Source organism: Bufo gargarizans, unplaced genomic scaffold (assembly GCF_014858855.1).
Source record: "Bufo gargarizans isolate SCDJY-AF-19 unplaced genomic scaffold, ASM1485885v1 original_scaffold_1062_pilon, whole genome shotgun sequence".
Taxonomy (NCBI): domain Eukaryota; kingdom Metazoa; phylum Chordata; class Amphibia; order Anura; family Bufonidae; genus Bufo; species Bufo gargarizans.
In genome coordinates this window covers 1-144,179 of record NW_025334220.1, presented here as the reverse complement: position 1 = coordinate 144,179, position 144,179 = coordinate 1, and the positions used below count along the sequence as shown (strand labels likewise).

At 49.0% G+C, this 144,179-nt stretch overlaps 3 protein-coding genes across 3 annotated transcripts in view; all 3 read right to left on the bottom strand.

Moving 5' to 3' along the window:
• The window catches only part of LOC122922925 (serine/threonine-protein kinase SIK1-like), a 12,682-nt gene extending 10,573 nt beyond the window's left edge, over window positions 1-2,109 (bottom strand). The window contains exon 1 of the mRNA XM_044273694.1: window positions 2,012-2,109. The gene's annotated coding sequence lies outside the window, so the exon portion shown is untranslated. The remainder of the gene's footprint in view (window positions 1-2,011) is intronic.
• A 26,936-nt stretch (window positions 2,110-29,045) lies between these two features.
• Window positions 29,046-33,289, bottom strand: LOC122922924. Its single transcript, XM_044273693.1, has 2 exons — window positions 33,016-33,289; window positions 29,046-30,150 (listed from the first exon to the last, which is right to left on the bottom strand). Exons 1-2 carry the CDS (start codon window positions 33,159-33,161, stop codon window positions 29,187-29,189), a joined length of 1,110 nt encoding a protein of 369 aa, XP_044129628.1. The 5' UTR covers window positions 33,162-33,289; the 3' UTR covers window positions 29,046-29,186.
• Window positions 33,290-37,336: 4,047 nt separating this feature from the next.
• On the bottom strand, window positions 37,337-122,741 carry LOC122922923 (heat shock transcription factor 2 binding protein). Its single transcript, XM_044273692.1, has 7 exons — window positions 122,588-122,741; window positions 120,182-120,264; window positions 118,221-118,370; window positions 114,617-114,746; window positions 72,003-72,120; window positions 71,831-71,934; window positions 37,337-38,038 (listed from the first exon to the last, which is right to left on the bottom strand). Exons 1-7 carry the CDS (start codon window positions 122,739-122,741, stop codon window positions 37,836-37,838), a joined length of 942 nt encoding a protein of 313 aa, XP_044129627.1. The 3' UTR covers window positions 37,337-37,835.
• Between the last annotated feature and the right edge of the window lie 21,438 nt (window positions 122,742-144,179).

Below are 144,179 nucleotides of genomic sequence, written 5' to 3'. Positions count from 1 at the left end.
ATTCGGGTGTCCCCGGTCCGGGTGTCAGGGAGATTCGGTGTCCCCGGTCCGGGTGTCAGGGAGATTCGGGTGTCCCCGGTCCGGGTGTCAGGGAGATTCGGGTGTCCCCGGTCCGGGTGTCAGGGAGATTCGGGGTGTCCCCGGTCCGGGTGTCAGGGAGATTCGGGTGTCCCCGGTCAGAGTGTCAGGGAGATTCGGGTGTCCCCGGTCAGAGTGTCAGGAGATTCGGGTGTCCCGGTCAGAGTGTCAGGGAGATTAGGGTGTCCCCGGTCAGAGTGTCAGGGAGATTCGGGTGTCCCCGGTCAGAGTGTCAGGGAGATTCGGGTGTCCCCGGTCAGAGTGTCAGAGAGATTCGGGTTGTCCCCGGTCCGGGTGTCAGGGAGATTCGGGTGTCCCCGGTCCGGGTGTCAGGGAGATTCGGGTGTCCCCGGTCCGGGTGTCAGGGAGTTCGGGTGTCCCCGGTCCGGGTCAGGAGATTCGGTGTCCCCGTAGGGTGTCAGGGAGATTCGGGTGTCCCCGGTCCGGGTGTCAGGGAGATTCGGGTGTCTCCCGGTCCGGGTGTCAGGGAGATTCGGGTGTCCCGGTTCCGGGTCAGGGAGATTCGGGTGTCCCGGTCCGGGTGTCAGGGAGATTCGGGTGTCCCCGGTCCGGGTGTCAGGGAGATTCGGGGTGTCCCCGGTCCGGGTGTCAGGGAGATTCGGGTGTCTCCGGTCCGGGTGTCAGGGAGATTCGGGTGTCCCCGGTCCGGGTGTCAGGGAGATTCGGGTGTCCCCGGTCCGGGTGTCAGGGAGATTCGGGTGTCCCCGGTCCGGGTGTCAGGGAGATTCGGGTGTCCCCGGTCCGGGTGTCAGGGAGATTCGGGTGTCCCCGGTCAGAGTGTCAGGGAGATTCGGGTGTCCCCGGTCAGAGTGTCAGGGAGATTCGGGTGTCCCCGGTCAGAGTGTCAGGGAGATTCGGGTGTCCCCGGTCAGAGTGTCAGGGAGATTCGGGTGTCCCCGGTCAGAGTGTCAGGGAGATTCGGGTGTCCCCGGTCCGGGTGTCAGGGAGATTCGGGTGTCAGGAGATTCGGGTGTCCCCGGTCTGAGTGTCAGGGAGATTCGGGTGTCAGGGAGATTCGGGTGTCCCCGGTCCGGGTGTCAGGGAGATTCGGGTGTCCCAGGTCCGGGTGTCAGGGAGATTCGGGTGTCAGGAGATTCGGGTGTCCCCGGTCTGAGTGTCAGGGAGATTCGGGTGTCAGGGAGATTCGGGTGTCCCCGGTCCGGGTGTCAGGGAGATTCGGGTGTCCCAGGTCCGGGTGTCAGGGAGATTCGGGTGTCAGGAGATTCGGGTGTCCCCGGTCTGAGTGTCAGGGAGATTCGGGTGTCCCCGGTCAGAGTGTCAGGGAGATTCGGGTGTCCCAGGTCCGGGTGTCAGGGAGATTCGGGTGTCCCCGGTCTGAGTGTCAGGGAGATTCGGGTGTCCCCGGTCTGAGTGTCAGGGAGATTCGGGTGTCAGGGAGATTCGGGTGTCCCAGGTCCGGGTGTCAGGGAGATTCGGGTGTCCCAGGTCCGGGTGTCAGGGAGATTCGGGTGTCCCAGGTCCGGGTGTCAGGGAGATTCGGGTGTCCCCGGTCTGAGTGTCAGGGAGATTCGGGTGTCCCAGGTCCGGGTGTCAGGGAGATTCGGGTGTCCCAGGTCCGGGTGTCAGGGAGATTCGGGTGTCCCCGGTCTGAGTGTCAGGGAGATTCGGGTGTCCCAGGTCCGGGTGTCAGGGAGATTCGGGTGTCCCCGGTCTGAGTGTCAGGGAGATTCGGGTGTCCCAGGTCCGGGTGTCAGGGAGATTCGGGTGTCCCCGGTCTGAGTGTCAGGGAGATTAGGGTGTCCCCGGTCCGGGTGTCAGTGTCAGGGAGATTCGGGTGTCCCCGGTCCGGGTGTCAGTGAGATTCGGGTGTCCCCGGTCCGGGTGTCGGGTAGATTCGGGTGTCCCCGGTCCGGGTGTCAGTGAGATTCGGGTGTCGGGTTGTCAGTCTCACCTGCCGGCCTCAGCTCCCGGTCTCCGGGATTCTTCTCCCGGTTTCTTCACTTCTCTCTCCGTTCATCACGTGTTCCTGAGTCTCTGTTCCATAACTCCGCCTCATTGACGTCACACTTACGTCAAAACAAGTAGAAGTCCGCCCCGTTGCTTGGTGACCGGGAATTCTGACGCGCGCACTGATGTCTCCGTTACTATGGTTACCAAGAGATGACGTTAGAGAACAGCTGGTGCCATAATCGTCAGGTCTCAGTTTGCTCTGAATGCGTCTGCGCAGTAGGAGAGTGACGTCAACGGCGAGAGTCGGACACCTGGCGGCAAAAGACGGAACTGCAGGATGATGTAGACATGACGCTGGGAGGGGGAATATTCCATATATGTATAGGGGGGAGAGCGAGGGTATATATATATATATATATATATATATATATATACAGGGTCTATACATCCACATGGATGGTATATATATATACAGGGAGCCTCTATATACAGGATCTATACATCCACATGGAGGTTATATATATATATATACAGGGTCTATACATCCACATGGAGGTTATATATATATATATACAGGGTCTATACATCCACATGGATGGTATATATATATACAGGGAGCCTCTATATACAGGATCTATACATCCACATGGAGGTTATATATATATATATACAGGGTCTATACATCCACATGGAGGATATATATATACAGGGAGCCTCTATATACAGAGTCTATACATCCACATGGAGGATATATATATATACAGGGAGCCTCTATATACAGGGTCTATACAGCCACATGGAGGATATATATATATATATACAGGGTCTATACATCCACATGGAGGATATATATATACAGGGAGCCTCTATATACAGGATCTATACATCCACATGGAGGTTATATATATATATATACAGGGTCTATACATCCACATGGAGGATATATATATACAGGGAGCCTCTATATACAGAGTCTATACATCCACATGGAGGATATATATATATACAGGGAGCCTCTATATACAGGGTCTATACAGCCACATGGAGGATATATATATATACAGGGAGCCTCTATATACAGAGTCTATACATCCACATGGAGGATATATATATATACAGGGAGCCTCTATATACAGGGTCTATACATCCACATGGAGGATATATATATATACAGGGAGCCTCTATATACAGGGTCTATACAGCCACATGGAGGATATATATATATACAGGGAGCCTCTCAGGGGCGTAGCTAAAGGCTCATGGGCCCTGGTGCAAGAGTTAGGCTTGGGCCCCCTTCCCTCAGTGCTTTGTGTGTCTTCTTATGCAGCACAAGGGTCTTTGGGCCCCCTCAGGCTCCTGGGCCCGGTAGCGACTGCTACCTCTGCACCCCCTATAGCTATGCCCCTGGAGCCTCTATATACAGGGTCTATACATCCACATGGAGGTTATATATATATACAGGGAGCCTCTATATACAGGGTCTATACATCCACATGGAGGATATATATATATACAGGGAGCCTCTATATACAGGGTCTATACAGCCACATGAAGGGTATATATATATACAGGGAGCCTCTATATACAGGGTCTATACATCCACATGGAGGTTATATATATATACAGGGAGCCTCTATATACAGGGTCTATACAGCCACATGAAGGATATATATATACAGGGAGCCTCTATATACAGGGTCTATACATCCACATGGAGGTTATATATATATATATATACAGGGAGCCTCTGTATACAGGGTCTATACATCCACATGGAGGTTATATATATACAGGGAGCCTCTATATACAGGGTCTATACATCCACATGAAGGATATATATATATACATGGAGCCTCTATATACAGGGTCTATACATCCACATGGAGGTTATATATATACAGGGAGCCTCTATATACAGGGTCTATACATCCACATGAAGGATATATATATATACATGGAGCCTCTATATACAGGGTCTATACATCCACATGGAGGTTATATATATATATATATATATATATATACAGGGAGCCTCTATATACAGGGTCTATACATCCACATGGAGGATATATATATATATATATATATATATATACAGGGAGCCTCTATATACAGGGTCTATACATCCACATGAAGGATATATATATATATATATATACAGGGAGCCTCTATATACAGGGTCTATACATCCACATGAAGGATATATATACAGGGAGCCTATATACAGGGTCTATACATCCACATGAAGGATATATATATATATATATATACACAGGGAGCCTCTATATACAGGGTCTATACATCCACATGAAGGATATATATATATATATATATATACAGGGAGCCTCTATATACAGGATCTATACATCCACATGAAGGATATATATATATATATATATATATACAGGGAGCCTCTATATACAGGGTCTATACATCCACATGAAGGATATATATATATATATATATATATATACAGGGAGCCTCTATATACAGGGTCTATACATCCACATGAAGGATATATATATATATATATATATATATATATACAGGGAGCCTCTATATACAGGGTCTATACATCCACATGAAGGGTATATATATATACACAGGGAGCCTCTATATACAGGGTCTATACATCCACATGAAGGATATATATATATACATGGAGCCTCTATATACAGGGTCTATACATCCACATGAAGGATATATATATATACAGGGAGCCTCTATATACAGGGTCTATACATCCACATGGAGGTTATATATATATACAGGGAGCCTCTATATACAGGGTCTATACATCCACATGAAGGATATATATATATATATACAGGGAGCCTCTATATACAGGGTCTATACATCCACATGAAGGATATATATATATACAGGGAGCCTCTATATACAGGGTTTATACATCCACATGAAGGTTATATATACACACAGGGAGCCTCTATATATAGGGTCTGTACATCCACATGAAGGATATATACATTTCCTGGACGTCCTGCGGCAGCACACATACATACCGGTTTTATTCCCCTCGGTACAACCAGAAGAGACAGGTTAACAAGCTTAATTAAAACACTAAATTAATTAACCAATCACACGCAGCGTGAAGGCCCGGCATTGAAGCCCAGCGTGAAGACCCGGCATTGAAGCCCAGCATGAAGGCCCGGCATGGAAGCCCAGCGTGAAGGCCCGGCATTGAAGCCCAGCATGAAGGCCCGGCATGGAAGCCCAGCGTGAAGGCCCGGCATTGAAGCCCAGCATGAGGGCCCGGCATGGAAGCCCAGCGTGAAGGCCCGGCATGGGAGCCCAGCGTGAAGACCCGGCATTGAAGCCCAGCATGAAGGCCCGGCATGGAAGCCCAGCGTGAAGGCCCGGCATTGAAGCCCAGCATGAGGGCCCGGCATGGAAGCCCAGCGTGAAGGCCCGGCATGGGAGCCCAGCGTGAAGGCCCGGCATGGAAGCCCAGCGTGAAGGCCCGGCATGGGAGCCCAGCGTGAAGGCCCGGCATGGAAGCCCAGCGTGAAGGCCCGGCATGGAAGCCCAGCGTGAAGGCCCGGCATGGAAGCCCAGCGTGAAGGCCCGGTATGGAAGCCCAGCGTGAAGGCCCGGTATGGAAGCCCAGCGTGAAGGCCCATCATGGAAGCCCAGCGTGAAGGCCCAGCATGGAAGCCCAGCATGAAGGTCCGGCATGGAAGCCCAGCGTGAAAGCCCATCATGGAAGCCCAGCGTGAAGGCCCGGCATGGAAGCCCAGCGTGAAGGCCTGGCATGGAAGCCCAGCGTGAAGGCCCGGCATGGAAGCCCAGCGTGAAGGCCCGGCATGGAAGCCCAGCGTTAAGGCCCGGCATGGAAGCCCAGCATGAAGGCCCGGTATGGAAGCCCAGCGTGAAGGCCCGGCATGAAGGCCCGGCATGGAAGCCCAGCTTGAAGGCCGGGTGTTCTGCCAGATTCCTATACCTTGGCAGAACGCTATACCGGAAGTGATGCGGACGCACAGGAATCAGTTGGAGGAGGGTGTGTGCGGCGCTGCGCAAGCGCACATCCACTGGATTAGCAAAAAATCATTGCAGCGCCGCGGGAGAAGGACTTCATGCGCAAAACCATACACAGCGCGTGCGCACTTAGGAGTAGGTAGATTTTCCAGCGCAAAATGTTCCATAAGATCTCCCTAACCCTGAGTGCGCACGCGCGGACACATCATCCTTACCGCAGAGCTGAGTGCAGAATATGGAGGTCAACACATAGCAGAGCTGAGTGTGGGATATTAGGGGACACCGCTTATGTGGTGACCCCAATATCGCGCAGTCAGCACTGCTATGTGGTGACCCCAATATCGCGCAGTCAGCTCTGCTATGTGGTGACCCCAATATCGCGCAGTCAGCTCTGCTATGTGGTGACCTAAATATCCAGCACCCTTTGTTTCCTACGTTTTCTAGCTGCTAGAACACATACTGATGGTATTTTCTCTTTCCTCTCAGCAGGCCCAGATTATGTATCAGCCGTGGTCGGCCTTTACCTGAAGCCTCCTGACAAGGTCTCCTCTGTCTGTTCTGCTCCAGGTTTTATTGAGTTAAAAACAAACTAAACTCTGTGTTTGAGGAGATTCAACCTGCAGAGAAATATAAGAGACCGAGGAAAGAGTCACGTGATCCATCTCCGCAGCCGTTATCCTCTGAGGTCTCTCTGCATCTGAATCATCCGATGACTTAGACTCAGATGACCCAGAGGAGTTGTTTCTCCTTCAGAAGGACACATTACACGAACTTTATTAAGCTGTCAAAAAAAAATGTCCAAGAGCTATAGTATTCTATTTTCCTCCTACTCAAGGCAGCTCCAGAACTCCTCTGTGATGCCCCTTTTAGAACGTGAGAGGTTCTGCTCCGGGGCTGTGGCCCTGGCCAACTCTCAGATGTCCTTTATGGATCAAACAATGGCCTGGGGATATTTTAGAAAAATAAATCAATAAAATAATTTCTGTAACCTGCCCTTTCATCCAGGGCTCAGGTTCGGTCCACAGTTGGACTAGATATTGGAAGCCCTGAATGAGAGAAAAGGAGCTAAATTTCCAGATTTAAAAAGGTTTTTAGATTTTCCAACAAAGAAGATTTAGATACAAAAGAAAAGGCTAACCATTCAAGAGAAGGGGCAGCAATAAAAAATCTGCCGATCTATGACCCTGTAGGCCCGGTCTGCAAAAATCCTGGTTCCAGTGGGCAGACACTTCCTCAGACACCTGGGTGGTTTCCACACTACAAGAAAGCTACGCACTAGAGTTCATTTCCCCTCCTCAGGACAAGTTCACGATAATAAGGATTAAGTCGCCGGTGGTGCCCAGACTAATCTCACTATGCGTTCAAAAGTCAGCCTTAAAGAAAGTTTTGCCATCAGAAAGAGTAAAAGGAATAGACTCCGAGGTGTTCCTAGTGCCCAAGACAGTAAAACAAATGGAGGCTCATAATTGATCTTACCTACCTGAACAGATTTCTGGTCAGACAAAAGTTCAAGATGGAGACAATCATCTCAGGGATGCCTCTATTATACAATAGAGATTAACTTGTAACAATACACCTAATGGATGCGTATCTACTATACTTTCCCAGCATCTCACATCTCTTCAGATAGCTCTACACTCAAGAACAGGTCTGCAACATCTCCAATTCATATGTCTGCCTTTAGGAATTGTGGTAGCCCCAAGAGTGGTGACTCTATCAGCCGTCCTGAGATTGAGAGGACTTACTGTGGCTTCCTACCCAGATAATTGGTTACTGAGAGCATCTTCTGCAACTCTACTGTTGCAGGATCTGCACAGAACAATACAAGTTTTGCAAGAACACGGTTTTCTGATGCATAACTCTCACAATATGTCTGTGAAACTTTCAGTAGAAAGAAGATGGAAGATTGTACGAGAAATCACTAACCTCTCCACTTGCCACACGATCTCCATCAGAGAAGCAATGAGAGTGCTATGGCTCCTTATATCATCAATCGATGAAGTTCAATGGGCCAAGGATCACATGAGATAATCTCCAGAGCAACATCTTGGCATCATGGAATGGTTGTGCTCACAAAGACCTGGACAATATGGTGTCCATTCATTCCTCGACCGGTTAAAACCTTCATTGGTGGTTAATTCGGTCTCATCTCCAGAGATGTCATTATCTGTTTTCTCAGCCCTGGACTCTCCTCACCAAGGATACCTCATCATGGAGTCAGAATGCCCATGTTGGCAATCATTGGGTAAAGAGCATCGCAAACAAGCCCTTGTCCTTAAAGATGAAGTTAAGAGCAGTAACTTTAGCTGCAAAGCATTTTTAGCATTACTTGCGACTGTCTTCTATATAAATATACAGGGGGGTACTGGGAGTCCCCTACTGTCTTTGGAATACAAATCCCCTCCCCCCCTCCCCACCGGGGAATGTAGTCTGAACTCTGAAGTCTTCAATTAATCTGTCCAGGATATGGCAATGCCGGACTTGGATGCCGTGGCATCAATGGAGTATGCAAAGCTACAAGAGTTCTGCTCTCTCCATCGGGAGCAGCAAGCATTGGCTGCAGATGGTCTATCTATCTGCTGGATGGGAAAACGAATATGTTTCCCTCCTCTTCCTCTAATCCCCAAGGTCCTGAGGAAAATATTGGAAGAAAAGACAGAAGCAATAACAGTACTCCCATTCAGGCTGCGCAGAGCGTGGTTTTATCTGGCATTGATGATGTCGAGAGGGATCTTCTAGAAACTTCCACTGCGGTCCAATCTTCTATCCCAGAGAGGAATCCTTCATCCCAATCTGAAGATGCTCCATCTAACGGCCTGGAGGCTAAGCGGCAAACCTTATTAGTTAGGCCTCTCCTCTGAGGTTGTCAGCACAATTCTAGCCTCCAGAAGACCTACAGCCATTAAAACCTATAATAGAGTCTGGAAGATCTTCAAGGTGTACCGGGCAATCTTGGGATCCTAAAGCTATAACCGCCATTCTTCAGTTCTTGCAAGATGGTTTCAGTAAAGGCCTCAAGTTCAAGAATCTGAAGTTACAGTTTACAGCCATAGACACTCAGCTTCAGGGATTATTCGCCAATATCTGCCTGGTAAAGTCGTTTTTCAGAGCCCTAAAGATCGCTAATCCAGCGGTTCATTCTCTGCTTCCTTCCTTGGACCTTTCTCTTGTTTTGTTGGTGTTCTCCAACTCGCCTTTTGAGCCTTTACAGCAAGCATCTCTGCACTTGATGACCTTAAAGACATTCTTTCTTTCTTGTGTCTGTAAGAAGAATAAGTAAGCTCCAAGCTCTGTCTATCTGGGATCCATATCTCAGAGACCTGGGTCACTGTCTGGTTCTTCAAACAATGCCTGGATCCCTTCCAAAGGTGGCCTCCAGTTATAATATTATAAACAAGACATCACCTTACCTGTGCTATGTCCAGATCCTGTTGGAGAAGAACAGGCATCACTGTATCTGTTAGATGTAAGAAGAGCTATCTCGTGTTATCTAGAGAAGACAGAACAGTTTAGATCAGCGGAGAATCTGTTCATTCAGCATCATGGTCCGAATAAGAGTAACAGAGCGAGCAAGATGGATACACAGTACAGTAGAAAGATGGAAGGAAGTTCAGTGTCGCCTTAACGTCAAGGTCACTCAACCAGATCAACGGCATCTTCATGGGCAGATCTAGCGCAGGTGTCCCTTCACCACATCTGCTCGGCGGCAACCTGGTCCTCGAATTCCGCCTTCATCATTAAATATAATCAGCTGGAGCTGATGCAGGCAGAGGGCTCTACTTTTGAGAAAAGAGTGTTGGAGTTAGCATCTTCTATACCCCCCCCCCATTAATTTTTGATTTTCAAATTCCATATGTATTATGTGCTGCCGTAGGACGTCCAGGAAAAGTGAAAATTTACCCACCTGAAATTTCTGTTTCCTGTAGTCCTTAGGCAGCACAACTTTCCCTCCCTTAATAATGTAATTTTTTTTTGCTTTATTATAATACAAGGAGGCTTCTCTGGTGTCAGGGTCTTAGGGGTGGACCTGGCGTGTGATTGGTTGATTTAGTTTTTTTTATTAAGTTTGGTAACCTGTCTCTTCGGGTTGTACTGAGGGGAATAAAACCCCTATGTATTTGTGCTGCCGTAGGACTACAGGAAAGGAAAATTTCAGGTGGGTAAATTTTCACTTATATAAAGGGAGCCTCTATATACAGGGTCTATACATCCACATATAAGTTTTATATATATATATATATACAGGGAGCCTCTATATACAGGGTCTATACATCCACATGAAGGTTATATATATACATTGAGCCTCTATATACAGGGTCTATACATCCACATGAAGGTTATATATATACAGGGAGCCTCTATATATAGGGTCTATACATCCACATGAAGGTTATATATATACATGGAGCCTCTATATACAGGGTCTATACATCCACATGAAGGTTATATATATCCATTGAGCCTCTATATACAGGGTCTATACATATACATGAAGGTTATATATATACATTGAGCCTCTATATACAGGGTCTATACATCCACATGAAGTTTATATATATACAGGGAGCCTCTATATACAGGGTCTATACATCCACATGGAGGATATATATATATATATACAGGGAGCCTCTATATACAGGGTCTGTACATCCACATGAAGGATATATATATATATACATTGAGCCTCTATATACAGGGTCTGTACATCCACATGAAGGATATATATATATATATATACATTGAGCCTCTATATACAGGGTCTATACATACACATGAAGGTTATATATATACATGGAGCCTCTATATACAGGGTCTATACATATACATAAAGGTTATATATATACATTGAGCCTCTATATACAGGGTCTATACATACACATGAAGGTTATATATATACATTGAGCCTCTATATACAGGGTCTATACATATACATGAAGGTTATATATATACATGGAGCCTCTATATACAGGGTCTATACATCCACATGGAGGATATATATATACAGGGAGCCTCTATATACAGGGTCTATACATCCACATAAAGGTTATATATATACAGGGAGCCTCTATATACAGGGTCTATACATATACATGAAGGTTATATATATACATTGAGCCTCTATATACAGGGTCTATACATCCACATGGAGGATATATATATATATACAGGGAGCCTCTATATACAGGGTCTATACATCCACATAAAGGTTATATATATACATTAAGCCTCTATATACAGGGTCTATACATCCACATGGAGGATATATATATATATACAGGGAGCCTCTATATACAGGGTCTATACATCCACATGGAGGATATATATATATACAGGGAGCCTCTATATACAGGGTCTATACATCCACATGAAGGTTATATGCGTTAATTTCTTAACGATAATTTGTTTTCCCTTAGTCCTCACAGCAGCACATGTGGGGTTTATCCGCCCCAGTGAAACTGGTAGGACAGACGGAATATTTAATGAAGTAAAGTAATCAAATAAATCCACGCCCCCATTACCTCACTATAAGAGGCCAAACCCCCCATACACATAAGGGAGGGATATTTGTGTGCTGCTGTTAGGACTAAGGGAAAGCAAATTATCGTTAAGAAATTAACGCTTCCCTTACGTCCTAACCAGCAGCACATGTGGGGACTTAGCAAGAAGTTAGCCTAAAGGGTAGGGACTTCAATGCTGAATGGAATTCAAAACAGACCGCCCAAAGGCAGTGTCTTCTGATCCCCTGAGGTTGAGTCTATAATGCTTTACAAAGGTAGAATGTGAGCTCCAGGAGGCCGCGGAACAGATCTGTTCCAGAGGAATAAGAGACCTTTCGGCCCAACTAGTAGAGACTGCTCGGGTGGAGTGAGCAGTGACAAAGGCAGGAGGCCTATCTTGGGAAGCAAAAGATTCTCTGATGGCCTCTCTGATCCATCTACTTAGAGTAGGCTTAGAGGCCTTCGTCCCTTTATTCCTGCCAAAGAACAGGATAAGAAGATTTTCTGACCTTCTGAACTCCCGGTATCTCTCAATGTAGACTCTCAAACATCTGGCCACATCCAGAGTATGGAGGGAAGTTTCTTCTGCAGAGGAAGAAGAGGAACATAACACAGGAAAAGACACAACTTGATTAATGTTGGGCACAGTGGGCGCCTTAGGCAAAAAGGTGGGTAAGAAACATAAAAGGACTCTGTCCAGTAAAAATAAAGTGTATGGCTCATATGCCGAAAAAGCCTGAAGCTCTGAAATGCGTTTGGCCGAAGTTACGGCCCAAAAAAAGGTTACCTTCATGGATAAAAACTTAAAGTCCACCTCTTCCAGGGGTTCAAAGGGAGGACCACTCAATCCTTTAAAGAGGACCTTTCACTTGTATAAACTATGTGAACGGAGTATGCTGCCATATAGAGCGGCGCCCGGGGATCTCCCTGCACTTACTATTATCCCCGGGCGCCGCTCCGTTCTCCCGTTATAGGCTCCGGTACCTTTGCTCCTTAAGTTATAGTAGGCGGGTTTTCCCTTGTCCTGTGGGCGTCTCCTTCTCCTAGGCTGCAGCGCTGGCCAATCGCAGCGCACAGCTCACAGCCTGGGAGGTTTTTTTCTCCCAGGCTGTGAGCTGTGCGCTGCAATTGGCCAGCGCTGCAGCCTAGGAGAAGGAGACGCCCACAGGACAAGGGAAAACCCGCCTACTATAACTTAAGGAGCAAAGGTACCGGAGCCTATAACGGGAGAACGGAGCGGCGCCCGGGGATAATAGTAAGTGCAGGGAGATCCCCGGGCGCCGCTCTATATGGCAGCATACTCCGTTCACATAGTTTATACAAGTGAAAGGTCCTCTTTAAGCACCACTGAGAGATCCCACTGCAGTATAGGTCTAAAAGTGCTATGCTTAAGACGTAGGGCTCCTTTAAGGAACCTCTTAATCAGAGGGTCTTGATGTAAAGATCTGCCAAAGGCAGCAGACAGGGCTGAGATCTGTACCTTGAGTGTAGAAGGGCTGAGGCCCTTATCTAGTCCATCCTGCATGAACTGGAGAATAGCAGATACTGGAGGACCTTGAGATGGTATTTGATGAGATGCACACCATAGAGGAAAAATACGCTTTACCCTGGCGTAGGCCTTAACTGTTGCAGGAGCTCTGGAATGAGACATCGTTATTAAGACCGCTCCTGATAGCCCTTCAGGCTCTAGAAGGGTAATTGCCCCGGGACACCAGGTTCTGCATTGGGGGAAGCTTCCATTATTGCCCTCGGCTCATCTGCATGAGCAGGGTAAACCAAGACCTCCTGGGCCAGAATGGAATCACGGCTATTACAGAGGCTTGGTCCTGCCGAATCTTCATCAATACCCTGGGTATCATGGCGATGGGAGGAAAGATGTAGGCCAGCCTGAACTTCCATGGAATTGACAGAGCGTATAAGGCCAAGGGGTTGTCCTCCCGATACAGGGAACAGAACGTTTCCACTTTGGTATTGAGTCTTGTCGCCATGAGATCTATGTCTGGGTGACCCCACCAGAGAGTGATCTGATGAAAGATCTCCCGATTCAGAGACATTTCTCCTAGAGCTGGGACTCCTCTGCTGAGCTGGTCTGCAACCACATTCAGGGACCCCCGAATGTGGACTGTTGAGAGGTGGGAAAGATTCTGCTCTGCTCAAGACAGAATTAGACCTACTTCTGAGAGTAGACACTGAGACCTTGTTCCTCCCTGTCTGTTGATGTAGGATACTGCAGTAAAATTGTCCGAGCGAACCCTTACAGCCTTGTTTCTGATAAGGGGAAAAAAAATAAAAGAGAGCCATCCGGATTGCTCTGAGTTCTCTTAGATTGGATGACATCAAACACTCTTGAGGGCTCCAGGATCCTTGAACTTGAAGTTCCTCTAGATGTGCACCCCAGCCTAGAAGGGATGCATCTGTCATCAACAGGATCCAACCTTGTTGGATCAATGACCTCCCATCTTTGACCTGTTTCCACCACTTCAGCGAGCGGTGGGCTAGAGATGACAGGGAGCACTTTGTCTCTAGCCCTCTGGGAGATCGATCCCATAGACTCAAAACTTCCGGTTGAAGAGGGCGAATATGCCACAAGGCCCAAGGAACCGCATTCACGGCTGCTGACATTAGGCCTAACATCCTCATCAGTACTCTGATAGTTACCCGGCGAGGAACCATAAGTTGATCTGCAGTCTTGGAAATGCGTAACTTCCTTTCCAGAGAAAGGTAGAGCGTCATGTTGGCAGAATCTATTATGAACCCCAGAAACCTCCTGGTAGTGGAGGGAGAAATCTCTGACTTCTGCCAATTGATAATCCAGCCCAAGCGCTGGAGGAAGGACTGAGCCTGCAGAAGATGAAGAGTCTCTACCGAGTGGGTTTTGAGGAGCCAATCGTCCAGATATGGAATGATCTCCAGGCCTCTCAATCTGAGGGGAGCTACTACAGCTATTACCACTTTGGTGAAGATGTAAGGCGCGGTTGTGATGCCAAAGGGAAGAGTGGCAAACTGAAAATGCTTCACCGTCCCCCTGAGACTCACTGCCACTCATAGATACTTCCTGTGGGCCTGGCTCACAGGGGGTGAAGATAGGCATCCTTTAGATCCAGTGTAACCATCAGGTCCCCAGGGCTTAGGATGCTGATTACCGATTTTATGGACTCCATCCATAAGCGCCTATTTTTTATGAATCGGTTGAGGTAGTGGAGATCTATGATTATGCGCCAACCTCCTGTGGCCTTGGGAACCAGAAAAACTGGCGAATAAATGCCAGACCCAATGTCTTCTGGAGGAACCTCCTCCAAGGCCCCTTTCTGCCTGTATTCCAGTATAGACTCCACTTGCTTCTCGCGGGGAAGTAGTTTTGTCAAAACACATTTTTCTGGGGGAACAGAAAGAAATTCTATCCTGTACCCTGTCCTTATTATATTCAGGACCCAGGGATCTGGAACAAACTCTGTCCAGGTATTTAGAAAAAAAAGTTAAACGGCCTCTGACTGGGAGGTCTGAAAGAATAGGAGTCAAATTTATGACTGGATCTGGTGGAAGGGGAGGGCCGTCACTGGTCAGCCTTATTGTCCTATATGATTCTCTCTTCCTGGACCCACGGCATCGCTGAGGCCTGGATTGGCCCTGAAAGGATCTGGACCCTCTACCCTGCCTACCCCTAGCCCTAGGGGTTTGAGGGAGGCATTTACCTTTTTTATCGGCAAGACCTTCCATAATGTGGTCCAGTTCGGCCCCAAAAAGCCTTCCTGGCTCGTAAGAGAGGCTGCATAAATTATACTTGGAGGCATTATCTCCCATCCAAGGCTTTAGCCATAGTAGCCTCCTACCCACTGAAGAGAGGGCTATAGCCTTAGAGGCTAACGTTAACTGCTGTGGGCAGGAGTCACACAAAAAATCCACGGCAAGTAGAATGGACTTAAACTGCGCCAGGATGTAACATAGTAACATAGTACATAAGGCCAAAAAAGACATTTGTCCATCCAGTTCGGCCTGTCATCCTGCAAGTTGATCCAAAGGAAGGAAAAAAAAAACCTGTGAGGTAGAAGCCAATTTTCCCCACTTTAGGGGAATAAAAAAATTCCTTCCCGACTCCAATCAGAAATCAGAATAACTCCCTGGATCAATGACCCCTCTCTAGTAGCTATAGCCTGTAATATTATTACACTCCAGAAATGCATCCAGGCCCCTCTTAAATTCCTTTACTGTACTTACCATCACCACCTCCTCAGGCAGAGAGCTCCATAGTCTCACTGCTCTTACCGTAAAGAGTCCATAGTCTCACTGCTCTTACAGTATAGAGTCCATAGTCTCACTGCTCTTACAGTATAGAGTCCATAGTCTCACTGCTCTTACAGTAAAGAGTCCATAGTCTCACTGCTCTTACAGTAAAGAGTCCATAGTCTCACTGCTCTTACAGTATAGAGTCCATAGTCTCACTGCTCTTACAGTATAGAGTCCATAGTCTCACTGCTCTTACAGTAAAGAGTCCATAGTCTCACTGCTCTTACAGTATAGAGTCCATAGTCTCACTGCTCTTACAGTATAGAGTCCATAGTCTCACCGCTCTTACAGTATAGAGCCCATAGTCTCACTGCTCTTACAGTATAGAGTCCATAGTCTCACTGCTCTTACCGTAAAGAGTTCCATAGTCTCACTGCTTTTACAGTAGAGAGTCCATAGTCTCACTGCTCTTACAGTAAAGAGTCCATAGTCTCACTGCTCTTACAGTAAAGAGTCCATAGTCTCACTGCTCTTACAGTAAAGAGTCCATAGTCTCACTGCTTTAACCATAAGGAGTCCATAGTCTCACTGCTCTTATAGTAAAGAGTCCATAGTCTCACTGCTCTTACAGTAAAGAGTCCATAGTCTCACTGCTCTTACAGTAAAGAGTCCACAGTCTCACTGCTCTTACAGTACAGAGTCCATAGTCTCACTGCTCTTACAGTAAAGAGCCCATAGTCTCACTGCTCTTACAGTATAGAGTCCATAGTCTCACTGCTCTTACCGTAAAGAGTCCATAGTCTCACTGCTCTTACAGTATAGAGTCCATAGTCTCACTGCTCTTACCGTAAAGAGTTCCATAGTCTCACTGCTTTTACAGTAGAGAGTCCATAGTCTCACTGCTCTTACAGTATAGAGTCCATAGTCTCACTGCTCTTACAGTAAAGAGTCCATAGTCTCACTGCTCTTACAGTAAAGAGTCCATAGTCTCACTGCTCTTACAGTAAAGAGTCCATAGTCTCACTGCTCTTACAGTAAAGAGTCCATAGTCTCGCTGCTTTTACAGTAAAGAGTCCATGGTCTCACTGCTTTTACCATAAGGAGTCCATAGTCTCACTGCTCTTATAGTAAAGAGTCCATAGTCTCACTGCTTTTACAGTAAAGAGTCCATGGTCTCACTGCTTTTACAGTAAAGAGTCCATGGTCTCACTGCTCTTACAGTAAATAGTCCATAGTCTCACTGCTCTTACAGTAAAGAGTCCATAGTCTTACTGCTCTTACAGTAAAGAGTCCATAGTCTCACTGCTCTTACAGTAAAGAGTCCATGGTCTCACTGCTCTTACAGTAAAGAGTCCATAGTCTCACTGCTCTTACAGTAAAGAGTCCATAGTCTCACTGCTCTTACAGTACAGAGTCCATAGTCTCACCGCTCTTACAGTACAGAGTCCATAGTCTCACTGCTCTTACAGTATAGAGTCCATAGTCTCACCGCTCTTACAGTAAAGAGTCCATAGTCTCACCGCTCTTACAGTATACAGTCCATAGTCTCACTGCTCTTACAGTATAGAGTCCATAGTCTCACTGCTCTTACAGTATAGAGTCCATAGTCTCACTGCTCTTACAGTATAGAGTCCATGGTCTCACTGCTCTTACAGTATAGTGTCCATAGTCTCACTGCTCTTACAGTAAAGAGTCCATAGTCTCACTGCTCTTACAGTAAAGAGTCCATAGTCTCACCGCTCTTACAGTAAAGAGTCCATAGTCTCACTGCTCTTACAGTAAAGAGTCCATAGTCTCACTGCTCTTACAGTAAAGAGTCCATAGTCTCACTGCTCTTACAGTAAAGAGTCCATAGTCTCGCCGCTCTTACAGTATAGAGTCCATAGTCTCACTGCTCTTACAGTATAGAGTCCATAGTCTCACTGCTCTTACAGTATAGAGTCCATAGTCTCACTGCTCTTACAGTAAAGAGTCCATAGTCTCACTGCTCTTACAGTAAAGAGCCCATAGTCTCACTGCTCTTACAGTATAGAGTCCATAGTCTCACTGCTCTTACAGTACAGAGTCCATAGTCTCACTGCTCTTACCGTAAAGAGTCCATAGTCTCACTGCTCTTACCGTAAAGAATCCTCTTCTATGTTTGTGTACAAACCTTCTTTCCTCCAGACGCAGAGGATGTCCCCTCGTCACAGTCCTGGGGATAAATAGATGATGGGAGTGATCTCTGTACTGACCCCTGATATATTTATACATAGTTATTAGATCTCCCCTCAGTCATCTTTTTCCTAAAGTGAATAACCCTAATGTTGATAATCTTTCAGGGTACTGTAGTTGCCCCATTCCAGTTATTACTTTAGTTGCCCTCCTCTGGACCCTCTCCAGCTCTGCTATGTCTGCCTTGGTTACAGGAGCCCAGAACTGTACACAGTCCTCCATGTGTGGTCTGACCAGTTATGTGTAAAGTGGCAGGACTATGTTCTTATCACCGCCATCTATGCCCCTTTTGATGCCCCTATTATCTTTTTGGCCTTGGCAGCAGCTGCCTGACACTGGTTTCTACAGCTTAGTTTGCTGTTCACTAAAATTCCTAGGTCCTTTTCCATGTCAGTTTTACCCAGTGTTTTACCATTTAGTATGTACGGGTGACTTGCATTATTCCTTCCTATGTGCAGAACCTTACATTTGTCAGTGTTAAACCTGATCTGCCACTTATCTGCCCAATCTATCCAGATCCATCTGTAGCAGTATACTGTCCTCTGTAGTATATATACAGTGTACTGTCTTCTGTAGTATATAATCAGTATACTGTCCTCTGTAGTATATACTGTCCTCTGTAGTGTATATATATATATATAGTATACTGTCCTCTGTAGTATATATAGTATACTGTCCTCTGTAGTATATATACAGTATACTCTCCTTTGTAGTATGTATATATACAGTATACTGTCCTCTGTAGTATAAATATATATATATATATATATAGTATGCTGTCCTCTGTAGTGTATATATACAGTATACTGTCCTCTGTAGTATATATACAGTATACTGCCCTCTGTAGTGTATATACAGTATACTGTCCTCTGTAGTATATATACAGTACACTGTCCTCTGTAGTATATATACAGTATACTGTCCTCTGTAGTATATATACAGTATACTGTGCTCTGTAGTATATATACAGTATACTGTCCTCTGTAGTATATATATACAGTATACTGTCCTCTGTAGTATATATACAGTACACTGTCCTCTGTAGTATATATACAGTATACTGTCCTCTGTAGTGTATATACAGTATACTGTCCTCTGTAGTGTATATACAGTATACTGTCCTCTGTAGTATATATATACAGTATACTGTCCTCTGTAGTATATATATATACAGTATACTGTCCTCTGTAGTATATATACAGTATACTGTGCTCTGTAGTATATATACAGTACACTGTCCTCTGTAGTATATATACAGTATACTGTCCTCTTCCATGTCTATTGCTTTACAGAGTTTAATGTCATCTGCAAAAATTGATACTTTACTATGCAAGCCTTCTACAAGATCATTAATAAATATATTGAAGAGGATAGGGCCCAATACTGACCCCTGTGGTACCCCACTAGTGACAGTGACCCCTCCAGTACTGACCCCTGAGGTACCCCACTAGTGACAGTGACCCCTCCAGTACTGACCCCTGAGGTACCCCACTAGTGACAGTGACCCCTCCAGTACTGACCCCTGAGGTACCCCACTAGTGACAGTGACCCCTCCAGTACTGACCCCTGTGGTACCCCACTAGTGACAGTGACCCCTCCAGTACTGACCCCTGAGGTACCCCACTAGTGACAGTGACCCCTCCAGTACTGACCCCCCGAGGTACCCCACTAGTGACAGTGACCACACCAGTACTGACCCCTGATGTACCCCACTAGTGACTGTTACCCACATACAGACGTTTTCTCCCAGTCCGAGCATTCTCATTTTATATACTAACCTTTTATGTGGTACAGTGTCAGATGCTTTGGAGAAGTCCAGATACACGACATCCATTGATTCGCCGCTGTCAAGTCTAGAACTTACCTCCTCATATCACTGATTAAATTAGTCTGACATGACCGATCCCTCATGAAGCCATGCTGATATGGCGTTATTTGCTTATTTTCGTTGAGGTGCTCCAAGATAGCATCTCTCAGAAAACCTTACCGGTCTATAGTTTCCGGGCTCTGTTTTTGGACCCTTTTTGAATATTGGCACCACATTTGCCATGCCAATCCTGTGGGACATTCCCTGTCAATATAGAGTCTGCAAATATCAGAAATAAGGGTCTGGCTATGAGATTACTTAATTCCCTTAGGATATGGGGGTGTATGCCATCTGGCCCTGGCGATTTGTCTATTTTAATCTTTTTAAGTCGCTGTATATTTTGTTAAACTGTTGGACATTATCTGTGACTTGGTCTCGACTGTTATTTAAATTACTCATTTCTGTCCACTGTTCCTGGAATGCTCATGGCCTAAACTCTCCGACAAAGAGGTCCAGGATCCTTCAGCAGCCGAGGTCCCTATGTGCAGACGTTGCGATCCTTCAGGAAACGCAAGCCGCACCGCAAGCGGACGCCAGCACACCACTCCTCACAGAGCGCATGCGCCAACAGCCCACGCACTCAGCAATGCCGCACGCCATCTTGTCTAAGGGCAATAAATCAAAGTTAAATAAAAATATTACCAATAATTCACTTTTTACAATGACGTGAATGAAGAAATGACAAGGGTCTATATCGAGGGTACCTCAATTTATTATACCCGCTGTAACTCTGAAGTCTACACTGAGACCTTTTGGTTTTAATGTATTTAGACGGAAAATCCATCTTAACTCATCTTTCTTCAAAATAGATGATCTATCAGCCCCTCTTTTGGGCATCAACACCTGATCCAATATCATAAATCTCCATTCATGCTCTTTATGTTCCTTATCTACAAAATGTTTGGCTACTGGTAGATCCTTTCTCTTGTTTCTAATGGTTTATCACAGGTAGTTTCTCCCACATACAGTAATTTGGAGGAAGGAATCACATGTAAGATAATGCTTAATCTCAAACCTTTCTTCTGTCTCAGGATGTATGGAAGCCGAGCCTTTATGCATCACATCCTAGACAAGGAAAACACCCGGTACTTTTGGGCTTGAGATAAACCCCTAGGTCCGGGTACTTCTGCTTTAACAATCCTATCCTCAATACTCCTGGATCTTTTATATGACATCATTGGTGGATCCCTGAAGCCAGCTATTTGAGGATAGCTGTTCTTCAGTACACCCCAATATCTTCTCCCAATCTGTTCAATAGAAGGACTCAATTCATTAGATGTTGTCACAAACATTATTCTATCACATTTTGGTCTAACTCCTGGTGTCATTAAATCATCTCTGGACCTTTGTTTAGCTCGACTGTTTTTGTACAAGATTCTTAGGGAATCCTCTTTCTAAGAAGAAACTCTCCATCCCTGTTAACGCTTGATCAGCATGTTCTTCCACATCCACAATCCTCCTCACTCTCAACATCTGACTATACAGCAACGAGTTAACCATCCTTCTTGGGTGGCAACTCGAAAAATGTAGCAATGTATTCTTATCTGTTTGTTTAATGTTCAAATCAGTATGTACCATCCCCTCCTTAATATATACCTGTGTATCTAAAAACGGTGCCCTTTCTGTAGACGCTGCCAAAGTAAACCTAATGTGTTCATCAATTGAATTTAGAAAGCAATGAAACTCCACTAGTGCCTCCATTGTTCCAGTCTATATTAGGAAAATGTCATCTATGTATCTCCACCACGACAGAACAAACCTGAAGTGGGGAGATACATAGATCCAGTGTTCCTCTAGAGATCGTACATAAACATTTGCATAAGTTGGCGCGTCGCGGCCTGCATCTTCTGGCCGGCGGCAGTCTCCATCTGTTCGGCGTAGGAATACAATACCGGCGGTATTGCAGGCCAAGGATCTTAGGTTCATGCGCTGGCTGTGGATGCAGGCTTTGCTCTGCCCACAGTGCAGCAGGGGGGGGGAGATGGCAGTGGCAGAGATCGATGTGGCTATCGGCTTTCAGGCCGAGGAGCCGGTGTTTCCACGAAGTTTGAAAGACGGCGGGTATGCGCAATGTTAGCGGCCAGCTGGAGGTGGGCCCAGATTCCCTGACACGTCTGATTTGCAACCAGGCCAGGATGACATTGGCCGGGGTTCCCTATACTACCAGGCCTTGGAAGAAGGCGAAGTTAGTCAAGATGAAGGGGAGGCGGACGGCGGCCTTGAGGACGCGGCGGGAGCCGTTCCTTCCACATCATCGGCACAGAGCGGATCGTTGACAGGAGGATCTATGGGGCGTTCGGTGGCTGCTGGGAGGACAACCCAGGGACAGCCAGGTGAGCGATATTTGTGTCAGATATGTGTTAGGTCGGGGTTGGGGGGGGTCTGGGTCTGAAGGGTTAGCGCGGTAGTTTTTGTCAGGTATGCTATCACTGTTGGCGCGCTTGGGTTCTGGTACTGGGGTGTCCCCGGCGGAGGTGTGGGCGCCTGCGCCAGTGGTGGGCACAGGAGTATGTGCTAGTATGGATAACGTTGAGGGCACGCCGGCTGTCACGGCGGGTGCTTTGGCGGGTGAAGCGGCGGCGTGTGGGGGTACCAGAGTCAGGACGGGGGAAGACGTCAGGCTGGCGGACTCTGCGAAAGGGGAGGTTTATGTCTGTTTTGAAGAGAACTTTGGGGGCGCATTTGAAGGCTGAGGTTAGGGAAAAAATTTGGAAGGACGAGTATGTTGAGATATTCTCGTTGCTTCTGCTTGAAAAGTTTAATTTGGATAGGGGGAAGCCGGATGAAAGTAAAAAGGAGGAGGAGGAAGAGAAGCGGCGGTATAGGTTGATTCCACTGACATTTTTGAACTGGCTTCAGGCTTTCGCGATTTTTGCGAGTGTGGTGGGTGAGAAGGCGCCGGAGAATTGTTCTGCCTTATTTTGTTTTATGGATGCGATTGGGGAGGCATATAGGACATATGGTGGGGTGGCATGGCTCCGGTACGACGAACAGTTTAGACAGAGAAAAGCGGTGCGGTTGAGTATCAGGTGGGACCACAAGGACATCGGTCTATGGATGCGGCTGATGTCGGCTCCAAAGGGTGTTAACCAGCCCTTTCGGTCTGGGGCCGGGGGTTCCTCGGCGTCAGAGTTCAATACCGGGAATAGAAAGTGGTGCTGTTGGCAGTATAACGAGGGTTACTGTAAATACCTTGCCGATTGCCGGTTCAAGCACGAATGTTTAGGTTGCGGGGGGTCCCACAGCTTGTCGCAGTGTTTTAAGCGGGGAAAAGGTAGAGGATTTGAGGCTGTGCACAAAGGGGGCGACTCCCGTATCGTTGGAAGAGATGGTACCGTGGCTAAAGACATACCCAAATAAGGAGGCTGCGGAGTTGTTGTTGAGGGGTTTTAGGGACGGTTTTGTGTTCCCGTGTGTGTCAGTTCAGGTGGAGGTCGCTGCTCGCAATCTGGCTTCCGCATTGCGACGGCCGGAGGTAGTTGCGGAGAAGATTGGGAAAGAGGTTGCTGTGGGGAGGATAGTGGGCCCGTTTGTTGAAGATTTGTGGGTTTCCCCGCTGGGGTTGGTTCCTAAGAAGAAGTCAGGCAAGTTTAGGCTTATTCATCACCTGTCTTTTCCCGCGGGGATGATGGTATCAGCGATGAGTTATGTTTAGTGTCGTACACATCTTTTGATAAGGCGGTTTGTTGGGTGCGTCGTTTTGGACAGGCGGCCTTGTTGGCAAAAACGGATATTGAGGCAGCGTTCCGTTTACTGCCCATTCACCTGGATAGTTTTCATTTACTTGGTTTTAAGTGGGAGGGGCAGTATTATGTTGATTGTTGCTTACCGATGGGATGCGCTATTTCGTGTTCATTGAAACATGTAGTTCTTTTTTGGAGTGGGTGGTGAAGCAGGAAGCGGGCTGGAATTCAGTGTTGCATTATCTCGATGATTTTTTGTTTTTGGGACCGGCTGGATCATAGGTTTGCTCGGTTTTGTTGCGAACGATGGAAAGGGTGGCCACCAGGTTCGGGGTGTCGTTGGCGCCCGAGAAAACCGAAGGGCCTGCTACGACTGTCAAGTTTTTAGGTATTGTAATTGATAGTGTGGCAATGGAATGTCGATTACCGGACAAAAAAGTAGGGGATTTGTTGAGTGAGGAGGTTTTCCTGCGTAAGGCTAGAAAAGTGCAGCTTCGGCGGGTACAGTCCGTCTTAGGAAAATTACATTTCGCTTGTAGGATCTTGCCGATGGGTCAGGTTTTTTGTAGACGCTTGGCCATGGCTACTGCTGGGGTCACGGTACCTTTACATTTTTTGCGGTTGTCAGCTGAAGTGAGGGCAGACTTAGAGGTTTGGGAGCGTTTTTTTCTGTTGCGATAATTTGGGGGTGGTGCAAGCAGTTAATAGTCAGTCTGCAATTCCCCTCCAGTGTTGCGCCTGCTGCGCCACTTATTTCTTAGGGGTTTGAGGTTGAATGCTTGTTTTGTGGCTGTGCATGTTCCTGGTGTTGACAATTCTATTGCTGACTCACTTTCTTGTTCTCAGTGGGATCGTTTTCGCAGGCTGGTGCCAGACGCGAAGGGTCTGCCTTGTCCTCAGTGGCTGTGGAGCGTGGCCTTGGGGTCTCCTCAGATCTGATCGGGAGGTCGGTGAGTAGGGGTACGTGGTCGGCTTATGCATCTGTGTGGACTCAGTGGGAGCGGTTAATTGATCAGGTGGTGGGCTGCATGGTGGGGGAGGATTTTCATTCGTTGTTGTATTATGTGGGGTTGTCTTTCAGTTCGGGTGTGTCTTTTTCTGTAGCCTCCAAAAGGGTAGCAGCTGTAGCTTTTTGGTTGCGGTTGCGGGGTTGGCCTGATGTGTCTAAGAGTTTTTTGGTGCGCCAGGCCTTAAAAGGCTATCATCGTATTGTTGTAAGACAGGACTCTCGCCGGCCGGTCCCGTTTGCTGTGTTGCAGAAGTTGTGGGAGCAAGCTAGTGTGGTGTGTTCGCCGGCGTTTGAGGTAAGTCTGTTTAGAGCCCCTTTTTCTTTGGCCTTTTTCGGTGCCGTTTCGGGTCTCGGAGTTGGTGGCTAGTAGTCGGTTTGGTGGGGGCAGCTTGTTGCGTGAGGACATTTCCTTTGTTGAAGTGGGGTTGCGGTGTGTGTTGCGCAGGTCTAAGACTGACCAGGAGGGCAAGGTGGTGAGTATTGTGTTGCGAGCTTTGAGTGGGTCGGTCTTGTGTCTGATTAGGAATTTTTGAGGGTTAGGCCTGATGTTCCAGGTTCGTTATTGATGCATCGGGATGGATCGGCTTTGTCCCGTTTTCAATTTGTGGCAGTATTTAGAAAATGGGTGCGCTCACCAAAGTCCCAAGGTTGGTTCCCCTCTACTTTAATTTATGTGTGTTTTTCATGCCGGTTGTGACTTCTTATATGCCGGATGCACGTTGCACTTTACTAAGTCCGCTGTTGTGGATCATTTATCCACACACTGCATCCATTCATACTTACGATGCGGCTGGCATGTTAACAATTGTATCATTACTTAAAGCTCACGTTTCCATCTGGCCTGTGTATGAGATAATCGATCTCGCTGCAGCCATTAGGCTTGCCCAGACTAGCAGGTGACGTGCGCTTAGGGGATGTTTCCACTTTGTGTAACCTAGGTGGGGCGCTGATCCGCAGTGCTGCCACATTACTGCTATTACTCAGCATATTTATTATTGTCTATGGTTTTGTCCTTTATGTGACTAATTAATAAAATACTTTGTGATTTACGTATATGTGTGTTGTTGTTTATCGGATGTTCTGAGTTGGTGCTCACATATGTTTTTCTCATTGTTATTGAGAAGTATTTTGGTGATACTAGGTATTTAGAAAATGCCTGTCTGCCGCCGGATACCCGGCACAGGAGTTTGTGTCTCATTCTTTCAGGATTGGTGCTGCGACTGAGGCGGCTAGATGGGGTTTGGGCGAGGAAGCTATCAAGCGGATAGGGCGTTGGGAATCGGTGTGTTATCATTCGTATATTCGCCCTCACATGCTGTTTTCTGTGTTGTGATCGGTATTGCGTTGTTCCAGTTGTTGGTGATATTCAGTTGTTTAGTCTAATTGTTTTGTTGTAGGTTCATCACCGTGCTTGGCGTAGATTCTTGGACATTCTTACGTTCATTGGGGAGTGTTGCGTGCGGACGTACGGAGGAACGGAAGGCAATTGGGTTTCCGACCAGATGAATTGCAAGTGCGATGGATTGGTTTGCGGGGGCTCTTATGGGGACGGGTGCTTCAGGAATTTTATGCTTCGGTTTCATTTGACAGAGCACTGGATATTTTGGTGTTGCATGTGGGCGGTAACGATTTAGGGGTTCGTAGTTCTAGAGAGGTGATTCGGGATATTAAACTGGACTTGTTGCGGTTATGCTGTGATTTTCCTGGGTTGTTGGTGATGTGGTCGGAGGTGTTGCTTGGAGAGCTTGGTGTTTCGCGTGGTCGGTGGGCCGGATTTATAGGGCAAGGGCAAAGCTAAATAAGGAAGTGGGGCACTTTGTGCGGCGTCATAGTGGAATAGTGGTGCGCCAAAAAAGGAATCGGAGGCTGCCTTGCCTCAGTTCCTGAGGGATGACAGGGTTCATCTCAACGATGTGGGTACTGACATGTGGGCTTTGGGGCTTCAGTAGGGCTTGGAGACAGCCCTGAGGGTGTGGCAGGACGCCCATAGGTGAGGTGTCGCCTTTGGTCGTTTGTGGCATGTTAATGGAGGGTCCTGGAAGGCAATGCAAGGCTTAATAGGCATGACAAGTTGGAGCGTGCATTGGTAAGCTGGTGGATGGGGCCCCTGTTTGGGCAAAATGGGCCCACTGGGGTAGATGGATCGATAATTTGGAGGATGTGGTGCCCTTGGGTCGGTGACCGCGGCCAAGGGTAAGGTGGTATGACAAGTGGAGGGGAAGAGTGAAGAGAATGGCTTGCCTCGTTGCCTTCTAGGATCCTATTATTCTATTACTAGGTTCGGAATGTTGTTACATTTTGATATGTTTTCTGTGTTCATTATTATTATTGGAAAAGTTGGTGAATATGTACTGTTTAATAAATTGGGCCGTGAAGGCCTCTTTCTCCAAGAATGTATCCTTGTGTCTTAATTTTGGGTAGAAGGGAGGGGTAAGTAGGAAGGTATTGAGGATGACTGAAGGGATCTTCCATCCTAGTAAGTCATGTCTACCAGAGCTGTTGTCCGTGCAATGAATGTTCATTTCTCTACCATAAGCCGTCTCCAAAGGAGTTTCAGAGAATTTGACAGTACATCCAACCGGCCTCACAACCGCAGACCACGTGTAACCACCCCAGCCCAGGACCTCCACATCCAGCATGTTCACCTCCATCATCGTCTGAGACCAGCCACCCGGACAGCGGCAGCAACAATCGGTTTGCATAACCAAAGAATTTCTGCACAAACTGTCAGAAACCTCATCTGCATGCTCGTCGTCCTCATCGGGGTCTGTACCTGACTGCAGTTCTTCGTCATAACCGACTTGAGTGGGCAAATGCTCACATTCTATGGCGCCTGGCACGTTGGAGAGGCGTTCTGTTCACGGATGAGTCACGGTTTTCACTGTTCAGGGCAGATGGCAGACGGCGTGTGTGGCGTTGTGTGGATAGAGTGGCCCATGGTGGCGGTGGGGTTATGGTATGGGCAGGTGTATGTTATGGACAACGAACACAGGTGCATTTTATTGATGGCATTTTGAATGCATAGAGATACCGTGAGGAGATCCTGGGGCCCATTGTTGTGCCGTTCATCCATGACCATCACCTCATGGTGCAGCAGGATAATGCACGGCCCCATATTGCGAGGATCTGTACACAATTCCTGGAAGCTGAAAACATCCCAGTTCTTGCATGGCCAGCATACTCACCGGACATGTCACCCATTGAGCATGCTTGGGATGCTCTGGATCGGCGTAACTTCGCACAGAAGAGGAGTGGACCAACATTCCACAGGCCACAATCAACAACCTGATCAACTCTATGCGACGGAGATGTGTTGCACTGCGTGAGGCAAATGGTGGCCACACCAGATACTGACTGGTTTTCTGACCCTTCCCCCCGTAAGGCAAAACTGTGCACATTTCAGAGTGGCCTTTTATTGTGGGCAGTCTAAGGCACACTGTGCAATATTCGTGCTGTCTAATCAGCACCTGTGAGGTGGGATGGATTATCTCGGCAAAGGAGAAGCGCTCACTGACACAGATCTAGACAGATTGTGGACAATATCTGACAGTAATGGGTCTTTTGTGAATGTAGAAAATGTCTCAGATCTTTGAGTTCAGTTCATGCAAAATGGGAGCAAAACCGGAAGTGTTACATTTATATTTTTGCTCAGTGTATATACAGGGAGCCTCTATTCACAGGGTCTATAGATACACATATATATACATGGAGCCTCTATATACAGGGTCTATACATCCACATGAAGGTTATATATATATACAGGGAGCCTCTATATACAGGATCTATACATCCACATGAAGGATATATATATATACAGGGAGCCTCTATATACAGGGTCTATACATCCACATGGAGGATATATATATATATATATATATATATATATACAGGGAGCCTCTATATACAGGGTCTATACATCCACATGGAGGATATATATATATATATATATATATATATATACAGGGAGCCTCTATATACAGGGTCTATAGATACACATGAAGGATATATATATATATACATGGAGCCTCTATATACAGGGTCTATAGATACACATGAAGGATATATATATACAGGGAGCCTCTATATACAGGGTCTATACATCCACATGGAGGATATATATATACAGGGAGCCTCTATATACAGGGTCTATACATCCACATGGAGGATATATATATATACACAGGGAGCCTCTATATACAGGGTCTATACATCCACATGAAGGTTATATATATATATATATATACATGGAGCCTCTATATACAGGGTCTATAGATACACATGAAGGATATATATATATACAGGGAGCCTCTATATACAGGGTCTATACATCCACATGGAGGATATGCGTTAATTTCTTAACGTTAATTTGTTTTCCCTTAGTCCTAACAGCAGCACATGTGGGGTTTATCCGCCCCAGTGAAACTGGTAGGACAGACGGAATGTTTAATGAAGTAAAGTAATCAAATAAATCCACGCCCCCATTACCTCACTATAAGAGGCCAAACCCCCCATACATCAGTGTGTCATAACAAGAAACTCTCAAAAAACAAAGGGAGGGATATTTGTGTGCTGCTGTTAGGACTAAGGGAAAACAAATTAACGTTAAGAAATTAACGCTTCCCTTACGTCCTAACCAGCAGCACATGTGGGGACTTAGCAAGAAGTTAGCCTAAAGGGTAGGGACTTCAATGCTGAATGGAATTCAAAACAGACCGCCCAAAGGCAGTGTCTTCTGATCCCCTGAGGTTGAGTCTATAATGGCTCACAAAGGTAGAATGTGAGCTCCAGGAGGCCGCGGAACAGATCTGTTCCAGAGGAATAAGAGACCTTTCGGCCCAACTAGTAGAGACTGCTCGGGTGGAGTGAGCAGTGACAAAGGCAGGAGGAGGTCTATTCTGGGAAGCGAAAGATTCTCTGATGGCCTCTCTGATCCATCTACTTAGAGTAGGCTTAGAGGCCTTCTTCCCTTTATTCCTGCCAAAGAACAGGATAAGAAGATTCTCTGACCTTCTGAACTCCCGGGATCTCTCAATGTAGATTCTCAAACATCTGGCCACATCCAGAGTATGGAGGGAAGTTTCTTCTGCAGAGGAAGAAGAGGAACATAACACAGGCAAAGACACAACTTGATTAATGTTGTGCACAGAGGGCACCTTAGGCAAAAAGGTGGGTAAAAAACGTAAAAGGACTCTGTCCGGTAAAAATAAAGTGTATGGCTCATATGCCGAAAAAGCCTGAAGCTCTGAAATGCGTTTGGCCGAAGTTACGGCCAACAAAAAGGTTACCTTCCAGGATAAAAACTTAAAGTCCACTTCTTCCAAGGGTTCAAAGGGAGGACCACTCAACCCTTTAAGCACCACTGAGAGATCCCACTGCGGTATAGGTCTTGAAATGCTAGGCTTAAGACGTACGGCTCCTTTAAGGAACCTCTTAATCAGAGGGTCTTGATGTAAAGATCTGCCAAAGGCGGCTGACAGAGCAGAGATCTGTACCTTGAGTGTAGAAGGGCTGAGGCCCTTATCTAGTCCATCCTGCATGAACTGAAGAATAGCTGATACTGGAGGATCCTGAGATGGTACTTGATGAGATGCACACCATAGAAGAAAAATGCGCTTTACCCTGGCGTAGGCCTTGACAGTCGCAGGAGCTCTGGAATGAGACATCGTTCTTAAGACCGCTGCTGATAGCCCTTCCGGCTCTAGAAGGGACTCATCAATCTCCAGGCTGTCAGATTGAGTCTGGATGGATCCAGGCAGAGCTGAGTGCCCCGGGACACCAGGTTCTGCATTGGGGGAAGCTTCCAATATTGCCCTCGGCTCATCTGCATGAGCAGGGTAAACCAAGACCTCCTGGGCCAGAATGGAATCACGGCTATTACTGAGGCTTGGTCCTGCCGAATCTTCATCAATACCCTGGGTATCATGGCGATGGGAGGAAAGATGTAGGCCAGCCTGAACTCCCATGGAATTGACAGAGCATCTACTGCCAAGGGATTGTCCTCCCGATACAGGGAACAGAACGTTTCCACTTTGGCATTGAATCTTGTCGCCATGAGATCTATGTCCGGGCGACCCCACCGGAGAGTGATCTGATGAAAGATCTCCTGATTCAGAGACATTTCTCCCAGAGCTGGGACTCCTCTGCTGAGCTGGTCTGCAACCACATTCAGGGACCCCCGAATGTGGACTGCTGAAAGGTGGGAAAGATTCTGCTCTGCCCAAGACAGAATTAGACCTACTTCTGAGAGTAGACTCTGAGACCTGGTGCCTCCCTGTTTGTTGATGTAAGATACCGCAGTAGAATTGTCTGAGCGAACCCTTACAGCCTTGTTTCTGATAAGGGGGAAAAAATGAAAGAGAGCCATCCGGATTGCTCTGAGTTCTCTCAGATTGGATGACATCAAACGCTCTTGAGGGCTCCAGGATCCTTGAACTTGAAGTTCCTCTAGATGGGCACCCCAGCCTAGAAGGGATGCATCTGTCGTCAACAGGATCCAACAAGGTTGGATCAAGGACCTCCCATCTTTGACCTGTTTCCACCACTTCAGTGAGCGGCGAGCTTGAGATGACAGGGAGCACTTTGTCTCTAGCCCTCTGGGAGTTCGATCCCATAGACTCAGAACTTCCGCTTGAAGAGGGCGAATATGCCACAAGGCCCAAGGAACCGCATCCACGGCTGCTGACATTAGGCCTAACATCCTCATCAATACTCTGATAGTTACCCGGCGGGGAACCATGAGTTGATCTGCAGTCTTGGAAATGCGTAACTTCCTTTCCGGAGAAAGGTAGAGCGTCATGTTGGCAGAATCTATTATGAACCCCAGAAACCTCCTGGTAGTGGAGGGAGAAATCTCTGACTTCTGCCAATTGATAATCCAGCCCAAGCGCTGGAGGAAGGACTGAGCCTGCAGAAGATGAAGATGAAGCGTCTCTACCGAGTGGGCTTTTAGAAGCCAATCGTCCAGATATGGAATGATCTCCAGGCCTCTCAATCTGAGGGGAGCTACTACAGCTATCACCACTTTGGTGAAGATGTAGGGCGCGGTTGTGATGCCGAAGGGAAGTGCGGCAAACTGAAAATGTTTCACCGTCCCTCTGAGACTTACTGCCACTCGTAGATACTTCCTGTGGGCCTGGCACACAGGGATGTGGAGATAGGCATCCCTTAGATCCAGTGTGACCATCAGGTCCCCTGGGCTCAGGATGCTGATTACCGATTTGATGGTTTCCATCCGGAACCGCCTTTTCTTTATGAATCGGTTGAGGTAGCGGAGATCTATGATCATGCGCCAACCTCCTGTGGCTTTGGGAACAAGGAAAACTGGCGAATAGACGCCGGATCCAATCTCTTCTGGAGGAACCTCCTCCAAGGCCCCTTTCCGCCTGTATTCCAGTATAGACTCCTCCAACACCGTTTGCTTCGCGCGTGGAAGTAATCTTGTCAAAACAAATTTTTCTGGGGGAACAGATAAAAATTCTATCCTGTACCCTGTCCTTATTATATTCAGGACCCAGGGATCTGGAACAAACTCTGTCCAGGTATTTAGAAAAAAAGTTAAACGGCCTCCGACTGGGAGGTCTGAAAGAATAGGAGTCAAATTTATGACTGGATCTGACGGAAGGGGAGGGCCGTCACTGGTCGGCTTTATTGTTTTTGTTCCCACCGGAACGATATGATCCTCCCCTCCTGGACCCACGGCCTCGCTGAGGCCTGGATTGGCCCTGAAAGGATCTGGACCCTCTACCCTGCCTACCCCTACCCTTAGGGGTTTGAGGAAGGCATTTGCCCTTTTTATCGGCAAGACCCTCCATAATGCGGTCCAGTTCAGTCCCAAAAAGCCTTCCTGGCTCGTAAGGGAGGCTGCATAAATTATACTTGGAGGCATTATCTGCCACCCAAGGTTTTAGCCATAGTGGCCTCCTACCCGCTGCAGAGAGGGCCATAGCTTTAGAGGCTAATTTTAACTGTTGTGGGCCAGAGTCACACAGAAATTCCACGGCACGTAGAATGGACTTAAACTGCGCCAGGATGTCATCACGGGATATGCCAGAGTCGATATCCGACTGCACCTGTCGGAGGCGTCTTTGGAGGAAGACGGCTACCTCCGTAGAGGATATGGCCACAGATGCAGCAGCAGCAGCAGTGGAGTAAGACCTTCTCAAGGTGCATTCTACCCGCCTGTCCATCGGGTCCTGTAAGTTGGAGCCGTCATCAGCCGGGACAAGAGTCCTCTTAGACAATTTTGCAATTGCCAAATCAACTTTGGGCACAGTGCCCCACTGGTCAAATTAGGAAGTCACAATCGGGAACATGGACTTGAAGCGCTTTGAGATGACCGGTGCCTTCTCAGGATGTTTCCATTCTAGCTTCATTAATCGAGACAGAGTCTCGTCCACTTTGAAGGCCCTTGGCCCCCTAGAGGTGGACTCTGAAGCTTCCCCGGGATCAACATCCTGGTCCCCCGACCGGATGGATCTAAGTAACCTCTGGGTCTTCTCTACAGGAAAGGCGTACCTTCCAGCCTCTTCTTCCTCCCCGCTAGACTCAGAGGAATGGACTTCGTCCACGGTATGGTAGACTTCCTCCTGCATAGGAGTGGGTCTCAGAGGAGATCGGACACTGGGTCTTCTGGATGACACGGAATCCCTTAGGGTGTTCATTGAGGACTCCACAAAGTCCTTTACCCAGACTACTACGTCCCGTATGGTAGGCTCCGTATCAGGAGGCAGAGGAGGAGGAGGACGGCAAGAGGGACACCTATTAAATTCATAGGAGTCCGCTAGAGGGGTGTCACAACCATCACCGGCAGAGGACATTATCTGCAGAGAAAGAGTTAAAAATGAATGAACAATGTCTATTCATTAGCTAACCAAGGAAGCAGCAAACCTACCAGACACAGGAAAGCTGGTGACTAAAGTAGTCTGCCTCAGTAACCAACCCAAGGCTGCAACAGCACAGCCTGGAAGGACTGGAGGCTTTATATATTCAAATTTGGCGCCCAAACTGACGTCAGACGCCAGGTTTGAACAAACTTTAATCATTGTTGTTCAGCAACAAACCACCAGAGGGCGCTGGAACACAATGTGTGTAAGCCAAACAGGAAGCTGAATGCAGGAGCTCCGAGCCTCCAAACAGCCGGCAGCACCAGCTTCCATCAGATAAGCTGCAACCCTGAAAGAGAAACACAAGGTTAGCATGAAATCTAAGAGCATGGCAGCCAAATGGCTGCCCCGTCTGTCCTGCAGTCCCAAGGACAGAAAAAAACACACTGATGTATGGGGGGTGTGGCCTCTTATAGTGAGGTAATGGGGGCGCGGATTCATCTGATTTACTTTACTTCATTAAACATTCCGTCTGTCCTACCAGTTTCACTGGGGCGGATAAACCCCACATGTGCTGCTGGTTAGGACGTAAGGGAAATATATATACAGGGAGCCTCTATATACAGGGTCTATACATCCACATGGAGGATATATATATATACAGGGAGCCTCTATATACAGGGTCTATACATCCACATGAAGGTTATATATATATACAGGGAGCCTCTATATACAGGGTCTGTAAATCCACATGAAGGATATATATATACAGGGAGCCTCTATATACAGGGTCTATACATCCACATGGAGGATATATATATATATATATATATATATACAGGGAGCCTCTATATACAGGGTCTATACATCCACATGGAGGATATATATATACAGGGAGCCTCTATATACAGGGTCTATACATCCACATGAAGGTTATATATATATACAGGGAGCCTCTATATACAGGGTCTGTAAATCCACATGAAGGATATATATATACAAGGAGCCTCTATATACAGGGTCTATACATCCACATGGAGGATATATATATATATACAGGGAGCCTCTATATACAGGGTCTATACATCCACATGGAGGATATATATATATATACAGGGAGCCTCTATATACAGGGTCTATACATCCACATGGAGGATATATATATATATACAGGGAGCCTCTATATACAGGGTCTATACATCCACATGGAGGATATATATATATATTGGAAGTAATGGTACGATCCATAGTTTGGGAGGAATGGTAAGATCTGTCGTTTTAGATTTATGATACCATCGGTAATTTGGGAGTCATGGCATGATTCTTACTTTGGGAATCATAGTACGAGGCATAGTTTGAGGGGTATGATATGATCCGTAGTTTAGGAGTCATGTTTTGATCTGTAGTTTTGGAGTTATGGTACAATCTGTAGTTTTGAACACATGGTACGATCCGTAGTTTGGGAGTCATGGTACGATCCCTAGTTTGGGAGTCATGGTACGACCCAAATTTTAAGAATCGTGGTGCGACCTGTAGTTTTGGACATATGGTACGATCCCTAGTTTGGGAGTCATGGTACGATCTGTGTAGTTTAGGACATATGGTACGAGCCGTAGTTTGGGAGGCACGGTGTGATCTGTAGTTTGGGAGGCACGGTGTGATCCGTAGTTTGGGAGGCACGGTGTGAGCCATAGTTTGGGAGGCACGGTGTGAGCCATAGTTTGGGAGGCACGGTGTGAGCCATAGTTTGGGAGGCACGGTGTGAGCCATAGTTTGGGAGGCATGAGACGGTCTGTAGTTTGGGAGGCACGGTGTGATCCGTAGTTTGGGAGGCACGGTGTGAGCCATAGTTTGGGAGGCACGGTGTGAGCCATAGTTTGGGAGGCACGGTGTGAGCCATAGTTTGGGAGGCACGGTGTGAGCCATAGTTTGGGAGGCATGAGACGGTCTGTAGTTTGGGAGGCATGAGACGGTCTGTAGTTTGGGAGGCATGAGACGGCCTGTAGTTTGGGAGGCATAAGACGGTCTGTAGTTTGGGAGGCATGAGACGGTCTGTAGTTTGGGAGGCACGAGACGGTCTGTAGTTTGGGAGGCATGAGACGGTCTGTAGTTTGGGAGGCATGAGACGGTCTGTAGTTTGGGAGGCATAAGACGGTCTGTAGTTTGGAAGGCATGAGACGGTCTGTAGTTTGGGAGGCATGAGACGGTCTGTAGTTTGGGAGGCACGAGACGGTCTGTAGTTTGGGAGGCACGAGACGGTCTGTAGTTTGGGAGGCATGAGACGGTCTGTAGTTTGGGAGGCATGAGACGGTCTGTAGTTTGGGAGGCATGAGACGGTCTGTAGTTTGGGAGGCATGAGACGGTCTGTAGTTTGGGAGGCATGAGACGGTCTGTAGTTTGGGAGGCATGAGACGGTCTGTAGTTTGGGAGGCATGAGACGGCCTGTAGTTTGGGAGGCATGAGACGGTCTGTAGTTTGGGAGGCATGAGACGGTCTGTAGTTTGGGAGGCATGAGACGGCCTGTAGTTTGGGAGGCATGAGACGGCCTGTAGTTTGGGAGGCATGAGACGGCCTGTAGTTTGGGAGGCATGAGACGGTCTGTAGTTTGGGAGGCATGAGACGGTCTGTAGTTTGGGAGGCATGAGACGGTCTGTAGTTTGGGAGGCATGAGACGGTCTGTAGTTTGGGAGGCACGAGACGGTCTGTAGTTTGGGAGGCACGAGACGGTCTGTAGTTTGGGAGGCACGAGACGGTCTGTAGTTTGGGAGGCACGAGACGGTCTGTAGTTTGGGAGGCACGAGACGGTCTGTAGTTTAAGAGGCACGAGACGGTCTGTAGTTTGGGAGGCACGAGACGGTCTGTAGTTTGGGAGGCACGAGACGGTCTGTAGTTTGGGAGGCACGAGACGGTCTGTAGTTTGGGAGGCACGAGGCGGTCTGTAGTTTGGGAGGCATGAGACGGTCTGTAGTTTGGGAGGCATGAGACGGTCTGTAGTTTGGGAGGCACGGTGTGATCCGTAGTTTGGGAGGCACGGTGTGAGCCATAGTTTGGGAGGCACGGTGTGAGCCATAGTTTGGGAGGCATGAGACGGCCTGTAGTTTGGGAGGCATGAGACGGTCTGTAGTTTGGGAGGCATGAGACGGTCTGTAGTTTGGGAGGCATGAGACGGTCTGTAGTTTGGGAGGCATGAGACGGTCTGTAGTTTGGGAGGCATGAGACGGTCTGTAGTTTGGGAGGCATGAGACGGTCTGTAGTTTGGGAGGCATGAGACGGTCTGTAGTTTGGGAGGCATGAGACGGCCTGTAGTTTGGGAGGCATGAGACGGTCTGTAGTTTGGGAGGCATGAGACGGTCTGTAGTTTGGGAGGCATGAGACGGTCTGTAGTTTGGGAGGCATGAGACGGTCTGTAGTTTGGGAGGCACGAGACGGTCTGTAGTTTGGGAGGCACGAGACGGTCTGTAGTTTGGGAGGCATGAGGTGGTCTGTAGTTTGGGAGGCATGAGACGGTCTGTAGTTTGGGAGGCATGAGACGGCCTGTAGTTTGGGAGGCATGAGACGGTCTGTAGTTTGGGAGGCATGAGACGGTCTGTAGTTTGGGAGGCATGAGACGGTCTGTAGTTTGGGAGGCATGAGACGGTCTGTAGTTTGGGAGGCACGAGACGGTCTGTAGTTTGGGAGGCACGAGACGGTCTGTAGTTTGGGAGGCATGAGGTGGTCTGTAGTTTGGGAGGCATGAGACGGTCTGTAGTTTGGGAGGCATGAGGTGGTCTGTAGTTTGGGAGGCATGAGGCGGTCTGTAGTTTGGGAGGCATGAGGCGGTCTGTAGTTTGGGAGGTACAGCAGAGTCTATCCTATTAATGTGTTCTTGGTTGTGCTGCAAAAATTCCCCGTCCTCCTCAAATGTAAGAAACACAACAGAATGAAAGTAATAATTTAATATTCAAAAGTAAAACAGCAATAAAGAAAAGAGATGTCACATAGAGAAAACAGGAACGTCTCTCTGAGGAACCTGCAACGTGCACTTGTGACATCATAACTGTGGAATCTGACATCATAACTGTGGAACAAGACAACATCTGGTAGTGACATCAGAACCAAGGAACATGGCGTCATCATCATCCCAGCGGAGAAATGTGACCTCCTTAGGTGGTGGCATCACAGTCAATAAATGGTATATCATGTAAACTAAAGAACATGGAAACATCTGCAACATAAAATCAGACAGTGACATCACCGCCTAGGAATGTGCCATCACAGTGCAGGAATGTGACAATATCTGGTAATGACATCACAGGTACAGAATGTTACATAAAGTGACATCATATCCAAGGAACATTACAGCATCTGGTAGTGAAATCCCAGCAGAGAAATCTGATATCATCGACTAGTGACATCACAGCATGTTGTACGACATAACAGCTAAAAAGATATTCCATGCCATGTTTATCACAACCTTACAATGATATCGTTTGTTTGTGACATGAGGAGTGAGAAGAGGACATCACAGGCAGATTAACCCTCCACCATTGGGCCCTTCAGCTCCTCCAGTAACTCTGACGCCATCTTCCGCAGTTCTGAGTTGGCTGTATGGGACAGCTCCGTGACGCGGGGCAGGCATTGCTGGACTTCTTCCCATAACATGTGCAGAACATCCGGCTCAAGAACCAAGGACTGGATGAGACGCAGGGTGTGGAGACAGACTTCATTGTCAGGATCTAGGAGGAAGAGACAGGTCATTCCCAACCGAACACGTCAGACCTACTCTGTCTATAATGTAAGGAGCACAGAAGTAACGGATCTGGGAAGACAGGCATCCCATGGAGCAGAAGACACTCCACAGGGGTTCACTAACTCAATAAGAAAGAGTCGGCCCCTCTAATTGCAGTTCTTTCTGCATATTGTATTCCATGTCAGATATACAGTAAGATGCCTGTGACGCAGCACTTGTAACTAGTAGGGAGGAAGCCCTTCTTCAGGCTCAAAGGCAAAAAAAAGTCAAAGCACCTCGTAGAACGGGGATGTTATGTGCGACATGGAATATGCAAAAAAGATATCCCAGATATTGGATTTATGGGGTTTGATGAGCAATGGTGGTGGTCATCCTTTGGGAGGAATCGGGTCTGGAAGGGGATAGTGGGTTGGGAAGATACCCTCCTGTTTATGTTCAATGGAATCATGAGCACTATAGTCTCAGAAGGAGGCTTGTTATGTGCAGGGTTATCCTGGTACCCTGTGATGACATCAGGATATACAGAGGTGCATGGACCTTGTGTCATGGAGAAGTTAGACTTATCGTTAGTTGGCACTAGAACCTCTGTTGAGCATACTTGAATAAAGCACTTGAGATGAGATATAGCACTATTAGCTGTAATAATGTCTCCCCATACACTACATATGGAGATAGGAGATCCTGCTCCCTAACTCTCAAATAGAAGCACCATATTGGACATTCTAGAGAGGTACTGTGCAGTATAGATGTGAATAAAGCACTTGAGATAACATATAGCACTATTAGCTGTAATAACATATCCCCATTGACTACATATGGAGAGAGTATATTCTGCTCCCTATTTCTCACTCAGAAGCTCTATATGGGACATAATACAGAGGTACTGTGCAGTATAGATGTGAATAAAGCACTTGAGATAACATATAGCACTATTAGCTGTAATAACATATCCCCATTGACTACATATGGAGAGAGTATATTCTGCTCCCTATTTCTCACTCAGAAGCTCTATATGGGACATAATACAGAGGTACTGGGCAGTATAGATGTGAATAAAGCACTTGGGGTGAGATATAGCACTTACAATTAGCTGCAATAATGTCTCCCTATAAGCTACAGAGAGAAAGTAGATTCTGCTTCCTCTGTACAGGACATTATAGGGAGGTAAATGGAGGGGTGGCCGTGCTTGTGCCCTGTGGAAATAGCCTAGTGCACTCACTCTGCTTTTTTTGGAAGTCCCATATAAAGAAATGGAGAGCACACTGCACATGTGCAGTCTGCTCTCCTTCATTTTGTGGGCCCTGTTCTAGAGATAGGTGCAGGTCTCACCTCTGGGACCTGCACCTATCAGACATTGGTGGCTTATCCTAGTGATATGCCACCAAAGTGCAAGATGGGCCAAGACCTGTAAGGATATGTTATTGTTAGAGGTTCTTGATTTGGGTCTCCTTGTAGTAAAGTTTTAGCAATAATCGAAGTATCTATGACTCCTGTAGGGGTGCCCACATCACGGCCACTCACTGACTACTCTTCCATGCTCTGTGAGGCTGAAGGGACATGTGTAGAACGTTTCACTTTACAGGGAATATGCTCTCTTTCTGCTACAAGTCATAGATGTCAGACTTGTGCGGCCGACTGCGCAGTGGGAATCTGCTGACGTCTCTGTCTAATGTTTTATTTTGTGGCGGTCTCTCTAAATCCCACTCTGGGAGGTTTGTGGTGGGATGAATCCTGAAGACTGTGGGGGAAGGAGAATCAGCTGCAGCCTACAAGAAAACTGCCTGAGGGGAGAAGATTTATACAAGTGCAAGAGAACACCCTGAAACATAAAAGGAAGCTACAGAGGACTCCCCAAGACGACCTGCCAGCAGAATGCTCCTCTCCTGTTATTCCACACAGAGGAGGATAGAATTCTAAGCAGCTCAGTGGTTAACACTGTAGGGGAGACCGGTGGCTCAGTGATCAGCACCGGTGGGCAGTGTGGAGACATGAGCGTCAGTGGTTAGCACTGGTGGACAGCATAGTGACTCACTGGCTAGCACTGGCACCTTGCAGCACTGGGATCCTGTGTTCCAATCTGATCAAGGATAACAAATTCACTGAGTTTCTATGTTCTCCCTCTGTTTGCGTGTGGGTTCCTCCCACAAACTGAGCTCCACTGGGGAAAGCGAGTGATGATGTCTGTAAAGCGCTGTGTAATATGTCAGTTATATACAGTACGGTATGTGATGAGAATATCTGTAAGTGATGAGAATGTCTGTACATTACTGCAGAATATGTCAGTGATATATAAGTGATGAGAATGTCTGTACAGCATTGTGGAATATGCCAGCGATATATGTAGTGAGAATGTCTGTACAGCGCTGTGGAATATGTCAGTGATATATATGTGATGAGAATGTCTGTACAGCGCTGTGTACTATGTAAGTGATATACAGTACGGTATGTGATGAGAATATCTGTAAGTGATGAGAATGTCTGTACAGCGCTGTGGAATATGTCAGTGATATATAGTGATGAGAATGTCTGTACAGCGCTGTGGAATATGTCAGTGATATATAAGGGATGAGAATGTCTATACAGCGCTGTAGAATATGTCAGTGATATATATGTGATGAGAATGTCTGTACAGCGCTGTGTACTATGTAAGTGATATACAGTACGGTATGTGATGAGAATATCTGTAAGTGATGAGAATGTCTGTACAGCGCTGTGGAATATGTCAGTGATATATAAGTGATGAGAATGTCTGTACAGAGCTGTGGAATATGTCAGTGATATATAAGGGATGAGAATGTCTGTACAGCGCTGTGGAATATGTCAGTGATATATAGTGATGGGAAAGTCTGTACAGCGCTGTGGAATATGTCAGTGATATATCAGTGATGAGAATGTCTGTACAGCTCTGTGGAATATGTCAGTGATATATAAGGGATGAGAATGTCTGTACAGTGCTGTGGAATATGTCAGTGATATATGTAGTGAGAATGTCTGTACAGCGCTGTGGAATATGTCAGTGATATATAAGGGATGAGAATGTCTGTACAGTGCTGTGGAATATGTCAGTGATATATAAGTGATGAGAATGTCTGTACTGCAGAATATTCCAAAGAAAGAAGATGGAGGCAGCATGACCGGTAAAACATCCCTTTATTAGGGGAACCGCCAAGTGAACAGCGTGCAGGGGTTGTGACGTTTCGGCTGCTTCACAGCCTTTATCAAACACAAAATGCCATTAACAAGTGCCTGTTTAAATATCTTAAAACACACCCACTCATAAGAGAGTGGCCAATGATAGTGTGACTAAGGTGCTGAGGTCATCACAGATGCGTCCTCAGGTGCTCCTACTACATGTGTCAAACAATCATACATATTAGATCCTTATCGCCCACATACCTGACAGGCACACATGTGCCTCGGCGTTCACAAGCGCCAGGCGCGCATGACAGGAAAGAGAGGGTCACGTCACTGCCTGTTTCCTTAGGATCAGCTGCTCGCAGTGCGGCTCCGCCCACCCGATCTCACGTCATCCTATCTCCCCCGTCGTGCGCGCCGTTGTCAGGGACGCCTCCGGGCTGGTCCGCCCCTACCCCACAAGACGGGTGCGATAACTCCACCCCACCGCATCCGCAGTATTCACGATCCAAACCTAGATCGGATTAGGCTGCAATGCTGTTCTGCATTCCCTTCACAGCTTAAGGCAACGATGGGGGACGTCCACAAAGGAGGCGGTGTCATCACGTCATCAGCCGAAACCCGGCCCTGATGACATCACAGTCCCGCCTCTCCAGTGTCCGATCCACCCCGCATTGCCGAAGCTGCAACCTCGGTCTAGCCCCATCCTTTGCTGCGGTGCGTGAAGGGAGAAATCCACACTCATCTAGGGGTCACGGATTGGACCCAAGCCTTAGTTCTATGGCATGCCGTACTCCATGTGGGCTAGGAAAAAGTGAGAAACGTGCCTTAATAAAAAACAAACTACAGTTAAAAACATTACACAGAGAACCAGTTCAAAGGTCACTCAGGCTCATTACACATTCGTTATCGGAAAATCTATGTTCATCCCATAAGGTTGGAGGGCTCTCATTTCAAAAATCCACCTAAGTTCTTTCTTCTGTAGAATCCGATCCTTGTCCCCCCCACGTCTCAGAGGGCCAACCGAATCAATGATTCTGAATCGGAGTTGGTTGACCGAGTGCCCACGCTCCAGGAAATGTTTTGCCACCGGCTTGTCAATCTGGGCCCTACGGATGTTACTCTTGTGGGAATTGATGCGTTCCCTGGCTTCCATAGTGGTCTCCCCAATGTAGATGAGGCCACATGGGCACGTGATCATGTATATCACGTCCCGTGACCTGCATGTGAAAAAGTTTTTGATCTTATAAGGCTTGCCGCTATAGGGATGGGCAAAGGTATCACCCTTCAGCATATTGCCACAGTTACAACACCCAAGGCAGGGAAAACATCCCAACTTCCTTGGTGCCAGATACCTTTGCCCATCCCCATGCGGCTCCCCAACCTCGGTCTTCACCAATCTGTCACGCAGGTTGGTCCCTCTCTTGTATGCCATCATGGGGAAACCCACAAATTCCTCTACCATGGGCAAACCTTTTTGTAAAATGTGCCATTCTTTGCGTATAATACGCGCTATATCACCACTTTTGGATCCATATGTCGAGACAAACGGAATCCGTTTAGAATCCCTCTCCTTCTTCTTTCCCTGGAACGTGGACTCCCGGTCAACCTCCCCCACTTTTTGTGAGATCTTCTCTACCAACCGTCGTGGGTACCCCCTCTCAAGGAATTTCTTCCCCATCTCCTCCACCCTTATCCCAAATTGCTCTTCCCCCGTTGGGATGTTTTCCCTGCCTTGGGTGTTGTAACTGTGGCAATATGCTGAAGGGTGATACCTTTGCCCATCCCTATAGCGGCAAGCCTTATAAGATCAAAAACTTTTTCACATGCAGGTCACGGGACGTGATATACATGATCACGTGCCCATGTGGCCTCATCTACATTGGGGAGACCACTATGGAAGCCAGGGAACGCATCAATTCCCACAAGAGTAACATCCGTAGGGCCCAGATTGACAAGCCGGTGGCAAAACATTTCCTGGAGCGTGGGCACTCGGTCAACCAACTCCGATTCAGAATCATTGATTCGGTTGGCCCTCTGAGACGTGGGGGGGACAAGGATCGGATTCTACAGAAGAAAGAACTTAGGTGGATTTTTGAAATGAGAGCCCTCCAACCTTATGGGATGAACATAGATTTTCCGATAACGAATGTGTAATGAGCCTGAGTGACCTTTGAACTGGTTCTCTGTGTAATGTTTTTAACTGTAGTTTGTTTTTTATTAAGGCACGTTTCTCACTTTTTCCTAGCCCACATGGAGTACGGCATGCCATAGAACTAAGGCTTGGGTCCAATCCGTGACCCCTAGATGAGTGTGGATTTCTCCCTTCACGCACCGCAGCAAAGGATGGGGCTAGACCGAGGTTGCAGCTTCGGCAATGCGGGGTGGATCGGACACTGGAGAGGCGGGACTGTGATGTCATCAGGGCCGGGTTTCGGCTGATGACGTGATGACACCGCCTCCTTTGTGGACGTCCCCCATCGTTGCCTTAAGCTGTGAAGGGAATGCAGAACAGCATTGCAGCCTAATCCGATCTAGGTTTGGATCGTGAATACTGCGGATGCGGTGGGGTGGAGTTATCGCACCCGTCTTGTGGGGTAGGGGCGGACCAGCCCGGAGGCGTCCCTGACAACGGCGCGCACGACGGGGGAGATAGGATGACGTGAGATCGGGTGGGCGGAGCCGCACTGCGAGCAGCTGATCCTAAGGAAACAGGCAGTGACGTGACCCTCTCTTTCCTGTCATGCGCGCCTGGCGCTTGTGAACGCCGAGGCACATGTGTGCCTGTCAGGTATGTGGGCGATAAGGATCTAATATGTATGATTGTTTGACACATGTAGTAGGAGCACCTGAGGACGCATCTGTGATGACCTCAGCACCTTAGTCACACTATCATTGGCCACTCTCTTATGAGTGGGTGTGTTTTAAGATATTTAAACAGGCACTTGTTAATGGCATTTTGTGTTTGATAAAGGCTGTGAAGCAGCCGAAACATCACAACCCCTGCACGCTGTTCACTTGGCGGTTCCCCTAATAAAGGGATGTTTTACCGGTCATGCTGCCTCCATCTTCTTTCTTTGGACTGTTCATGAAGGAGCCCTGATGAATCTTGGACTCCAGGTAGGCTGCTGCATACCGGATGACCTCAAGCTCTGGTGAGTGCGATTCCAATACTAATTTTTCTGTTACTGTACTGCAGAATATGTCAGTGATATATAAGAGATGAGAATGTCTGTACAGCGCTGTGGAATATGTCAGTGATATAAGTGATGAGAATGTCTGTACAGGGCTGTGGAATATGTCAGCATGGGGGTAGGAAGTGAGGGGGACGGATCCCCCCCAGGAAATAATGCGGGGGAAACAGGTTTGGTCAAATCCCCCCCAGCGGCAGTGTGTGCGGTGGCGGGGCAGGCACTGAGATGAGCGCGACCATTGTGGAAGCGAAGCGCTCATCTCCATAGTGATCTGACTGTTTGTATCGCCGTCCTCAGGACAGCAATACAAACAGAAGGCTGCGAAGGAGCAGGGCAGGGAGGTGTGTCCCATTCCTGATCCTCTGATAGGCTGCCGGCACTACTAGGCCGGCAGCCTATAAGAGGGCGGCGTAGGCGGCGTACAGCGCTGGAGTCGGGACACAGGCCGGAAGAGGCCTGCCACGCATCGCTCCAAAGAGGTAAGTATAACTGTTATTATTTTTTTTTTACTATATACAATACTTCGTTTTTTTTTAATGGCACATAATGGGGGGGCCCTATTACTGGCACATGATTGGGGGGCTGTTATTACTGGCACATAATGGGGGGGCCAGGTTATTACTGGCACATAATGGGGGGGGGGGCGGTTATTACTGGCACATAATAAGGGGGGCCCGGTTATTACTGGCACATAATAAGGGGGGCCCGGTTATTACTGGCACATGATTGGGGGGGGGGGGCTTGGTTATTACTGGCACATAATGGGGGGGGGCCCTGTTATTACTGGCACATAATGGGGGGCCCTGTTATTACTGGCACATAATGGGGGGGGGCCTGGTTATCACCCGTCTGCTCATTACCTGTCATCACCCGTCTGCTCCATTACCTGTAATCCCCCGTCTGCTCCATTACCTGTAATCCCCCGTCTGCTCCATTACCTGTAATCCCCCGTCTGCTCCATTACCTGTCATCACCCGTCTGCTCATTACCTGTCATCACCCGTCTGCTCCATTACCTGTCATCGCCCGTCTGCTCCATTACCTGTCATCCCCCGTCTGCTCCATTACCTGTAATCCCCCGTCTGCTCCATTACCTGTCATCACCCGTCTGCTCCATTACCTGTAATCCCCCGTCTGCTCCATTACCTGTCATCCCCCGTCTGCTCCATTACCTGTCATCCCCCATCTGCTCCATTACCTATCATCCCCCGTCTGCTCCATTACCTGTCATCACCCGTCTGCTCCATTACCTGTCATCACCCGTCTGCTCCATTACCTGTCATCACCCGTCTGCTCCATTACCTGTCATCACCCGCCTGCTCCATTACCTGTCATCCCCCGTCTGCTCCATTACCTGTCATCACCCGTCTGCTCCATTACCTGTCATCACCCGTCTGCTCCATTACCTGTCATCACCCGTCTGCTCCATTACCTGTCATCACCCGTCTGCTCCATTACCTGTCATCACCCGCCTGCTCCATTACCTGTCATCCCCCGTCTGCTCCATTACCTGTCATCACCCGTCTGCTCCATTACCTGTCATCACCCGTCTGCTCCATTACCTGTCATCACCCGTCTGCTCCATTACCTGTCATCCCCCGCCTGCTCCATTACCTGTCATCCCCCGTCTGCTCCATTACCTGTCATCCCCCGTCTGCTCCATTACCTGTCATCACCCGTCTGCTCCATTACCTGTCATCACCCGTCTGCTCCATTACCTGTCATCACCCGTCTGCTCATTACCTGTCATCGCCCGTCTGCTCTATTACCTGTCATCACCCGTCTGCTCCATTACCTATCATCACCCGTCTGCTCATTACCTATCATCACCCGTCTGCTCCATTACCTGTCATCACCCGTCTGCTCCATTATCTATCATCCCCATGTCTGCTCCATTACCTGTCATCCCCCGTCTGCTCCATTACCTGTCATCCCCCGTCTGCTCCATTACCTGTCATCACCCGTCTGCTCATTACCTGTCATCACCCGTCTGCTCATTACCTGTCATCACCCGTCTGCTCCATTACCTGTCATCCCCCATCTGCTCCATTACCTATCATCCCCCGTCTGCTCTATTACCTGTCATCACCCGTCTGCTCCATTACCTATCATCCCCCGTCTGCTCCATTACCTGTCATCCCCCGTCTGCTCCATTACCTGTCATCACCCGTCTGCTCCATTACCTGTCATCACCCGTCTGCTCCATTACCTGTCATCACCCGCCTGCTCCATTACCTGTAATCCCGTCTGCCCATTACCTGTCATCACCCGTCTGCTCCATTACCTGTCATCACCCGTCTGCTCCATTACCTGTCATCACCCGTCTGCTCCATTACCTGTCATCACCCGTCTGCTCCATTACCTGTAATCCCCCGTCTGCTCCATTACCTGTCATCACCCGTCTGCTCCATTACCTGTCATCACCCGTCTGCTCCATTACCTGTAATCCCCCGTCTGCTCCATTACCTGTAATCCCCCGTCTGCTCCATTACCTGTCATCACCCGCCTGCTCCATTACCTGTCATCACCCGTCTGCTCCATTACCTGTCATCACCCGTCTGCTCCATTACCTGTAATCCCCCGTCTGCTCCATTACCTATCATCACCCGTCTGCTCCATTACCTGTCATCACCCGTCTGCTCCATTACCTGTAATCCCCCGTCTGCTCCATTACCTGTAATCCCCGTCTGCTCCATTACCTGTCATCACCCGCCTGCTCCATTACCTGTCATCACCCGTCTGCTCCATTACCTGTCATCACCCGTCTGCTCCATTACCTGTAATCCCCCGTCTGCTCCATTACCTGTCATCACCCGTCTGCTCCATTACCTATCATCCCCCGTCTGCTCCATTACCTGTCATCACCCGTCTGCTCCATTACCTGTCATCACCCGCCTGCTCCATTACCTGTCATCACCCGTCTGCTCCATTACCTGTAATCCCCCGTCTGCTCCATTACCTGTCATCACCCGTCTGCTCCATTACCTGTAATCCCCCGTCTGCTCCATTACCTGTCATCACCCGTCTGCTCCATTACCTATCATCCCTGTCTGCTCATTACCTATCATCACCCGTCTGCTCCATTACCTGTCATCACCCGTCTGCTCCATTACCTGTCATCACCCGTCTGCTCCATTACCTGTAATCCCCCGTCTGCTCCATTACCTGTCATCCCCCGTCTGCTCCATTACCTGTCATCACCCGCCTGCTCCATTACCTGTAATCCCCCGTCTGCTCCATTACCTGTCATCACCCGTCTGCTCCATTACCTGTAATCCCCCGTCTGCTCCATTACCTGTAATCCCCCGTCTGCTCCATTACCTGTCATCACCCGTCTGCTCCATTACCTGTCATCACCCGTCTGCTCCATTACCTGTCATCACCCGTCTGCTCCATTACCTATCATCCCCCGTCTGCTCCATTACCTGTAATCCCCCGTCTGCTCCATTACCTGTCATCACCCGTCTGCTCCATTACCTGTCATCCCCCGTCTGCTCCATTACCTGTCATCCCCCGTCTGCTCCATTACCTGTCATCACCCGCCTGCTCCATTACCTGTAATCCCCCGTCTGCTCATTACCTGTCATCACCCGTCTGCTCATTACCTGTATCCCCCGTCTGCTCCATTACCTGTCATCACCCGTCTGCTCCATTACCTATCATCCCCCGTCTGCTCCATTACCTGTCATCCCCCGTCTGCTCCATTACCTATCATCACCCGTCTGCTCCATTACCTATCATCCCCCGTCTGCTCCATTACCTGTAATCCCCCGTCTGCTCCATTACCTGTCATCACCCGTCTGCTCCATTACCTGTCATCACCCGTCTGCTCCATTACCTGTCATCACCCGTCTGCTCCATTACCTATCATCCCCCGCTGCTCCATTACCTGTAATCCCCCGTCTGCTCCATTACCTGTCATCACCCGTCAGCTCCATTACCTGTCATCACCCGTCTGCTCCATTACCTGTAATCCCCCGTCTGCTCCATTACCTGTCATCACCCGTCTGCTCATTACCTGTAATCCCCCGTCTGCTCATTACCTGTAATCCCCCGTCTGCTCCATTACCTGTCATCCCCCGTCTGCTCCATTACCTGTAATCCCCCGTCTGCTCCATTACCTGTAATCCCCCGTCTGCTCATTACCTGTAATCCCCCGTCTGCTCATTACCTGTCATCACCCGTCTGCTCCATTACCTGTCATCACCCGTCTGCTCCATTACCTGTAATCCCCCGTCTGCTCCATTACCTATCATCACCCGTCTGCTCCATTACCTATCATCCCCCGTCTGCTCCATTACCTGTAATCCCCCGTCTGCTCCATTACCTGTCATCCCCCGTCTGCTCCATTACCTGTCATCACCCGTCTGCTCCATTACCTGTCATCACCCGTCTGCTCCATTACCTATCATCCCCCGTCTGCTCCATTACCTGTAATCCCCCGTCTGCTCCATTACCTGTCATCACCCGTCTGCTCCATTACCTGTCATCACCCGTCTGCTCCATTACCTGTAATCCCCCGTCTGCTCCATTACCTGTCATCACCCGTCTGCTCATTACCTGTAATCCCCCGTCTGCTCATTACCTGTAATCCCCCGTCTGCTCCATTACCTGTCATCCCCCGTCTGCTCCATTACCTGTAATCCCCCGTCTGCTCCATTACCTGTAATCCCCCGTCTGCTCATTACCTGTAATCCCCCGTCTGCTCATTACCTGTCATCACCCGTCTGCTCCATTACCTGTCATCACCCGTCTGCTCCATTACCTGTAATCCCCCGTCTGCTCATTACCTGTCATCACCCGTCTGCTCATTACCTGTAATCCCCCGTCTGCTCCATTACCTGTCATCACCCGTCTGCTCCATTACCTATCATCCCCCGTCTGCTCCATTACCTGTCATCCCCCGTCTGCTCCATTACCTATCATCACCCGTCTGCTCCATTACCTATCATCCCCCGTCTGCTCCATTACCTGTAATCCCCCGTCTGCTCCATTACCTGTCATCACCCGTCTGCTCCATTACCTGTCATCACCCGTCTGCTCCATTACCTGTCATCACCCGTCTGCTCCATTACCTATCATCCCCCGTCTGCTCCATTACCTGTAATCCCCCGTCTGCTCCATTACCTGTCATCACCCGTCTGCTCCATTACCTGTCATCACCCGTCTGCTCCATTACCTGTAATCCCCCGTCTGCTCCATTACCTGTCATCACCCGTCTGCTCATTACCTGTAATCCCCCGTCTGCTCATTACCTGTAATCCCCCGTCTGCTCCATTACCTGTCATCCCCCGTCGGCTCCATTACCTGTAATCCCCCGTCTGCTCCATTACCTGTAATCCCCGTCTGCTCATTACCTGTAATCCCCCGTCTGCTCATTACCTGTCATCACCCGTCTGCTCCATTACCTGTCATCACCCGTCTGCTCCATTACCTGTAATCCCCCGTCTGCTCCATTACCTGTCATCAACCCGTCTGCTCATTACCTGTAATCCCCCGTCTGCTCATTACCTGTCATCACCCGTCTGCTCCATTACCTGTAATCCCCCCGTCTGCTCATTACCTGTCATCACCTGTCTGCTCCATTACCTGTAATCCCCCGTCTGCTCCATTACCTGTCATCACCCGTCTGCTCCATTACCTGTAATCCCCCGTCTGCTCATTACCTGTCATCACCTGTCTGCTCCATTACCTGTCATCCCCCGTCTGCTCCATTACCTGTCATCACCCGTCTACTCCATTACCTGTCATCACCCGTCTGCTCCATTACCTATCATCCCTGTCTGCTCATTACCTGTCATCACCCGTCTGCTCCATTACCTGTAATCCCCCGTCTGCTCATTACCTGTCATCACCCGTCTGCTCCATTACCTGTCATCCCCCGTCTGCTCCATTACCTGTCATCACCCGTCTGCTCCATTACCTGTCATCACCCGCCTGCTCCATTACCTGTAATCCCCCGTCTGCTCCATTACCTGTCATCACCCGTCTGCTCCATTACCTGTAATCCCCCGTCTGCTCCATTACCTGTCATCACCCGTCTGCTCCATTACCTATCATCCCTGTCTGCTCATTACCTGTAATCCCCCGTCTGCTCATTACCTGTAATCCCCCGTCTGCTCCATTACCTGTCATCCCCCGTCTGCTCCATTACCTGTCATCACCCGTCTGCTCCATTACCTATCATCCCTGTCTGCTCATTACCTGTCATCACCCGTCTGCTCCATTACCTGTCATCACCCGTCTGCTCCATTACCTATCATCCCTGTCTGCTCATTACCTGTCATCACCCGTCTGCTCCATTACCTGTCATCACCCGTCTGCTCCATTACCTGTAATCCCCCGTCTGCTATCTATTAGTGATATCCTCATTCCGCGCGTTCTTGTCACCTGCTTGTGATACGTGCGTCATACTGTCCATTTTATCCGTACTGTCAGTGCCGTTATCTGACACTGGCAGCGGCTGTCCTCCAGTTCAGAGCTCCTGTACATACTGGCAGCTGTTTGGCCCGTGACCTCATTCACTTCTGAGACATTTCCCAGAATCCTCCAGTGAGAATGTCCCCGATACCAGAGGTAAAACCATCGCCACAGATGGAATGATGTAGAGGAGCCGGAGAAGCAACCTTGCTACAACGGCCCAGCCGGAGCCCGGCGCCAGTGTCCTGTGCTGTCTGCAGTGGGTGCTGCGGGGCCAATGAGGGAAGGCTCCCTCTTTAAGAGCACCGGCGCCCTGCACTACCATTGTGGGGTGCTGACCAGTTTCAATGGGGGGCCTAATAGAGGTCTCCAGGTCGGCCATCTTTGTACTGTTATTAGGCCCTGCAGTACAGTAAACGGAGCTGTCACTTCTAATAGGAGCGACACTGCAGTACAGGGAGCAAAGCAGTCACCTACTGAGAGCGCTGCAGTACAGTGGATGGAGCTGTCACCTACTGAGAGCGCTGCAGTACAGGGAGCAAAGCAGTCACCTACTGAGAGCGCTGCAGTACAGTGGATGGAGCTGTCACCTACTGAGAGCGCTGCAGTACAGGGAGCAAAGCAGTCACCTACTGAGAGCGCTGCAGTACAGTGGATGGAGCTGTCACCTACTGAGAGCGCTGCAGTACAGGGAACAAAGCAGTCACCTACTGATAGCGCTGCAGTACAGGGAGCAAAGCAGTCACCTACTGAGAGCGCTGCAGTACAGTGGATGGAGCTGTCACCTACTGAGATCGCTGCAGTACAGGGAGCAAAGCAGTCACCTACTGAGAGCGCTGCAGTACAGGGAGCAAAGCAGTCACCTACTGAGAGCGCTGCAGTACAGTGGATAGAGCTGTCACCTACTGAGAGCGCTGCAGTACAGAGAGCAAAGCAGTCACCTACTGAGAGCGCTGCAGTACAGTGGATGGAGCTGTCACCTACTGAGAGCGCTGCAGTACAGTGGATGGAGCTGTCACCTACTGAGAGCGCTGCAGTACAGTAGATGGAGCTGTCACCTACTGAGAGCGCTGCAGTACAGTGGATGGAGCTGTCACCTACTGAGAGCGCTGCAATACAGTGAATGGAGCTGTCACCTACTGAGAGCGCTGCAGCACAGTGGACGGAGCTGTCACCTACTGAGAGCGCTGCAGTACAGAGAGCAAAGCAGTCACCTACTGAGAGCGCTGCAATACAGTGGACGGAGCTGTCACCTACTGAGAGCGCTGCAGTACAGAGAGCAAAGCAGTCACCTACTGAGAGCGCTGCAGTACAGTGGATGGAGCTGTCACCTACTGAGAGCGCTGCAGTACAGTGGATGGAGCTGTCACCTACTGAGAGCGCTGCAATACAGTGAATGGAGCTGTCACCTACTGAGAGCGCTGCAGTACAGGGAGCAAAGCAGTCACCTACTGAGAGCGCTGCAGTACAGGGAGCAAAGCAGTCACCTACTGAGAGCGCTGCAGTACAGTGGACGGAGCTGTCACCTACTGAGAGCGCTGCAGTACAGTGGATGGAGCTGTCACCTACTGAGAGCGCTGCAGTACAGTGGATGGAGCTGTCACCTACTGAGAGCGCTGCAGTACAATGGATGGAGCTGTCACGTACTGAGAGCGCTGCAGTACAGTGGATGGAGCTGTCACCTACTGAGAGCGCTGCAGTACAGTGGATGGAGCTGTCACCTACTGAGAGCGCTGCAGTACAGGGTACGGAGCTGTCACCTACTGAGAGCGCTGCAGTACAGTGGATGGAGCTGTCACCTACTGAGAGCGCTGCAGTACAGTGGATGGAGCTGTCACCTACTGAGAGCGCTGCAGTACAGTGGATGGAGCTGTCACCTACTGAGAGCGCTGCAGCACAGTGGATGGAGCTGTCACCTACTGAGAGCGCTGCAGTACAGGGAGCAAAGCAGTCACCTACTGAGAGCGCTGCAGTACAGTGGATGGAGCAGTCACCTACTGAGAGCGCTGCAGTACAGTGGATGGAGCTGTCACCTACTGAGAGCGCTGCAGTACAGTGGATGGAGCTGTCACCTACTGAGAGCGCTGCAGTACAGTGGATGGAGCTGTCACCTACTGAGAGCGCTGCAGTACAGTGGATGGAGCTGTCACCTACTGAGAGCGCTGCTGTACAGTGGATGGAGCTGTCACCTACTGAGAGCGCTGCAGTACAGTGGATGGAGCTGTCACCCACTGAGAGCGCTGCAGTACAGTGAATGGAGCTGTCACCTACTGAGAGCGCTGCAGTACAGTGGATAGAGCTGTCACCTACTGAGAGCGCTGCAGTACAGTGGATAGAGCTGTCACCTACTGAGAGCGCTGCAGTACAGTGGATGGAGCAGTCGCCTACTGAGAGCGCTGCAGTACAGTGGATGGAGCTGTCACCTACAGAGAGCGCTGAAGTACAGTGGATGGAGCTGTCACCTACTGAGAGCGCTGCAGTACAGTGGATGGAGCAGTCGCCTACTGAGAGCGCTGCAGTACAGTGGATGGAACTGTCACCTACTGAGAACGCTGCAGTACAGTGGATGGAGCAGTCGCCTACTGAGAGCGCTGCAGTACAGTGGATGGAGCTGTCACCTACTGAGAGCGCTGCAGTACAGTGGATGGAGCTGTCACCTACTGAGAGCGCTGCAGTACAGTGGATGGAGCTGTCACCTACTGAGAGCGCTGCAGTACAGTGAATGGAGCTGTCACCTACTGAGAGCACTGCAGTACAGTGGATAGAGCTGTCACCTACTGAGAGCGCTGCAGTACAGTGGATGGAGCTGTCACCTACTGAGAGCGCTGCAGTACAGTGGATGGAGCAGTCGCCTACTGAGAGCGCTGCAGTACAGTGGATGGAGCTGTCACCTACTGAGAGCGCTGAAGTACAGTGGATGGAGCTGTCACCTACTGAGAGCGCTGCAGTACAGTGGATGGAGCAGTCGCCTACTGAGAGCGCTGCAGTACAGTGGATGGAGCTGTCACCTACTGAGAGCTCTGCAGTACAGTGGATGGAGCTGTCACCTACTGAGAGCGCTGCAGTACAGTGGATGGAGCAGTCGCCTACTGAGAGCGCTGCAGTACAGTGGATGGAGCTGTCACCTACTGAGAGCGCTGCAGTACAGTGGATGGAGCTGTCACCTACTGAGAGCGCTGCAGTACAGTGGATGGAGCTGTCACCTACTGAGAGCGCTGCAGTACAGTGGATGAAGGTGTCACCTACTGAGAGCGCTGCAGTACAGTGGATGGAGCTGTCACCTACTGAGAGCGCTGCAGTACAGTGGATGGAGCTGTCACCTACTGAGAGCGCTGCAGTACAGTGGATGGAGCTGTCACCTACTGAGAGCGCTGCAGTACAGTGGATAGGAGCTGTCACCTACTGAGAGCGCTGCAGTACAGTGGATGGAGCTGTCACCTACTGAGAGCGCTGCAGTACAGGGTACGGAGCTGTCACCTACTGAGAGCGCTGCAGTACAGTGAATGGAGCTGTCACCTACTGAGAGCGCTGCAGTACAGTGGATGGAGCTGTCACCTACTGAGAGCGTTGCAGTACAGTGGATGGAGCTGTCACCTACTGAGAGCGCTGCAGTACAGTGGATGGAGCTGTCACCTACTGAGAGCGCTGCAGTACAGTGGATGGAGCTGTCACCTACTGAGAGCGCTGCAGTACAGTGGATGGAGCAGTCACCTACTGAGAGCGCTGCAGTACAGTGGATGGAGCAGTCGCCTACTGAGAGCGCTGCAGTACAGTGGATGGAGATGTCACCTACTGAGAGCGCTGCAGTACAGTGGATGGAGCTGTCACCTACTGAGAGCGCTGCAGTACAGTGGGTGAAGCTGTCACCTACTGAGAGCGCTGCAGTACAGGGAGCAAAGCAGTCACCTACTGAGAGCGCTGCAGTACAGTGGATGGAGCTGTCACCTACTGAGAGCGCTGCAGTACAGTGGATGGAGCTGTCACCTACTGAGAGCGCTGCAGTACAGTGGATGGAGCTGTCACCTACTGAGAGCGCTGCAGTACAGTGGATGGAGCAGTCACCTACTGAGAGCGCTGCAGTACAGTGGATGGAGCAGTCATCTACTGAGAGCGCTGCAGTACAGTGGATGGAGCAGTCACCTACTGAGAGCGCTGCAGTACAGGGTACGGAGCTGTCACCTACTGAGAGCGCTGCAGTACAGTGAATGGAGCTGTCACCTACTGAGAGCGCTGCAGTACAGTGGATGGAGCTGTCACCTACTGAGAGCGCTGCAGTACAGTGGATGGAGCAGTCACCTACTGAGAGCGCTGCAGTACAGTGGATGGAGCTGTCACCTACTGAGAGCGCTGCAGTACAGTGGATGGAGCTGTCACCTACTGAGAGCGCTGCAGTACAGTGGATGAAGCTGTCACCTACCGAGAGTGCTGCAGTACAGTGGATGGAGCTGTCACCTACTGAGAGCGCTGCAGTACAGTGGATGGAGCTGTCACCTACTGAGAGCGCTGCAGTACAGGGAGCAAAGCAGTCACCTACTGAGAGCGCTGCAGTACAGTGGATGAAGCTGTCACCTACCGAGAGTGCTGCAGTACAGTGGATGAAGCTGTCACCTACTGAGAGCGCTGCAGTACAGTGGATGGAGCTGTCACCTACTGAGAGCGCTGCAGTACAGTGGATGGAGCTGTCACCTACTGAGAGCGCTGCAGTACAGTGGATGGAGCTGTCACCTACTGAGAGCGCTGCAGTACAGTGGATGGAGCTGTCACCTACTGAGAGCGCTGCAGTACAGTGGATGGAGCTGTCACCTACTGAGAGCGCTGCAGTACAGTGGATGGAGCTGTCACCTACTGAGAGCGCTGCAGTACAATGGATGGAGCAGTCACCTACTGAGAGCGCTGCAGCACAGTGGATGGAGCTGTCACCTACTGAGAGCGTTGCAGTACAGTGGATGGAGCAGTCACCTACTGAGAGCGCTGCTGTACAGTGGATGGAGCTGTCACCTACTGAGAGCGCTGCAGTACAGTGAATGGAGCTGTCACCTACTGAGAGCGCTGCAGTACAGTGGATGGAGCGTCACCTACTGAGAGCGCTGCAGTACAGTGGATGGAGCTGTCACCTACTGAGAGCGCTGCAGTACAGTGGATGGAGCTGTCACCTACTGAGAGCGCTGCAGTACAGTGGATGGAGCTGTCACCTACTGAGAGCGCTGCAGTACAGTGATGGAGCTGTCACCTACTGAGAGCGCTGCAGTACAGTGGATGGAGCTGTCACCTACTGAGAGCGCTGCAGTACAGTGGATGGAGCAGTCGCCTACTGAGAGCGCTGCAGTACAGTGGATGGAGCTGTCACCTACTGAGAGCGCTGCAGTACAGTGGATGGAGCTGTCACCTACTGAGAGCGCTGCAGTACAGTGGATGGAGCTGTCACCTACTGAGAGCGCTGCAGTACAGTGGATGGAGCTGTCACCTACTGAGAGCGCTGCAGTACAGTGGATGGAGCTGTCACCTACTGAGAGCGCTGCAGTACAGTGGATGGAGCTGTCACCTACTGAGAGCGGCTGCAGTACAGGGATAGAGCTGTCACCTACTGAGAGCGCTGCAGTACAGTGGATGGAGCTGTCACCTACTGAGAGCACTGCAGTACAGTGGATGGAGCTGTCACCTACTGAGAGCGCTGCAGTACAGTGGATGGAGCTGTCACCTACTGAGAGCGCTGCAGTACAGTGGATGGAGCAGTCACCTGCTGAGAGCGCTGCAGTACAGTGGACGGAGCTGTCACCTACTGAGAGCGCTGCAGTACAGTGGATGGAGCTGTCACCTACTGAGAGCGCTGCAGTACAGTGGATAGAGCAGTCACCTGCTGAGAGCGCTGCAGTACAGTGGACAAAGCAGTCTCCTACTGAGAGCGCTGCAGTACAGTGGATGGAGCTGTCACCTACTGAGAGCGCTGCAGCACAGTGGATGGAGCTGTCACCTACTGGAGAGCGCTGCAGTACAGTGGAGGAGCTGTCACCTACTGAGAGCGCTGCAGTACAGTGGATGGAGCTGTCACCTACTGAGAGCGCTGCAGTACAGTGAACGGAGCTGTCACCTACTGAGAGCGCTGCAGTACAGTGAATGGAGCTGTCACCTACTGAGAGCGCTGCAGTACAGTGGATGGAGCTGTCACCTACTGAGAGCGCTGCAGTACAGTGGATGGAGCTGTCACCTACTGAGAGCGCTGCAGTACAGTGGGTGGAGCTGTCACCTACTGAGAGCGCTGCAGTACAGTGGATGGAGCTGTCACCTACTGAGAGCGCTGCAGTACAGTGGATGGAGCTGTCACCTACTGAGAGCGCTGCAATACAGTGAATGGAGCTGTCACCTACTGAGAGCGCTGCAGTACAGTGGATGGAGCTGTCACCTACTGAGAGCGCTGCAGTACAGTGATGGAGCTGTCACCTACTGAGAGCGCTGCAGTACAGTGGATAGAGCTGTCCACCTACTGAGAGCGCTGCAGTACAGTGGATGGAGCTGTCACCTACTGAGAGCGCTGCAGTACAGTGGATGGAGCTGTCACCTACTGAGAGCGCTGCAGTACAGGGAGCAAAGCAGTCACCTACTGAGAGCGCTGCAGTACAGTGGATGGAGCTGTCACCTACTGAGAGCGCTGCAGTACAGGGAGCAAAGCAGTCACCTACTGAGAGCGCTGCAGTACAGTGGATGGAGCTGTCACCTACTGAGAGCGCTGCAGTACAGTGGATGGAGCTGTCACCTACTGAGAGCGCTGCAGTACAGGGAGCAAAGCAGTCACCTACTGATAGCGCTGCAGTACAGGGAGCAAAGCAGTCACCTACTGAGAGCGCTGCAGTACAGTGGATGGAGCTGTCACCTACTGAGATCGCTGCAGTACAGGGAGCAAAGCAGTCACCTACTGAGAGCGCTGCAGTACAGGGAGCAAAGCAGTCACCTACTGAGAGCGCTGCAGTACAGTGGATGGAGCTGTCACCTACTGAGAGCGCTGCAGTACAGTGGATGGAGCTGTCACCTACTGAGAGCGCTGCAGTACAGAGAGCAAAGCAGTCACCTACTGAGAGCGCTGCAGTACAGTGGATGGAGCTGTCACCTACTGAGAGCGCTGCAGTACAGTGGATGGAGCTGTCACCTACTGAGAGCGCTGCAGTACAGTAGATGGAGCTGTCACCTACTGAGAGCGCTGCAGTACAGTGGATGGAGCTGTCACCTACTGAGAGCGCTGCACTACAGTGAATGGAGCTGTCACCTACTGAGAGCGCTGCAGCACAGTGGACGGAGCTGTCACCTACTGAGAGCGCTGCAGTACAGAGAGCAAAGCAGTCACCTACTGAGAGCGCTGCAATACAGTGGACGGAGCTGTCACCTACTGAGAGCGCTGCAGTACAGAGAGCAAAGCAGTCACCTACTGAGAGCGCTGCAGTACAGTGGATGGAGCTGTCACCTACTGAGAGCGCTGCAGTACAGTGGATGGAGCTGTCCACCTACTGAGAGCGCTGCAATACAGTGAATGAGCTGTCACCTACTGAGAGCGCTGCAGTACAGGGAGCAAAGCAGTCACCTACTGAGAGCGCTGCAGTACAGGGAGCAAAGCAGTCACCTACTGAGAGCGCTGCAGTACAGTGGACGGAGCTGTCACCTACTGAGAGCGCTGCAGTACAGTGGATGGAGCTGTCACCTACTGAGAGCGCTGCAGTACAGTGGATGGAGCTGTCACCTACTGAGAGCGCTGCAGTACAATGGATGGAGCTGTCACGTACTGAGAGCGCTGCAGTACAGTGGATGGAGCTGTCACCTACTGAGAGCGCTGCAGTACAGTGGATGGAGCTGTCCACCTACTGAGAGCGCTGCAGTACAGGGTACGGAGCTGTCACCTACTGAGAGCGCTGCAGTACAGTGGATGGAGCTGTCACCTACTGAGAGCGCTGCAGTACAGTGGATGGAGCTGTCACCTACTGAGAGCGCTGCAGTACAGTGGATGGAGCTGTCACCTACTGAGAGCGCTGCAGCACAGTGGATGGAGCTGTCACCTACTGAGAGCGCTGCAGTACAGGGAGGCAAAGCTGTCACCTACTGAGAGCGCTGCAGTACAGTGGATGGAGCAGTCACCTACTGAGAGCGCTGCAGTACAGTGGATGGAGCTGTCACCTACTGAGAGCGCTGCAGTACAGTGGATGGAGCTGTCACCTACTGAGAGCGCTGCAGTACAGTGGATGGAGCTGTCACCTACTGAGAGCGCTGCAGTACAGTGGATGGAGCTGTCACCTACTGAGAGCGCTGCATGTACAGTGGATGGAGCTGTCACCTACTGAGAGCGCTGCAGTACAGTGGATGGAGCTGTCACCTACTGAGAGCGCTGCAGTACAGTGGATGGAGCTGTCACCTACTGAGAGCGCTGCAGTACAGTGGATAGAGCTGTCACCTACTGAGAGCGCTGCAGTACAGTGGATGGAGCTGTCACCTACTGAGAGCGCTGCAGTACAGTGGATGGAGCTGTCACCTACTGAGAGCGCTGCAGTACAGTGGATGAGCGTCACCTACTGAGAGCGCTGCAGTACAGTGGATGGAGCTGTCACCTACTGAGAGCGCTGCAGTACAGGGAGAGCTGTCACCTACTGAGAGCGCTGCAGTACAGTGGATGGAGCTGTCACCTACTGAGAGCGCTGCAGTACAGTGGATGGAGCTGTCACCTACTGAGAGCGCTGCAGTACAGGGAGCAAAGCAGTCACCTACTGAGAGCGCTGCAGTACAGGGAGCAAGCAGTCACCTACTGAGAGCGCTGCAGTACAGTGGATGGAGCTGTCACCTACTGAGAGCGCTGCAGTACAGGGAGCAAAGCAGTCACCTACTGAGAGCGCTGCAGTACAGGGAGCAAAGCAGTCACCTACTGAGAGCGCTGCAGTACAGTGGATGGAGCTGTCACCTACTGAGAGCGCTGCAGTACAGTGGATGGAGCTGTCACCTACTGAGAGCGCTGCAGTACAGGAGCAAAGCAGTCACCTACTGAGAGCGCTGCAGTACAGTGGATGGAGCTGTCACCTACTGAGAGCGCTGCAGTACAGTGGATGGAGCTGTCACCTACTGAGAGCGCTGCAGTACAGTGGATGGAGCTGTCACCTACTGAGAGCGCTGCAGTACAGTGGATGGAGCTGTCACCTACTGAAGCGCTGCAATACAGTGAATGGAGCTGTCACCTACTGAGAGCGCTGCAGCACAGTGGACGGAGCTGTCACCTACTGAGAGCGCTGCCGTACAGAGAGCAAAGCAGTCACCTACTGAGAGCGCTGCAATACAGTGGACGGAGCTGTCACCTACTGAGAGCGCTGCAGTACAGAGAGCAAAGCAGTCACCTACTGAGAGCGCTGCAGTACAGTGGATGGAGCTGTCACCTACTGAGAGCGCTGCAGTACAGTGATGGAGCTGTCACCTACTGAGAGCGCTGCAATACAGTGAATGGAGCTGTCCACCTACTGAGAGCGCTGCAGTACAGGGAGCAAAGCAGTCACCTACTGAGAGCGCTGCAGTACAGGGAGCAAAGCAGGTAGCCAGTCACCTACTGAGAGCGCTGCAGTACAGTGGCGGAGCTGTCACCTACTGAGAGCGCTGCAGTAAGTGGATGGAGCTGTCACTACTGAGAGCGCTGCAGTACAGTGGATGGAGCTGTCACCTACTGAGAGCGCTGCAGTACAATGGATGGAGCTGTCACGTACTGAGAGCGCTGCAGTACAGTGGATGGAGCTGTCACCTACTGAGAGCGCTGCAGTACAGTGGATGGAGCTGTCACCTACTGAGGATCGCTGCAGTACAGGGTACGGAGCTGTCACCTACTGAGAGCGCTGCAGTACAGTGGATGGAGCTGTCACCTACTGAGAAGCGCTGCAGTACAGTGGATGGAGCTGTCACCTACTGATGAGCGCTGCAGTACAGTGGATGGAGCTGTCACCTACTGAGGAGCGCTGCAGCACAGTGGATGGAGCTGTCACCTACTGAGAGGCTGCAGCAGTACAGGGAGCAAAGCAGTCAATACTGTGGAGCTGCAGTACGTGGATGGGCAGTCACAATGAGAGCGCGCAGTACATTGGGATGGAGCATTCACCTACTGAAGAGCGCTGCAGTACAGTGGATGGAGCTGTCACCTACTGAGAGCGCTGCAGTACAGTGGATGGAGCTGTCACCTACTGAGAGCGCTGCAGTACAGTGGATGGAGCTGTCACCTACTGAGAGCGCTGCAGTACAGTGGATGGAGCTGTCACCTACTGAGAGCGCTGCAGTACAGTGGATGGAGCTGTCACCTACTGAGAGCGCTGCGTACAGTGGATGGAGCTGTCACCTACTGAGAGCGCTGCAGTACAGTGGATGGAGCTGTCACCTACTGAGAGCGCTGCAGTACAGTGATGGAGCTGTCACCTACTGAGAGCGCTGCAGTACAGTGGAGAGCTGTCACCTACTGAGAGCGCTGCAGTACAGTGGATGGAGCTGTCACCTACTGAGAGCGCTGCAGTACAGTGGATGGAGCAGTCACCTACTGAGAGCGCTGCAGTACAGTGGATGGAGCTGTCACCTACTGAGAGCGCTGCAGTACAGTGGATGGAGCTGTCACCTACTGAGAGCGCTGCAGTACAGTGGATGGAGCAGTCACCTACTGAGAGCGCTGCAGTACAGTGGATGGAGCTGTCACCTACTGAGACGCTGCAGTACAGTGGATGGAGCAGTCCTACTGAGAGCGCTGCAGTACAGTGGATGGAGCTGTCACCTACTGAGAGCGCTGCAGTACAGTGGATGGAGCTGTCACCTACTGAGAGCGCTGCAGTACGTGGATGGAGCTGTCACCTACTGAGAGCGCTGCAGTACAGTGATGGAGCTGTCACCTACTGAGAGCGCTGCAGTACAGTGGATGGAGCTGTCACCTACTGAGAGCGCTGCAGTACAGTGGATGGAGCTGTCACCTACTGAGAGCGCTGCAGTACAGTGGATGGAGCTGTCACCTACTGAGAGCGCTGCAGTACAGTGGATGGAGCTGTCACCTACTGAGAGCGCTGCAGTACAGTGGATGGAGCTGTCACCTACTGAGAGCGCTGCAGTACAGTGGATGGCAGTCACCTACTGAGAGCGCTGCAGTACAGTGGATGGAGCATGTCCAGCCTACTGAGAGCGCTGCAGTACAGTGGATGGAAGCTGTCACCTACCTGAGAGCGCTGCAGTACAGTGGATGGATGCATGTCACTACTGAGAGCGCTGCAGTACAGTGGATGGAGCATGTCGCCTACTGATGAAGCGCTGCGTACAGTGGATGGGAACTGTCACCCCTACTGAGACGCTGCGAGTAACAGTGGATGGAGCAGCGCTACTGAGGCGCTGCAGTACAGTGGAGGAGTGTCACCTACTGGAGGCGCAGTACAAAAGTGGATGGAGGATGTCCACCTACTGATGGAGCGCTGACAGTACAGTGGATGGAGCTGTCACCTACTGAGAGCGCTGCAGTACAGTGAATGGAGCTGTCACCTACTGAGAGCACTGCAGTACAGTGGATAGAGCTGTCACCTACTGAGAGCGCTGCAGTCCAGTGGAGAGAGCTGTCACCTACTGAGAGCGCTGCAGTAACAGTGGATGGAGCAGTCAGCCTACTGAGAGCGCTGCAGTACAGTGGTACTGGAGCTGTTCACCTACTGAGAAGCGCTGCAGTACAGTGATTGGAGCTGTCACCTACTGAGAGCGCTGCAGTACGTGGATGGAGCTGTCACCTACTGAGAGCGCTGCAGTACAGTGGATGGAGCTGTCACCTACTGAGAGCGCTGCAGTACAGTGGATGGAGCTGTCACCTACTGAGAGCGCTGCAGTACAGTGGATGGAGCTGTCACCTACTGAGAGCGCTGCAGTACAGTGGATGGAGCTGTCACCTACTGAGAGCGCTGCAGTACAGTGGATGGAGCTGTCACCTACTGAGAGCGCTGCAGTACAGTGGATGGAGCTGTCACCTACTGAGAGCGCTGCAGTACAGTGGATGGAGCTGTCACCTACTGAGAGCGCTGCAGTACAGTGGTGGAGCTGTCACCTACTGAGAGCGCTGCAGTACAGGATGGAGCTGTCACCTACTGAGAGCGCTGCAGTACAGTGGATGGAGCTGTCACCTACTGAGAGCGCTGCAGTACAGTGGATGGAGCTGTCACCTACTGAGAGCGCTGCAGTACAGTGGATGGAGCTGTCACCTACTGAGAGCGCTGCAGTACAGTGGATGGAGCAGTCACCTACTGAGAGCGCTGCAGTACAGTGGATGGAGCTGTCACCTACTAGAGCGCTGCAGTACAGTGGATGGAGCTGTCACCTACTGAGAGCGCTGCAGTACAGTGGATGGAGCTGTCACCTACTGAGAGCGCTGCAGTACAGTGGATAGGAGCTGTCACCTACTGAGAGCGCTGCAGTACAGTGGATGGAGCTGTCACCTTACTGAGAGCGCTGCAGTACAGTGGATGGAGCTGTCACCTACTGAGAGCGCTGCAGTACAGTGGATGGAGCTGTCACCTACTGAGAGCGCTGCAGTACAGTGGATGGAGCTGTCACCTACTGAGAGCGCTGCAGTACAGTGGATGGAGCATGTCACCTACTGAGAGCGCTGCAGTACAGTGGACGGAGCTGTCACCTACTGAGAGCGCTGCAGTTACAGTGGATGGAGCTGTCACCTACTGAGAGCGCTGCAGTACAGTGGATGGAGCTGTCACCTACTGAGAGCGCTGCAGTACAGTGGATGGAGCAGTCACCTACTGAGAGCGCTGCAGTACAGTGGATGGAGCAGTCGCCTACTGAGAGCGCTGGCAGTACAGTGGATGGAGCTGTCACCTACTGAGAGCGCTGCAGTACAGTGGATGGAGCTGTCACCTACTGAGAGCGCTGCAGTACAGTGGATGGAAGCTGTCACCTACTGAGAGCGCTGCAGTACAGTGGATTGCAAGCCAGTCCACCTACTGAGAGCGCTGCAGTACAGTGGATGGAGCTGTCACCTACTGAGAGCGCTGCAGTATCAGTGGATGGAGCTGTCACCTACTGAGAGCGCTGCAGTACAGTGGAGGAGCTGTCACCTACTGAGAGCGCTGCAGTACAGTGGATGGAGCAGTCACCTACTGAGAGCGCTGCAGTACAGTGGATGGAAGCTGTCACCTACTGAGAGCGCTTGCAGTACAGTGGATGGAGCTGTCACCTACTGAGAGCGCTACAGTACAGTGGAATGGAGCATGTCACCTACTGAGAGCGCTGCAGTACAGTGGATGGAGCTGTCACCTACTGAGAGCGCTGCAGTACAGTGGATGGAGCTGTCACCTACTGAGAGCGCTGGCAGTACAGTGGATGGAGCAGTCACCTACTGAGAGCGCTGCAGTACAGTGGATGGAAGCTGTCACCTACTGAGAGCGCTGCAGTACAGTGGATGGAGCTGTCACCTACTGAGAGCGCTGCAGTACAGTGGATGGAGCTGTCACCTACTGAGAGCGCTGCAGTACAGTGGATGGAGCTGTTCACCTACTGAGAGCGCTGCTAGTACAGTGGATGAGCTGTCACCTACTGAGAGCGCTGCAGTACAGTGGATGGAGCTGTCCACCTACTGAGAGCGCTGCAGTACAGTGGATGGAGCTGTCACCTACTGAGAGCGCTGCAGTACAGTGGATGGAGCTGTCACCTACTGAGAGCGCTGCAGTACAGTGATGGAGCTGTCACCTACTGAGAGCGCTGCAGTACAGTGGATGGAGCTAGTCACCTACTGAGAGCGCTGCAGTACAGTGGATGGAGCGTCACCTACTGAGAGCGCTGCAGTACAGGTGGATGGAAGCTGTCACCTACTGAGAGCGCTGCAGTACAGTGGATGGAGCGTCACCTACTGAGAGCGCTGCAGTACAGTGGATGGAGCTGTCACCTACTGAGAGCGCTGCAGTACAGTGGATGGAGCTGTCACCTACTGAGAGCGCTGCAGTACAGTGGATGAGCTTCCACCTTCTGAGAGCGCTGCAGTACAGTGCGATGGAAGCCCTGTCACATCTGAGGCGCTGCAGTACAGTGGATGGAGCTGTCACCTACTGAGAGCGCTGCAGTACAGTGGATGGAGCTGTCCACCTACTGAGAGCGCTGCAGTACAGTGGATGGAGCTGTCACCTACTGAGAGCGCTGCAGTACAGTGGATGGAGCTGTCACCTACTGAGAGCGCTGCAGTACAGTGGATGGAGCTGTCAACTACTGAGAGCGCTGCAGTACAGTGAATGGAGCTGTCACCTACTGAGAGCGCTGCAGGTACAGTGGATGGAGCTGTCACCTACTGAGAGCGCTGCAGTACAGTGGATGGAGCTGTCACCTACTGAGAGCGCTGCAGTACAGTGGATGGAGCATGTCACCTACTGAGAGCGCTGCAGTACAGTGGATGAGCATGTCACCTACTGAGAGCGCTGCAGTACAGTGGATGGAGCTGTCACCTACTGAGAGCGCTGCAGTACAGTGGATGGAGCTGTCACCTACTGAGAGCGCTGCAGTACAGTGGATGGAGCTGTCACCTACTGAGAGCGCTGCAGTACAGTGGATGGAGCCTGTCACCTACTGAGAGCGCTGCAGTACAGTGATGGAGCTGTCACCTACTGAGAGCGCTGCAGTACAGTGGATGGAGCTGTCACCTACTGAGAGCGCTGCAGTACAGTGGATGGAGCTGTCACCTACTGAGAGCGCTGCAGTACAGTGGATGGAGCTGTCACCTACTGAGAGCGCTGCAGTACAGTGGATGGAGCTGTCCACCTACTGAGAGCGCTGCATACAGTGGATGGAGCTGTCACTACTGAGAGCGCTGCAGTACAGTGGATGGAGCTGTCACCTACTGAGAGCGCTGCAGTACAGTGGATGGAGCTGTCACCTACTGAGAGCGCTGCAGTACAGTGGATGGAGCTGTCACCTACTGAGAGCGCTGCAGTACAGTGGATGGAGCTGTCACCTACTGAGAGCGCTTGCAGTACAGTGGATGGAGCTGTCACCTACTGAGAGCGCTGCAGTACAGTGGATTGGAGCTGTCACCTACTGAGAGCGCTGCAGTACAGTGGATGGAGCTGTCACCTACTGAGAGCGCTGCAGTACAGTGGATTGGAGCTGTCACCTACTGAGAGCGCTGCAGTACAGTGGATGAGCTGTCACTACTGAGAGCGCTGCAGTACAGTGGATGGAGCTGTCACCTACTGAGAGCGCTGCAGTACAGTGGATGGAAGCAGTCACCTACTGAGAGCGCTGCAGTACAGTGGATGGAGCTGTCACCTACTGAGAGCGCTGCAGTACAGTGGATGGAGCTGTCACCTACTGAGAGCGCTGCAGTACAGTGGAATGGAGCTGTCACCTACTGAGAGGCGCTGCAGTACAGTGGATGGAGCTGTCACCTACTGAGAGCGCTGCAGTACAGTGGGATGGAGCTGTCACCTACTGAGAGCGCTGCAGTACAGTGAATGGAGCTGTCACCTACTGAGAGCGCTGCAGTACAGTGGATGGAGCTGTCACCTACTGAGAGCGCTGCAGTACAGTGGATGGAGCTTGTCACCTACTGAGAGCGCTGCAGTACAGTGGATGGAGCTGTCACCTACTGAGAGCGCTGCAGTACAGTGGATGGAGCTGTCACCTACTGAGAGCGCTGCAGTACAGTGATGGAGCTGTCACCTACTGAGAGCGCTGCATTACAGTGTATGGAGCTGTCACCTACTGAGAGCGCTGCAGTACAGTGGATGGAGCTGTCACCTACTGAGAGCGCTGCAGTACAGTGATGGAGCTGTCACCTACTGAGAGCGCTGCAGTACAGTGGATGGAGCTGTCACCTACTGAGAGCGCTGCAGTACAGTGGATGGAGCTGTCACCTACTGAGAGCGCTGCAGTACAGTGGATGGAGCTGTCACCTACTGAGAGCTGCTGCAGTACAGTGGATGGAGCTGTCACCTACTGAGAGCGCTGCAGTACAGTGGATGGAGCTGTCACCTACTGAGAGCGCTGCAGTACAGTGGATGGAGCTGTCACCTACTGAGAGCGCTGCAGTACAGTGGACGAGCTGTCACCTACTGAGAGCGCTGCAGTACAGTGGACTGGAGCTGTCACCTACTGAGAGCGCTGCAGTACAGTGGATGAGCTGTCACCTACTGAGAGCGCTGCAGTACAGTGGATGGAGCTGTCACCTACTGAGAGCGCTGCAGTACAGTGGATGGAGCTGTCACCTACTGAGAGCGCTGCAGTACAGTGGATGGAGCTGTCACCTACTGAGAGCGCTGCAGTACAGTGGATGGAGCTGTCACCTACTGAGAGCGCTGCAGTACAGTGGATGGAGCTGTCACCTACTGAGAGCGCTGCAGTACAGTGATGGAGCTGTCACCTACTGAGAGCGCTGCAGTACAGTGGATGGAGCTGTCACCTACTGAGAGCGCTGCAGTACAGTGGAGGAGCTGTCACCTACTGAGAGCGCTGCAGTACAGTGGAATGGAGCTGTCACCTACTGAGAGCGCTGCAGTACAGTGGATGGAGCTGTCACCTACTGAGAGCGCTGCAGTACAGTGGATGGAGCTGTCACCTACTGAGAGCGCTGCAGTACAGTGGATGGAGCTGTCACCTACTGAGAGCGCTGCAGTACAGTGGATGGAGCTGTCACCTACTGAGAGCGCTGCAGTACAGTGGATGGAGCATGTCACCTACTGAGAGCGCTGCAGTACAGTGGATGGAGCTGTCACCTACTGAGAGCGCTGCAGTACAGTGGAATGGAGCTGTCACCTACTGAGAGCGCTGCAGTACAGTGGATGGAGCTGTCACCTACTGAGAGCGCTGCAGTACAGTGGATGGAGCTGTCACCTACTGAGAGCGCTGCAGTACAGTGGATGGAGCTGTCACCTACTGAGAGCGCTGCAGTACAGTGAAGGAGCTGTCACCTACTGAGAGCGCTGCAGTACAGGAATGAAGCTGTCACCTACTGAGAGCGCTGCAGTACAGTGGATGGAGCTGTCACCTACTGAGAGCGCTGCAGTACAGTGGAATGGAGCTGTCACCTACTGAGAGCGCTGCAGTACAGTGGATGGAGCTGTCACCTACTGAGAGCGCTGCAGTACAGTGGATGGAGCTGTCACCTACTGAGAGCGCTGCAGTACAGTGGATGGAGCTGTCACCTACTGAGAGCGCTGCAGTACAGTGGATGGAGCTGTCACCTACTGAGAGCGCTGCAGTACAGTGGATGAGCTGTCACCTACTGAGAGCGCTGCAGTACAGTGGATGGAGCTGTCACCTACTGAGAGCGCTGCAGTACAGTGGATGGAGCTGTCACCTACTGAGAGCGCTGCAGTACAGTGGATGGAGCTGTCACCTACTGAGAGCGCTGCAGTACAGTGGATGGAGCTGTCACCTACTGAGAGCGCTGCAGTACAGTGGATGGAGCTGTCACCTACTGAGAGCGCTGCAAGTACAGTGAATGGAGCTGTCACCTACTGAGAGCGCTGCAGTACAGTGGATGGAGCTGTCACCTACTGAGAGCGCGCAGTACAGTGGATGAGCTGGCACCTACTGAGAGCGCTGCAGTACAGTGATGGAGCTGTCACCTACTGAGAGCGCTGCAGTACAGTGGATAGAGCTGTCACCTACTGAGAGCGCTGCAGTACAGTGGATAGGAGCTGTCACCTACTGAGAGCGCTGCAGTACAGTGGACTGGAGCTGTCACCTACTGAGAGCGCTGCAGTACAGTGACGGAGCTGTCACCTACTGAGAGCGCTGCAGTACAGTGGATGAGCTGTCACCTACTGAGAGCGCTGCAGTACAGTGGATAGAGCTGTCACCTACTGAGAGCGCTTGCAGTACAGTGGATGGAGCTGTCACCTACTGAGAGCGCTGCAGTACAGTGGATGGAGCTGTCACCTACTGAGAGCGCTGCAGTACAGTGGATGGAGCTGTCACCTACTGAGAGCGCTGCAGTACAGTGGATGGAGCTGTCACCTACTGAGAGCGCTGCAGTACAGTGATGGAGCTGTCACCTACTGAGAGCGCTGCAGTACAGTGGATGGAGCTGTCACCTACTGAGAGCGCTGCAGTACAGTGGATGGAGCTGTCACCTACTGAGAGCGCTGCAGTACAGTGGATGGAGCTGTCACCTACTGAGAGCGCTGCAGTACAGTGGATGAGCTGTCACCTACTGAGAGCGCTGCAGTACAGTGGATGGAGCTGTCACCTACTGAGAGCGCTGCAGTACAGTGGATGGAGCTGTCACCTACTGAGAGCGCTGCAGTACAGTGGATGGAGCTGTCACCTACTGAGAGCGCTGCAGTACAGTGGATGGAGCTGTCACCTACTGAGAGCGCTGCAGTACAGTGGATGGAGCTGTCACCTACTGAGAGCGCTGCAGTACAGTGATGGAGCTGTCACCTACTGAGAGCGCTGCAGTACAGGGTATGGAGCTGTCACCTACTGAGAGCGCTGCAGTACAGTGGATGGAGCTGTCACCTACTGAGAGCGCTGCAGTACAGTGGATGGAGCTGTTCACCTACTGAGAGCGCTGCAGTACAGTGGATGGAGCTGTCACCTACTGAGAGCGCTGCAGTACAGTGGATGGAGCTGTCACCTACTGAGAGCGCTGCAGTACAGTGGATGGAGCTGTCACCTACTGAGAGCGCTGCAGTACAGTGGATGGAGCTGCCACCTCCTGAGAGCGCTGCAGTACAGTGGTACGGAGCTGTCACCTACTGAGAGCGCTGCAGTACAGTGGATGGAGCTGTCACCTACTGAGAGCGCTGCAGTACAGTGGATGGAGCTGTCACCTACTGAGAGCGCTGCAGTACAGTGAATGGAGCTGTCACCTACTGAGAGCGCTGCAGTACCGTGGATGGAGCTGTCACCTACTGAGAGCGCTGCAGTACAGTGAATGGAGCTGTCACCTACTGAGAGCGCTGCAGTACAGTGGACTGGAGCTGTCACCTACTGAGAGCGCTGCAGTACAGTGGATGGAGCTGTCACCTACTGAGAGCGCTGCAGTACAGTGGATGGGCTGTCACTACTGAGAGCGCTGCAGTACAGTGGATGGAGCTGTCACCTACTGAGAGCGCTGCAGTACAGTGGAATGGAGCTGTCACCTACTGAGAGCGCTGCAGTACAGTGGATGGAGCTGTCACCTACTGAGAGCGCTGCAGTACAGTGGATGGAGCTGTCACCTACTGAGAGCGCTGCAGTACAGTGGATGAGCTGTCACCTACTGAGAGCGCTGCAGTACAGTGGATGGAGCTGTCACCTACTGAGAGCGCTGCAGTACAGTGGATGGAGCTGTCACCTACTGAGAGCGCTGCAGTACAGTGGATGGAGCTGTCACCTACTGAGAGCGCTGCAGTACAGTGGATGGAGCTGTCACCTACTGAGAGCGCTGCAGTACAGTGGATGGAGCTGTCACCTACTGAGAGCGCTGCAGTACAGTGGATGGAGCTGTCACCTACTGAGAGCGCTGCAGTACAGTGGATGGAGCTGTCACCTACTGAGAGCGCTGCAGTACAGTGGATGGAGCTGTCACCTACTGAGAGCGCTGCAGTACAGTGGATGGAGCTGTCACCTACTGAGAGCGCTGCAGTACAGTGGATGGAGCTGTCACCTACTGAGAGCGCTGCAGTACAGTGGATGGAGCTGTCACCTACTGAGAGCGCTGCAGTACAGTGGATGGAGCTGTCACCTACTGAGAGCGCTGCAGTACAGTGGATGGAGCTGTCACCTACTGAGAGCGCTGCAGTACAGTGACGGAGCTGTCACCTACTGAGAGCGCTGCAGTACAGTGGATGGAGCTGTCACCTACTGAGAGCGCTGCAGTACAGTGGATGGAGCTTCACCTACTGAGAGCGCTGCAGTACAGTGGATGGAGCTGTCACCTACTGAGAGCGCTGCAGTACAGTGGATGGAGCTGTCACCTACTGAGAGCGCTGCAGTACAGTGGATGGAGCTGTCACCTACTGAGAGCGCTGCAGTACAGTGGATGGAGCTGTCACCTACTGAGAGCGCTGCAGTACAGTGGATGGAGCTGTCACCTACTGAGAGCGCTGCAGTACAGTGGATGGAGCTGTCACCTACTGAGAGCGCTGCAGTACAGTGGATGGAGCTGTCACCTACTGAGAGCGCTGCAGTACAGTGAACGGAGCTGTCACCTACTGAGAGCGCTGCAGTACAGTGGATGGAGCTGTCACTACTGAGAGCGCTGCAGTACAGTGGATGGAGCAGTCACCTACTGAGAGCGCTGCAGTACAGTGGATGGAGCTGTCACCTACTGAGAGCGCTGCAGCACAGTGGACGGAGCTGTCACCTACTGAGAGCGCTGCAGCACAGTGGACGGAGCTGTCACCTACTGAGAGCGCTGCAGTACAGTGAACGGAGCTGTCACCTACTGAGAGCGCTGCAGTACAGTGGATGGAGCTGTCACCTACTGAGAGCGCTGCAGTACAGTGGATGGAGCTGTCACCTACTGAGAGCGCTGCAGTACAGTGGATGGAGCTGTCACCTACTGAGAGCGCTGCAGTACTTGGATGGAGCTGTCACCTACTGAGAGCGCTGCAGTACAGTGGAAGGAGCTGTCACCTACTGAGAGCGCTGCAGTACAGTGGACAGAACTGTCATTACTAATAAGAGCGCTGCAGTACAGGGGACGGAGGTGTGTTACATAAAAATGAGAGCGCTGCAGTACAGTGGATGGAGCTGCCACTTAGAATAAGAGCGCTGCAGTACAGGGGACGCGGCTGTCACTTCTAATGAGAGCGTTGCAGTGTAGTGGGTGGAGCTGTCCCCTAATGAGAGCGCTGCAGTACAGGGGACGGAGCTGCCACTTAGAATGAGAGCGCTGCAGTACAGGGGGCGGAGCTTTCACTTCTAATGAGAGCGCTGCAGTACAGGGGGCGGAGCTGTCACTTCTAATGAGAGCGCTGCAGTACAGGGGGCGGAGCTGTCACTTCTAATGAGAGCGCTGCAGTACAGGGGGCGGAGCTGTCACACACCTGCCCTGACATGCCCCCTGCACACCAATTTTCCGCTCACCCGTCAGAAGCTGCTGAAGCTGAGACATAATTCCCGGATACCGACTCATCCACAGAAGACCGTCACGATGAATGGAGACATTGTAAAGAGACATCAGGATGAGACTGCAGAGAGACAGCAGAGATCAGCACCATATCCAGCAGTGACGTCCCTGGTATCTGCAGGCACTCACACTCTCAGCTGGCAGTGGCTCCCGGACCGGATCTCTCCGAGCAGCAGGATCCACTTCTCCATCAGATCTCTGCAGGAAGACATCAGGAAACTCCGTCCACAAGACACAGCAGCCACGTCTGAAAGGAAGGGAGAGGAAAGGTGAGGAATCAGCAGAAGACGTCCCCTCATACAAGACCCCCACCCCATGTCATCCAAAGACAAGACTGTCTACATGGCGGGTGTGGACCTACTATACATTCTGACTGACTGCAGCCACCACTAGAGGGAGCTCACTACATACAGATTATACAGACACCACTAGAGGGAGCTCACTACATACAGATTATACAGCAACCACTAGAGAGAGCTCACTACATACAGATTATACAGCCACCACTAGAGGGAGCTCACTACATACAGATTATACAGCCACCACTAGAGGGAGCTCACTGCATACAGATTATATAGTCACCACTAGAGAGAACTCACTATATACAGATTATACAGCAACCACTAGAGAGAACTCACTACATACAGATTATACAGCCACCACTAGAGAGAACTCACTATATACAGATTATACAGCAACCACTAGAGAGAGCTCACTACATACAGATTATACAGCCACCACTAGAGGGAGCTCACTGCATACAGATTATATAGTCACCACTAGAGGGAGCTCACTACATACAGATTATACAGCCACCACTAGAGGGAGCTCACTACATACAGATTATACAGTCACCACTAGAGGGAGATCACTACATACAGATTATACAGTCACCACTAGGGGGAGCTCACTACATACAGATTATACAGCCACCACTAGAGGGAGCTCACTACATACAGATTATACAGTCACCACTAGAGGGAGCTCACTACATACAGATTATACAGCCACCACTAGGGGGAGCTCACTACATACAGATTATACAGCCACCACTAGAGGGAGCTCACTGCATACAGATTATATAGTCACCACTAGAGAGAACTCACTATATACAGATTATACAGCAACCACTAGAGAGAACTCACTACATACAGATTATACAGCCACCACTAGAGAGAACTCACTATATACAGATTATACAGCAACCACTAGAGAGAGCTCACTACATACAGATTATACAGCCACCACTAGAGGGAGCTCACTGCATACAGATTATATAGTCACCACTAGAGGGAGCTCACTACATACAGATTATACAGCCACCACTAGAGGGAGCTCACTACATACAGATTATACAGTCACCACTAGAGGGAGATCACTACATACAGATTATACAGTCACCACTAGGGGGAGCTCACTACATACAGATTATACAGCCACCACTAGAGGGAGCTCACTACATACAGACTATACAGCCACCACTAGAGGGAGCTCACTGCATACAGATTATACAGCCACCACTAGAGGGAGCTTACTACATACAGATTATACAGCCACCACTAGAGGGAGCTCACTACATACAGATTATACAGCCACCACTAGAGGGAGCTCACTACATACAGATTATACAGCCACCACTAGAGGGAGCTCACTACATACAGATTAAACAGCCACCACTAGAGGGAGCTCACTACATACAGATTATACAGCCACCACTAGAGGGAGCTCACTACATACAGATTATACTGCCACCACTAGGGGGAGCTCACTACATACAGATTATACAGCCACCACTAGAGGGAGCTCACTACATACAGATTATACAGCCACCACTAGAGGGAGCTCACTACATACAGATTATACAGCCACCACTAGAGGGAGCTCACTACATACAGATTATACAGCCACCACTAGAGAGAACTCACTATATACAGATTATACAGCAACCACTAGAGAGAGCTCACTGCATACAGATTATACAGCCACCACTAGGGGGAGCTCACTACATACAGATTATACAGCCACCACTAGGGGGAGCTCACTACATACAGATTATACAGCCACCACTAGGGGGAGCTCACTACATACAGGTTATACAGCCACCACTAGAGGGAGCTCACTATATACAGATTACACAGCCATCACTAGAGGGAGCTCACTACATACAGATTATACAGCCACCACTAGGGGGAGCTCACTACATACAGATTTTATTACAAGACCCGGAGGCTCATATTGCTATTCTCCTTCTTTACTCTGACCAATAGCAGCAAAGATAAAAAGAAAATATTGAACATTTGAACAGCCCCTCCCCATAGTCCCAGTATAACAGGCCACTCCGCCTGCAAATCCTCCTCTTTCTTTGCTGCTGACCGCAGAGATAAGTACCTGTGATATATGTCTGATTACTATTACTGTTATCTTATGTAGTTTTTTCCCCCTTTTTGGGTTTATGGGATATTCTATTGTGTTTGCAGGTTTGATTTACGGGATCTCCCCCATTTTCTGGTGCTGTGTAACTCCTTGGCACAGCTCTGGTGACCCTGTTGTTCAGGAGTACCCCCTGTGTGTCCGATTATCTCCTTTTGGGGTTATTCATCCTCTTCTGTCTGTACCTTCCCCTATCGGGGGTTTATTCTTGCGTCTGGCTGAGTTTTTCTCTCAGTCCCTTCACACTGCGCGCTCCCTCTCGGCTCCCTCCCCCATCGGCTACTTTTTTTGCGCCGCGGCTCACCTCTGATCTTGCCGCCGGCTCTCCTGCTTGCTGCGCTTCGCTCCGCCCGAGATCTCGCGAGATCTCGGGCGCTTTCGCTTCCGGTTTCAGTGCGGCGCTCCGGAGTCTCGGCGAACCCTGCTCTGCATCTGCTCTCCGGCTCCGGTGCTCGGCGGCCTCTCTACTTACCGGCTCCTACCTTCTGTCAGGTTTTTCTTCCCCACTCTAGCTCCTCTCCCTGGCTGGGGAAAATCCTCACCAGCGGAGTACATAGGGTAGGATTCGTTTTTCAGATTAACCCCTTCACTACAGATATAGAGGCAGGCTGTGTTGATCATGCCCAATACAGATCTCAGTGGGCAGGGCCCTATGGAAGAGGATATGCTTCAGGCTGATTTAACCCCTTCCGGGGATGATTGTGACACAGGGACGCCCTCTGCGGATCATTCCCTAGCTTTTCAAAATACATTATCTAATGTGATTGCTGCGGCTATGGGATCAATGACTTCGGTCATATCCCAGTCCATTGCCCAGGCCCTTGCATCCCATCCAGCTGCCTCTCCCACCCCACAGCCCGCTACGGTTTCTAAACCAACCGGGCCAGGGCCTGCCTCCAGAACACGCTTGACTGGTGACGATGTTTCCACCAATGTTGGCGCGCTAGGTCCGCGCAAAAGAGCCTGTACGCGTCAGGCAGAACATACGCGCAGTTGGAAATGTGCTAGAGCACAGCAGGATACAGCTTCCGGCTCTGAGGTCGGTTCTGATGAGGAGGCTATAGATGACGCCTTTGAGGAGGCAGAGGACGACCCTTCTGGGGTCATAGATTCTAACCCCTTACCCGGGTGCAGCTCCATGGTTTTGGCAGCAGATGTGTTCCCTGCTTCTTTGACAGATCCATCAGGGGAACCTCTCTTTGACCCGGATTCCCTCCACCACCCTCGGTCGGCGGAGTGGTTGCCGTTGGAGCATGTCTCCAAGTATTTGGAGGCCCGCATGCGTTGCCCCCTCTCCAAAGAGGCGCGCAACAAGCTTAGGGCAGAATGCCCCAGACCCATAATTCCCAACAGGGTTTGCGAGACTCCAGCGGTAGACCCCAAAATGACCCAATTCCTCACCAAATCTGGGTGGAATCCGAGAAAGGGTCTGGAGTCGGCCCTGCGCGCTTGTCAGGACAAGCTCCTGGACATATTTGGCCCCCTGGCAAAGATCTTTGACTTGGCCGAGGCTGCCAAGGCCGAGGGTAGGCAAGTAGACCCTCTAGAGCTGCGCGAGTGGGTGCAGCGCGCGATTTGCGTAGCAGGAAACGTTAACACGTCCCTGGCTATTGAACGGCGCAAGGCCATACTTTTTAAGATTGAGCCTAAACTCTCCAACTTGGCGCTTACCGAAGCCGGTAAGGAGGCCCAGGGCCTGCTGTTTGGCGAGTCCTTTATTAAGGACTTAGGACGATTTGTCGGTGCTTTTACAGCACTCGATAAAGCCCAAAGTTCAATGAAGCGGGTGTTTCATGGTAGGGTCTCTACCAGGGCCGGCAGTTTCAGGGGCCGTCTGTCCGGCCGTGCCCATTTTCAATCCCGTGCTACGGGCAGAGGCTCCTCCTCCCAGAGACCTGCATTCCAGGAGCAAAGGCGAGAGACATCATCCTTTTTCCCTTCCCGGAGAGGATCCTGGAGGCCTAGAGGATACAGAGGAAACCCTGGTTCCAGACGACCTTATGGTAAGACCAATGCCTCATTTCAATTCTTTAACTGTTTGTGTAGGGGGCAGGAGGACATTTTGAAATTGGCGGACTGGTCCGGAGTATCCACGTTCAGGGAATTTTATTTTCGGCCAGGTCCTCACGTTTTCTCATCAATCATTGAGAATTTATCTTAACTTTGAACTTGCAATATGAGCCTCCGGGTCTTGTAATAAAATCAGGTGATTTTCCTATTTCATGACTGTGACGAAACCAACCTCGCCACTGTGTTTTGGAGGGGGCTGGTTGCTAGCCTCTTGCCTCAGGATTATGGCCCATACTAACTTTAAAGAAAACAGGCCGGCCGCACAGCTTAAATCTGTCTTTGGAATTGTGTTTTATGTTATTATGCGTTCGGTTAAATTGTATGTTATGTGAGGGCACCCAGATAGCTAATATTATTGTATTCGTGTATTCTGAGTGCCATTCACCTAATGATATGCACTCAGACTTGAGCTATCTGGGGATATGTTAAATGTCTGTGTTTGCTGGGAGGGTGTGCCATTGTGTGTTTGGGTGGTGATTCCTGTCCTGTTGTCTCCACGTGTGTATTGGTGTTTTCCCTTTGTCCTGAGACATAATTGGATTGCTCCTCGGGTGTCGCCAGGCAGAGAGGAGGAAACCATGATGCATTGTGGGGATGTGTTGTGTCTGCATATCTGTCCTGTGTCGCAGTCTCCATTCTGGTCCCCTAAGGGCGTGGCCACCAGATGGGGACCTGCATAAATACGGGCGGGTAGCCCTCAATAAAGTGTTCCTGTTTTATCCTTCTTCATGCTGAGACTGGTGTTTGGATAACTGATCAAACTGGGGGATTGCTATACGCTGACGATTTGCTATACTCCCCTGGCAACTACTAGCTCTTGTAAGAGCTGTTCCTGCTCTCTGGCTGTAGGAGAGGTTCACCCACTGGAGCCTGGAGCCTTGTCGTAGGTCCAGCGTGGGTGGAGGACGGTGAGACACCAACCAAGCTGCGGCGGTTCGTGGGGTCTGCAGGGCATACGGTGTCAAGTGGAGTGCTTGGAGTCCTCAGAAAGCACTAGGAGCATCTATCGACGGAGGTACCCGGTCGGGGTGCTAGGAGATCCGTTACAATGACGTAAAGTCATGATTTTATTAAAGGCACGGAGGCGAGTATTGCCCACCCTGAGTTCCCTCCCTATGTATGTATATTATTATGAATGAGGTTTATTCTACAAATATTATTGGTTTGTTGTCATACGCTTATTGATCTTAACTCTATGAGTTTTTTCCTGAGTAGGTTTATCGCAACCGGTTGATTTTGGATACCATGTCCCAATTTTGTTTCTATCATTTTCTGTTTTTTCACCTTTTCAGGTTGACACCGGCCTGGTGTGCTGTATCCATTGGTCTACGTCGTCGGCAGTTTGGTTCCAGCCGATCGGTTGATGTGGACAGGACGAGGAGCATCCTTCGGTGCTGTTTCCGGTTCTTCCCGTTTCGCTTCCGGATGGAAGGCGGTTGTTGTTCCATGATGTTCTGGGACTCTTGGTTTTCCGGTTCTGTTGGATTTTCGGACTTGAGTTACAAAGAAAGAGGAGGATTTGCAGGCGGAGTGGCCTGTTATACTGGGACTATGGGGAGGGGCTGTTCAAATGTTTCAATATTTTTTATCTTTGCTGCTATTGGTCAGAGTAAAGAAGGAGAATAGCAATACTCGCCTCCGTGTCTTTAATAAAATCATGACTTTACGTCATGAAATAGGAAAAGCACCTGATTATACAGCCACCACTAGAGAGAGCTCACTACATACAGATCATACAGCCACCACTAGAGGGAGCTCACTGCGTACAGATTATACAGCCAGCACTAGAGGGAGCTCACTACATACAGATTATACAGCCACCACTAGAGGGAGCTCACTACATACAGATTATACAGCCACCACTAGAGGGAGCTCACTGCGTACAGATTATACAGCCAGCACTAGAGGGAGCTCACTACATACAGATTAAACAGCCACCACTAGAGGGAGCTCACTACATACAGATTATACAGCCACCACTAGAGGGAGCTCACTACATACAGATTATACAGCCACCACTAGAGGGAGCTCAACACATACAGATTATACGGCCACCACTAGAGGGAGCTCACTACATACAGATTATACAGCCACCACTAGAGGGAGCTCACTACATACAGATTATACAGCCACCACTAGAGGGAGCTCACTACATACAGATTATACAGCCACCACTAGAGGGAGCTCACTACATACAGATTATACAGCCACCACTAGAGGGAGCTCACTGCATACAGATTATATAGTCACCACTAGAGGGAGCTCACTACATACAGATTATACAGCCACCACTAGAGAGAGCTCACTACATACAGATTATACAGCCACCACTAGAGGGAGCTCACTACATACAGATTAAACAGCCACCACTAGAGGGAGCTCACTACATACAGATTATACAGCCACCACTAGAGGGAGCTCACTACATACAGATTAAACAGCCACCACTAGAGGGAGCTCACTACATACAGATTATACAGCCACCACTAGAGGGAGCTCACTGCATACATATTATACAGCCACCACTAAAGGGAGCTCACTACATACAGATCATACAGCCACCACTAGAGGGAGTTCACTACATACAGATCATACAGTCACCACTAGAGGTAGCTCACTACATACAGATTATACAGCCACCACTAGGGGGAGCTTAATACATACAGATTATACAGTCACAACTAGAGTAAGCTCACTACATACAGATTATACAGCCACCACTAGAGGGAGCTCATTACATACAGATTATACAGCCACCACTAGAGGGAACTCACTACATACAGATTATACAGCCACCACTAGAGGGAGCTCACTACATACAGATTATACAGTCACCACTAGAAGGAGCTCCCTACATACAGATTATACAGCCACCACTAGAGGGAGCTCACTGCATACATATTATACAGCCACCACTAAAGGGAGCTCACTACATACAGATCATACAGCCACCACTAGAGAGCTCACTACATACAGAGTATACAGTTACCACTAGGGGGAGCTCACTACATAGAGATTATACAGCCACCACTACAGGGAGCTCACTACATACAGATTACAAAGCCACCACTAGAGGGAGCTCACTGCATACAGATCATACAGTCAGCACTAGAAGGAGCTCGCTACATAGAGATTACAAAGCCACCACTAGAGGGAGCTCACTACATACAGATTATACAGCCACCACTAGAGGGAGCTCACTACATACAGATTATACAGCCACCACTAGAGGGAGCTCACTGCATACAGATTATACAGCCACTACTAGAGGGAGCTCACTACATACAGATTATACAGCCGCCACTAGAGGGAGCTCACTACATATCAAATATACAGCCACCACTAGAGGGAGCTCACTACATACAGATTATACAGCCGCCACTAGAAGGAGCTCGCTACATACAGATTATACAGCCGCCACTAGAGGGAGCTCCCTACATACAGATTATACAGCCACCACTAGGTGGAGCTCAATACATACTGATTATACAGCGACCACTAGAGGGAGCTCACTACATATTGAATATACAGCCACCACTAGAGGGAGCTCACTACATACAGATTATACAACCACCACTAGAGGGAGCTCACTACATATTGAATATACAGCCACCACTAGAGGGAGCTCACTACATACAGATGATACAGCCACCACTAGAAAGAACTCACTATATACAGATTATACAGCTACCACTAGAGGGAGCTCAATACATACAGATTATACAGCTGCCACTTAAGGGTGCTCCCTATATACAGATTACACAGCCATTACTAGGGGGAGCTCACTACATACAGATTATACAGCCACCACTAGAGGAAGCTCACCACATACAGATTATACAGGCACCCCTAGAGGGGGAGAGAGATCTCGGGCACTTCCGCTTCCGCTGTTAGCGTCTTCTCGGCCTGGAGCTCGGCTGCCTCGGTCCGTCCCTGGGTGTCCGGTTAGGTTTCTTGTCTTGCAGCGATCTCTTGTTACTGGCCTGGGGCAAATCCCCATCACCAGTTCCTTCTCCCCAGACGCTCCTGTGGCTGTTGCTTGTTCTATTGAGCGGCCATTGTTAGCGTTTTTGCTGTGTGTTTGAGACTGGGGTTTTAACCCTGTGTCTTCCCTCATACAATAACTTGCTAGATCGCCTATTGTATTATAATAAAGCAGTACCATTATAAGTACACACTTGCACAGGTCATCATGCCTGAGAATGTGCATACTGGCCAGGGCCCTGCAGCAGAGGGCGTCCCTCTGGTGGAATTAACCCCTTCGGGGGAGGATGGCCATATCCCGATCCCTGGGGATCAGACCATTGATTTCCAAGCGTCGCTTGGAAATCAAGAATTGGATTCCGACTCTGAGATCGGTTCCGAGGAGGAGGCTTTAGATGACGCCTTTGAGGAGGCAGAGGAGGACCCATCAGGGGTCATGGATGATAACCCCCTACCCGGGTGTAGCTCCTTAATGTCTGCTGCAGAAGGTATGCCTGCACCTTTGACGGATCCCTCTGGGGAGCCATTGTTCGACCCAGATTCGCTCCACCACCCCCGCTCGGCTGAGTGGTTGCCGCTGGAGCACGTCTCCAAGTATTTGGAGGCTAGAGTGCGATGTCCTCTTTCCAAAGAGGCTCGCAATAAGCTTAGGGCGGAATGCCCCAGACCAGTCATCCCTAACAGGGTGTGCGAGACTCCGGCGGTCGACCCCAAAATGACGCAGTTCCTCGCCAAATCTGGGTGGAATCCGCGCAGGGGTCTGGAGTCTGCGCTAAGGTCCTGCCAGGATAAACTCCTGGACATATTTGGCCCGCTAGCTAAGCTATTTGACCTGGCGGAGACAGCTATAGCTGAGAACAAGCAAGTTGACCCGCTGGAATTGCGCGAATGGGTACAGAGGGCCATTTGCATAGCAGGGAACGTGAATACGTCCTTAGCTATAGAGAGGCGAAAGGCCATCCTCTTCAAAATTGAGCCAAAGCTGTCAAACCTAGCTCTGACGGAGGCTGGAAAGGAGGCCCAGGGCCTTTTAATTGGAGAACCTTTCATTAAGGACCTAGGGAGGTTTGTGGGGGCTTTCACGGCCTTAGACAAGGCCCAGTCCTCCATGAAGCGAGTTTTTCACGGTAGGGTCTCTACCAGGGCCGGCAGCTTCAGGGGCCGCCTGTCCGGCCGTGCCCAGTTTCAGTCCCGTGGTTCGGGCCGAGGCTCCTTCTCCCAGAGGTCTTCCTTCCAGGAGCACAGACGAGAACAGTCTTCGTTCTTCCCTTCACGAGGAAGCTCCTGGCGTCCAAGAGGATATCGAGGAAATCCGTCTTCTAGACGTCCCTACGGTGAGTCTACCAACTCATTTCAATTCTTTAAAGGCTTGTGTAGGGGGCAGACTACGTCTTTTTTCTCCAGCTTGGTCCCGCATCACCTCAGACCGATGGGTCCTGTCCACGGTCAGGGGTTTCCATATCGAGCTGACGTCCTATCCCTCCCACCTCCGCACCCGGCAATACTCTCAGCGGAAAACCGCGTACTGGTCGACTCAGAACTGTCGGACCTTGTCCGCAAAGGAGCCATAGAACCGGCTCCGATGTCCCCTGGCCTGATAATCAGCAATATTTTTCTAGTGGCGAAAAAGGGGGGCCAACTTCGGCCTGTTATCAATTTACGCGCCCTCAACGCGTTTGTCAGATACCGCCATTTTAAAATGGAGGGCATCCATCTCCTTCGGGACCTCCTACAGGTGGGCGATTGGATGGTCAAGCTGGACTTGAAGGACGCTTATCTGACTGTCCCAGTAGAGGACGCGTCCAGGAACCTTCTCTGTTTCTCTTGGCAGGACAGGATTTGGCGGTTCACGTGCCTCCCATTCGGCCTCTCTTCAGCTCCCTGGTGTTTCACCAAGCTGATGCGTCCGGCTATGGCGTGGCTACGCAGTCGTGGAGTTCGTCTCATCGTATATCTGGACGACATTCTGATCATGGCCCAGAATCGGTCAGTATTACTGGATCATCTTCGCTGGACCATGGATCTTCTGTCGGATCTGGGTTTCCTCCTCAATCAGGAGAAATCTTACCTCACCCCGTCTCACGTGATGGAGTTCTTGGGGTTTCTGGTGGATGCCACGGCAGGGTCGCTCAGCCTACCCCCAGCCAAGGTTCGGTCCATACGGAAGGAGTTGTGCAAAGCCAGGTCGTCTTCCCAGATCCCTCTACGCCATCTAGCCAGGATCATAGGTCTGCTGGCCTCATCTATCCAGGCGGTTTTCCCAGCCCCGCTTCACTACCGGGCTCTACAGCGCCTGAAGATCTCCCACCTTCGGGCGGGAGCTTCCTATGCGGATCTCGCTGGACGAGGAGACCAAGGAGGAACTATCCTGGTGGATCCACAATCTGCGTGCTTGGAACGGCAAGGCGATCTTCGGCCATCGTCCGGATTTCGTGGTGGATTCGGATGCCAGCCTGTCGGGCTGGGGAGCTCACTGCGAGGGGATCACGACCGGAGGCGGTTGGTCAGAGGCCGAGGCGGGATTCCATATCAATGCGCTGGAACTGTTGGCTGGATCATTTGCGATCAAGAGCTTCACGAGAGACACGGCCAGATCCTGCATCCAACTTCGCATGGACAACGTGTCAGCGGTGAGGTACATCAACGGCATGGGCGGAACCCGCTCCACCATCTTGTCTCGTCTGGCGAAGGATTTCTGGGACTACTGTCTAGACAAGGAGTTGATTGTTTTGGCGGAATATCTCCCTGGCGTCCAGAACATTCATGCGGATTGGAGCTCTCGGTATCTTTCTGATTCCAGCGACTGGCAGTTAGATCCCACGGTGTTCCGTTCCTTAATGTCAATTTGGGGTCCTTGCTGCATCGACCTGTTTGCTTCCCGTCTCAACTCGCAACTACGACGTTTTTACAGTTGGCGCCCGGACCCGGAAGCCGAAGCGGTGGACGCATTTCTGCAGGATTGGTCCAGAGATCTGCTTTACGCGTTTCCTCCATTTCAGCTGATCCCCAGGACCCTGATTCAGGTGCGACGTTATTCAGCGGATCTGGTGCTGCTGGTCCCATTTTGGAACTCCCAGTCATGGTTTCCGCACCTTCTGGAGATGATGATAGAGATCCCGTACCTGCTCCCGACGTCTCAGACTCTCCTCCGAGGACCGAATCACCAACTACATCCTCTTCTCCTAGACGGATCCCTGCGACTGCTGGCATGTCGGATTTCAGGGGACCCTGGGAGGTCCCAGGAGTTTCGGGAACAGCTAGAGTCCTTTTGGAAAATGCGTGGGCCCCTGGCACCAGAAGATCTTACAGATCAGCCTGGGGATCTTGGGCTCGCTGGTGCGTGGCTAGGGACTTGGATCCCGTATCGGCACCTGTGACGGAGATCTTGCATTTCCTTTCTTCTTTATTTGACCAGGGCAAGGCTTACCGCACAATCAGCCTGTTCAGATCGGCTATTTCGGCCTCTCACCAAGGGTTTGATGGTACCCCTGCGGGACAACATCCTTTAGTATGTCGTCTCCTGCGCGGTTCTCGGATGTCTCGTCCTCCTAGGCCTAGATTTTCTGCCACTTGGGATGTGTCTTGTGTCCTTTCTTTTTTATCTTCTTGGCCTCAGAATACGGACCTTTCCCTTCGGCAACTGTCGGCGAAGCTCGTCACTCTCTTTTGTCTGATTTCCTGCAAGCGGGTTTCAGACGTCCGGGCTTTGGACTATGATGCACGCTCGTACACCCCGGAGGGGGTCTCTTTTGACATCTCGAGGAGGACTAAGACCCACATCCGTTCGGTTGCTTATCCTGCTTTCCCGGCTTCACCTTCACTTTGCCCAGTGGCCTGCCTCAGGGAGTATGAGGCTCGCACTTCTCCGCATCGGTCCCGTGAGTTCCCGCATCTTTTCCTTTCGACCATTCGTCCTTTTGCTCCAGTGACCACTCCCACGCTGGTTGGTGGATGAAGTGGCTCATAGAGCTTGCGGGCGTAGATACTTCTGTTTTTTCGGCGCATTCTGCTAGGGGGGCGTCTGCTACCTCTTTGGCGGTTTCTGGCGCCAGACTGGAGGACATTTTGAAACTGGCGGACTGGTCCAGAGTGTCCACGTTCAGGGAATTTTACTTCCGTCCAGGTCCTCATGTTTTTTCGTCAATTAATGAGAATTTATCTTAACTTTGAACTTGCAATACGAGCCTCCGGGTCTTGTAATAAAATCAGGTGATTTTCCTATTTCATGACGTAAAGTCATGATTTTATTAAAGACACGGAGGCGAGTATTGCCCACCCTACGTTTTCCCTCCCTATGTGAGTTTTAAAATTGGAATGATTTTGATTGTGTGTCATTTGCATATTGCTTTAACTCTATGAGTTTTTTCCTGAGTAGGTTTGTCGCAACCAATTGTTTGTGAATACAATGCACCGATTTGCTTCTATCATGGCTCTGTTTTCTCCTTTTTTCAGGTTGAGATCGGTCAGTTCCGTGGTGTCCTTTGGTCTACGTCCTGGTTCGGAGGGTCGGCAGTTTGGTTCCAGCCGGTCATGTGACGTGGACCGCTTCAGAAGGTTCTTCAAGGTTGTTCCTGTTGTTCCTGTTCGCTTCCGGATGGATGGCGCTTTTGTTCCCAGGCTGTTCCGGTTCCTGGTTGGCGGTTCGGTTGGACTGTTCGGTTTGGATTTACAAAGAAAGAGGAGGTTTTGCAGGCGGTGTGGCGTGTTATAGAGAGACTATGGGGAGGGGCTGATGACATGTTTCAATATTTTTATTTGTTCTTTGCTGCTATTGGTCAGAGTAAAGAAGGAGAATAGCAATACTCGCCTCCGTGTCTTTAATAAAATCATGACTTTACGTCATGAAATAGGAAAATCACCTGATTATACAGTCACAACTAGAGGGAGCTCACTACATACAGATTATACAGCCATCACTAGATGGAGCTCACTACATACAGGTTATACAGTCACCACTAGAGGGAGCTCACTACATACAGATTATACAGCCATCACTAGATGGAGCTCACTACATACAGGTTATACAGTCACCACTAGAGGGAGCTCACTACATACAGATTACACAGCCACCACTAGAGGGAGCTCACTACATACAGATTATACAGCCACCACTAGAGGGAGCTCAACACATACAGATTATACAGCCACCACTAGGGGGAGCTCACTACATACAGATTATACAGCCACCACTAGAGGAAGTTCACTACATACAGATCATACAGCCACCACTAGAGGGAGCTCACTACATACAGATTATACAGCCACCACTAGAGGGAGCTCACTATATACAGATTATACAGCCACCACTAGGGGGAGCTCACTATATACAGATTATACAGCCACCACTAGGGGGAGATCACTACATACAGATCATACAGCCACCACTAGTGGGAGCTCACTACATACAGATTATACAGCCACCACTAGGGGGTGCTCACTACATACAGATTATACAGTCACCACTAGAGGGAGCTCACTGCATACAGATTATACAGTCACCACTAGAGGGAGCTCACTGCATACATATTATACAGCCACCACTAGAGGGAGCTCACTACATACAGATTATACAGCCACCACTAGAGGGAGCTCACTACATACAGATTATACATCCACCACTAGAGGGAGCTCACTACATACAGATTATACAGCCACCACTAGAGGGAGCTCACTACATACAGATTATACAGTCACCACTAGGGGGAGCTCACTGCATACAGATTATACAACCACCACTAAGTGGAGCTCACTGCATACAGATTATACAGCCACCACTAGAGGGAGCTCACTACATACAGATTATACAGTCACCACTAGAGGGAGCTCACTACATACAGATTATTCTACGACAACTAGAGGGAGCTCACTACATACAGATTATACAGCCACCACTAGAGGGAGCTCACTACATACATATTATACAACCACCACTAAGTGGAGCTCACTGCATACAGATTATACAGTCACCACTAAGTGGAGCTCACTACATACAGATTATACAGCCACCACTAGAGGGAGCTCACTACATACAGATTATACAGCCACCACTAGAGGGAGCTCACTATATACAGATTATACAGCCACCACTAGAGGGAGCTCCCTACATACAGATTATACAGCCACCACTAGAGGGAGCTCACTATATACAGATTATACAGCCACCACTAGAGGGAGCTCACTATATACAGATTATACAGCCACCACTAGAGGGAGCTCACTATATACAGATTATACAGCCACCACTAGAGAGAACTCACTATATACAGATTATAAGAAATAAGAAAAATAAGAAAAAAACATTACAATATAGTAAATTTAACCAAATCAAATAAAAATAAAAAGTGACAAGGTGTTATATGCTCGACGTTACATCACAAGAATAATACAACTTTGTTGAATTGGGAGATGAGCCAGTTATGCCACTTAACTTTGAACTTGACTAGTTTATTGGAGGCTGAGGAGTGGATCATCTCATTGAGACAATTGTCATTAACAGAGTTCATAATTTTCATTAACAGGGAGGGTTTGGATTTTTCCAGTAGTGGGCAGTTTTCATTCTGGTTGCTATGACCAGATGAATTATGACTGTTCGTAAAGAATCTAGAAAGGAATCCAGATTAATAGAAAGTAGGGCTTTGTGCCATTGATAAGGAAATGGGAGTTTTACATATTTGAGTTAGGATTATGTTGATTGAACTCCTTCCAGGTTTGATTTCCCTGCATTCCCACCGTATGTGCTCCATATCCGCTTCTGGTGACGAACATCTCCAGCAGACATGAGGGGATGAAGGGTACTGTGGGGGAAATAACCTCGCCGCTGGGTTTTGGAGGGGCCTGTTTGCAGCCTCTTGCCTCAGGATTATGGCCCATATACTAACTTTGAAGAAGACAGACCGGCCGCACAGCCTAAATCTGTGGTACTGTTTTGGGCAGGAAAGCCATACTTGCGGTCGGTCAAATGTGACTTCCATGGAATTCGTGAACCCCTGCTCGGATCTGGGTGATTTTTGGATTTGTTGTTCGCTCAGATCAGAAACCTAGAAAGTGTCGGCAGATAAGAACCATGTGGCCCATCTAGTCTGCCCAATATACTGAATACTATGGATAGCCCCTGGCCCTATCTTATATGAAGGATGGCCTTATGCCTATCCCATGCATGCTTAAACTCCTCCACTGTATTTGCAGCTGCCACTTCTGCAGGAAGGCTATTCCATGCATCCACTACTCTCTCAGTAAAGTAATACTTCCTTATATTACTTTTAAACCTTTGCCCCTCTAATTTAAAACTATGTCCTCTTGTGGTAGTTTTTCTTCTTGTAAATCTTCTCTCCTCCTTTACCGAGTTGATTCCCTTTATGTATTTAAAAGTTTCTATATCCAGGGATGTATAATTTTGGGGGATATGTGGGGCTTTGGGGTGTTTTCTGTGTTTTGGGGAAAAATGTGTGTTTTCTGCCTGTGAGTGATTAAATTGGCCCATTGTGTTTGGTAATTGTATCACAGGCAGAGCCCATTGTGTTTGGTAATTGTATCACAGGCAGAGCCCATTGTGTTTGGTAATTGTATCACAGGCAGAGCCCATTGTGTTTGGTAATTGTATCACAGGCAGGGCCCATTGTGTTTGGTAATTGTATCACGGGCAGAGCCCATTGTGTTTGTTAATTGTATCACAGGCAGAGGGGGGGTTGTGTACAATTGCTGGGAGTGTTTCCATACTGTAAATTCATGTGATTGGCTAATGTAAAAACTGTTGCAGTCTTCCACAAGGTCCCCAGGGGAGTGTCCCTTGCTGGAAGACCTGCATAAAAGGCTGACATGTAGCCCCATTAAAGAGTCCCTGTTTTACCCTCAACATAGAGCTTCATCTCATGTGTGGGGGAAAAGGCTGCATCTACACTGGGGAATGTTATACGCTGTATATTCCCCTGGCTCTAATGCCTGAGCTCTTAAGAGCTTGTTCCTGCATCGCTCTCTGAAGTAAGCGAGGTTCACCCACTGGAACCTGGAAGCCTTGTCGTAGGTCCAGGGTGGGTAGGAAGCAGCGAGATCCCAACCAAGCTGCGGCGGTTCGTGGGGTCGGCAGTGCTGACGGTGTCAAGTGGAGTGCTTGGAGCCCTCAGGAAGCACTAGGAGCATCCATCAACGGAGGTACCCGGTCAGGGTGCCAGGAGATCCGTTACAGGTACATTTTAGATAATCTAGTATAATACCATTAATAGAGAATTTTTCTGGAGTTTTCCAGATGGTTGACACATTTAGAAGAGGCACACATGATGGAGAATGCAGACTCCCATTGCTCTCGGGTTATACGATTGTTTAATGCTGTTTCCCATTTTCGAAGTAATGGAGACAATGGCGAGTCCAGTCTCCCCGTCATGATATAATAAGAGATAAGGGTTTAATATTACCGGACGGGTTACATATCAACCTCATCATTTGGGAGGCATTCGTGTTCATGGGGAGTTTCAATCCAGACAGGAAATGTTTATTTTTTTAATATTTAAAAAATTCCCTTTGAGGGATATTGAATCTCAAGCTTAGATCTGTAAATGAGTTCAGAGTATCATTAGTAAAAAGATCTCCCAGTTTTTTGATTCCCAGGTCAATCCAATTATGAATGTACATTTCCCCATGACCGCTAGAGGGATATCAGAAAGGGTGATGTTGAGAAAGCTTCATTTAGTTGATAATAAGGTACACACTTCTGTGCCCTTGAGATCCCTCCTACAACCCAAGTGGAAGTTGAAGTTGTTCTGTAAGGACATGGTGTAGAAAAGCACCTGGGGGTCTGATACCCATTTGGTAGTTCTCCATCGAGATCCAGTGTTTGTTAGAATTGTTTATCCATAAGGATCTCATTTGCTCAAAAATACAAGCTCTATAGTATCTAATAACAGATGGGCCCCCCTTCGATATAGGTAAGTAGAGTATTTCTGCTTCGACTCTCGGTCTTTTATCCTGCCAGATTTTTTTTTAGGAGTAATCTTTGGATTATAGAGATTGATAAAGGATTTGTGGGAAAATAAACATTTTCAGAGCTGAAATCCTCCCCATCCACGGGATTTCATGCTTTATCATTTTATTCTTTCAGAGTTCTGAGGTTAGGAGATTGGCGATTGTTGGGGTCAGTTCGATTCCTAAATATGTAACATATTCGGAATTCCAATTAAAGGAGAAACTAGCTTTCAATGAAATAAGGTCTTAAGTGCCAATGTAATATTGTAACGGTATCAACCGTTGGCGACGTCCTTCTCCCCTAGTAAGAGTGGCGCTGTAGAGTTGCTCCAGCGACTTCCAAGGCTGAGTTGTGAAGAGCTAGTAGTAATATAGCTGTTCCCTACAACATGAGACGAGGCTGCGAGTTGAGGGTAAGAAGATTCACCTTTATTAGTGCCACACTTGGCCTTATATACAAGTCCCCATGCAAGGGGACCTCCACCGTGGACCTGATGGAGAACCGGGTGACAAACACACAGACCAATGGAAATAACCACACAATCTGGGACACTCCCACACAATGCCTCCCCTCTACCTGGAAGATAATTAGGTCAGATACTGTATCTAACCCAATCATCTCTAGACAGTAAAACCCTATGTTTTTAAAAACTCCCGTACAGGACACACAATGCCTCCCCTCTGTCTGGGAGATAATTAGGTCAGAAACTGTATGTAACCCAATCATCTCAACAGACAAACAGAGGGCTTCTGTTACAAATATTATGGGCGAACAGTCTAATTTTGTGATTCATATCGCCAATCTTTATACCCGTAACCTGTGAATGAGCCCTGATACTTTCCGCTAAAGGTTCTATTATTAAGGCAAAAATAATAGGAGAAATGGGGCACCCCTGTCTTGTTCCGTTATTAATTGGTAACGGGTGGGATATCATTCCATTAACAAAAAATTTAGCTGAGGTTTTCGAGTAGAGTGCCTATATTCCAAAATTAGACAATACTGCCTCCAAGTAGCCCCAATGCACCCGATCGAGCGCCTTTTCATCCTCCACTGATGGGAGGAGAGAAGGCGTTCGACTTGGCCTTGCCACATAAATAAGGTCTATTATGCGTCTAGGACCATCTAATGTTTGTCCGGATTTAACAAAGTCCACCTGGTCATGATGGACCAGGGAGGAGATTAGGGGGGATAGTCTATTGTCCAATAGTTTAGAGTAAATTTAAAGATCAGTGTTCAAAAGAGCGATGGGTCGGAAATTCCCTGGTTGGTCAGGAGATTTTCCTGGTTTAGGGAGGCCACTATAGTGGCTTTGAGCATTTCAGGTGGTATACCACATTTCAGATGTGGAAAGATTATTTTTTCAAAGGTTTTCAACTATTTGTTGGTTAACCCGTCTGGACCTGGAGATTTCTGTAAGCTCAGTTGGCTTATTGGTCGGGAGACAGCTTAGGCAGCGAGATATCGGATAGGAATTTATTAATAAGTTCAGGGGTCGGTTGGTGCAGTGAGTTATTATCTTTGAGATTATAGAAGTCAGAGTAATGATCAGCAGACGTATTGGATATTCCTTAGGGGTTAATAATCTTTTCTTAGTGTGAATTATAGATAATTGGTAGTTTCTTTCTATTATGGGTGACTTTAATTTTATTGGCCAAGATCGTACTCGCTGTATTTCCTTGTGAGTAATATTTGGCCTTGGATTTCCTTTATTTCCTCGAAACTACTTTGATAAAGTTGGTATAGTTCGAAACGTAAGTCTTCACGTTGTTTAAATGTAATTTGGTAGGGTTTTTTGTGCATAGTTTTTCTAGGTCAGCTATGGATGTGCATAATTGTTCTGTGCGAATTTGCCTGTTTAAAAAAAAAAAAGGCTGAGACATGAATAAGATGGCCTCTGACATAAGCCTTATGGACGCACCAAGTCGTGGTGGGTTGTATATCGGGGGTGCAATTGAACTCAAAGTATTTTTAAAGAGCTTCATTAATTTGGGATTGGGTGGAAGGTAAGGATAAATGATAATTATTGGTCCTCCAAGGTGTATGTCAGAGTTGGTTGAATTGCTCCGAAATTTGGCATGAAATAGATGCATGATCAGACCATGTCATGGATCCTATGTTAGAGGACATCATGTTTTGTAAAGACCATTTGTCAACAATTATCAAGCCTATCCTAGAGTACTGTTTATGGGGGTGTGAGTAAAAAGTGTAATCTCATTCTGATGTGTGTGACACTCTCCAAGTGTCGTATAGGTCTTTTGCTAATAAATAATGTGCAAATTATATGGATGGTTGGGATTTCATATGGTTTGATTTATCAATAGAGGGGGTTGGGGGCAAACTAAAGTCTCCACATACAGTACAGACCAAAAGTTTGGACACACCTTCTCATTCAAAGAGTTTTCTTTATTTTCGTGACTATGAAAATTGTAGATTCACACTGAAGGCATCAAAACTATGAATTATCACATGTGGAATTATATACATAACAAAAAGTGTGAAACAACTGAAAATATGTCATATTCTAGGTTCTTCAGAGTAGCCACCTTTTGCTTTGATTACTGCTTTGCACACTCTTGGCATTCTCTTGATGAGCTTCAAGAGGTAGTCACCTGAAATGGTCTTCCAACAGTCTTGAAGGAGTTCCCAGAGATGCTTAGCACTTGTTGGCCCTTTTGCCTTCACTCTGAGGTCCAGCTCACCCCAAACCATCTCGATTGGGTTCAGGTCCAGTGACTGTGGAGGCCAGGTCATCTGGCGCAGCACCCCATCACTCTCCTTCATGATCAAATAGCCCTTACACAGCCTGGAGGTGTGTTTGGGGTCATTGTCCTGTTGAAAAATAAATGATGGTCCAACTAAACGCAAACCGGATGGAATAGCATGCCGCTGCAAGATGCTGTGGTAGCCATGCTGGTTCAGTATGCCTTCAATTTTGAATAAATACCCAACAGTGTCACCAGCAAAGCACCCCCACACCATCACACCTCCTCCTCCATGCTTCACGGTGGGAACCAGGCATGTAGAGTCCATCCGGTCACCTTTTCTGCGTCGCACAAAGACACGGTGGTTGGAACCAAAGATCTCAAATTTGGATTCATCAGACCAAAGCACAGATTTCCACTGGTCTAATGTCCATTCCTTGTGTTCTTTAGCCCAAACAAGTCTCTTCTGCTTGTTGCCTGTCCTTAGCAGAGGTTTCCTAGCAGATCTTTTACCATGAAGGCCTGATTCACACAGTCTCCTCTTAACAGTTGTTCTAGAGATGTGTCTGCTGCTAGAACTCTGTGTGGCATTGACCTGGTCTCTAATCTGAGCTGCTGTTACCCTGCGATTTCTGAGGCTGGTGACTCGGATGAACTTCTCCTCCGCAGCAGAGGTGACTCTTGGTCTTCCTTTCCTGGGGCGGTCCGCATGGGAGCCAGTTTCTTTGTAGTGCTTGATGGTTTTTGTGACTGCACTTGGGGACACTTTCAAAGTTTTCCCAATTTTTCGGCCTGACTGACCTTCATTTCTTAAAGTAATGATGGCCACTCGTTTTTCTTTCCTTAGCTGCTTTTTTCTTGCCATAATACAAATTCTAACAGTCTATTCAGTAGGACTATCAGCTGTGTATCCACCTGACTTCTCCACAACGCAACTGATGGTCCCAACCCCATTTATAAGGCAAGAAATCCCACTTATTAGACCTGGCAGGGCTCACCTGTGAAGTGAAGACCATTTCAGGTGACTACCTCTTGAAGCTCATCAAGAGAATGCCAAGAGTGTGCAAAGCAGTAATCAAAGCAAAAGGTGGCTACTTTTAAGAACCTAGAATATGACATATTTTCAGTTGTCTCACACTTTTTTGTTATGTATATAATTCCACATGTGATAATTCATAGTTTTGATGCCTTCAGTGCGAATCTACAATTGTCATAGTCATGAAAATAAAGAAAACTCTTTGAATGAGAAGGTGTGTCCAAACTTTTGGTCTGTACTGTATCTCTAGGGAGCCGTGTTTGAGAGATAGGGCGGTAGATATTACCTCTTTGGCAAATGCAAGCCGGTTTATAACTGGTGCATACAAGGAAACTAAGGTATATATTGCATTATTGATGTTACACACAAGTATAATGCATCTCCCGTTATCGTCAATCCTGCTTTGAATCGTTTGAAAAGATTGGGAATTTCTTACAGCAATAATTACCCTCTTTTCTTTTTCACTGCAGGTGATGCGATTATATTGGTAAACGTTTTATGGTTAAGTCTTTAAGTGTCGGATTCATTCGAGTTTCTTGAATACAAATCAGGCCACATGTAAGGGAATTAACTTCTTTCCATAATAAGGACCTTTTGAACGGACTATTCAATCCGCTGGCATTAATTGAAGAGACATTGAGAACCATTGCTGACGGTGTAGGTAGTACAGTGCTAAGTAATACAATGTGCTACAGGGCAAGCGCAGGGGGGAGTAGACTCAAAGAGAACCAACTGGACACCAATTTCTCCAGGTATCAATGGAGGTGGGTTGTAGAAAATGCAAGCAGGTCATCTCCAATGAGACCTGCAAAAAAGTGTAAGTGATTAAATGAGTCTAGTGACCATTGATTAAAGAAAAGGACATGTGACGTAGGTAGGACAAGTCCTTTCCTGGCCAGAGTAGGAGGCCTCTTCTTCATGGGGGAGCTGCTGTCTTCTTCAATCATATCTACAGACCATTTCTGAAGTAGCTTCATGGCGTCGCTCGGAGAGGAGATCGTGTGAGTGATTCCATTCTTGAAGATGAGGAGTTTTACCGGGTCCCTCAGGATTTTGGTGGCTGCGGCAAATTCTCTGCGTCTGTTCAGTGTGGCTGCTGAGAGGTTGGAGAATATTAAGATGTTCTTGTGCAGAATTTGCTGTTTTGAGGATTCATTCTTTAAAATAATACAAGTGCAGCCCAGCAATAATATCTCTGGGGGCGGCACTTCTGGGTTTAGGGATTCTATGCGCCCTGTCAATCAATAGATCTTTTTGCTCTGCATTTGGAATCAGGGCAACACAATAATGTATAAGAAAGTCCTTGATAGCTTCAGGTTCGATGGTTTCAGGGACCCTTCTGAATCTCAGATTATTGCTTCTTGAATGATCCTCAGGAGCCGCTAGTTTCAGTGCTTCCATTTCATCCTCAATATGAGACGTTCTCTCTCCAATCTGGGTAATAGCTTTTTGTAAGGCAGTAAATGCGGATGTGATGTCTTTCTGTATGGAGGGTCTGAGGTCAGATAGCAAGGACCTTAAGGTGGCTTCTGTGACTGGTGAGGACTGGGTATACTATTAACAGATGGGGGTGATGGAGAGCAGAGTGCTTGAGTACCTTTCTCCTGGGGTAGGATCCCCTCATCATAGGAGGATATGGCGTCCTGCAGCATGTGCTGGTAAGGATGGTTATTGCCTCTTAGATGGAGAGGAGGCTGCTGAGGCGGAGTGGCCTGATAGAAGTGAGGGGCTTCTTCCCCCTGTATTTGTAAGAGAGCTGGGAGTCTTGTCGGGCTGTGTCTCTGGTGCCGCATGGTGTGAGGAGCGGGCGCCAACTTGGATTCCTCCGGCTGCCATGCTGAACACCTCGATCTTGCTCGGTGCTTTCTCCTGGTGCGGCCCATACCTGCAGGCGGTAAGATGGGGTCCGGAAGGTTTCCCACAGCCTTTGATTAATACTGGGGTCGCTGACTTTGCTGTGGGCAGCTTTGTTAATTTGCAGGTTCCGGAGCTAGCGCGTCTTGGGTCTGCTCAGCTCCTCATCGGCCCCCCGCTCCCTGTGTATCATGCAGACATTGGCCTGAGTGTGATGCCCATCTCTGTCCCATGTGTGTAGTAGTAGTAGTAGTAATAGTAGTCATAGTGGTAGTAGTAGTAATAGTGGTGGTAGTAGTAATAGTAGTCATAGTGGTAGTAGCAGTAATAGTAGTAGTAGTAGTGGTAGTAGTAGTAATAGTAGTTGTAGTAATAGTGGTAGTAGTAGTGGTAGTAGTTGTAATAGTAGTTGTAGTAATAGTGGTAGTAGTGGTAGTAGTAGCAGTACTGGTCGTAATAGTAGTCATAGTGGTAATAATAGTCATAGTAGTAGTAGTATCAGTACTGGTAGTAATAGTAGTCATAGTAATAGTGGTAGTAGTAGCAGTACTGGTAGTAATTTTAGTCGTAGTCATAGTAGTAGTAATAGTAGTCATAGTGTTAGTAGTAGTGATAGAGTAATAGTAGTAGTAGTAGTAACAGTACTGGTATTAATAGTAGTCGTAGTCATAGTGGTAGTAATAGTAGTCATAGTGGTAGTAGTAGTAATAGTAGTTGTAGTAGTAGCACTAGTGGTGGTGGGGGTAGTAGTAGTAGCAGTTGTTGTAGTAGTGTTAGTAATAGTAGTGTTAGTAGTAACAGTAGTTGTGGTGGAAGTAGTAGTAGTAGAAGTTGTAGTAGTGGTGGTAGTAGTAGAAGCAGTGCAGTGTGGATGTGGAAAGGGAAGGAGGTAGTAATGGTAATAGTTGTCATAATAGTAATAGTAGTGGTAGTAGTAGGCGTAGTAGTAGTAGTGCAGTGCGGCTGTGGAAAGGGTAGACTATAAGAGGCACGTGGGGGCAGTAGTAGTGGTAATAGTAGTAGTAACAGCTGTAGTAGTAGTGGTAGTAATGCAGTGTGGAAGTAAAAAAGGAAGGTAATAGTAGTAGTATGATAATAGTAGTGGTAGTAATAATAGTAGTAGTAGTAGTAGTAGAGGTAAATGGTATTAGAGGCACGCGGGGGCAATAGTAGTAGTAATGATAGTGATGGTAGTAGTAGTACGGGTGATAGTGGTAGAAGTAACTGTTGTAGTAGTAGTAATGATAGTGGTGGTAGTAGTAGCAGTGCAGAGTGGAAAGGGTGGGGTATTAGAGGCATGTGGGGGTAGTAGTAGTAATGATAGTGGTAGTAGTAGAACTGGTGACAGTGGTTGTAGTAGTGGTAGTAGTAGTAATTATAGTGGTGGTAGTAGTAATGATAGTGGTAGTAGTAGCAGTGCAGTGTGGATAGAGTAGCGTATTAGAGGCACATGGGGGCAATAGTAGTATTAATGATAGTGGTAGTAGTAGAAATGATAGTGGTGGTGGTAGTAGTAATAATAGTGGTAGTAGTAGTATTAGTAGCAACTGCAGTGCAGTGTGGAAAAAGTAGGGTATTTGAGGCATGTGAGGGCAGTAGTAGTAATGATAGTGGTGGTAGTAGTATTGGTGATAGTGGTAGTATTAGTAGTAGTGCAGTGTGGAAAAAGTAGGGCAATTAGAGGCACGTGGGCACAATAGTAGGGGCAGCAGAAGCAGCACAGCATGGAACATACAAGGCAGTAGATTGGCTGTCTATGGGTGGTAGTAGTGGTTGTAGTAGTAGTAATGATAGTGGTGGTAGTAGTAGCAGTGCAGTGTGGATGTGGAAAGGGTAGAGTATTAGAGGCACGTGGGGACAGTAGTAGTAGTACTAGTGATAGTGGTTGTAGTAGTAGTAATTATAGTGGTGGTAGTTGTAATGATAGTGGTAGTAGTAATTGTGACGGACTGAACCGTCACTGGGGCTGCTGGAGAAGCCTGAGGGCCAGCCTCCTTCCTGCAGATTATGGACCCAGAACTATGGAGACCTCCTCAGACCTTTTGGGGTTACAAAGAACTATAAACCCCGATTTGTGTGTGGAATTTATATGCCACATATTTCCTATTGCCCATTAAAGGTGCAGGGTGTGGATCCAGCAACACACAAAGGGTTAACTCTGCACTGAGACTCCCACTGATTGTGTTAGTGAGGGGATTAAGTAGCTGATTATAAGAGCAGCCGACTCCTAGATGAGTAGATCACCCTATGATACACTCAGGAGATAATTGTGATGAAACCAACCTCGCCACAGTGTTTTGGAGGGGGCTGTTTGCCAGCCTCCTGACCCAGGATTACGGCCCTTTGAGATACTTTTGCTAACTTTTGAACCCCTGAACCTATTCCAGTGAATTTTGGATAGGTTTGTCCCCAAGTCATACTGGTTAAATTGATGTAAGTTATATGTATGGACAATGTAACCTCACAAAGTTGTAACAACTTATAATAAGTGTAACTTGTCAGCTTGGGAGGAATATGCTGGGTGTGGTTCTATTGTCCCATTGTGTGTTTAAATGGTGATGTCTGTCCTGTTGTCTCCACATGTGTATTGGTGATCTCCCCTTTGTCCTGAGAGAGAATTGGATTGCCCTCGGTTGTCTCTGGGACAGAGAGGAGGAAACCATGATGCATTGTGGGGATGTGTTGTATCTGTTCTGTGTCGCAGTCTCCCTTCTGGTCCTCTAGGGGGCGTGAACGATTGGTTGCTGTACTTGCATTGTGTGTGTTGTAAGATATTGATTGGTTGGATTTCAAAACCCTGTGGGCAGTACTATGTTTGTTTTTTATGAATAAAAGAGGCTGTATCTGAAGTACAGTTGATTAAAGATCACAGCATTAGAGCTTCGGTTGAAATGCTTTTATTTTTGCATTAATTAGATAGACATGTGGCAATCTCGTGTGAACGTTTTCGGCACATAGGCCTTCATCAGACACTATGCCGCAGTCGGTAGCCTGGATAGAAGGAGGTGTACACACCTGGTGAGTTGGTGCATGTAACACTACAGAGTAAATGGTGTGCTACCGACTGCGGCATAGTGTCTGACGAAGGCCTATGTGCCGAAAACGTTCACACGAGATTGCCACATGTCTATCTAATTAATGCAAAAATAAAAGCATTTCAACCGAAGCTCTAATGCTGTGATCTTTAATCAACTGTAACTGGGGTGGGAATTCTATTCACAGCTGGACCAATACAGAGTGCAACAAAGCTCCTATAAAATAAAATAAAAATAAAAAATAAAAAAAATGTATCTGAAGTACAGTCAGACCACTGCTTGACCCTCAACACGGAGCCTTGTCTCGTCATTGGGGGGATTCCCTGTATGCTGTTAGAGACTGATTGCCAGGAGTGTAAGCTGACTGTATGCTTTTCCTGTTCATCTGCTGGCAGCTATTTGCGAGGTTCCAGTTTGGAGTGCTATTTTGTATCCAGTTCGGGAGTTCGGTGTTCTGCAGTAGCTGTGCCTGTCTCTCAGAAAGGGGCATATCGCCTAAATGGATTTCAACCCCTTGTCTGCTGAAACGGTCCGTTACAATAATCCCATCACATGTGTCTCCTCTCTCCCTATTCATTCATTATCGAGGGGGTGAAGATGTTTGCATCTTGTTCAGGGTTGATTGCGTTATGCTGTTAGACTTCTTGAACTGTAAATATACTGAGTTGATCTTCAATAAAGAGAGTTCCTGTTTTACCCTTCATCATGTTGAGGCTGGTGTTTGGATAACTTATCGACACTGGGGATTGCTATACGCTGAAGATTTGCTATACTCCCCTGGCTATACTATTAGCTCTTGTAAGAGCTGTTCCTGTTCCTTGTTCCTGTGGTGGTATCGGTGTCAACTGAAGTGCTTGCGTCGGCGGGGCACTGTAACGGATCTCCTGGCACACTGACTGGGTACCTCCGTTGATGGATGCTCCTAGTGCTTCCCGAGGACTCCAAGCACTCCGCATGAGTTATGAACAGCGCCCCCTATTGGTTGCATAGTCTTATGACAAGAGCGATGTGGAGCGCAGTATAGCGATGTGGAGCGCAGTATAGCGATGTGGAGCGCAGTATAGCGTTGTGGAGCACACTATAGCGTTGTGGAGCACACTATAGCAATGTGGAGCGCAGTATAGAGATGTGGAGCGCAGTATAGCGATGTGGAGCGCAGTATAGCGATGTGGAGCGCAGTATTGGGATGTGGAGCGCAGTATAGCGATGTGGAGCGCAGTATAGCGATGTGGAGCGCAGTATAGTGATGTAGAGCGCAGTATACAGGGATGTGTAGCGCAGTATAGCGATGTGTAGCGCAGTATAGCGATGTGTAGCGCAGTATAGCGATGTGGAGCGCAGTATTGGAATGTGGAGCGCAGTATAGCGATGTGGAGCGCAGTATAGCGATGTAGAGCGCAGTATAGCGATGTGGAGCGCAGTATAGCGATGTGGAGCGCAGTATAGCGATGTGAAGCGCAGTATAGATATGTGGAGCGCAGTATAGCGATGTGGAGCGCAGTATAGCGATGTGGAGCGCAGTATAAAGATGTGGAGCATAGTATAGCGATGTGGAGTGCAGTATAGCGATGTGGAGCTCAGTATAGTGATGTGGAGCGCAGTACAGAGATGTGAAGCGCAGTATAGCGATGTGGAGCGCAGTATAGCGATGTGGAGTGCAGTATAGCGATGTGGAGCTCAGTATAGTGATGTGGAGCGCAGTACAGAGATGTGAAGCGCAGTATAGCGATGTGGAGCGCAGAATAGCAATGTGGAGCGCAGTATAGCGATGTGGAGTGCAGTATAGCTATGTGGAGCGCAGTATAGCGATGTGGAGCGCAGTATAGCGATGTGGAGCGCAGTATAGCGATGTGGAGCGCAGTATAGCGATGTGGAGCGCAGTATAGATATGTGGAGCGCAGTATAGCGATGTGGAGCATAGTATAGCGATGTGGAGCGCAGTATAGCGATGTGGAGTGCAGTATAGCGATGTGGAGCTCAGTATAGCGATGTGGAGCGCAGTACAGAGATGTGAAGCGCAGTATAGCGATGTGGAGCGCAGTATAGCGAATTGGAGCGCAGTATAGCGATGTGGAGCGCAGTATAGCGATGTGGAGCGCAGTATAGCGATGTGGAGCGCAGTATAGCGATGTGGAGCGCAGTATAGCGATGTGGAGCGCAGTATAGCGATGTGGAGCGCAGTATAGCGATGTGGAGCGCAGTATAGATATGTGGAGCGCAGTATAGCGATGTGGAGCGCAGTATAGCGATGTGAAGCGCAGTATAAAGATGTGGAGCATAGTATAGCGATGTGGAGCGCAGTATAGCGATGTGGAGTGCAGTATAGCGATGTGGAGCTCAGTATAGTGATGTGGAGCGCAGTACAGAGATGTGAAGCGCAGTATAGCGATGTGGAGCGCAGTATAGCGATGTGGAGCGCAGTAAAGCAATGTGGAGCGCAGTATAGCTATGTGGAGCGCAGTATAGCGATGTGGAGCGCAGTATAGCGATGTGGAGTGCAGTATAGTGATGTGGGGTGCAGTATAGCGATGTGGGGCGCAGTATAGCGATGTGGAGCGCAGTATAGCGATGTGGGATGCAGTATAGCGATGTGGGGCGCAGTAAAGCGATGTGGAGCGCAGTATAGCGATGTGGAGCGCAGTATAGCGATGTGTAGCGCAGTATAGCGATGTGGAGCGCAGTATTGGGATGTGGAGCGCAGTATAGCGATGTGGAGCGCAGTATAGCGATGTGGAGTGCAGTATAGCGATGTGGAGCGCAGTATAGCGATGTGGAGCGCAGTATAGCGATGTGGAGCGCAGTATAGTGATGTAGAGCGCAGTATAGCGATGTGGAGCGCAGTATAGCGATGTGGAGTGCAGTATAGTGATGTGGAGCGCAGTATAGAGATGTGGAGCGCAGTATAGCTATGTGGAGCGCAGTATAGCGATGTGGAGCGCAGTATAGCGATGTGGAGTGCAGTATAGCGATGTGGGGTGCAGTATAGCGATGTGGGGCGCAGTATAGCGATGTAGAGCGCAATATAGCGATGTGGAGCGCAGTATAGCGATGTGGAGCGCAGTATAGCAATGTGGAGCGCAGTATAGCAATGTGGAGCTCAGTATAGCGATGTGGAGCGCAGTATAGCGATGTGGAGCGCAGTATAGCGATGTGGAGCGCAGTATAAAGATGTGGAGCGTAGTATAGTGATGTGGAGCGCAGTATAGCGATGTGGAGCGCAGTATAGCGATGTGGAGTGCAGTATAGCGATGTGGGGTGCAGTATAGCGATGTGGGGCGCAGTAAAGCGATGTGGAGCGCAGTATAGCGATGTGGAGCGCAGTATAGCGATGTGGAGCGCAGTATAGCGATGTGGAGCGCAGTATAGCGATGTGAAGCGCAGTATAGCCATGTGGAGCGCAGTATAGCGATGTGGAGCGCAGTATAGCGATGTGGAGCGCAGTATAGCGATGTGGGATGCAGTATAGCGATGTGGGGCGCAGTAAAGCGATGTGGAGCGCATTATAGCGATGTGGAGCGCAGTATAGCGATGTGTAGCGCAGTATAGCGATGTGGAGCGCAGTATTGGGATGTGGAGCGCAGTATAGCGATGTGGAGCGCAGTATAGCGATGTGGAGTGCAGTATAGCGATGTGAAGCGCAGTATAGCGATGTGGAGCGCAGTATAGTGATGTAGAGCGCAGTATAGCGATGTGGAGCGCAGTATAGCGATGTGGAGTGCAGTATAGTGATGTGGAGCGCAGTATAAAGATGTGGAGCGCAGTATAGCGATGTGGAGCGCAGTATAGCGATGTGGAGTGCAGTATAGCGATGATGAGCGCAGTATTGCGACGTGGAGCGCAGTATAGCGTTGTGTAGCGCAGTATAGCGATGTGGAGCGCAGTATAGCGATGTGGAGCGCAGTATAGCGATGTGGAGCGCAGTATAGCGTTGTAGAGCGCAGTATAGTGATGTGGAGCGCAGTATAGCGATGTGGAGTGCAGTATAGAGATGATGAGCGCAGTATAGCGATGTGGAGCTCAGTATAGTGATGTGGAGCGCAGTACAGAGATGTGAAGCGCAGTATAGCGATGTGGAGCGCAGTATAAAGATGTGGAGCATAGTATAGCGATGTGGAGCGCAGTATAGCGATGTGGAGTGCAGTATAGCGATGTGGAGCTCAGTATAGTGATGTGGAGCGCAGTACAGAGATGTGAAGCGCAGTATAGCGATGTGGAGCGCAGTATAGCGATGTGGAGCGCAGTATAGCGATGTGGAGCGCAGTATAGCTATGTGGAGCGCAGTATAGCGATGTGGAGCGCAGAATAGCGATGTGGAGCGCAGTGTAGCGATGTGGAGCGCAGTATAGCGATGTGGAGCTCAGTATAGTGATGTGGAGCGCAGTACAGAGATGTGGAGCGCAGTATAGTGATGTAGAGCGCAGTATAGTGATGTGGAGCGCAGTATAGCGATGTGGAGTGCAGTATAGAGATGATGAGCGCAGTATAGCGATGTGGAGCTCAGTATAGTGATGTGGAGCGCAGTACAGAGATGTGAAGCGCAGTATAGCGATGTGGAGCGCAGTATAAAGATGTGGAGCATAGTATAGCGATGTGAAGCGCAGTATAGCGATGTGGAGTGCAGTATAGCGATGTGGAGCTCAGTATAGTGATGTGGAGCGCAGTACAGAGATGTGAAGCGCAGTATAGCGATGTGGAGCGCAGTATAGCTATGTGGAGCGCAGTATAGCGATGTGGAGCGCAGAATAGCGATGTGGAGCGCAGTGTAGCGATGTGGAGCGCAGTATAGCGATGTGGAGCTCAGTATAGTGATGTGGAGCGCAGTACAGAGATGTGAAGCGCAGTATAGCGATGTGGAGCGCAGTATAGCGATGTGGAGCGCAGTACAGCGATGTGGAGCGCAGTATAGCTATGTGGAGCGCAGTATAGCGATGTGGAGCGCAGTATAGCGATGTGGAGCGCAGTATAGCGATGTGGAGCGCAGTATAGTTATGTGGAGAGCAGTATAGCGATGTGGAGCGCAGTATAGCGATGTGGAGCGCAGTATAGCAATGTGGAGCGCAGTATAGCGATGTGGAGCGATGTGGAGCGCAGTATAGCGTTGTAGAGCGCAGTATCGCGATGTGGAGAGCAGTATAGCGATGTGGAGCGCAGTATAGCGATGTGGAGCGCAGTATAGTGATGTAGAGCGCAGTATAGCGATGTGGAGCGCAGTATAGCGATGTGGAGCGCAGTATAGTGATGTGGAGCGCAGTATAGAGATGTGGAGCGCAGTATAGTGATGTGGAGTGCAGTATAGAGATGTGGAGCGCAGTATAGTGATGTAGAGCGCAGTATAGTGATGTGGAGCGCAGTATAGCGATGTGGAGTGCAGTATAGCGATGATGAGCGCAGTATTGCAACGTGGAGCGCAGTATAGCGTTGTGTAGCGCAGTATAGCGATATGGAGCGCAGTATAGCGATGTGGAGCGCAGTATAGCGATGTGGAGCACAGTATAGCGATGTGGAGCGCAGTATAGCGATGTGGAGCGCAGTATAGCGTTGTGGAGCGCAGTATAGCGATGTGGAGAGCAGTATAGCGATGTGGAGCGCAGTATAGCGATGTGGAGCGCAGTATAGCGTTGTGGAGCGCAGTATAGCGATGTGGAGCGCAGTATAGCGATGTGGAGCGCAGTATAGCGTTGTGGAGCGCAGTATATTGATGAGGAGAGCAGTATTGCGATGTGGAGCGCAGTATAGTGATGTGGAGCGCAGTATAGTGATGTAGAGCGCAGTATAGCGATGTGGAGCGCAGTGGAGCGATGTGGAGTGCAGTATAGAGATGTGGAGCGCAGTATAGAGATGTGGAGCGCAGTATAGTGATGTGGAGTGCAGTATAGAGATGTGGAGCGCAGTATAGTGATGTAGAGCGCAGTATAGTGATGTGGAGCGCAGTATAGAGATGTGGAGCGCAGTATAGCGATGTGGAGCGCAGTATAGTGATGTGGAGTGCAGTATAGAGATGTTGAGCGCAGTATAGTGATGTGGAGCGCAGTATAGCGATGTGGAGCGCAGTATAGCGATGTGGAGCGCAGTATAGCGATGTGGAGAGCAGTATACCGTTGTGGAGCACAGTATAGCGATGTGGAGAGCAGTATAGCGATGTGGAGCGCAGTATAGCGATGTGGAGCGCAGTATAGCGATGTGGAGCGCAGTATAGCGATGTGGAGCGCAGTATAGCGATGTGGAGCGCAGTATAGCGATGTGGAGCACAGTATAGCGATGTAGAGCGCAGTATAGCGATGTGGAGTGCAGTATAGCGATGTGGAGCGCAGTATAGAGATGTGGAGCGCAGTATAGTGATGTGGAGAGCAGTATAGCGATGTGGAGCGCAGTATAGCGATGTGGAGCGCAGTATAGCGATGTGGAGAGCAGTATAGCGATGTGGAGCGCAGTATAACGATGTAGAGCGCAGTATAGCGATGTAGAGCGCAGTATAGTGATGTGGAGCGCAGTATAGCGATGTGGAGCGCAGTATAGCGATGTGGAGCACAGTATAGCGATGTGGAGCGCAGTATAGCGATGTGGAGCGCAGTATAGCGTTGTGGAGCGCAGTATAGCGATGTGGAGAGCAGTATAGCGATGTGGAGCGCAGTATAGCGATGTGGAGCGCAGTATAGTGATGTAGAGCGCAGTATAGCGATATGGAGCGCAGTATTGACATATTGGAAAAATATTTTTATATTTAACCACCTCCCGACCGCTGTACGCAGATATGCGTCCGGGAGGTGGTTGCTTTACTCCTCCTGGACGCATATACGCGTCTTCTCGCGAGACGCGAGATTTCCTGTGAACGCGCGCGCCTGTGCGCACAGGAACGGAAGGTAAGCGAGTGGATCTCCAGCCTGCCAGCGGCGATCGCTCGCTGGCAGGCTGGAGATCCGAATTTTTTAACCCCTAACAGGTATATTAGACGCTGTTTTCATAACAGCGTCTAATATACTTCCTACCTGGTCCTCTGGTGGTCCCTTTTGTTAGGATCCACCACCAGAGGACTCAGGTAGGTCAGTACAGTCCCACCAAACACCACACTACACTACACTACAGCCCCCCCCCCCCGTCACTTATTAACCCCTTATAAACCCCTGATCACCCATGATCACCCCATATAAACTCCCTGATCACCCCCCTGTCATTGATCACCGCCCTGTCATTGATCACCCCCCTGTCAGGCTCCGTTCAGACGTCCGTATGATTTTGACGGATCCACGGATACATGGATCGGATCCGCAAAAAGCATACGGACGTCTGAATGGAGCCTTACAGGGGGGTGATCAATGACAGGCGGGTGATCACCCATATACACTCCCTGATCACCCCCTGTCATTGATCACCCCCCTGTCATTGATCACCCCCCTGTAAGGCTCCATTTAGACGTCCGCATGATTTTTACGGATCCGATCCATGTATCCATGGATCCGTAAAATCATGCGGACGTCTGAATGGAGCCTTACAGGGGGGGTGATCAGTGACAGGGGGGTGATCACCCTGATTACCCTGATCACCCCCTGTCATTGATAACCCCCCTGTAAGGCTCCATTCTGACGTCCGCATGCGTTCTGTGGATCCGATCCATGTATCCATGGATCCGTAAAAAATCATGCGGATGTCTGAATGGAGCCTTACAGGGGGGGTGATCAGTGACAGGGGGGTGATCACCCTGATTACCCTGATCACCCCCTGTCATTGATAACCCCCCTGTAAGGCTCCATTCAGACGTCCGCATGCGTTTTGTGGATCCGATCCATGTATCCATGGATCCGTAAAAAATCATGCGGATGTCTGAATGGAGCCTTACAGGGGGGGTGATCAGTGACAGGGGGGTGATCACCCTGATTACCCTGATCACCCCCTGTCATTGATAACCCCCCTGTAAGGCTCCATTCAGACGTCCGCATGCGTTCTGTGGATCCGATCCATGTATCCATGGATCCGTAAAAAATCATGCGGATGTCTGAATGGAGCCTTACAGGGGGGGTGATCAGTGACAGGGGGGTGATCAGGGAGTCTATATGGGTGATCACCCCCCTGTCATTGATCACCCCCCTGTCATTGATCACCCCCCCCCTGGTAAGGCTCCATTCAGACATTTTTTTTGGCACAAGTTAGCGGAAATTTTTTGTTTGTTTTTGTTTTTTCTTACTAAGTCTCATATTCCACTAACTTGTGTCAAAAAATAAAATCTCCCATGAACTCGCCGTACCCCTCACGGAATCCAAATGCGTAAACATTTTTAGACATTTATATTCCAGACTTCTTCTCACGCTTTAGGGCCCCTAAAAAGCCAGGGCAGTATAAATACCCCACATGTGACCCCATTTCGGAAAGAAGACACCCCAAGGTATTCGCTGAGGGGCATATTGAGTCCATGAAAGATTGAAATTTTTGTCCTAAGTTAGCGGAAAGTGAGACTTTGTGAGAAAAAAACAAAAAAAAATCAATATCCGCTAACTTATGCAAAAAAAAAAATATTTCTAGGAACTCGCCAGGCCCCTCATTGAATACCTTGGGGTGTCTTCTTTCCAAAGTGGGGTCACATGTGGGGTATTTATACTGCCCTGGCTTTTAGGGGCCCGAAAGTGTGAGAAGAAGTCTGGGATCCAAATGTCTAAAAATGCCCTCCTAAAAGGAATTTGGGCCCCTTTGCGCATCTAGGCTTCAAAAAAGTGTCACACATGTGGTATCGCCGTACTCAGGAGAAGTTGGGCAATGTGTTTTGGGGTGTCATTTTACATATACCCATGCTGGGTGAGAAAAATATCTTGGTCAAATGCCAACTTTGTATAAAAAAATGGGAAAAGTTGTCTTTTGCCAAGATATTTCTCTCACCCAGCATGGGTATATGTAAAATGACACCCCAAAACACATTGCCCAACTTCTCCTGAGTACGGCGATACCAGATGTGTCACACTTTTTTGATGCCAAGGTGGGCAAAGGGGCACATATTCCAAAGAGCACCTTTCGGATTTCACCGATCATTTTTTACAGATTTTGATTGCAAAGTACTTCTCACACATTTGGGCCCCTAAATTGCCAGGGCAGTATAACTACGCCACAAGTGACCCCATTTTGGAAAGAAGACACCCCAAGGTATTCCGTGAGGGGCATGGCGAGTTCCTAGAATTTTTTATTTTTTGTCGCAAGTTAGTGGAATATGAGACTTTGTAAGGAAAAAAGAGGAAAAAAAAATCATCATTTTCCGCTAACTTGTGACAAAAAATAAAAAATTCTAGGAACTCGCCGTGCCCCTCACAGAATACCTTGGGGTGTCTTCTTTCCAAAATGGGGTCACTTGTGGGGTAGTTATACTGCCCTGGCAATTTAGGGGCCCAAATGTGTGAGAAGTACCTTGCAATCAAAATCTGTAAAAAATGCCCTGCAAAATCCAAAAGGTGCACTTTGGAATGTGTGCCCCTTTGCCCACCTTGGCTGCAAAAAAGTGTGACACATCTGGTATCGCCGTACTCAGGAGAAGTTGGGGAATGTGTTTTGGGGTGTCATTTTACATATACCCATGCTGGATGAGAGAAATATCTTGGCAAAAGACAACTTTTCCCATTTTTTTATACAAAGTTGGCATTTGACCAAGATATTTTTCTCACCCAGCATGGGTATATGTAAAATGACACCCCAAAACACATTCCCCAACTTCTCCTGAGTACGGCGATACCAGATGTGTCACACTTTTTTGCTGCCAAGGTGGGCAAAGGGGCGCATATTCCAAAGTGCACCTTTTGGATTTCACCGGTCATTTTTTACACATTTTGATTGCAAAGTTCTTCTCACACATTTGGACCCCTAAATTGCCAGGGCAGTATAACTACGCCACAAGTGACCCCATTTTGGAAAGAAGACACCCCAAGGTATTCTGTGAGGGGCATGGTGAGTTCCTAGAATTTTTTATTTTTTGTCGCAAGTTAGTGGAATATGAGACTTTGTAAGAAAAAATAAAAAAATAAAATCATCATCATTTTCCGCTAACTTGTGACAAAAAATAAAAAGTTCTATGAACTCACTATGCCCATCAGCGAATACCTTAGGGTGTCTACTTTCTGAAATGGGGTCATTTGTGGGGTGTTTCTACTGTCTGGGCATTGTAGAACCTCAGGAAACATGACAGGTGCTCAGAAAGTCAGAGCTGCTTCAAAAAGCGGAAATTCACATTTTTGTACCATAGTTTGTAAATGCTATAACTTTTACCCAAACCATTTTTTTTTTTGCCCAAACATTTTTTTTTTATCAAAGACATGTAGAACAATAAATTTGGCGAAAAATTTATATATAGATGTCGTTTTTTTTGCAAAATTTTACAGCTGAAAGTGAAAAATGTCATTTTTTTGCCAAAAAATCGTTACATTTTGATTAATAACAAAAAAAGTAAAAATGTCAGCAGCAATGAAATACCACCAAATGAAAGCTCCATTAGTGAGAAGAAAAGGAGGTAAAATTCATTTGGGTGGTAAGTTGCATGACCGAGCGATAAACGGTGAAAGTAGTGTAGTGCCGAAGTGTAAAAAGTGCTCTGGTCATGAAGGGGGTTTCACCTAGCGGGGCTGAGGGGGTTAAATAGTACGGGGTGCTTTCAGTCTCAGTGATACCCAGGATTTTTTTTAATATATGTATTTATTTATTTTATAATACGGAAAGGGGGGGTGATTTAAACTTTTAGATTTTTTTAGATTTTTTAAATGTTTTATATATTTCTTAATTTTTTTTTTTTACTTTTTGGCAATGATTTTGAAGCTGGTACTTGAGCCTACAAAAAAATATTTTTTTATTCTGAACAATCATGGATTTTTTTAATGGATTTATTACTGAGAATTGCTAATTTCTTATGTTGAACTGCCACCTGGTGGCCAAAATTTAAAATTGCATCTTAAACGCCCTCAGCCTCTTCAGCGAGGCTGAGTGTATTGAAATCAAATATCGGCATCCTCACTGGCCGCAGACGATGCCTGTAAGAAGCCTGGAAGTGTGAGCTTCTGGGTTTTTCACCCTCTAGATGCCGTGATCTCACTTGATCATGGCATCTAAAGGCTTTAATAACTGCGATCGGCATTAATGCCGTTCGAGGTAATTAGCCGCGGGTCTCTGCTGTTTGAAACAGAGGAGACCCGCCGGCCATGACGCCCACTGCACTTGCGAGCGGGCGCCATGTTTGCCTATCACTCCAGTGCATTGCATTTTAATGTCAGTGCTGGAAACTACCCAAGGCAGGCTTTGGGCCTACATCAGACCCCATTCAGTCTTTACATGCATCAGCACCCCACGATCGCATTTGCGGAGTGCCGATGGGAGGAAGAGGGAGTCCGCTCCCTCTGTCAGCGCTTTACATGTGAAGGGCGCCACCTGTGCAGTGCTTAGACTGGGCCGCCCAGGCCCAGCCTGAGGCCCCATATGGGTGGTCACTAAGGGGTTAAGATAGCACCAAAAATCAAAATAATAAATAAAAAATAAATTGCCCCGCTAGACAAAATGGCTATACGCGTTTCGGAGCTCCGGGCTCCCTCCTCAGTAGCCGTGAATACCGTAGTCATGTAATGACATTTTTGGATGGTTTTATAATCCAAAAGTAATCGATAAAACACAAACTACTTTATGGAAAAACATAAAAAAACATCATCCTCACGCATCCAGGCTTGGTTCATTTTGACATAAGAGATATTTTGGGGACTGGCGGAAGACAACTTGACCCGTTTAGGGGCCCCCATGCCCCATCATGCTGAAAACTCTATCGAAGAGGACATTGGAGGCCGGGCAAGAGAGAAGATAGAGAGCGGGCTGTGCCTGCCCAGAAATCCATGGGGTCAGGGAACTCAGTAGCCAGATAGGAGAGTCCAAGTAGGACTGAACCTTGGTGTTGAGGCAGTAGGTCTTACATTTATTTAAAGGGGTTGTCCACTTTATTTACATTGATAACCTATCATCAGGATAGGTCAATATCAGATCGGCGGGGGTCCGATGGCAAGCAGGTATACCATGAAGGGAAGGAAGTGCTCGAAGGAGCGCCAAAATTGGCACCCTGATTATCTCATATTGATGACCCATCCTGTGGAGAGGTCTTAAATATAAATAAAGCGGACAACCCCTTTAATGTCTGAGGGGGCTTCTAGTATGCATGTTGGTCGGTGGGTTCTGACCTCCACCAGAGGGCTCATCCTGTTATTAGGCCTACTTCTTCATACTATAAGACCTGACCACCAACCTGACAAGAATTCTCCTCACCTTCATGATAGGTGACGACTGCTCCTTCTATACATTTCCAATAATACATTTTTATGGCAGGTCAAAAGTCTCACGTCGGTGGGGTAGGGGTGGTGCACTGCAGTGACCTGTCATGAGTCCACAATGGGAAGATTTCAGTGTTATATTTAGTGGTGGGTTTGGGATATGTTTGACAAACGTGATCTCCACATTAACGTTTCTAGATGATAAACTGAAATCAATGGGCTTAGGTTTGACCATGGTGTGTCCAGGGTCAGTCAGACCCCTGCACTCACTTGTGATGGTACCCGCCAGATAGTATAGCGATGTGGAGCGCAGTATAGCGATGTGGAGCGCAGTATTGGGATGTGGAGCACAGTATAGCGATGTGGAGCGCAGTATTGGGATGTGGAGCACAGTATAGCGATGTGGAGCTCAGTATAGAGATGTGGAGCGCAGTATAGCGATGTGGAGCGCAGTATAGCGATGTGGAGCGCAGTATAGCGATGTGGAGCGCAGTATAAAGATGTGGAGCATAGTATAGGGATGTGGAGCCTAGTATAGCGATGTGGAGCGCAGTATAGCGATGTGGAGCGCAGTATAGCGATGTGGAGTGCAGTATAGCGATGTGGAGCGCAGTATAGCGATGTGGAGTGCAGTATAGCGATGTGGAGCGCAGTATAGCGATGTGGAGCGCAGTATAGCGATGTGAAGCGCAGTATTGGGATGTGGAGCGCAGTATAGCGATGAGGAGCACAGTATAGCGATGTGGAGCTCAGTATAGTGATGTGGAGCGCAGTATAGCGATGTGGAGCGCAGTATAGCGATGTGAAGCGCAGTATTGGGATGTGGAGCGCAGTGTTGGGATGTGGACTGCAGTATAGCGATGTGGAGCGCAGTATAGCGATGTGGAGCGCAGTATAGCGATGTGGAGCGCAGTATAGTGATGTGGAGCGCAGTATTGGGATGTGGAGCGCAGTGTTGGGATGTGGAGTGCAGTATAGCGATGTGGAGCGCAGTATAGCGATGTGGAGCGCAGTATAGTGATGTGGAGCGCAGTATTGGGATGTGGAGCGCAGTGTTGGGATGTGGAGTGCAGTATAGCGATGTGGAGCGCAGTATAGCGATGTGGAGCGCAGTATAGTGATGTGGAGCGCAGTATAGCGATGTGGAGTGCAGTATAGCGATGTGGAGCGCAGTATAGCGATGTGGAGCGCAGTGTAGCGATGTGGGGCGCAGTATACTGATGTGGAGCGCAGCATAGCGATGTGGAGCGCAGTATTGGGATGTGGAGCGTAGTATAGTGATGTTGAGCGCAGTATAGCCATGTGGAGCGCAGTATAGCGATGTGGAGCGCAGTATAGCGATGTGGAGCGCAGTATTGGGATGTGGAGCGCAGTATAGCGATGTGGAGCGCAGTATAGCGATGTGGAGCGCAGTATTGGGATGTGGAGCGCAGTATAGCGATGTGGAGCGCAGTATAGCGATGATGAGCGCAGTATAGCGATGTGGAGCGCAGTATAGCGATGTGGAGGGCAGTATAGCGATGTGGAGCACAGTATAGCGATGTGGAGCACAGTATAGCGATGTGGAGCGCAGTATAGCGATGTGGAGCGCAGTATACTGATGTGGAGCGCAGTATAGCGATGTGGAGCGCAGTATAGCGATGTGGAGCGCAGAATAGCGATGTGGAGCGCAGTATAGCGATGTGGAGCGCAGTATAGCGATGTGGAGTGCAGTATAGCGATGTGGAGCGCAGTATAGCGATGTAGAGCGCAGTATAGCGATGTGGAGTGCAGTATAGCGATGTGGAGCGCAGTATAGCGATGTGGAGCGCAGTATAGCGATGTGGAGGGCAGTATAGCGATGTGGAGTGCAGTATAGCGATGTGGAGTCGCAGTATAGCGTTGTGGAGCGCAGTATAGCGATGTGGAGAGCAGTATAGCGATGTGGAGCGCAGTATAGCGATGTAGAGCGCAGTATAGCGATGTGGAGCGCAGTATAGCGATGTGGAGCGCAGTATAGCGATGTGGAGCGCAGTATAGCGATGTGGAGCGCAGTATAGCGATGTGGAGCGCAGTATAGCGTTGTGGAGCTCAGTAAAGCGATGTGGAGAGCAGTATAGCGATGTGGAGCGCAGTATAGCGATTTGGAGCGCAGTATAGCGATGTGGAGCGCAGTATAGTGATGTGGAGCGCAGTATTGGGATGTGGGGTGCAGTATAGCGATGTGGAGTGCAGTATAGTGATGTGGAGCGCAGTATAGCGATGTGGAGCGCAGTATTGTGATGTGGAGCGTAGTATAGTGATGTGGAGCGCAGTATAGCGATGTGGAGCGCAGTATAGTGATGTGGAGCACAGTATAGCGTTGTGGAGCGCAGTATAGCGATGTGGAGCGCAGTATAGCGATTTGGAGCGCAGTATAGTGATGTAGAGCGCAGTTTAGCGATATGGAGCGCAGTATTGACATATTGGAAAAATATTTTTATATTTAAATAGTACGGGGTGCTTTCAGTCTCAGTGATACCCAGGATTTTTTTTATCTATGTATTTATTTATTTTATAATACGGAAAGGGGGGGTGATTTAAACTTTTAGATTTTTTTTAATGTTTTATATATTTCTTAATTTATTTTTTTACTTTTTGGCAATGATTTTGAAGCTGGTACTTGAGCCTACAAAAAAATGTTTTATTATTTTTTTATTCTGAACAATCATGGATTTTTTTAATGGATTTATTACTGAGAATTGCTAATTTCTTATGTTGAACTGCCACCTGGTGGCCAAAATTAAAATTTCATCTTAAACGCCCTCAGCCTCTTTAGCGAGGCTGAGTGTATTGAAATCAAATATCGGCATCCTCACTGGCCGCAGACGATGCCTGTAAGAAGCCTGGAAGTGTGAGCTTCTGGGTTTTTCACCCTCTAGATGCCGTGATCTCACTTGATCATGGCATCTAAAGGCTTTAATAACTGCGATCGGCATTAATGCCGTTCGAGGTAATTAGCCGCGGGTCTCTGCTGTTTGAAACAGAGGAGACCCGCCGGCCATGACGCCCACTGCACTTGCGAGCGGGCGCCATGTTTGCCTATCACTCCAGTGCATTGCATTTTAATGTCAGTGCTGGAAACTACCCAAGGCAGGCTTTGGGCCTACATCAGACCCCATTCAGTCTTTACATGCATCAGCACCCCACGATCGCATTTGCGGAGTGCCGATGGGAGGCAGAGGGAGTCCGCTCCCTCTGTCAGCGCTTTACATGTGAAGGGCGCCACCTGTGCAGTGCTTAGACTGGGCCGCCCAAGCCCAGCCTGAGGCCCCATATGGGTGGTAACTAAGGGGTTAAGATAGCACCAAAAATCAAAATAATAAATAAAAAATAAATTGCCCCGCTAGACAAAATGACTATACGCGTTTCGGAGGTCCGGGCTCCCTCCTCAGTAGCTGTGAATACCGTAGTCATGTAATGACATTTTTGGATGGTTTTATAATCCAAAAGTAATCGATAAAACACAAACTACTTTATGGAAAAACATAAAAAAAACATCATCCTCACGCATCCAGGCTTGGTTCATTTTGACATAAGAGATGTTTTGGGGACTGGCGGAAGACAACTTGACCCGTTTAGGGGCCCCCATGCCCCATCATGCTGAAAACTCTATCCAAGAGGACATTGGAGGCCGGGCAAGAGAGAAGATAGAGAGCGGGCTGTGCCTGCCCAGAAATCCATGGGGGTCAGGGAACTCAGTAGCCAGATAGGAGAGTCCAAGTAGGACTGAACCTTGGTGTTGAGGCAGTAGGTCTTACATTTATTTAAAGGGGTTGTCCACTTTATTTACATTGATAACCTATCATCAGGATAGGTCAATATCAGATCGGCAGGGGTCCGATGGCAAGCAGGTATACCATGAAGGGAAGGAAGTGCTCGAAGGAGCGCCAAAATTGGCTCCCTGATGATCTCATATTGATGACCCATCCTGTGGAGAGGTCTTCAATATAAATAAAGCGGACAACCCCTTTAATGTCTGAGGGGGCTTCTAGTATGCATGTTGGTCGGTGGGTTCTGACCTCCACCAGAGGGCTCATCCTGTTATTAGGCCTACTTCTTCATACTATAAGACCTGACCACCAACCTGACAAGAATTCTCCTCACCTTCATGATAGGTGACGACTGCTCCTTCTATACATTTCCAATAATACATTTTTATGGCAGGTCAAAAGTCTCACGTCGGTGGGGTAGGGGTGGTGCACTGCAGTGACCTGTCATGAGTCCACAATGGGAAGATTTCAGTGGATTTCAGTGTTATATTTAGTGGTGGGTTTGGGATATGTTTGACAAACGTGATCTCCACATTAACGTTTCTAGATGATAAACTGAAATCAATGGGCTTAGGTTTGACGATGGTGTGTCCAGGGTCAGTCAGGCCCCTGCACTCACTTGTGATGGTACCCGCCAGACCAAGGACAAAGCGACTTTCTTCTGTGTCTTCATCCTGATTGACTGCAAAGGACTCCACAAACCTGCTCACAGTCTGCCCGGCCAAGCTGAAGAACTCGGCGGTCACATCCTGCCAGAAAAAAAGACAGAACTAGAGAGGAGAATGGGCACCAAGAGAGGACACTAACCACCATACTTCCTAAAGGTTTGTGGGATGACTATCCCCTTACGTATCCCCACCCTTAACTCACTTACTGAAGTCCTGGTTTAAATTAGCCCTCAGAACCCGTATAGTCATAGTTCCTGGACCACTTACTCCTCTAAGCGATCATCCTGATTTACCTCCAGGACTTCAGGGCTCATTTTCTCATCCATCTCCAGGCAGAGGCATAGTCAGAATACAGGACGTGTGGACTATCTCTGGCCTTCACCTCCTGCAGACCCCTCTGACCCTTTTCCACAGTCATTAGTTCTTTGGTTTCATTATTTTCCAGCTTGGAATGTCCTCTTCTCCGCTGCACCTAGTTCGCAACTCAGTGGTGAACTGACCCAATGTGAGAAGCTATATCTACCTCCGCTCCTAGACATGCTATATCCATGATGTACAAAATCACACAAACCGAGGAGCTAGGGGACAGGCGATCGGCACCATAGACTCTGCCCAGATACATGTCTACATGGCAAAGGGAACTGGGCTCTGGTCTATCTGCAGATCAGTGTAAGGCAACTTTCACACTAGCGTTTTTCTGGATCCGGCAGGGTTCAGCAAAAACGCTTCCGTTACTGATAATACAATCATATGCATCTGTCATGAACGGATCCGGTTGTATTATCTGTAACATTGCCAAGACGGATCCGTCATGAACTCCACTGAAAGTCAATGGGAGACGGATCCGTTTTCTATTGTGTCCGAGAAAACTGATCCGTCCCCATTGACTTACATTGTGTGCCAGGACGGATCCGTCTTCCTCCGCACCACATGCTTGCAGTATTATTCTGTCCGCGATGGGAGAGCAACCAATCCGAACAGAATTCATTCTGGGGACTCTGTTTCGTTCAGTTTTGTACCCATTGACCCTATGACGGATCTCAATAGTGGAAAGGGAAAGCGCAGATGTGAAAGTAACCTACAGTTGCAAGAAAAAGTATGTGAACCCTTTGGAATGATTTGGATTTCTGCACAAATTGGTCATAAAATGTGATCGGATCTTCATCTAGGTCACAACAATAGACAATCGCAGTCTGCTTAACCTAATAACACACAAAGAGTTAAATGTTACCATGTTTTTATTGAACGCACCATGTAAACATTCACAGTGCAGGTGGAAAAAGTATGTGAACCCTTGGATTTAATAACTGGTTGAACCTCCTTTGGCAGCAATAACTTCCACCAAACGTTCCCTGTAGTTGCAGATCAGACGTGCACAACGGTCAGGAGTAATGCTTCACCATTCCTCTTTACAGAACGGTTTCAGTTCAGCAATATTCCTGGGATGTCTGGTGTGAATCGCTTTCTTGAGGTCAGGCCACAGCATCTCCATCGGGTTGAGGTCAGGACTCTGACTGGGCCGCTCCAGAAGGCGGATTTTCTTCTGTTTAAGCCATTCTGTTGTTGATTTACTTCTATGATTTGGGTCGTTGTCTTGTTGCAACACCCATCTTCTGTTGAGCTTCAGCTGGTGGACAGATGGCCTTAAGTTCTTCTGCAAAATGTCTTGATAAACTTGGGAATTCATCTTTCCTTCGATGATAGCAATCCGTCCAGGCCCTGACGCAGCAAAGCAGCCCCAAACCATGATGCCCCCACCACCATACCTCACAGTTGGGATGAGGTTTTGAGGTTGGTGTGCTGTGCCTCTTTTTCTCCACACATAGTGTTCTGTGTTTCTTCCAAACAACTCCACTTTGGTTTCGTCTGCCCACAGAATATTTTGCCACTACTGCTGTGGAACATCCAGGTGCTGTTGTGCAAACTGTAAACGTGCAGCAATGTTTTTTTGGACAGCGGTGGCTTTCTCTGTGGTATCCCCCCATGAAATCCACTCTTGTTTAGTGTTTTACGTATCGTAGATTCGCTAACAGGGATGTTGGCATATGCCAGAGACTTTTGTAAGTCTTTAGCTGACACTCTAGGATTCTTCTTCACCTCATTGAGCAGTCTGCGCTGTGCTCTTCCAGTCATCTTTACAGGACGGCCACTCCTAGGGAGAGTAGCAGCAGTGCTGGACTGTCTCTATTTATAGACAATTTGTCTCACCGTGGACTGATGAACAGCAAGGCTTTTGGAGATACTTTTATAACCCTTTTTCGAGCTTTATGCAAGTCAACAATTCTTAATCGTAGGTCTTCTGAGAGCTCTTTTGTGCGAGGCATCATCCACATCAGGCAATGCTTCTTGTGAAAAGCAAACCCAGAACTGGTGTGTGTTTTATAGGGCAGCTGTAACCAACACCTCCAATCTCATCTCATTGATTGGACTCCAGTTGGCTGACACCTCACTCCAATTAGCTCTTGGAGATGTCATTAGTCTAGGGGTTCACATACTTTTTCCACCTGCACTGTGAATGTTTACGTGGTGTGTTCAATAAAAACATGGTAACATGTAACTCTTTGTGTGTTATTAGTTTAAGCAACTGTGATTGTCTATTGTTGTAACTTAGATGAAGATCAGATCACATTTTATGACCAATTTGTGTAGAAATCCATATCATTCCAAAGGGTTCACATACTTTTTCTTGCAACTGTAACTCACAAGTTATCAGGGTCATGTGGCTGTCGCATGAGGTGATGCAGAGCCCTCACTACCAAACACTTGCTCAGCAGTAGGGACGATGCTTCACATTGGGAGTGGCTCCTCTATGGCAAGAGATGTTCTCCATACATGACTCTCTTTTCTGGGATTCTGTATCTGCCTCACCTGAGATCGCTTGGTTGTCTATGTTCTCTGGACCCATTTCCAAGATCAAAAGAGGGGATTCTCAGATTTTTTTTATTTAGCAATGAGACAAATTATCCCTTCTAGATGGAGATCAAATGAGACCTTGCATAGAATGTCCTGGGCAGCGCATGTGATCAGACATATGGGGGAGCTCAGAGCCGAAGACCAGAACTCCACTTCAGCCTTCACCCAGCTTTGGTCTCCTTGGCTTCAGGTACGACGCTCCCGAGTGTTCTCTGTAGGGCACACAAAGGGTAGTCTCCCTTCTCCAGATCCATAACATGGTTACGATACTCCTTTCCACACCCTTCCCGAACTTCACCCTTTGTCCAGTCCTTGTCAGATTTGTTTTTCTAATTTTTTTATTTGACCTACAAATAACGCTATATTGTATTGAATCTATAACTCATCTCTACTACATTGCGTTTTTTTTATATACCTACCTTTGTATTATGTCTCTGCTGTAGATCACATGCTGGAATTTCACTGATGTGCTCAATAAAAACTGTTTGAGCCCATAATCATCAATGGTGGAGCTACCATTCAAGTAGTGGTGGTCCACATCTCCCGGAAATCTACCATGTCCAGCTTCACCTGCCCACATTCCCTCTCTGCACCCAAAAGCCATCTCTGAGACAAGGGTGTCCTCTGCTCTCTACTACTCACCATTCCTAGGATGCTCCTTACTGTCTCCTCCCTGTTAGAGACTCCCCACAACAACGTGCAGAGCGCAGACCCCATCTGAGAGCAGAAGTCAACCTGCTGGACATTCTGTTCTCGGAGCTCAGTCACCTGGAGAAGCAGAGACAGATTCTCCTGCACAAATAAGGAGAGCAATGTAAGCCGTGCAGTCAACAAGTGCCCACCGCCACCACCAAACCACACGGAATCCATCCCTGCTGCTGCTCACACCAGCTGCCCACCCCGACATACACGCTCCATGTCCTGCCACACCTGACACCTCCTCCTGACACATGCTCCATGTCCTGCCACACCTGACACCTCCTCCTGACACACGCTCCATGTCCTGCCACACCTGACACCTCCTCCTGACACACGCTCCATGTCCTGTCACACCTGACACCTCCTCCTGACACACACTCCATGTCCTGCCACACCTAACACCTCCTTCCAATACACACCCCACACCTGACACCTCCTTCCAATACACACCCCACACCTGACACCTCCTTCCACTACACACCTGACACCTCCTTCTACTACACACCGCACACCTGACACCTCCTTCTACTACACACTGCACACCTGACACCTCCTTCTACTACACACCGCACACCTGGCACCTCCTTCCAATACACACCTGACACCTCCTTCCAATACACACCCCGCAGCTGACACCTCCTTCCGATACACACCCCACACCTGACACCTCCTTCCAATACACATCCCGCACCTGACACCTCCTTCCGATATACACCTGACACCTCCTTCCACTACACACCCCACACCTGACACCTCCTTCCACTACACACCCCACACCTGACACCTCCTTCCACTACACACCCCACACCTGACACCTCCTTCCACTACACACCGCACACCTGACACCTCCTTCTACTACACACCGCACACCTGACACCTCCTTCTACTACACACCGCACACCTGGCACCTCCTTCCAATACACACCTGACACCTCCTTCCAATACACACCCCGCAGCTGACACCTCCTTCCGATACACACCCCACACCTGACACCTCCTTCCAATACACACCGCACACCTGGCACCTCCTTCCAATACACACCTGACACCTCCTTCCAATACACATCCCGCGCCTGACACCTCCTTCCGATATACACCTGACACCTCCTTCCAATACACACCCCACACTTGACACCACATTCCAATACACACCCCACACCTGACACCACATTCCAATACACACCCCACAGCTGACACCTCCTTCCAATACACACCGCACACCTGACACCTTCTCCTGACACACGCTCTATGTCCTGCCACAGCTGACACCTCCTTCCAATACACACCCCACAGCTGACACCTCCTTCCAATACATACCGCACACCTGACACCTCCTCCTGACACACGCTCCATGTCCTCACACCTGACACCTCCTTCCAATACACACCCCACACTTGACACCTCCTTGCAATACATACCCCACACCTGACACTTCCTTCCAATACACACCGCACACCTGACACCTCCTTCCAATACACACCGCACACCTGACACCTCCTTCCAATACACACCCCACACCTGACACCACCTTCTAATACACACCGCACACTTGACACCTCCTTCCAATACACACCCCACACCTGACACCACCTTCCAATACACACCCCATACCTGACACCTCCTTCTACTACACACGCACACCTGACACCTCCTTCCAATACACACCGCACACCTGACACCTCCTTCCAATACACACCGCACACCTGACACCACCTTCCAATACACACCCCGCACCTGACACCAGCTGGACATCCTGAAATACACGCTCCATGTCTGACCACACATTGACCACCTGATACCAGTTGCATTTTCTACAACACCATTTCCACCTCCACATCTGACACTGTTGACAGCTTTGTCACAGGTTAGTCATGCAAAATATTCTGTTGAGGGTCTTCACTTACTTCTTTGGCTCTTAAACATTCACTCTGAGTCGCCTGTAATCGGGCCTGGATATGCTCACAGTCCAGTTCTCTCTCCTCCAAAGCTAAGGAAAGAACCACAAAGTAGACAAAACCAAGGGGTCAGTGCAGCAGTGGAAGAAAAAAAGAACAAGGCATGCAGCAAAATGGCAGAGCACCAAAACAGTACCAGGTCACAGTAGAAGACCTACTACATACCCGAACCAGAAGACAGACAGAAGACCAGCACCATAGATAGAGATAAGACTCCACCACAACACAAAAATGTGGGAAGGAACCCCTGTCCTCAATACCACAGACACAAAAACAAAACAACTCCCACCTTGTGAGAGTACACCCTGTAACACCACTGACCCGGGACCCAACCACCACTAAGTGAGTGTCCACCCACCACAAGGATCATGACCACTAAGAGAGTACACCCCACCACCAGAGTCAGGACCCAATCAGCACTAAGTGAGTATGCACCCACCACAAGGGTCATGACCACTGAGAGAGTACACCCTCCACCACAACAGAGTCAGGACATACCAGCCACATAGACACAGCTCCGTGGCCTCTCACCTCTCTATCTCTGCTAGCATACAAGGATAGTAATACTCACCTATGTGGCATGTCTCCACCTTATTCATGGAATAGACTGATGAATTTCTGACTATTTGGAGACCACAAATGAAGGCACAAATGCTGCTGCTCCACATGATGCCACAGCCCACAACTGGGCTTTTTACTTTCCTTCCTGATTTCCAGCCCTCATCACTACACTGGGGATTTCTGAAGATAAACCACCGGGGCAGAGCAGTGATGGTGGCTGCTGTCAGTTCTGTGTAGTCTGTGAGGAGATTGCCCGTGAAGAATGTCCACACTGTATGTCACCATCATATTATCTACTGGAGACATGCAAATGGCTCTCATCCACCTCCACCCACTGTACTCTCCAGCAGATCCTCCAGTAGAAGGAGAAGCTGGAGGTCACACTGCTCTCATCCACCTCCACCCACTGTACACTCTCCAGCAGATCCTCCAGGAGAAGGAGAAGCTGGAGGTCACTCACCGCTCTCAGCCACCTCCACCCACTGTACACTCTCCAGCAGATCCTCCAGTAGAAGGAGAAGCTGGAGGTCACACTGCTCTCATCCACCTCCACCCACTGTACACTCTCCAGCAGATCCTCCAGTAGAAGGAGAAGCTGGAGGTCACTCACCGCTCTCAGCCACCTCCACCCACTGTACACTCTCCAGCAGATCCTACAGTAGAAGGAGAAGCTGGAGGTCACTCACCGCTCTCAGCCACCTCCACCCACTGTACACTCTCCAGCAGATCCTACAGTAGAAGGAGAAGCTGGAGGTCACTCACCACTCTCAGCCACTGTACACTCTCCAGCAGATCCTACAGTAGAAGGAGAAGCAGGAGGTCACTCACCACTCTCAGCCACTGTACACTCTCCAGCAGATCCACCAGTAGAAGGAGAAGATGGAGGTCACACCGCTCTCATCCACCTCCACCCACTGTACACTCTCCAGCAGATCCTCCAGTAGAAGGAGAAGCTGGAGGTCACTCACCGCTCTCAGCCACCTCCACCCACTGTACACTCTCCAGCAGATCCTCCAGTAGAAGGTGAAGCTGGAGGTCACTCACCGCTCTCAGCCATCTCCACCCACTGTACACTCTCCAGCAGATCCTACAGTAGAAGGAGAAGCTGGAGGTCACACTGCTCTCATCCACCTCCACCCACTGTACACTCTCCAGCAGATCCTCCAGTAGAAGGAGAAGCTGGAGGTCACACTGCTCTCAGCCATCTCCACCCACTGTACACTCTCCAGCAGATCCTCCAGTAGAAGGAGACGCTGGAGGTCACTCATCGCTCTCAGCCACTGTACACTCTCCAGCAGATCCTCCAGTAGAAGGAGAAGCTGAAGGTCACTCACCGTTCTCAGCCACTGTACTCTCCAGCAGAAGGAGAAGCTGGAGGTCACTCACCGCTCTCAGCCACTGTACACTCTCCAGCAGATCCTCCAGTAGAAGGAGAAGCTGGAGGTCACTCACCACTCTCAGCCACCTCCACCCACTCTACACTTTCCAGCAGATCCTCCAGTAGAAGGAGAAGCTGGAGGTCACTCACCGCTCTCAGCCACTGTACACTCTCCAGCAGATCCTCCAGTAGAAGGAGAAGCTGAAGGTCACTCACCGTTCTCAGCCACTGTACTCTCCAGCAGATCCTCCAGTAGAAGGAGAAGCTGTAGGTCACTCACCGCTCTCAGCCACTGTACACTCTCCAGCAGATCCTCCAGTAGAAGAAGCTGGCGGTCACTCACCGCTCTCAGCCACCTCCACCTGCTTCACACCCTCCAGCAGATCCTCCAGTATAATAAGCTGGAGATTACTCACCGCTCTCAGCCACCTCCAGCCGCTGTACACTCTCCAGCAGATCTTGATTAAGGATCTTGGGCAGAAACTCCTTCATCTGCATCACTTCTGTGGTCAGACGCTCTAAGTCCCGCCTTCTGATTAATAAAAACTCTGACTCCAAGGGTCCAGACATCACTAACATCAGCCAAACAAACCTGTGAGGATAATTATAGGCAGGATAATACCTGAATTACATCAAGATATGCAGACTATCAGAATACATAGCTCAGCTCATGATAGAGGGCACTGTATCACACATGATAGGCTTAGATACATAGCTCAGCTAATGACAAAGTACAGAGTATCACACGACATGCTTACCCACACGGGTCAGCTCATGATGGAGACGTAGTCCTGTGTAGCTCAGTGTAGGGTATTACATATTTTTGGCATTTATACACCAGCTAGGCAGACCGGAGATGATGGGAGTAAGGGGTTTCCATTATCAGTTCTGAATAGGGTAAAACTCAAAGTGCTTTGGATGTGTGTGGAGGAAAGGTTCCATTACAGGACGGGTTTTACCTGGGAACAATCCAGGGCTTTGGCTATATGTGAAAGTATGATTTTATGTTGTGGATTCTCTAAGCTGCATATAGGCCAACATAGGCTAGACTGAGGTGCACAGTCTACGGATCGCCTGGTCTGCACCCTCAAACCTTGCAAGGGGGTGTCAACTTACTGAAAGAGGATTCTCATCTTTCAGTCCCCAGATCTGTCGCTGCTTGGTGGTGGCTATGCTGACAGGCATGGTTTGGAATGAAGACAAGTGTTGTTACATGTTACAGGTCAGAGGATAACCCAGGAACACAGTAAGGTGATAGCCAGAAGTCAGAACCAGGAGTAGAACAACAGGTACCAGGCAAACATGGCAAAGGACCAGGCAGTAGTGTAGTCAGGAAAAAGGCCACAGCCAGGATCAGAGTCAGTAGTTGAAATGCTTATAGCCATATACATGGACAAGAGCAAGACTCTCAATCACCAAGCAGTATTGCATATAAAGGCCCCTTTAAGGGACCGGCATAATCCTCTGGTGCCAATAGCCTTGGAAACCTCACAATGAGAGGGAGATATAGAAACAGAAATCTAGAGAGAAGTTGCCAGAAGTGTCTTGGTTACTCAGTATCTGGAAGGGCCCAATGAAACATGGTGCAAACTTATAGGACAGAACTCTAAATTGGTGGTTCTTTCTGGAAAGCTAGACTCGATCCTCTGGAAAAATTTTGGGACCTGGTGTCAGTGTCTATAAGCACCTCTTCAGCAGCATCAATCTCCAGGTTCTTGTAAAACTTCATCCAGGTGTCACAAACTCAACAGTCATTGATGACAGTAAGCACCTGAGACTGTGCCAAGATGGGAAGAGAAACAGTCAGGTTTTGACCATGTTATGAAAACCAGGGGCCTGCTGTTCATCAAGTTCGCCTAGTCACTAACTTTGTTTTGGCGGTTGCTATACAACTGCCTTGCATCTGAATCTGGGTTGGTTATCACCTATCCTTTCGTGGTTGATTAGGGTGGAGTGCTAATTGTTGACTCGATTCATATCCAGGCCTCACACTATTCTGGTGGTCAAATATAGCGTTTGCATTTCCTCTCAGATTTTGTTATTCTGATCTCATTCTACTTAGTGTATCTTGTGTGTATCCTGGGATCTGTTGTTCCTCTGTCGCTCTTGTTGTGTTTGGTAGCTATTGCTGGCTTAAATTCAGATAGGGCCAATTCAGTATTGCTCCGTTTCTGTTCACCGTTACCAGTATGCTACATGTTATGGCAGAGGATAAGGAACCACTGTGTTAACCAACAGATTTGACTCTGGGCTAGGCCTAAGGTCGTTTCCCTGGCAGTTCCCTGGTTTTCACCTTTTAACCCCTATACAGAGATCTGGACTTTGCTGCAGGGGAGCCACCAGGCTCCTTCCTATGTCCTGGAGTGGTGTCTGTGCAGAGCACCGAGGGATCAGGCAGAATCTTAGTCAGCTTCATTCAAATAAACAGATTTCCAGCACGAAGGAGATAAAATCTTGCATGTTCTTTATTGAATATTCCAAACGTACAGTGCAGTGAAAGAGGTCCATGTCCCTGGTCAGGGACAGGCAAAGGTCAGAGCAGGTGAAGTGCAATACAGTAAACGCTCCAAAGTCACGACAGGCAGCAAAGGGCCAATATGGAGGAGCAGAGAACACTAAACAGGCACAGGTCGATACATGGGCGGACAACAGGTTATAGCACCTGCCATCCATTGGATGGTAAAGATATGGGGGGGGGGCATGCTGATCCTTTAAGAGCTGGGGGAGCACATGCACGCCTTATGTATGTGGGAGGAGAGGACAATCCGGCAAGCAGGCGACAGCCTATATGAAGGGACAGAGCAGGATAGCGGGTGGTGGGTGCTGGGCAAGGGGTACAGACGTGCTCTGCAGTCGCCGCTGTAACACTAGTCATCTGCCATCCACTCCATTACTGGATCATCTCCTACTTCTGTGACTCTCAGCACTCAGATCCTGTGTTCTGCCACTACTGATACGTGCTTCATTTATGCAGGTTTTTTTTTTTGCCACCATCCAGTTGTACAATTCCTGGGGGTATGAGAGTGGCAGGAGCTACAGGTAGGATGTGGGAATGATAACTGCAATAGATAAAGTCCAGTTCTGTGGTCTTGTATTATGTTCAAACTCTGCCCAGGGTGGTAGGTCCAAGCAATTGTCCAGGTGGGCAGTGGCAAGGACTGAAGTTCTGTTGAAGGATCGAATAAGTGGAGGAAAAATACAAGAACAGCTTCAAGGCTTTTCATAATGCTTTACAAAAAGTGAGAAGTCTGCTACCATATAAGACGGTAGAAAACAGCTCTATTCATTTAGAGAAGATACCAGTCTGCAGGTCTGACACCTTTTATAGAAGTAATCATGATACTCAGCAAGCTTCCGAGACTAGATCTCCTTGTCAGGCACAACAGTGTATGAGGAATCAGCACCATGCACGGTGGAGCCCCTCCATTCTGAGCAGCAGCTAATATCCAGACCAGTGATGCCCAACCTACACATCCGGCGCGCGAAGCCGTGTCATGTTGCCCGTGCTTGCGCACAGTTGCAGTGCTATTATTAGTTTTGCGGCGCAAGTGCTTTTAACAGTTTAATGGCCAGTCGGGTCGGGCCCGGCCTCTGTTCCTGGCCGGCGGCGAAGCACTGCCCAGTTACTTACGTAACCTAACCACCACCCCCGGCCCCGCCCCACCCATCCAGCACTGCGCTATTCTTGCTGTGATGATCCAGACCCGTGACCTCAGCGCTGGATCTCACGGGATGACGCGGGCCCGAGGCGCACGCTGGATGATGGGATTGTGCGAGAACAGGACGGCGGGAGCGGAGCAGAGTAGGTAAGTTTTTTTTGTATGTGTAAATGTGCACACACCGCCGGCTTTATACTCACAGGGGGGCACCTGGCAGTGCAGCACAGTGGCACGCCGACACAGCACTGGCAGCAAATCCTTCATGGGGCCAGGCCCCTGGGGGCAAAATCATGAAATATATAGGGGCAAAACGCAAAAAATCTAATATATAGTCCTGATCAAAAGTTTAAGACCACTTAAAAAATGGCAAAAAATCATATTTTACATTGTTGGATCTTAGCAAGGTTCCAAGTAGAGCTTCAACATGCAACAAGAAGAGATGGGACGGAGACAAAACATTTTTTGAGCATTCAATTAATTGAAAATAACGATTAAACTGAAACAGGCTGTTTTTCAGCTGATCCACATTTTAGGACCAAATGCCTTTAAAAGGCCAAATCTGTGCAAAGATGTGGATTCATTGTCATCTTCTGCACAGGCACGGAGCGTGCACCTTCCTTTAGTATGGGATTCGTCCCCCCTGCTAGTTGCCTCTTTGTCAATCTACCCGCTGTAGTGCATTTTCATAAGTGTACAGTATTATCTGATGATATTATAGCCAAAATGGATGCTCATTGCCTTTAAGAGTGAAATCAGCTTGAACCAAAGTTCTGTTATGTGGCTGAAGAGGCCGAGATGAGTTCATGGCAAGTTCAGTTTATATAAGAGTCATCGTGAATATAGAGAACATTGTATTTTAAAAGTTATTGCTAAAAGATATGGGTTTATCTATAGGGAGTATACCGGCTTCTGCAGACATGTCTGTCTGAGCAAGGTTTGTTTCATGGCTGAGCCGTGACAAGATCAGAATTTATATCCTTAAGACACATCTGGTGTGTGGTGTCTATTCATATATTCATAAGTATTATGTACATTTATGTGTGGATTTATTCAGCTTTTTAGTATGAACATATCAACAATTCATGTATAATATGCAATATTGATATATAGTATAACCAAGTATTAAGGTATACTTTATGCCGTGTGTATCTCACTGAGTGGGTATAGTCTTAGGAGGTATAGAAAGCACTGAGGTTTTCTGCTAATGGAAGTTTCTCAGAAGAGATAATGTAATTGCAGGCGTCGTTACTCAATGGCTTGGACAGTTAGATTATACAAACCGGGAAGAAAAACAAACGAACCAGCACCTCCATAATAAGTGAATATGAGAACGCAGGTGCACGCTACCATGGCTGAAACACAATGGGATTAGTAGAACTACAGGTAACAGCACCTTGTCGTCTGGTAGATGGGCTCGACATATGTTTGATCAATTATCTGCGCAAAGAGCTTCTAGCTGCCTTTGCAGTAAGTATGGCCACCAAGCCGTTATTTTTATTCAATATTTACGTATATCTTTGTGCAATTGACTAGCAGTGTGCTGTTACCTGTAGTTCTACTAATCAGATTATACAAACCCACGCTGCGAGTGTAAGGCCCATTGTAATTCTTATCAGACCCATAAATTCAAGAGTCTGGGAAAATCATGATGGTCCCACTAAGTCCGGGAAAGATTACTTCAGAGTGTCAAAGAAGTCTCCCTCCTTTGATATAAGTTTTCATTAAAAATCTGCTGTTACTATGATGTACAACAGCGCCATCTGGAGGCAGATGGACAATATTATATTATTTTACCTTTTTTTTTTTGTACCATTTCAAGGGTCAATATGACATCATTGTGTTATTAGCATATGATTACACCCACCTTACCTGATTGGAAATCCCTAATCCAGAATGGGACAGGGCTCCAGATGGCGACCAAAACGGTCGCCAATGCGCCTTTAAATTTGCAGATGGCGACAAGACTTTTTAGTTTTGTCGCCATTTGCGACTGTACCGCCGCGCTCCTGCGCAGCCTACGTTCTCTTCACTAGCACACTGCACAGTGGAGAAGGAAGGAGTCCCTCCCTCTTCACTGTGACGCGACCTCCACTACCACCAATGGGGAGATAGCAGGGAGGAGGAGGGGAGGAGCTGTCGCCACTGAGCCACCAATGAATGTAAAACATATTAAAACAAGTGTCAGCAGCCGTATCACAGACCCAACACCTGGTCTCAATAAAAGGGCACGCGATCCGCCGCAATTAACCCCTCAGGTGCCACATCTGAGGGGTTAATTGCCGCAGATCGCATGCCCTGTTATTGAGAACGTGGGCCGGGTCTGTGATACCGCTGCTGACACTTGTATAAAGGAGTTGAAGAAGACCTTTCATGGGTCCAAAGAATATGACCTTAGTAGCAGGCTGCACAGAGCGGCGCCCAGGGATCTAAGTGCACTTACTGTTATTCCTGGGGGCCGCTCCATTTGCCTGCTGTGGCCCCCGGTATTTTCAACATTCAGAGCAAGGAGGAGGAGACGCCAGTGTCTCTCCGTCTCCATGACAGCAGCGCTGTCCAATCAGAGCTCAGAGCAAGGGAGTTTTTTTTCCTCCCTGGCTCTGAGCTCTGAGCTGTGATTGGACAGCACTGCTATCAGGGAGAAGAAGAGACACTGGCGTCTCCTCCGCCTTGCTCTGAATGTTGAAAATACCGGGGGCCACAGCGGGTGAACGGAGCGGCGCCCAGGAATAATAGTAAGTGCACTTAGATCCCTGGGCGCCGCTCTATGCAGCCTGCTACTTAGTTCATATTCTTTGGACCCATGAAAGGTCTTCTTTAACTACATTAATTGGTGGTGCAGTGCGCTCTCCCAAAGCCCCCTCACACCCCCTTTTACCACTGGCTACAAGCCCCCCCCCCTCATTGTTATATGGTGGCCACAGGATTCCATCCCCTCTATTGGTGGCAGTGGCAGATTACACTGCTGGGGCTCCGATCGGTTACCATGGCAGCCAGGACGCTACTGAAGCCCTGGCTGCCATGGTAATCTCCCTGCTGCTGTGTGCACAAAGCACAGGGCAGCAGGGAGAGTGTGAGGTCCTCTTCACCCTGATAGAGCTCTATCAGACTCTACTGAAGCCCTGGCTGCCATGGTCAGCTCCCTGCTGTGTGCACCATGCACAGGGCAGCAGGGAGAGTGTGAAGTCCTAGTCACCCTGATAGATCTCTATCAGACTCTACTGAAGCCCTGGCTGCCATGGTAATATCCCTGCTGCTGTGTGCACAAAGCACAGGGCAGCAGGGAGAGTGTGAGGTCCTAGTCACCATGATAGATCTCTATCAGACTCTACTGAAGCCCTGGCTGCCATGGTAATCTCCCTGCTGCTGTGTGCACTATGCACAGGGCAGCAGGGAGAGTGTGAGGTCATAGTCACCCTGATAGATCTCTATCAGACTCTACTGAAGCCCTGGCTGCCATGGTCAGCTCCCTGCTGCTGTGTGCACAAAGCACAGGGCAGCAGGGAGAGTTTGAGGTCCTCTTCACCCTGATAGAGCTCTATCAGACTCTACTGAAGCCCTGGCTGCCATGGTCAGCTCCCTGCTGTGTGCACTATGCACAGGGCAGCAGGGAGAGTGTGAAGTCCTAGTCACCCTGATAGATCTCTATCAGACTCTACTGAAGCCCTGGATGCCATGGTAATCTCCCTGCTGCTGTGTGCACAAAGCACAGGGCAGCAGGGAGAGTGTGAGGTCCTCTTCACCCTGATAGAGCTCTATCAGACTCTAATGAAGCCCTGGCTGCCATGGTATTCTCCCTGCTGCTGTGTGCACAAAGCACAGGGCAGCAGGGAGAGTGTGAGGTCCTAGTCACCCTGATAGAGCTCTATCAGACTCTACTGAAGCCCTGGCTGCCATGGTAACCTCCCTGCTGCTGTGTGCACTATGCACAGGGCAGCAGGGAGAGTGTGAGGTCCTAGTCACCCTGATAAAGCTCTATCAGACTCTACTGAAGCCCTGGCTGCCATGGTAACCTCCCTGCTGCTGTGTGCACTATGCGCAGGGCAGCAGGGAGAGTGTGAGGTCCTAGTCACCCTGATAGATCTCTATCAGACTCTACTGAAGCCCTGGCTGCCATGGTAATCTCCCTGCTGCTGTGTGCACTATGCACAGGGCAGCAGGGAGAGTGTGAGGTCCTAGTCACCCTGATAGATCTCTATCAGACTCTACTGAAGCCCTGGCTGCCATGGTAACCTCCCTGCTGCTGTGTGCACTATGCGCAGGGCGGCAGGGAGAGTGTGAGGTCCTAGTCACCCTGATAGATCTCTATCAGACTCTACTGAAGCCCTGGCTGCCATGGTAACCTCCCTGCTGCTGTGTGCACTATGCGCAGGGCAGCAGGGAGAGTGTGAGGTCCTAGTCACCCTGATAGATCTCTATCAGACTCTACTGAAGCCCTGGCTGCCATGGTAAGCTCCCTACTGCTGTGTGCACTATGCACAGGGCAGTAGGGAGAGTGTGAGGTCCTATTCACCCTGATAGATCTCTATCAGACTCTACTGAAGCCCTGGCTGCCATGGTAAGCTCCCTACTGCTGTGTGCACTATGCACAGGGCAGTAGGGAGAGTGTGAGGTCCTATTCACCCTGATAGAGCTCTATCAGACTCTACTGAAGCCCTGGCTGCCATGGTAAGCTCCCTACTGCTGTGTGCACTATGCACAGGGCAGTAGGGAGAGTGTGAGGTCATATTCACCCTGATAGAGCTCTATCAGGGTGACTAGGACAAGGGATGAAAAGATCCAGGTTATAGCCCCTAAGAAAAGAACTGGTTATTAAATAAAAAGTAAAAAAAAAAAGTTAAGAAAAACCCACCAAAATACTAAAAGTTTAAATCGCCCCTTTCCCAATTTTACATATAAAATTTACAAACAATAAAGAATAAACATATTACATATCGCCACGTCCGAAAGTGTGAGCTATTAAAATATTAAAAAATATTTCCGCTCGGTGAAGGCCGTAACAGAGAAAAAACTCAAAACCGTGCAATTCGCCATTTTTAGTCACCTTGTCCCCCAGAAGATGTCCCTGGATGTGAGAGGTATGTGGTGCTGTATTCCCCTACATGTGGTGCTGGCTCACTACTGTGACCTGTGTCTCATCTTCTCTAAGTCCTTTTTTTTTTATTATATGCATTTTAAATTTGGCGATTTTTTATTTTTTTTTGTCTGGAGCACTAGGGGATGATTCTTAGATAAGGTGGGGAAATAATTACTCGAGTGCGGAGCTTCAGGGGGGCTCTCACCAGAAGAAAAACTCACAAAGGAAACTGATCACAAGAAGGTAGGGATGTCCCGATACCATTTTTTTAAGACCGAGTACGAGTACCGATACTTTTATTTAAGTACTCACCGATACCAATTATAACAATGAAATAAATAACACATTAATTTTGCGACCACTGACCAACCAAAAGTCTAAAAGACAGAACTATAACATTGTTTAAGAGGCAGTGTGTCAACTATTTTTGTAATATAAGTGGGAGGTTTTCTTCAAGGAACAGAAGCCTTTCTGCACGGTCAGCGAGAAGTCTGTTTCTGGGAGACACTGAGCCGAGTCTTTCCCTTTCCACACTACTGCATGGGGCTGAAAGATACCTTTGCACCCAACAGCCAAAGCTGGAAAAGGTCTTTTATTTAATGGCCAGTATTTCAGTGGACTATCTGAGCGTGGCCCAGGGTTATCCTCTAGGTATTGTAGCAGCTTTTGGAGTGATGCTCTCAGAGGTAGAGGGGTGCTCACAGTCCAGGCTGGTACTCATGGTGTGGTTTTCTGACGGCTGGTTCTTCCTCAAGCGTGGCTGTGTCTTCTGAAAGCTTTTGAAGTTCAACAACAAACATTTCTTCGACCTGCCCGGCACCGTCAGCATTGGACAAGAATCCATCTTTATACCTAGAATAAAAAAATAGATACATGAAATACATCATTCCAACCCCCCCCCCCCCCCCAACATTTATGAGCAAATTAAAGCTTTATTTTATTTTTTTAATAATGATTTCAATAACAAAAAGTTACTGCATTACCTTGGCTCATGTACTATAGTGGATTGCACTCTGTATCAGAAAAGCAAAGTGCTCTTCATTGTTTTAATACCGTGGTCATCATCCTCTGTGCAGCATCTGACGCAGAAGCATCCGCAGAACTCACTGGACGCTTCAGCTCTTCTAAGGGAGCCAAGACGTGTAGCACTTTCTCCATTAGACTCCAGTGGTTTGCAGTGAGAGTGGCAGGAAGCTCCCAGTGCCCGTCTCTGCTCATTCAATGACTGCAGCATCTAACACGTGCTGTTCCAACGAGTCTGCACGTCTTGTTGAAGTCTTTTAATTGGTTGACCAAGCTGCTTTCTAACACCTTGTAAGCGATAGTATGCCAGGTTTGACTGTTTGAAGTGGCCGACTATTTTGCGCCCAATTCCCAGAGCATCAGCAACAGACCCTCGGAGACAGCCAGCTGCCATGAATGTGCCACACCCTGCAAAGTCCAGCTTCATCCATGCCTTTTATCATATTTTTGGCACTGTCACGGACCACAACATGAACAGAACTTTTAGGAATTGCTTTCCTGAAGGATGTTTGCTATTGCGAGAGCCGTGAAAGGCCTTCGCATGGAGCACAACTGGTTTTAGAGAAGAATCCTCATCTATCCACTGGACTCCACTGCAGCTCCATACACCAGTAGTGAAGATGGTGGCATTCTTGTTCACATGGTGGTAACATGCTTTTTATCGGTGTCATGTATTTGTGGTAAGATTACACCAGTGACATAGTGGCGACTGAGAATCTCGTACTTGGAAACCCATGTTCTCCACTATTGACAGTGGTTGATCATCGAGAATAATAAGCGGAGTACGCGCCTCTGTTATTTCTAGAGCTCTTGGGTTTTCTCCTGAACATTTTTCTCGTCTTGCTAGGGTTTCCTCCAGTGTTGGCTGCCGGACACTGCTGGTAGAAACTGCAGCAAATGCTCCACGCTCACTTTTATCTTTTATTTTGAGGTGTTTTATAAGATTGTTAGTATTACATGAGCGAACGTTTGCACCTCCTCTCGATATCTTTGCAGAACACGCATTCTGCCACGAAACTTTTTTCACCTTTATGGTGGTAATGTTTTTACAGCAAATTTCAATTTCATTTAGTCATAGGGGAGATTTATAAAACCTGGTACAAAGAAACAGCGGCGCAGTTGGTGATAGCAATGAAAAAAATTAAAGCTGGAATTTAGTTGCTATGGACAACTGCTTTACTTTTCCTTTGTATAAGGGTTAATACATTAATAAATGGGCATATAACAGTGTTTCCTAACCAACGTGCCTCTAGCTGTTGCAAAACTACAACTCCCAGCATGCCCGGACAGCCAAAGTGTAGTTTTGCAACAGCTGGAGGCACACTGGTTGGGAAACACTGGCATATAAGGAGGGGAATGGGCATACAAAGGGAGAGAATGGGCATATAACAGTGTTTCCCAACCAGCGTGCCTCCATCTGTTGCAAAACTACAACTCCCAGCATGCCCAGACAGCCAAAGTGTAGTTTTGCAGCAGCTGGAGGCACACTGGTTGGGAAACACTGGCATATAAGGAGGGGAATGGGCATACAAAGGGAGAGAATGGGCATATAACAGTGTTTCCCAACCAGCGTGCCTCCAGCTGATGCAAAACTACAACTCCCAGCATGCCCGGACAGCCTTTGGCTGTGCGGGCGTGCTGGGAGGTGTAGTTTTGCAACAGCTGGAGGCACACTGGTTGGGGATCACCATTATATGCCCATTCCCCCCCTCCCACCTTATTTTATTATTCAGTTTGTCTGTTTTAACATGAAATGCAGAGAAATTAACAGAATTCCACCTCCATTTCATGCACCATACCCACCTGGCCTGCTGGAATCCTTCCCATGCAGATGCCCCGAAGTACTGGGAGGAGGTGGCTTTAACTTCCTCCCAGTGCTAGGCAACCGCATGGGACTTGAAACACCACCGCACAGAAGTCCCGGCCCCCGCCGATCAGCTGGGACACACTGCCACCCCCACGCTGATCGGCTGGGAGCAGCACCACCACCGCCGCCCGGAAGAGAAGATAGGACATGCTGCCGCAGCCACCGCCTGGAAGGGAAGATGGGACACGCCGCCGCAGGCACTGATCTGGGACCCGATGGACGGCCATGAGGTATCGGTGACAAGTACTCGTGCAAATGTCCGGTATCGGCCCCGATACCGATACCGTTATCAGTATCGGGACATCCCTACAAGAAGAATATACCAAAAGAAACTTGCATTATATTTTGACTACTAGAAAAATTCTTGAGATCTGGTCCCATCTGAAACTCTGTCTACCTCTGACCCGGTAACGTATACTGTGCTCATTGCTCGTGATATTTAATAAGATATTTCTCTCGGTATACAGCCGAAAGTCCCCATACTGGGGAATATATAATCCATAATGCTGATTATTCTCTTAGCAAAGATGCATATTGCTAATGGAAGATTATTTGAAGAGGACTAAACCCTTGGGAAGTTATATCCCGTAGTCTGATTGCCGAGTTGGATACTTTGTCATATTAATATCATATATTTTTGATTAGTCAAAGGGAAACAGAGTCCAGGGATAACAGTTATTTTTCCTGCATTAATCCGTGTTTGATTGCTATAGCCTGTTTGGTAAACAGAAGATCCTGAGTTTCTCCTGGTCTATAGATCATTGGTCTGTTTGTTAAAAGTATAGCATTGACGTTTTGTCATAGGTAACTTTAAGTTGTACTGTGCTGGTGAGGTAATGGTGTTTGGTTACAGATAGTACATTATTACTCATCATTTTTCTTATGCCGGTATTTGTATTGGATTTATAATCATTCGTAAATAAATTATTACATATATTTTTACATAAATAATTGTCCCTTTGTTTCACTGCTTGCACAAAACAAATTAAGATACTCGATAAAAGAACTTAGAGGCGATTATGTCCGCCTGAAGGATCGTATCATTTTTATATGTTTTTTTGATCCTCTCTTTTATATGAAGATTCTTTTATATTGAAGATATACGACAAAAATGGAGGTCCCACCGAGATCAAGATAATTCTTTAATTGATTGTGCAAACAGGGAAGGTTCCTATATTTCTTCTTGGCTAACCAGATTGTTACTCACATCTGTGTATTGATTATTGATCAAAGAACATGAGTGCAACAGGCAGTGACCCGGGTAGTGGCCGTGCTACAGCAGATAGTCCATCTAACCCGGAGCAGCTGATCCATAACAATGTTAAATATATACATTCACGGCTTAAATTGGATAAGGATGTGACTACATGGATCAGTGAGATACAGGCAGGAGCCAAGGAAGAACGTGGGGATGTATGGTCGCCATGTGGCACAGTTGGAAAATATCTGACATATATTGGTGTGTTACAAGATAATAACAAGAAGGACCAACACCTCTTATACACTTTGCCACCTGTTTTGTATGCATTGTTAGAGGTCAGTACTCTTTTACAGAATAGATATGAGGCTATAATGGGAACGAAAACCCGTGCATCCAAGATAGAAACAGAACTAAAATCCACAGAGGCAACGATCAAGGACTTAGAGTATAAACTGGATCATAGCCATGATGCATATCAGAAGGCAAAAAGGGACTTGGAGGAGTTGCACCTCCGTTATTCCAAACTTCAGCAGACCGGCAAATCAAGCCGTACTATAGTTAATGCTGATAGAGATCCGTCTAATACTGTGGGATCCCCCAAATCTTACGACCCAGCATATAGACATGTCATCACATGCTCTTAAAGCAGACTCCATCCCAGACCCTAAGCCATCCGAAGGTGATGGCATGATTACACAGGAGGCATTGACCCAAGTAAGTCAGGCATTCTAAACTGTAAGCACCTTACTAGGCGCCATCAACATGGAAGCCCCTAGAAGTGTCTCTCCACATATTCCCCTGGAGAGAGCTGTAAGGGTTAAATCCCCTGCGCCATATGTGTCTTATGGAAGTGATCAAAGTGCATGTGATTCTGACAATGATGCAGGAAAATGTGTGTCTTATTCTCTACCACGCAGGCATGGGTTTGCCCATAACAAAGATCAGGGTCCCAGGCGACCATCATATGCTGAAGTGGTCTCTAGGAGGAAAAATCCTCAGTATTCAGAAAAGGATCAGAGTTCCTCAAGCATCACTACGTTTCTGAATGCCACTGTGCCCAAGTTCTCTAGAAAGGGTTCTTCTCAGATTGCGAACCACTTAGAACTGTATGAGTCCACTATGGATTCCTTAAAGCTGTACTCTGATGTTGACAGGATCAGATTCCTACCATGGGCATTTAAAGATAAGCACCGTCATTATTTTATTTCCTTTGGGGATAGAGGAATTCAAGATTGACAAGATGTCTTGCATGAAATTCAATTGGAATTCGGACCTTACCGAACCATTACTGCTGCAAAACGTGAGATTTATAAACTCACATGTAAGCCCAATCAGAGTCCTCGTGAATTCCTCTCCATCCTTAAAAATGCCTATGGGTTAGCATATAGGTCCCCAAAGTGGGAATCTGAAGAGTTGTTCTATGATGCAATGCAAACCTAGATCAAACTTAGCCTAGCCAGAGATCTGGATATTGAAGCTCCCTTGGACAGGTTGGTGATGGCTACCACACTGTATAATATCAGTGAGTGCCATGCTATAGGTAAGAGGAGCCACGTAAATACCCTTAATCTACAGGACCTGTCCAACAAGCCCAGCGACAACAGGTAGGACCCAAACAGATAAAACCCCCAAACCTCAATGGGCCAGAGGGGGATAATTCTGGTGCTGGGAGGTATAACTACTGTCCCTATTACAATAGGGGTCCACAGGGATACAGGTGCTAGAATAACAGGCCCAGACAACAGAGGGAAGGTAGGCCTGAACCCTCTACTTCACCTAGGAGTACGTCACCCACCAATAACCAGGGGGCGCCACAGGACCAAAATGTGCGCAAATCAAACGATTGGCTTGATCAGTTGGCAGAACAAGTGGCCAAGCTGAGTGACATCATAAGTAAGTTGTCCCAGGGGTCCCCAGGAAAACAACCTGAACCTTTTTTAGGGGCAACTCCAGGTCCCAGCTCAGCCCCATAAAGCAGATAGATCAGGGTCAGAGCCCAGGCCAACGCAAGGGTATCAAGGTGGTTGAGGAAGAATCTAAATTGATTTCTAATCCTATTTTGCCTTGCAGGGTTCCTGACCCTAAAATTGGGGCCAGGGAGGAGGTGTCTAATATGTTATCTATCTTGAAGGCTAATCATGTCGATCCCTACAATCCTGTGTCTTCTCCAACAAGTGATCCTATCGTATCAGCGTCAGGCTGTGAACCGTCTATAAACTGTGACTTAGTCCAGTTTTCCTCAAAGATGGGGCTATTACTCCTGTTCCGTGCAGCAGGAATGTGAAGAATTCACCAGAGGTTGCGACGCTGCAGAGAGGTCACGGTTAGAGTTGAGCGAACACCTGGATGTTCGGGTTCGAGAAGTTCGGCCGAACTTCATCCCAAACGCGAACCCCATTGAAGTCAATGGGGACCCGAACTTTTTGGCACTAAAAAGGCTGTAAAACAGCCCAGGAAAGGGCTAGAGGGCTGCAAAAGGCAGCAACATGTAGGTAATTTTTTTTTACCAATATCAATTGGAGAGAGGTCCCATAGCAGAGAATCTGGCTTCACGTCACCCACCACTGGAACAGTCCATTGTCATATATTTAGGCCCCGGCACCCAGGCAGAGGATAGAGGTCCCATAACAGAGAATCTGGCTTCATGTCAGCAGAGAATCAGTCTGCATGTCATAGCAGAGAATCATGCTTCACGTCACCCAACACTGGAACAGTCCATTGTCAGATATTTAGGCCCCGGCACCCAGGCAGAGGAGAGAGGTCCCGTAACAGAGAATCTGGCTTCATGTCAGCAGAGAATCAGTCTTCATGTCATAGCAGAGAATCATGCTTTACGTCACCCAACACTGGAACAGTCCATTGTCAGATATTTAGGCCCAGGCAGAGGAGAGAGGTCCCGTAACAGAGAATCTGGCTTCATGTCAGCAGAGAATCAGTCTTCATGTCATAGCAGAGAATCATGCTTCACGTCACCCACCACTGGAACAGTCCATTGTCAGATATTTAGGCCCTGGCATCCAGGCAGAGGAGAGAGGTCCCGTAACAGAGAATCTGGCTTCATGTCAGCAGAGAATCAGTCTTCATGTCATAGCAGAGAATCATGCTTCACGTCACCCACCACTGGAACAGTCCATTGTCAGATATTTAGGCCCTGGCATCCAGGCAGAGGAGAGAGGTCCCGTAACAGAGAATCTGGCTTCATGTCAGCAGAGAATCAGTCTTCATGTCATAGCAGAGAATCATGCTTCACGTCACCCACCACTGGAACAGTCCATTGTCAGATATTTAGGCCCTGGCATCCAGGCAGAGGAGAGAGGTCCCGTAACAGAGAATCTGGCTTCATGTCAGCAGAGAATCAGTCTTCATGTCATAGCAGAGAATCATGCTTCACGTCACCCAACACTGGAACAGTCCATTGTCAGATATTTAGGCCCAGGCACCCAGACAGAGGAGAGGTTCATTCAACTTTGGGTTGCCCCGCAATATAATGGTAAAATGAAAATAAAAATAGGATTGAATGAGGAAGTGCCCTGGAGTACAATAATATATGGTTAAGGGGAGGTAGTTAATGTCTAATCTGCACAAGGGACGGACAGGTCCTGTGGGATCCATGCCTGGTTCATTTTTATGAACGTCAGCTTGTCCACATTGGCTGTAGACAGGCGGCTGCGTTTGTCTGAATGACGCCCCCTGCCGTGCTGAATACACCAGTCAGTACGTGGAGGGGTGTGCACACGTACTGTTCCACCATGTTAGTGAAATGTTGCCTCCTGCTAACACGTTGCGTATCAGGTGGTGGTGCAGTTAGCTGTGGCGTGTTGACAAAACTTTTCCACATCTCTGCCATGCTAACCCTGCCCTCAGAGGAGCTGGCCGTGACACAGCTGCCTTGGCGACCTCTTGCTCCTCCCCTGCCTTGGCCTTGGGCTTCCACTTGTTCCCCTGTGACATTTGGGAATGCTCTCAGTAGCGCGTCTACCAACGTGCGCTTGTACTCGCGCATCTTCCTATCACGCTCCAGTGCAGGAAGTAAGGTGGGCACATTGTCTTTGTACCGTGGATCCAGCAGGGTGGCAACCCAGTAGTCCGCACACGTTAAAATGTGGGCAACTCTGCTGTCGTTGCGCAGGCACTGCAGCATGTAGTCGCTCATGTGTGCCAGGCTGCCCAGAGGTAAGGACAAGCTGTCCTCTGTGGGAGGCGTATCGTCTTCGTCCTGCGTTTCCCCCCAGCCACGCACCAGTGATGGGCCCGAGCATGCTTCATCCTCATCCTTCTCCACCTCCTCCTCATCCTCGTCCTGTAGTGGGCCCTGGCTGGCCACATTTGTACCTGGCCTCTGCTGTTGCAAAAAACCTCCCTCTGAGTCACTTCGAAGAGACTGGCCTGAAAGTGCTAAAAATGACCCCTCTTCCTCCTCCTAGGCCACCTCCTCCTCCATCATCGCCCTAAGTGTTTTCTCAAGGAGACATAGAAGTGGTATTGTAACGCTGATAACGGTGTCATCGTCACTGGCCATGTTGGTGGAGTACTCGAAACAGCGCAACAGGGCACACAGGTCTCGCATGGAGGCCCAGTCATTGGTGGTGAAGTGGTGCTGTTCCGCAGTGCGACTGACCCGTGCGCGCTGCAGCTTAAACTCCACTATGGCCTGCTGCTGCTCGCACAGTCTGTCCAGCATGTGCAAGGTGGAGTTCCACCTGGTGGGCACGTCGCATATGAGGCGGTGAGCGGGAAGGCCGAAGTTACGCTGTAGCGCAGACAGACGAGCAGCGGCAGGATGTGAACGCCGGAAGCGCGAACAGACGGCCCGCACTTTATGCAGCAGCTCTGACATGTCGGGGTAGTTGTGAATGAACTTCTGCACCACCAAATTCAGCACATGTGCCAGGCAAGGGATGTGCGTCAAACCGGCTATTCCCAGAGCTGCAACGAGATTTCGCCCATTATCGCACACCGCCGGGCTTGAGGCTCACCGGCAGCAACCACTCGTCGGTCTGTTGTTCTATGCCCCGCCACAACTCCTGTGCGGTGTGGGGCCTGTCCCCCAAACATATGAGTTTCAGAATGGCCTGCTGACGTTTACCCCGGGCTGTGCTGAAGTTGGTGGTGAAGGTGTGTGGCTGACTGGATGAGCAGGTGGAAGAAGAGGAGGAGGAAGCTGAGTAGGAGGAGGTGGCAACAGGAGGCAAAGAATGTTGCCCTGCGATCCTTGGCGGCGGAAGGACGTGCGCCAAACACGTCCTGCGGCCTAGCCGCCACTACATTTACCCAGTGTGCAGTTAGGGAGATATAGCGTCCCTGGCCGTGCTTACTGGTCCACGTATCTGTGGTTAGGTGGACCTTGCCACAGATGGCGTTGCGCAGTGCACACTTGATTTTATCGGATACTTGGTTGTGCAGGGAAGGCACGGCTCTCTTGGAGAAGTAGTGCCTGCTGGGAACAACATACTGTGGGACAGCAAGCGACATGAGCTGTTTGAAGCTGTCTGTGTCCACCAGCCTGAATGACAGCATTTCGGTCACAACCAGACATCTGAGAATCTCTGACAGATGCCTTTCAGAACCTCCTCCTTGAGCTTTTCTTTGTTTTGGTTTTCAGTTCCTTATCTCGTTAGTCTCTCTCAGCTGTCTTGTAGTTGGACTGATTGCATCCCTTTAAATTCCTCCCCATAATGCATTAGTGTGTGGTATATACAACTTCCTGGCGTGTGTGTGCATGCTGATCCTATTTCCCAGTCTTCTACAAGATAAGTGTTGCACATTCATTTGTGATTTTATGTTTGCTGGATCCCAGGTGACCCTGACTCCCTCCGTGTCTAGTGTAGGGAGCCGGTGGTCGTGTCCCCTCACTATTGTAGGGTGTTCAGGTGTTATATAGTCGAGGTACGTGGATATGCGATCATCCACCATTGGGGTGTTTGCATAGGCTGAGCAAAGTCAGGGAGAGAGCCAGGTCTTATGCAGGGGTCTCCCTTTTGTTCCTTAGTTTTGGATCCAGTGAGTCATATATTCATTTAGCATTGTCTTGTTTCCTGTACACCTTCCATGACATTATAAACCACCAAAACAGTCTCAAGCATGGATCCGGTTTCACTTTTGACTGAACGCTTTCAGGGTCTTTCATTGGAGGTAGCTGATCTCCGTAAGACTCTTTCTCAGTTTCTAGTGACCGGTTCAGCTTACGCTCATGGAGTTTGCTCTGAGCCTAAGATCTCGCTCCCGGATACGTTCTCCGGGGGTAGTGAGAATTTTGTGCGTTTTAGAGAGGCTTGCAAACTCCATTTTCACCTTCTTCCCCATTCCTCTGGTGATGAGGAACGGAGGGTGGGGATTATTATATCGCTGCTCAGGGGTAACGCTTAGTCGTGGGCCTTTTAGCTGCCGGTGGGGGCACGGCCCCTCTGATCAGTGGATTAATTCTTTTTAGCCCTGGGTCAGATATATGATGATCCGGATCGTGTTGCTTTGGCTGAGTCTAGACTACGTCTGTTATGCCAGGGTAAACAATCCGCAGAGATATACTGCTCAGAATTTCGGAGATGGGCAGCTGATACTGGTTGGAATGATGCTGCACTCCGAAGTCAATTTTGCCATGGTCTTTCAGAGGGATTGAAAGATGCATTTGCCTTTCATGAGAGGCCTATCTCCTTGGACTCTGCCATGTCTCAGGCCGTTCGTATTGACAGGCGTCTTAGAGAGAGAGGAGAGATCTCTCCTTCCTTTCATACTCAGTCCCAGGACAGTGCAGCGGTCTCATTCTGTGCGCAGAGGCCTCAGTCGCTGTCAGCCCCTTCTGAGCAGGAGCCCATGCAGCTGGGTTGATTGCCTCTGACAATAGAAGATTCAGCCCGCATGGGAAGGTTTGTTTTTGGAGGTATAAATCATTTGGCAAATGTTTGTCCCTCTAGGAGATTCAGGCAGTTTTCTGGGAGTAATAATGAAACAAAAAGGAAAAAATCTTTTAAAAATGTTCCATCTGTTACTATTGGCAGGGTTGAGGCGGAAATTGAAGGTTTTCCATTTGCTTGTAGTTCCCGTTTTGTCCTGCCTGCCAGGGTGGCGCTAGAGAGCAAGAACATTTTTTGTGAGATTTTTGTGGATAGTGGAGCAGCGGTCAATCTCATTGATAATCACTTTGCGATAACTCATGGTTTCCAGGTATGCACTTTGGGAAAGGATATTCCTGTTTTTGCTATTGATTCCGCTCCACTTTCTCAGAAATCATTAAAGGGCATAGTTCACAATATCCGTTTAATTGTGAGTGATGCTCATGTTGAGGATGTGTCATGTTTCGTCCTTAGCGGATTACCTACTCCTCTTGTGTTGGGGCTACCCTGGCTCACTAAACATAACCCCACCATTGATTGGCAAGCGAGGCAAATAAATGGTTGGAGTGACTTTTGCAGAGAGAATTGCCTCACGACATCTGTTTCTGAGGTTTCTACTAAGACTGTACCACCTTTTCTCTCTGAGTTTTCGGATGTCTTCTCTGAGAGTGGAGTTCAGGATTTGCCCCCGCACAGGGAGTACGATTGCCCTATTAATCTCATCCCAGGCGCCAAGCTGCCTAAATCTCGTTTATACAATCTTTCCCAACCTGAAAGGGTCGCTATGCGTGCTTATATCTCTGAGAGTCTGAGAAAGGGACACATACGACCCTCGAAGTCACCTGTTGCCGCTGGTTTTTTCTTTGTTAAGAAATAAGATGGTTCTTTAAGACCTTGTCTGGATTTCAGGGAGCTGAACAGTATCACTATTCGTGACCCTTAGCCGCTTCCTCTGATCCCGGACCTGTTTAACCAGATTGTTGGGGCTAAAGTCTTTTCCAAATTAGATCTAAGAGGGGCATACAACCTGGTCAGAGTCAGAGAAGGAGACGAATGGAAGACGGCCTTCAATACCCCTGAGGGCCATTTTGAGAATTTGGTTATGCCTTTTGGTTTGATGAATGCTCCAGCCGTCTTTCAGCATTTCGTGAACAGCATTTTTTATCATTTAATGGGAAAATTTGTATTAGTGTATTTGGATGACATTTAGATTTTTTTCTCCTGATTTCAAAACTCATAAGGAACACTTACGTCAGGTCTTGCTCATCCTGCGGGAGAACACATTATATGCGAAACTGGAAAAATGTGTGTTTGCGGTTCCAGAAATTCAATTTCTGGGGTTTCTTCTCTCCGCTTCTGGTTTTCGCATGGACTGGTTTTCGCATGGACCCCGAGAAGGTCCGCGCTGTGCTTGAGTGGGAGCTTCCTGAGAATCAGAAGGCGCTGATGCGTTTTTTGGGCTTTGCCAATTATTACAGGAAGTTTATTTTGAATTATTCCTCTATTGTTAAACCACTCACTGATATGACCAGAAAGGGGGTAGATTTTTCTTCTTGGTCGGTAGAGGCGCGTAAGGCCTTTTCTAATATCAAGGAGAGTTTTGCTTCCGCTCCCATCTTGGTACAACCTGATATTTCCCTACCCTTCATAGTTGAGGTTGATGCTTCTGAGGTGGGTGTGGGTGCGGTCTTGTCTCAGGGTTCCTCTCCTGCCAAATGGCGACTGTGTGCCTTTTTCTCGAAGAAACTCTCCTCCGCAGAGAGAAATTACGATGTGGGAGATAGGGAATTGTTGGCCATCAAGTTGGCTTTTGAGGAATGGCGCTATTGGCTAGAGGGAGCCAGACACCCTATTACCGTGTTTACTGACCATAAAAATCTGGCCTACTAGGAGTCAGCCAAGCGTCTGAACCCGAGACAGGCCAGATGGTCTTTGTTCTTTTCAAGGTTTAATTTTGTTGTCACGTTCCGCCCTGGGGTTAAGAATGTGAAGGCAGATGCCCTGTCACGTTGTTTTCCTGGAGGTGGGAATTTTGAAGACCCGGGTCCCATTTTGGCTGAAGGTGTGGTAGTCTCTGCTCTTTTTCCTTAATTGGAGGCAGAGGTGCAGGCAGCCCAGTCAGAGGCTCCTGATCTTTGTCCTCCTGGGAGGTTGTTTGTGCCTCTCGCTTTAAGACACAAGATTTTTAAGGAACACCACGATACGGTCATTGCTGGGCACCCGGGGGTAAGAGCCACAGTGGATCTCATCGCTCAGAGATTCTGGTGGTCTGCGCTTCGTAAGTCGGTTGAGGGTTTTGTGGCAGCCTGCGAGACTTGCGCTCGTGCCAAAGTCCCTCATTCACGGCCATCAGG

Bases quoted from the DNA above. Each gene is read 5' to 3' on its own strand.
- LOC122922923 (XM_044273692.1), bottom strand. From the start codon at position 122,741: ATGTCTGGACCCTTGGAGTCAGAGTTTTTATTAATCAGAAGGCGGGAC. The intron at 118,371-120,181 runs GTAAGTGAAGAC...TTATTTGTGCAG, and splicing joins AATGTTTAAGAGCCAAAGAA to GAGAATCTGTCTCTGCTTCT. The intron at 72,121-114,616 runs GTGAGTGCAGGG...CCTTCCTTTCAG, and splicing joins TCTGGCGGGTACCATCACAA to ACGTGGCTGCTGTGTCTTGT.
- LOC122922924 (XM_044273693.1), bottom strand. From the start codon at position 33,161: ATGAACACCCTAAGGGATTCCGTGTCATCCAGAAGACCCAGTGTCCGA. The intron at 30,151-33,015 runs GTACGCCTTTCC...GTCTCATTCCAG, and splicing joins GAGGAAGAAGAGGCTGGAAG to AGCTCCTGCGACTGTCAAGG.